The 144,179-nt window shown below is 42.9% G+C and overlaps 4 protein-coding genes and 1 long non-coding RNA gene across 7 annotated transcripts; 2 read left to right on the top strand and 3 right to left on the bottom strand.

Moving 5' to 3' along the window:
• Positions 1-26,432: 26,432 nt before the first annotated feature.
• Positions 26,433-89,821, bottom strand: rnf144aa (ring finger protein 144aa). The gene is made up of 9 exons (XM_029675051.2): positions 89,460-89,821; positions 89,128-89,319; positions 52,597-52,747; positions 46,800-46,904; positions 42,933-42,993; positions 39,668-39,887; positions 36,546-36,693; positions 35,759-35,848; positions 26,433-31,824 (listed from the first exon to the last, which is right to left on the bottom strand). Exons 3-9 carry the CDS (start codon positions 52,729-52,731, stop codon positions 31,693-31,695), a joined length of 891 nt encoding a protein of 296 aa, XP_029530911.1. The 5' UTR covers positions 52,732-52,747; positions 89,128-89,319; positions 89,460-89,821; the 3' UTR covers positions 26,433-31,692.
• A 2,500-nt stretch (positions 89,822-92,321) lies between these two features.
• Positions 92,322-95,655, bottom strand: rsad2 (radical S-adenosyl methionine domain containing 2). The gene is made up of 6 exons (XM_029675046.2): positions 95,211-95,655; positions 94,900-95,061; positions 94,241-94,470; positions 93,963-94,112; positions 93,627-93,659; positions 92,322-92,958 (listed from the first exon to the last, which is right to left on the bottom strand). Exons 1-6 carry the CDS (start codon positions 95,515-95,517, stop codon positions 92,794-92,796), a joined length of 1,047 nt encoding a protein of 348 aa, XP_029530906.1. The 5' UTR covers positions 95,518-95,655; the 3' UTR covers positions 92,322-92,793.
• A 1,216-nt stretch (positions 95,656-96,871) lies between these two features.
• On the top strand, positions 96,872-100,546 carry LOC135574343 (uncharacterized). Of its 2 annotated transcripts, XR_010465371.1 has the most exons (3): positions 96,880-97,668; positions 97,818-97,939; positions 99,574-100,546. It is a non-coding gene; the product is annotated as an uncharacterized LOC135574343 (long non-coding RNA). The 2 variants fall into 2 exon arrangements; XR_010465370.1 differs by having other exon boundaries at positions 96,872-97,939.
• Positions 100,547-100,631: 85 nt separating this feature from the next.
• On the bottom strand, positions 100,632-106,428 carry LOC115138321 (S-adenosylmethionine-dependent nucleotide dehydratase RSAD2-like). Of its 2 annotated transcripts, XM_029675047.2 has the most exons (5): positions 106,316-106,428; positions 103,222-103,440; positions 102,571-102,708; positions 102,269-102,301; positions 100,632-101,732 (listed from the first exon to the last, which is right to left on the bottom strand). In XM_029675047.2, the coding sequence occupies exons 1-5, from the start codon at positions 106,337-106,339 to the stop codon at positions 101,568-101,570; spliced, it is 579 nt and encodes a 192-aa protein (XP_029530907.2). In that variant the 5' UTR covers positions 106,340-106,428; the 3' UTR covers positions 100,632-101,567. The 2 variants fall into 2 exon arrangements, with proteins under 2 accessions (XP_029530907.2, XP_029530908.2); XM_029675048.2 differs by lacking the exon at positions 102,269-102,301 and having other exon boundaries at positions 106,316-106,427.
• Positions 105,086-117,138, top strand: cmpk2 (cytidine monophosphate (UMP-CMP) kinase 2, mitochondrial). The gene is made up of 5 exons (XM_029675045.2): positions 105,086-105,734; positions 113,346-113,460; positions 113,661-113,862; positions 114,649-114,882; positions 116,371-117,138. Exons 1-5 carry the CDS (start codon positions 105,147-105,149, stop codon positions 116,489-116,491), a joined length of 1,260 nt encoding a protein of 419 aa, XP_029530905.2. The 5' UTR covers positions 105,086-105,146; the 3' UTR covers positions 116,492-117,138.
• Positions 117,139-144,179: the final 27,041 nt, after the last annotated feature.

Raw genomic sequence — 144,179 nt, 5'->3', positions numbered from 1 at the left:
ACCTCTGGAGCCCAGCATCCACCTAGACAGGGAGAGATACAAAATCATGGGCATTAATATGGAGTTGGTCCACCCTTTGCTGCTATAATAGCCCCCACTCTTCTGGGAAGGCTTTCCACCAGATGCTGGAACATTGCTGCGGGGACTTGCTTCCATTTAGCCACAAGAGCATTAGTGAGGTCGGGCACTGATGTTGGGCGATTAGGCCTGGCTCACAGTCGGTCGTTCCAATTCATCCCAAAAGTGTTCGATGGGGTTGAGATCAGGGCTCTGTGAAGGCCAGTCAAGTTCTTCCACACCTATCTTGACAAACCATTTCTGTATGGACTTCGCTTTGTGCATGGGGGCATTGTCATGCTGAAACAGGAAAGGGCCTTCCCCAAACTGTTGCCACAAACTTGGAAGCACAGAATCGGCTAGAATGTAATTGTATGCTGTAGTGTTAAGACTTCTCTTCCCTGGACCTCAGGGGCCTAGTCTGAACCATCAAAAACAGTCCCACATCATTATTCCTCCTCCACCAAACTTTACAGTTAGCACTATGCATTCGGGCAGGTAGCATTCTCCTGGCATCTGTCAAACCTAGATTAGCCCGTTGGACTGCCAGATGGTGAATCATTATTCATCACTCCAGAGAACGTGTTTCCACTGCTCCAGAGTCCAATGGCGGCAAGCTTTACACCACTCCAGCCGACACTTGGCATTGTGCGTGGTGATCTTAGGCTTGTTTGCGGCTGCTCGGCCATGGAAACCCATTTCCTGATGCTCCCGACGAACAGTTCTTGTGCTGACATTGCTTCCAGAGGCAGTTTAGAACTCAGTAGTGAGTGTTACAACCGAGGACAGGCAATTTTTAAGTGCAACACGCCTCAGTACTCGGCGGTTCCGTTCTTTGAGTTTGTGTGGTCTACCACTTCGCGGCTGAGCCGTTGTTGCTCCTAGACGTTTCCACTTCACAATAACAACACTTACAGTTGACCGGGGCAGCTCTAGCAGGGCAGACATTTTATGAACTGACTTGTTGGAAAGATGGCATCCTATGACGTTGCCACATTGAAAGTCACTGAGCTCTTCAGTAAGGCCATTATACTGCCAATGTTTGACTATGGAGATTAAACAGGCCTTGTTCCGGCCTTGCCCCGAAGACTTCACGTCACATCACTATGATCAGGTCTCAAAATCAAACCCCTGGTCACTTCACCATCAAGTGATACGGATTATTACACCACCTGTAAAACGAACTTCCTCTATGATTTTACGTGGGAGAGAACAGAAAACAAGGATTCTTGTACAAACACCACAGTCCACCTCGATCTGAAATGGCCTCTTTGTTTCCCACTCTGAAGTGGAGTGTTTCAGACATGTATCAAGACAAATGCCACCAAGCAGATGACTTGCATGTTATTACCATAATTTACCCTGCTGCAGGCTGTTGTGTTGTACCATGGCCATGTATGCCTATGCTATTCTGTGAAACCTACAGTACTGACAGGCTTAAGAGCTCTCAGGCAGTTATGCACAGTAAAGTTTGTAGCAAGTCGTCAGCAAGGTTAGAAATTCGCACTAGCTCCACTTCTCTGGTGACAGCGGAGTTGATTTGAGTGGCGTGGCGTGCTGTGTGTGTGTCATTCTGTCCTCCTCCCATCATCCTCCCCGGCTGACAAGGCTTTCATGGGGCTGTAGAAAATCTGCTCGGCAGATGGGAGCTTCGCTTTTTACAGCTCACTTGAGGGACGCCCATGCGGGCGACGCAATCTGTGACCCACAATGCAGCACCCGTGGATCCAACGGAGAATCGATGCAGAGCCACGGCCCAGATTTCCTCAACAATCCCCTCTGTATCTCTAACCTGCCCGAACCTGAAGAAGCGTCGCACTTTCTTTATCTACTGGAAATAACGTAGGACCTTTCGAGCACACACATGCATAAACACAAAAACACACACACACACACAGAGCCTCCTTCTGTCTCTCAAAAGTCGACACTTATAGGGAGCGAGGGGAGGGACAATTGGGATTTGCATATGTCGTAGAGAAAGAACTACAAGTCCCAGCAGGCTCGGCGGTGGAAATGAACCAGCTGTCCGTGGTTTGTAGATCAGATCCTATCCTCTTGGTTACGAAATCCTAAAATAATGAGGACCAAAGTGGTAGGCATGCCGTGTGTCTCTCCTTTGTTGTTTTCCTACGACAGAAGTTATTTTTCTTCCGTTGCCTCCGAGCTGGGTTCGGTTTGTGCCAATGTTTGCTGTGCTACATTTGCTCTCTCTCTCTCGCACACACACACACACACACACACACACACACACACACACACAGAGAAGACTTGTGCCCTGCCCCTCTAAAGCTGTCATCCAACTCCCGCCATTTGTTTAATTTAGACTTGAGCGTGGTCCATAAATTGTCCTCACCAACTGGCTTTATCAAACATGCAAAGATCAGAGCGATCAGACACATATTGGGGTTTCAGGAACTTTTTTCCCATCCAAGTTTTGGTTGTGTGCTGAGCCTATGGTTTGTTGGATTCCTTGACGTATCTTGCAGTGTACTCAATGTACTCCTAACAGGTAGGAAGTAGTTGAACTTGAGTTTGATTATTGTTCCACTCAAGACCACACTGGTACTTCTGAAATGTCATTAGAAAGAACAGTCCATGCCAAATAGAGACTATGTTCAAAATACTACTACAAAAACACAGTGGGTATAGGAACACGTGTGCCTCACTTTCAGTGGGTTTAAACTAAAGGCCTGCTTGCTTTGTGTGTTATGGTGAGAAGCATCTGTCTCCACAATTAAGAATAGCTCTCCTTGCAAAGACAAACATCTGTCAGGACTAAAAAAAAAAAAAAAACACAAACAATGGCATAAAAGCTTAATTAAACAGATAAGGATTAAGGTTGTTATGGCAGCGGAGTCGAGTGGCAGGCAATGGGGATGGGAGGGGCCTCTAAATACACCAATACAGTGTGTGGGTTTGTGTATGATGTTGGGCTCAATATGTTTTATAGGCCCATGCTGAGGTGACTGTACACGTCTGTATACATCCAGCTGGCTGGTCATCTGTGAGGATGAAAACAGGTTATATTAGTGCTTATGGGAAGTAATGTATTCTGCACCAAAGATGGTGTCAATAGACTATAGGTCATTTTCACAGCCATATCTTTACCATATTCCTGGACTACATTGAACCTCTGAAAAATGTTGACGTACAAACAGCGCGGGACATTTTGATAATATTTGGTTGAGAAGTTGATCAATTCGACTTGAACCTTCATTCACCCACTCAAAAAGACAGCCAGAGGTCCAGTCATCTAAATTCCAATGCAAAATGAATGTCTAATTTTTGGTTTAGTTGTAATCTAAATGTGTTATCACTCAGCTTTCAACCATTTTGAATAATAACAGCGGTCAAATGGGATTACAATGTCCGATATTTTGTATTTATTACAATTGAATGTGTTATCACTGTGCTTCATCTAATAGCACAACCAAATGACCTGGATTACAGTTGAGATTAGGGATCAATGCTGCTCGAGAATCTGCCCAGATTACTATAGCAATGGTGAAGATCTCCACAGACCTGCAACCTTCGCAGGCTATCTTGAACATGCACGCTTTCTATCATTACATAAGAAGACATTTATAGTTACAGTCACCTCACAATGTAGTCATGGATGTGTTACTCATTTTAAAGGTTGAATAAATACTGCTACATTAGTTTGATAGCCTTAACTTTAGGCTATTTTCTTTCATCTGATCGACTGGTTTAATTATATTCTTTAACTCTTATTTTTGGTTAAGTTGGAGACGTGAATCCAACAGATAATTGAACTTGTCGACAGGTTAATAGGCTATTTTCTGTATTTCAAAAGTGATATCCCACTGGGCACACACTGATAGAATCAACATTGTGGAATAGATGTTGGATTGACGTCTGTGCCCAGTGGGATTGAATGGTGTTTGGTTGTCAAACACAACCAAATATCAACATTTGAAGGACATGTAACCTTTGTGCCACCGTCTCGCTTTAATTCCAGTTTTTCTGCAAATGAATGATTGATTACGTTGGATTCACATCACCATCTCAACCAAAATACTAGTTCAAGAGTAGAACTAAATGAAATCAAACTTTAAACGCACTTTAAATAAAGTTTGATTTGATTTTAGTCCTACTCATTCACTTAGATTTTTGGTTGAGATGGTGATGTGAATCCAACATATATTTAATGATGAACTTGATGATTACATTTGAAAAATCAACCAGAGCTTGAAACCCAAGGCCTTTCTGTATGGTCTAGTTTCAGTTGAACCCTGGGTTGAATTGAAACACTATCTGTTGATGACTTTGCAAATGCTATACAGGCCTGAATACTCTCAGTGATGATACATGACTTTGAAAGTGTGGATACATTTCACATGCTCTGTTAAACCTACCCTTTGGAATGACTTTGATAACAACTGTAAATATATTTAGTTATTAAGAGATAAATCTTCCTCACCACAGTAGACCATGACAAAGCTAAGCAGGGCTGGGCTTGGTTGGGCCTGGACGGGAGACCAAATGAAGAGCTGTAGATGGATCCAATCTCCAGTAGAAAGTGTTGCATATCCCATTGTTTTTTTTTTTTTTGATAGTTGATATATCGTTGAAGATCTGACGTTGTTTAAAAAAGGTACAAATTGTAAAAAAATATATAAAAAAATAGTCTAGGTTTGTCTATGTTGAAAATAGGTTACAATGAGGACATAACCCCGTGGTTGAAATTTCACCCTCAAAACAAAAAGTTGATTTTTTCCCCCCCAAATGTGATGTATATTCCACATTGCAAAGCGTTGACAAGTTACGTTGAAACAGCGTCGATTTAACCAGTTTGTGCCCAATGGGTATTTATTCGTAACGTCACAGCACCCCCTTCAGATTATTTCTCTTTTTCTCTCTGCATTGTTGGGAAGTGCCTGTAAGTAAACATTTCACTGTTAGTGAAACCTGTTGTTTACGACGCAGGTGACAAATAACATTTGATTTGACTTCACATTTGTTATTAGCATTAGAACTGGATAGAATGTTTTCAGATTGTTATTGTACCAGTATCAGTGTGTGGGGGTAAAATCAATGGGGAAGCCAGGACGGGGAAGGGGGGGGGGGGGGGTAGCCATTTTACAACCTATGTATTGAGATAATTGCGTTGTTTGCTCTATAACCTGTTAGTTCATATGCCTTGCCACCGTGGTATATAGGCCTAAATGGCAGAATACATTCAACCACACCTTTGTTTCATCACGAAACCGGAGAGCAACATCTGCAAGTTAATGTTTCTGACATTTTCGAGTCGCCTCCACTATTGCACACCATTTCAATATCATCAAAACACCTCTGCTTAGTCTAATTCATTGTCAACTAAAAATACCAAAAAACGATTTAGTCCAATCAACAGAAGCTAATATGATGTGGTTGTCCATAGTACTGATTTCTCTGTGTGTGTGTGTGTGTGTGTGTGTGTGTGTAAGTAGAAAAAACATGTTGAATCACCCTGCTCGTAGAGAAACGCCAATGCCATCCTCCTCTCTTTCATGTTGGCAAAACAGTCTATGGGAATACACCTTTCATATATGTTGGCCTAGGCTACCTGGCTAAAATGCTTGCTCACTAGCCTAACTTCCTTTCATGGGCAATGATGTACCAGGCCAGCTAGTTAACATTAGCTTACTACATCCGGCTACATATTGAAATTCCACCCTCTCAGGCCAGGGGCATTGGCCTGTGCGTTGAAGTAAAACCACAAGTCCAAATCCAAATCACCATCCATGACTCATTTAGAAAATTGACAATTTTAGCTAGCTAGCTAGCCACCGGAGGATAGCGACACACAATTGAAGATGATTTCTGTATGATGTTTTGCTTCTGATGTGATTGGTGTGAAGAAAATGGCTTCCCTTGACACTTTTTTTGGGGGTGCGACAGGACACAGTTGAGCTCATTGTATAAAAAAATGATTATCAAGGGAGGCCAAATGCTCGCTGGCTTCCCTGGCATTCAATGCTATGGGCGGCAACAATGTCATACTCTTTCTGACCAGACAGCATCAGATTGATGGGCTACACATACTGAGACAGAGGGGCGCTGTTTCGCTTACTCGGATGCTTTCTCTGGTGGGATACGGTGCATACGGAAAGTATTCAGACCCCTTGTTACATTACACCGTTATTGTTGGAATGGTTTAATATATATATAGATTTTTCAAATCAATCTACACACAATATCCCATAATGACAAAGCAAAAAACTTTTATGAAATAAAAAATACCTTATTTACATAAGCATTCAAACCCTTTTCTATGAGACTCAAAATTGAGCTCAGGTACATCCTGTTTCCATTGATCATCCTTGAGATGGTTCTACAACTTGATTAGAGTCCACCTGTGGTAAATTCAAATGATTGGACATGATTTGGAAAGGCACACACGTCTATATAAGGTCCCACAGTTGACCGTGCATGTCAGAGCAAAAACAAAGCGAGGAGGTCGAAGGTATTGTCCGTAGATCTCAGAGACAGGATTGTGTCGAGGCACAGATCTGGTGAAGGGTACCAAAACATTTCTGCAGCATTGAAAGTACCAAAGAACACAATGGCCTCCATCATTCTTTAATAGAAGAATGGGAGAAACTCCCCAAATACAGGTGTGTCAAGCTCGTAGTGTCATACCCAAGAAGAATCGAGGCTGTAATCACTGCCAAAGGTGCTTCAACAAAGTACTGAGTAAAGTGTCTGAATAATTATGTAAATGTAATAGTTTTGTATTTTTAATACATTTACAAAAATGTCTAAAAACCTGTTTTTGCTTTTCCATTGTGGGGTATTGTGTGTAGATTGATGCAGGGAAAAAAACTATTTACTCAATTTTAGAATAAGACTAGTGTAACAAAATGTGAAAAGAGTCAAGGGGTCTGAATACTTTCCGAATGCACTGTACATTCAGCCTCTTGTGAACTGAAGGACAATTATGAAACACAAATGATGAAACAACTATGAAACACATATCTATGTTTTTTTCTTGCAATTTTTTTAGGGGGAAGCCTGGCTTCTTGGCATACGTGAATACACATCACTATACAGGAATTAACTTGGACCAAGTTATGACTTTGACAAGTTCAAGGTTGAGATATAAAATTATGCTTTTATTTTCCTGACATTCCATTTCACACATTCTATTTTCATACAACTGTGAGATGTACTGTGTGATCATCATCAAAAATCAAACTTCTCCCATCTTTCCATATTATGAGGAACACAAAATGAGCAAACTGCAAAATGTGGTTTGAATGAGCTGCAGGTGGGGGGGGGGGGGACATGGAAAAAGCTGACACGTTAATACAGGATCCAAAAGGAGAGCGCAACCTGGCAGTCACTCAAATTCTGCACCTGCACCTATCCAAAACAAGCTCTCCTGTGTGATTCTCTGGCTCCCATTTCCATTCGCTTCCGTGTTCGAAGGCTAGGGAAATTGTCATATTTTATGTGTGTTTTTTTGGGGGCGTTGCACTCCATGTGTGTTAATTGTGCCCTCCCTTATGAAGAGGACATGTTCGAGAGCAGTCGTGCCAGGTTCTATCGATGACACAGCATGGAGCTACAGACACCTGGTCTGCCTGAAGGGCAAGCGGAAGACTTCCTCCCTCTCCTCTCCTCTCTTGCTCTCTATTTTCTCCCTTTCTCACTCCTGCTCTCTTTCACTCTTTTCGCTTGGAGAAAACAGCTGCTGTTCAGCCGCTCACACACAGCTATACCACCATACCAGCCTAACCCATCCCATCAATCACCACACCGCTGTGTAGAATGGGTGTGTGTGTGAGAGAGAGTATGTGTACCCCGCGCTTTGTGTCAGATCAAATCAAACTTGGGTGAAAAGTCAATGCATTAACTAATATACAGAGAACTATTCCAGTACATTCAATTATTTTTGTGATTGAAGTTGAAAAGCCATGAGCAGATAGGTACAGTGGTGAGTATTCATGAATGCCAAGGGAATCCAGGCTACCCCAAAAAATTGACCAAGAAAAAAAAAAACATACTAAATTTGTCATCTCTCTGTGTTTCATACATTCAGCCTTTTGCGAACTCAAGGAAATGTATCTCTTGTATATTGCCTCGTTATTGTTATGTTATTGTGTCACTATTTTCCTTTAGTTTACTGAGCACATTTTTATTACTTTTTAAAACTCTTCATTGTTGGCTATGGGCTCTTAAGTAAGCATTTCACAGTAAGGTTTACACCTGTTGTATTCGGTGCACGTGACAAATAAAATGTGATTTGATTTGATCTCACCGGAGAAAGTATCCAAGAGAACTAAACAGCGCCCCTCTGTCTCAGAATGTGCGGTGTATCTATCTGATGCTATCTGGTCAAAAAGCGCATGACATTGTTTTTGCCCGTGGCATTGAATGCAAGGGAAGCCAGCGAGCTTTGGCCTTCCTTTAATTAAAAATAAATAAAAATAAAACAGTAGCCAATAAGCATTGAGCTAAACTGAGTGAGCTCAGCTGTGAATGGTCCTGGGTGCACTGAAAAAAAAAAATAATCTCAAGGGAAGCCAGTTTGGATTTGGCTTAAGACCAATCACATCAGAAGCTAAACGTCATTGACATACTTTTTTAAATTGTTGCTTCTCGTTGTGTCATTGTCCTCTGGTGGCTAGCTATCTAGCTAAAATCAGCCCTTTCCTAGATTAGCCATGGATGGAGATGGAGATAGAGATTTGGACTTCTGGCTTTACGTAATGTTCCATACTGGCCAGTGATTATAATGGGGATTCGGATTCAAAAACTGTACTGTATGACAGAGTCCTAGGCCATTTAGGTAACATGAAAAAGAGGAGGATGGCATTGGTGTTTCTCTACAAGCGGTATGATTCAACATGTTTTTTTCTACTTGCACACACACACACACACACACACACACACACACATCAGTACCATGGACAGCCACATCATCCTTAGTTTACGTTGATTGGACTAAATACATTTTTGGTATCGTTTAGTTGTAACCGTATTAGACTAATCCTAGGTGATTTGGTGATGTTGACTGTTTTAAGATGAAATGGTGCTGGAAGAGTGGAGGGATGTGGTTCAGACACAATAGTTGTTTAGTGGTCTGGAGATATTGGAAACATTTCCATGTTTGACCGTGCTGTTGGTCATGCAACTGTTTGTTACATGCAATATGCTTTGTGGACTTCACCGGACGGATGTTGCTCTCCTGTTTTGTAATGAAACAAAAGGACTGGTTGAATTCATTCTGCCACCGTCTACTTACGGTATTACTGTCTCGGCCTTAGGCCTATACAGATATCACAGTATGAACTAACAGGTTATGGAGCAAACAAAGTCATTATCAAAACAAATACAGGTAGATTGTAATATGGCTTATTTTTCTGGCCCTTTGCTTCCCCGGTGATTTTACTGGTCACATACACATGATTAGCAGATGTTCTTGCAGGGGTAGCGAAATGTTTGTGCTCCTAGCTCCGACAGTGCAGTAATATCTAACAAGTAATATCCAACAAATTACACAGCATATACCCAAAACACACAAATCTAAGTAGGAATGAATTAAGACTGTATACTTATGGACGAGTGATGTCAGAGCGGAACGGACTAAGATACAGTAGAATAGTATAGAAAAACAGTATATACATATGATATGAGTAATGCAAGACATGTAAGCATTATTAAGTGAATGAGATACTGTAAAATAGTATAGAAAAGAGTACATACACATGAGAGGAGTAATGCCAGATATGTAAACATTAAGTGACTAAGATACTGTAGAATAGTATAGAATACAGTATAAACAGTTGACGTCTGAAGTTTTACATACACCTTAGCCAAATATATTTAAACTCAGTTTTCACATTTCCTGACATTTAACCCTAATGAAAATTCCCTGTTTTAGGTCATTTAGGATCACCACTTTATTTTAAGAATGTGAAATGTCAGAATAATAGTAGAGAGAATGATTTATTTCAGCTTTTATTTCTTTCATCACATTCCCAGTGGGTGAGAAGTTTACATACACTCAATTAGTATTTGGTAGCATTGCCTTACAATTGTTTAACTTGGGTCAAACGTTTTGGGAAGCCTCCCACAATACCCACAATAAGTTGGGTGAATGTTGGCCCATTCCTCCTGACAGAACTGGTGTAACTGAGTCAGGTTTGTAGGCCTCCTTGCTCGCACACACTTTTCAGTTCTGCCCACACATTTTCTATAGGATTGAGGTCAGGGCTTTGTGATGGCCACTCCAATACCTTGACTTTGTTGTCCTTAAGCCATTTTTCCATAACTTTGGAAGTATGCTTGGGGTCATTGTTCATTTGGGCCATGCTTTAACTTCCCGACTGATGTCTTGAGATGTTGATGCCATCTATTTTGTGAAGTGCACCAGTCCCTCCTGCAGCAAAGCACCCCCACAACATGATGATGCCACCCCCGTGCTTCACGGTTGGGATGGTGTTCTTTGGCTTGCAAGCCTCCCCCTTTTTCCTCCAAACATAACGATGGTCATTGTTTTTAAAAATGTTTATATTTTATTTTACTAGGCAAGTCAGTTAAGAACAAATTCTTATTTTCAATGACGGCCTAGGAACAGTGGGTTAACTGCCTGTTCAGGGGCAGAACGACAGATTTGTACCTTGTCAGCTCGGGGATTTGAACTTGCAACCTTTTGGTTACTAGTCCAACGCTCTAACCACTAGGCTACCCTGCCGCCCCATTATAGCCAAACAGTTATATTTTTGTTTCATCAGACCAGAGGACATTTCTCCAAAAAGTACGATCTTTTGTCCCCATGTGCAGTTGCAAACCATAGTCTGACTTTTTTATGGCGGTTTTGGAGCAGTGGCTTGTTTCTTGCTAAGTGGTCGATATAAGACTCATTTTACTGTGGATATAGATACTTTTGTACCCGTTTCCTCCAGCATCTTCGCAAGGTCCTTTGCTGTTGTTCTGGGATTGATTTGCACTTTTCGCACCATAGTACATTCATCTCTAGGAGACATAACGTGTCTCCTTCCTGAGCGGTATGACGGCTATGTGGTCCCATGGTGTTTATACTTGTGTACTATTGTTTGTACAGATGAACATGGTACCTTCAGGTGTTTGGAAATTGCTCCCAAGGATGAACCAGACTTGTGGAGGTCTGGAGACTTGTCTGAGTCCTTGAAATACATCCACAGGTACACCAATTGACTCAAATTATGTCAATTAGCTTATCAGAAGCTTCTAAAGCCATTACATCATTTTCGGGAATTTTCCAAGCTGTTTAAAGGCACAGTCAACTTAGTGCATGTAAACTTCTGACCCACTGGAATTGTGATACAGTGAATTATAAGTGAAATAATCTCTGTAAACAATTGTTGGAAAAATTCCTTGTCATGCACAAAGTAGATGTCCTAACCGACTAAAAAGAAATGTGTCGAGTGGTTGAAAAACGAGTTAATGATTCCAACCCAATTGTATGTAAACTTCTGACTTCAACTGCACATACGAGATGAGTAATGCAAGATATGTAAACATTATGAAGTGACTAAGATACTGTAGAACAGTACAGAATACAGTATATACATATGAGATGAGATGAGTAATGCCAGATATATAAACATTATTAAAATGGGGTGGCAGGTAGCCTAGTGGTTCGAGTATTGAGCCAGTAACCAAAAGGTTGCTAGATCGAATCCCCGAGCTGACAAGGTAAAAATCTGTCATTCTGCCCCTGAGCAAGACAGTTAACCCACAGTTCCTAGTTTGTCATTGTAAATAAGAATGTGTTCTTAACTGACTGGTCTAGTTAAATACAGGATAAAACAAATGTAAGTGACTAGTCTTCCATTCCTTAAAGTGGCCAGTGATGCCTAGTCTATGCCTATAGGCAGCAGCCTCTAATGTGCTAGTGATGGCTGTTTAACAGTCTGATGGCCTTGAGATAGAAGCTGTTTTTCAGTCTCTCGGTCCTTGATGTTCTTTTTGGCGGTAGGTGCTGTAGGTATCCTGTAGGGTGGGTAGTTTGCCCCCTGTGATGCGTTGTGCAGACCGGACCACCCTCTGGAGAGCCTTGCGGTTGCGGGCGGTGCAGTTGCTATACCAGGCGGTAAAAATGTGTGACGGTTTCAGGTGACAGGCCAAATTTCTTTAGCCTCTGTTGCACCTTCTTCACCACACTGTCCATTTCAGTCTGTCAGTGATTTGTACGCCACGGAACTTGAAGCTTTCCATCTTCTCCACTTCGGTCCCGTCGATGTAGATAGACGGGTGCATCCTCTGTTGTTTCCCGAAGTCCACGGTCATCTCCTTTGTTTTGTTGACGTTGAGTGAGTGTTTTTTTTCCAGGCACCACACTCCCAGGGCCCTCACCTCCTCCCTGTATGCTGTCTCGTCATCGTTGGTAATGAAGTCTACTACTGTTGGGTCGTCTGCAAACTTGATGAGAGGTAGTGTGGAGGTAGTGGCGGAAGGACAGTGCATAGTCGTCATAACCGTCTCATCTGAACTGAGGCAGGTGTGTCTCTTCCCATCATCCCAGATCACCGAATCTAGGATCAGCCATCCTTCCCCATATCCCAACCACAACCATTAGGTGAAAAGACCCTAAACTGACCTAAGATCAGTGTCTCAAGGCAATTTCATCCAACCTCATCAGACAAACATTCAGACTCAAGTCAAACGCAACAACTTGTCTCCTACTTTCAACTCCTACCTATTTTCCTCCAAAGCACATGGCCTTTCCAGATCAACTCCCGCCCATATGTGCACATGGAGGTTGAGCTCTGAGGAAAGTTGGACGTTACATATTCTGACATATTGAATAATGAAAAGTTGCTTGTGGAGTACTTGTGGGCAGAGCCAGTGACATACGGGCACAGGCACGTACACACACACACAACTTGGTCAGCACAGATGAGTTCTGGGAAAACAAGCAGCTGCAGGAGGAAGAATGGACCATAAGGCTGGACCGCTTGCCAAATTCCATCATCTATTATGGATTGCCTGAGAAGCACACTCCTCTGCGACCGGGGGCATGTTTCTGAATCACATGCAATCTCAAATTTGCATACTTCAACGCAGACACCAAACCTTTTTGGAACAAAATAATGCATTTTATTGTATTGCATTTCATGTTGTGTTGTCTTATAAAGGAAGTAGACTATATTATGATGGATAAGTGGATTGCCAATCACAAAGAAATGACAGGGTATAAAACTGTGATAAAATTCTACCATTATAATCATAATGGATGATGAATCACAAATGTCAATTGGAGTGTAATCATATTGAAAAAAAATAACAATCATAATGAGACCACGAATTCCCAACACAGATCACTTACAACACAATGCCAATTCCGATTCCACATGAACACCATTTCCGAGCCTAATATCAGGAGAAAGTTCACGGTCGACTCGGCGATAGGCAGAAAGCAAAAAACGGCAGAGTGCGTCAATTACGGCGAGGCTCAACTTCTCCTCCGTTTTTGGTGACCTGGCTACAACGCTGTGAACAGCGTGACGCGAACCCGTGCACACGAGAAAGATACTGTGTGCGCCTGTGTGATGGTGGCCTTTGTACTGGGTGTAACTTCACCATGGAAAAAGAAGTCGAAAAGTAGGTCCCAGGTAAGAAAAACGCCAGAAGTGATACCTCTTATGTCCAGGATGAGAACACTCCAGCTATGATACTGTAGATTCAAAGCATTCTTCTGAATAGGAGCAGAAGACAAACCCCAGTGTTTCTTGGGTTTGTAACATGTTTTCCGGAGGAGAGCCTCTTTGGCAGGCACCATTACCACTCAGCAGTCAATTGCCTTGTAAATTACAGGGCCCGGGTAATAAAACCAGATTTGTACATCACCAGGAGTGGAGACTGTGTCTGTCTTGTAAATTTAATTAAACAGCAGGTGCAAAAATCAGGTCATATGGCTTTGATGTGCCCCATGTGAGAATGACAAGCAGACAAAGATTCTAATATGGGCAGCATTTACATATTTTTGCATGCACACGCTTGTACGTGGGGAGCTGCTATCACCTTGTAGAGTATTCAATTGCACCCAAATTAAAAGATGATTCAAATTAGCTGTCACCTTCAATTTTAATAGATTGGCGCCAAAATAAACGGTTAAGCACTTCAAAAACAAACCCTGCTCGTTTAATGTGGCGTAAACGCCCCTATTACCAACAGCTTGTGGAGACGGGAAGGTTCGCACTAATTGCGTCTTAGCAATGTGCCCGTCTACTGTACATGACAAAACCTACCTCTAAAATGCATTCAGAGTACTCCTTCAAAGTCCCGTAGACAACACTTGTCAACTAATGCCTACAGTACAGTATAATCACATTCCATATTTTCGAAGCTATTACAGTCAGCCCTTAATATAGACTTCCACTGGGGAAGGAAGTGATGCGCAGTGAAGCTAAAAATCATCCTCTTACGGACGCGCATGACCTTTGACACCATTCGCTCGCCATCTCCGCGCGGCAGAAGGCTGCCATCGATTGGAGTTGACTAGCGAAATGTGTCAACCACCTGACCTGATGGCAACACCTTCACTTGTTTTTGGAAGGAAGTGGTTGATAATTACCACCTAGGATGTAGCCATCTGTGCTGCTCTTTCACGGCCTGTTAAACTTGCTTTTCAAAAAGTTTACTGGCGACAGAGGGCACGCCGTCGAAAAAAAGAGTGTACACTCAAGCATTATTAAAGCCAGAGCTAAGGAGCTCGTAGAAACATGGAATTACTGTAGTGGCTATATACAGTAGACTGCTCTGAGAAACGTGAAATTACTCATAGGGAAATAGGAAGGCTGAAGAGAAAACATGTTATTTCTTAAAAAGGTGAATATTAATTTTGAGTATAAGGATCTAATTTGCTTGAACAGAACAAAGTACTCACCCAAAGCCAACAACCTAGTGTCACCATGACATGACAACAAGAGTTCATCATTGTTTCCTTCATACGTCTCCCACGCCATTAGATTGACATCTACCCTGATTCCAGAAAAACAGTCGGTGACTATCAGCGTTGTCAATTTACATCTGGGTTTTGTCCCTAGCCTGAGACACCGGTGTTTTCACAATAAGGCACCAGCTAACCAACAACAAGCTGCTGGATGTCATCTGTCTGTCAGTTTGAGAGTCTTTGTGGGAAGCGTCACTCGTCGGGAACTATTTCGGTCAACTTTCGTCAGAGTTTTTAATGAGAAGCGCCAAGCAAAATCCACAAGCAACACGAGAGCAGGAGGAAGGAACAGGTGCATGGCTGAGAGCGCTGGTATAACTGAACATCCATCGGAGAGCTGTGCTACACATCTCTTCTGATTACTGCCACATCCAATCACACGAGTCAAACACACATAAAAGAGATGTAGGATCTTACTTTGAGCCAGTTCGCTACAGCAGGAAAACAATCATCGCAGCAACAGGAAATGTGAATTATTATGTGGGTTATAATTATTGGACATGTTTGTAGAACGGGAAAATCAAGACATTTCAAAGTGGAAATGACAAACTTTAGAAGCCTTTTCAAACCTCAAATAAACCCCAAAGTTTCGTGTTTCCTGCATTCCACGACAATTCTCCTACAACCGGGTGATCCTACAACTGCAGAGAGATGACTGAGTGACACAACTTAAAGACTGGTGCGGTGCGAAATCTGCCAAGTCTAGCCCTGGTGGTTTCAAAACAATGTGCCAAACTCATGACGGAGCTGCTCTTCCTCCCGGGGAAGGACTGCCCATTCCATGATCTCGCCATCACGGTTGACAACTCCATTGTGTCCTCCTCCCAGAGCGCTAAGAACCTTGGCGTGATCCTGGACAACACCCTGTCGTTCTCAACTAACATCAAGGCGGTGGCCCGTTCTTGTAGGTTCATGCTCTACAACATCCGCAGAGTACGACCCTGCCTCACACAGGAAGCAGCGCAGGTCCTAATCCAGGCACTTGTCATCTCCCGTCTGGATTACTGCAACTCGCTGTTGGCTGGGCTCCCTGCCTGTGCCATTAAACCCCTACAACTCATCCAGAACGCCGCAGCCCGTCTGGTGTTCAACCTTCCCAAGTTCTCTCACGTCACCCCGCTCCTCCGCTCTCTCCACTGGCTTCCAGTTGAAGCTCGCATCCGCTACAAGACCATGGTGCTTGCCTACGGAGCTGTGAGGGGAACGGCACCTCAGTACCTCCAGGCTCTGATCAGGCCCTACACCCAAACAAGGGCACTGCGTTCATCCACCTCTGGCCTGCTCGCCTCCCTACCACTGAGGAAGTACAGTTCCCGCGCAGCCCAGTCAAAACTGTTCGCTGCTCTGGCCCCCCAATGGTGGAACAAACTCCCTCACGACGCCAGGACAGCGGAGTCAATCACCACCTTCCGGAGACACCTGAAACCCCACCTCTTTCAGGAATACCTAGGATAGGATAAAGTAATCCTTCTCACCCCCCTTAAAAGATTTAGATGCACTATTGTAAAGTGGCTGTTCCACTGGATGTCTTAAGGTGAACGCACCAATTTGTAAGTCGCTCTGGATAAGAGCGTCTGCTAAATGACTTAAATGTAAAAAAAAAAAAAATGTAATGTGAATCCAGGTTCTCTCTACTTCTGCCCAAGAGCTGTGCAGCAGTTTGAAGTCTAAAGACAAAATGTACACTTTGAACACTTGCAAATTCTTGGCAAACTGGAGGCCAATCTACTTAGATCCATAACCAGGGGTGGGGTATTGTGGAGTTTAGGGAAAGTGGAAGGCAGATAAATCCAATTAGCTTTTTTGTGCCTATGAACCTCAATATGTAATTGAGCTCTAAACTGTCATTTGACACCTATAAGGAAAACTATGCAAAGAATGAGAACTTAAGTCACACAAAATTCTCATCATTTCAGTCAATTCTCTTATGACACATCCTGTCTCGTGTCCTGTGTTCTTACATAATCAATCTTCCCAAGACATAGATACGGGCGTTTGCAGATTGACTCGGTGCTCTCCATTTCAAACATGTTTGTGCATCTGCATTTGCCTGCATTCACCACCAACAAATTCCTCTGGCATGCTCCGATCTGAGGGCGTGTCAGAACAGACACAGAGAAACAGGGCTTTTTGCCCGTGCGGCAGGGAACAACATTTCCACGGAAGCCAGCAGATATGTCAAAGAGAGAGAACGGCTGAGAAGTCTCAGGTGAATGACTGCAGGCGGCCTCAGAGGGAGGAGGAGGAGGAGGGTTGAGCCCTGACGGAGAAGAGACATGCCAACACTATTGGCAGTTGTTACATAACAGCTTCTACTGTAGGTCCTACCGTTGGTATCATAACATTCACTGGAATGGTTCTTCAATAAACACACTGTAGAACAATACTTACTGTATGTTGATATGAGGTTATTTGGGTGATTCGGTGCAGGGTTCCAAAAGGGTTATGCGGCTGAGAACCCTTTTCGGAGTCAGGTAGAACCCTTTTTGTTTCCAGCTCTTTTGGGTTCCCTCTGTGGAAAGGGTTCTACATTGAACCCAAAAGAGTTCTATGTGGAACCAAAAGGAGTTATTCAAAGGGTTCTCCTATGGGGACAGAGGATACATAAAGCAATGACTTGGAATGAAATGTATTCTGCCCTGGTATCTGAATGTTTATGGTCATCAATCAATCAAATGTATTTATAAAGCCCTTCTCACATCAGCTGATGTCACAAAGTGCTGTAAAAGAAACTCAGCCTAAAACCCCAAACAGCAAGCAATGCAGGTGTAGAAGCACAGTGGCTAGGAAAATCTACCTAGAAAGGCCAGAACCTAGGAAGAAACCTAGAGAGGAACCAGGCTATGAGGGGTGGCCAGTCCTCTTCTGGCTGTGCCGTCAGGAATATGGTGAGTTTAGAATTACTTCCATCTGTCAGAATTACTTCCATAGGAGTACGATGGTAATTTGCCTTATGCTATTCATTGATCTCAGAATGGACTTTATTGCCTCCCATATGTGTGACATCATGGGCAGAAAATCTTGTCAAAGGCGCGAGAAGACCTTTGGAAAGCCACCAATAAGGGCATCCTTTGTTGGTCGGAGGCCAACAAGCCTTTTCTTCTTCTGCTAATGTCACACAGCGCGAGAGGACCAAGGCCACGCCGAACCACAGGAAGTTAATAGGTGTCATGGGTGACATGGACAAAGAGCAGCACTGTAGCATGCTGGGAGAAAACTGATCAACATGTCATCTGATGGCAGTCACATGGCCTCCGGTCACAGCTTGAGTCACATCACCCTGCTCATTATTAACCTTTGACCTTTCGGGGGCGTGCCCAATGGCAACCTGTGTTTACTCCATTCATCTGTGTGTGGGAAACAAACAACCCCTGTCAACAGATCATAGCAGGCATGTGTGCCTTCACTGACCTCACAACAATCAACACTGTCAGCTATGGATATGATGCAATATATGGGCTACATTCAGGAAGGTTGAAGCGTTACATAATGTTTAAGAAAAGAGGAATATGGTATAGAAAAGACAGCACTCTGTCATGCAACCTATACGTTCCTGGTCCATATGCAACACTACATGTTGTTAAACTCTACTAAATAATTCACTTGAAGCACAACTTGTCATCATGTTGTGGCCAGAAGGTGACATACTCTAGGTTAGGTTAGCTCTATATTCAGGTTATCAGTCACATAATGTTTGTGTGTGTGTGTGTGTGAGGGGGGGGGGCATGTCATCTGTGTTGTAGATGTTAGCACTCTAGTTCCCTCTTCTGGCAAACTGATCTATAGCATTCACCTTGGCATTCTACATGGCATCCCTTACACTGCTCATATCCCTTGAATGAAGCCCCCCAAAGATCATAGAAGCAAAGACATTACATTTATATTTGTATTTACTGATTTAGTTAACATCCTAGCACATTTATGAGGACCAGTGAGTTAAAGGAAATAACAGGAGATTAATATCGCCCATTTAAATCCAGGTAGATAAAAACAACCAGGTCACTGGGCCAGTAAAATTGTGAAATTCAACATTTTCCAGATGATTGCGCGACACAGTTGATCAACAGGAAGTGATAATCATATTCTATTCATATTGTATATGCATTCCTTACAAATCCCTGCTGTGAATCTAATGTGTTGTAGGTGGTGGTAAGAAGAACAGATACATGCTAACTGAAGCAAATTAGTTAGTGATAATGATACTATTCAAAGTTGAACACTTTAACTAACAGGACTTTTAATTGCCACAGTGCTGCACTCCTTCCATGTTTTTAAGTGAAAGTAGGAAGGACCAAAATAACCGCTTGCTACGTGTTAATCATATTATCATCTCAATTCAACACACATTATTGACAATTAACAAAAACTAAGAGCCAAAAATGGAACACCACCGACACCTTAAAAAGTTTGAACTTTTCAATATTGGCTAATTCATCTAACCATATGTGCCGTGTATATGAGGTGTGTGAAATGATTAACTACTTACATTGCAAAAGGTTAAGTCGAGCTTTACTGACACTGAAACAGAAACCATTACATGAAGTTAAGGCATGAGTAAGTAATGAACCAATAAACTGTGGTCTCTGTCACTCATCACTGAAATACATTGTGTGACACTGGGTTGAACTGGCATTTGTCAATATCAATGCCACACCCTTATCTCAAGTTCCAACACAACTCCACCACTGATGGACCAAAAGGAGCTCTTCACTTGCAGCATTATCAAAGCAAAGATGTGCATTTTCCCATAACGCGAATCAACGAAGCCCCGTTCATTTTCAATGGAGGGGAGTGAAGTGGGGGGGGGGGTGCTACTGACCAGTCGAAGCTCACTATAGCTCACTGAATTAGCTGTTGATACCGAGCCCTCCCTAGCCTGCTTGCTATCTCGCTAGCACCCACATGAGGGAAAAGGTGCGTGGCTATCCAAATGATTGTGTTATGTGGATAGGATCGGTCCAATACCGGCTGGGCCGCACCTGGGGCCTATTTTACAGTACCAAAATCGCTTTGAGACATTTTATGGGCTATCCATCAAGTTGCCACTTAGAGATGATGAGAAATTCCAACCACATACCATCACCAGTCCAGTCCAGCCCAGAGTCTCTCCACAGCCAAGTTTACAGCTGTCTCCCAGCGCCTAGCAGCTTGTTACAAACCACAGAGACAGGAAGAGGACCTCTGAAAGAACAGGCAGGGTCTGCAGATATAGAGTCCTATCTAAGGTAATACAGAATTGTGACATTTTATATCCAGTACCAGTCTAAAGTTTGGACACACCTACTCATTTCAGGATTTTTCTTTATTAAAAAAAAAAAAAAAGAAGATTTTTCTACATTGTAGAATAATACTGAAGACATCAAAACTATGAGATAACCCATGGTATCATGTAACCAAAAAAGTGATCAACAAATTCAAGTATATTTTATGTTCTTCAACGTAGCCACCCTTTGCCTTGATGACAGCTTTGCACACTGGCATTTCAATTAACCGGTGTGCCTTGATACTTTGTGGAATTTCTTTCCTTCTTAAAGCATTTGAGCCAATCAGTTGTGTTGTGACAAGGTAGGGTCGGTATACAGAAGATAGCCCTATTTGGTAAGAGACCAACTCCATATTATGGCAAGAACAGCTCAAATAATCAAAGCGAAATGACAGTCCGTCATTACTTTAAGACATGAAGGTCAGTCAATACGGAAAATGTCAAGAACTTTGAAAGTTTCTTCAAGTGCAGTCGCAAAAACCATCAAGCGCTATGATGGAACTGGCTCTCATGAGGACCGCCACAGGACAGGAAGACCCAGACCTCTGCTGCAGAGGATGCAGAGGATAAGTTCATTATCCTCTGCACCTCAGACTGCAGCCCAAATAAATGCTTCACAGAGATCAAGTAACAGACACATCTCATCATCAACTGTTCAGAGGAGACAACGTGAAGCAGGCCTTCAGGGTCGAATTGCTGCAAAGAAACCACGACTAAAGGACACCAATAATAATATGAGACTTGCTTGGGCCAAGAAACACGAGCAATTGACATTAGGCTGGTGGAAATCTGTCCTTTGGTCTAATGAGTCCAAATTTGAGATTTTTGGTTCCAACCGCCGTGTCTTTGTGAGACAAAGAGTAGGTGAACGGATGATCTCTACATGTGTGGTTCCCACGTGAAGCATGGAGGAGGAGGTGTGATGGTGCTTTGCTGGTGACACTGATTTATTTAGAATTCAAGGCACACTTAACCAGCATGGTTACCACAGCATTCTGCAGTGATACTCCATCCCATCTGGTTTGCACTTAGTGAGACTATCATTTGTTTTTCAACAGGACAATGACCCCAAAACACACCTCCAGGCTGTGTAAGGGCTATTTGACCAAGAAGGAGAGTAATGGAGTGCTGTATCAGATGACCTGGCCTCCTCAATCAGTCAACCTCAACACAATTGAGACGGTTTGGGATGAGTTGGAACGTAGAGTGAAGGAAAAGCAGACAACAAATGCTCAGCATATATGGAAACTCCTTCAAGACTGTTGGAAAAGCATTCCTCATGAAGCTGGTTGAGAGAATGCCAAGAGTGTGCAAAGCTGTCACCAAGGCAAAGGGTGGCTACTTTGAAGAAACTCAAATATATTTTGATGTTTAACACTTTTTTGTTTAATACATGATTCCGTGTTATTTCATAGTTTTAATGTCTTCACTATTATTGTACATTGTAGAAAATAGTACAAAATAAAGAAAAACCCTTGAATGAGTAGGTGTGTCCAAACTTTTGACTGGTACTGTGTGTATATCATGCGTATGAAGAGGGTGTGTTTGGGTAAGTACAGATAGAACTAAATCATGTGTGTACATGAAAGATCAACCTAAAAGAAATGATGACCTACTCATGAACCTGTATATTTGCACAATCCAATTACTATGCAGGTCCACTCTAGAGACAGTACAGCAATTAGTGTGTGTAACATTTCACAGAAATACACCCTGGAAGACACAAGGAGAAAGAAGTAACCAAAGTATAAAGTACACTCTTTACCCCAATTCCCCAATGGGTAAAGTACACGAGAGAGCAAAGGAAGGATTTGGCAGAGCAGTGGGTAAACCCAGCCCTGCGGCCAGGCACCCACACACACACGTGTGATTTCAGGACTTTGTGTACCCTACAGTGCAGGTGTGAGGGCCTGGTGCTGGCTTCCTATCCACTCTCTTTGCTTAATTCGCTCCAGATAACCCATCAGCCTCAGCACCCGCAACCCTGTCGCCATGGCGCCCACAGATGGCGCTTTCTGCGGCCGGGCCCTGCGATTGGTGGGGGCCTTCCAAACAGAGAACAGCTGCTGGGGGATGATATATCACGGAGTTGTTATTTGGCGTTAGCAATTGCATTTCAGGCTCGTCTGCTTGACACTTCCAGACCCACATCTGGCAGGAAATAGAAGCACAATGAAAGAAAGAGGGAGAGAAAAGAGAGAGTGATTAACAAAGGGCTGAAGAGCAGGTGTTGGTTTGACAGGGCCACACAGGACTACAATGTATGAGGAGAAATGGAGGTTGCTCGCAGAAGGCTTTTCAATAGCTTTAGTGAGCATGTATTCTATAGCTTCTTGATACTCAAAAATGACTAGAGCTGCACCAGAGAGCACCCCGAACGGTTGCATCGCCGCCTGGTATGGCAACTGCTCGGCATCTGACCAGAAGGCGCTACAGAGGGTGGTGCGTACGGCCCAGTACATCACTGGGGCCAAGCTTCCTACCATCCAGGACCTATATACTAGGCGGTGTCAGAGGAAGGCCCAAAACATTGTCAAAGACTCCAGTCACCCTAGTCATAGACTGTTCTCTCTGCTACCACACGGGAATCGGTACCAGAGCACCAAGTCTAGGACCAAAAGACTCCTTAACAGCTTCTACCCCCAAGCCATAAAACTGTTGAACAATTAATCAAATGCCCCCCTTTGTTTTTACACTGCTGCTACTCGCTGTTTATTATCTACAGTGAGGGAAAAAAGTATTTGATCCCCTGCTGATTTTGTACATTTGCCCAATGACAAAGAAATGAACAGTCTATAATTTTAAATGGTAGGTTTATTTGAAGTGAGAGACAGAATAACAAAAAAATCCAGAAAAACACGTCAAAAATGTTATAAATTGATTTGCATTTTAATGAGGGAAATAAGTATTTGACCCCTCTGCAAAACATGACTTAGTACTTGGTGGCAAAACCCTTGTTGGCAATCACAGAGGTCAGAAGTTTCTTGAAGTTGGCCACCAGGTTTGCACACATCTCAGGAGGGATTTTGTCCCACTCCTCTGCAGATCTTCTCCAAGTCATTCAGGTTTCGAGGCTGACGTTTGGCAACTCGAACCTTCAGCTCCCTCCACAGATTTTCTATGGGATTAAGGTCTGGAGACTGGCTAGGCCACTCCAGGACCTTAATGTGCTTCTTCTTGAGCTACTCCTTTGATGGCTTGGCTGTGTGTTTTGGGTCATTGATGCGGTGAAGTTGTCCTGTCCCCTTAGCAGAAAAACACCCTTAAAGCATAATGTTTCCACCTCCATGTTTGACGGTGGGGATGGTGTTCTTGGGGTCATAGGCAGCATTCCTCCTCCTCCAAACACGGTGAGTTGAGTTGATGCCAAAGAGCTCCATGTTGGTCTCATCTGACCGCAACACTTTCACCCAGTTGTCCTATGAATCATTCAGATGTTCATTGGCAAACTTCAGATGGGCATGTATGTGTGCTTTCTTGAACAGGGGGATCTTGCGGGCGCTGCAGGATTTCAGTCCTTCATGGCGTAGTGTGTTACCAATTATTTTCTTGGTGACTATGGTCTCTGCTGCCTTGAGATCATTGACAAGATCCTCTCGTGTAGTTCTGGGCTGATTCCTCACCGTTCTCATGATCATTGCAACTCCACGAGGTGAGATCTTGCTTTGAGCACCAGGCCGAGGGAGAGTGACGGTTCTTTTGTGTTTCTTCCATTTGCAAATAATCGCACCAACTGTTGTCACCTTCTCACCAAGCTGCCTGGCGATGGTCTTGTAGACCAGGTTTCTTTTATACAGGTAACAAGCTGAGATTAGGAGCACTCCCTTTAAGAATGTGCTCCTAATCTCAGCTCATTACCTGCATAAAAAGACACCTGGGAGGCAGAAATCTTTCTGATTGAGAGGGGGTCAAATACTTATTTCCCTGATTAAAATGCAAATCAATTAATAGCATTTTTGACATGGATGTTTTTGTTATTCTGTCTCTCACTGTTCAAATACCATTAAAATTATAGACGGATCATTTCTTTGTCAGTGGGCAAACGTACAAAATCAGCAGGGGATCAAATACTTTCCCCCCTCACTGTATGTAGTCACTTTACCCCTACCTACATGTACAAAATATTGTAACTTGATTAACCACACACATTGACTAACACCTGTATATAACCTCGTTATTTCTATTTTTACTTTATTTAGTAAATATTGTAACTCTTTCTTGAACTGCATTGTTGGTTAAGGGCTTCAACTCGGTATGTACAGTACTGAACCCCAAAGCTGTGCGAATATAGTTTGAGACCAAAACAACATTGTGAATGGTACCACACAAACACATTACATGTATATGAATGTACTGCATTTATTTAGTAAATATACCAGGAAATGAATGTTGACTATCCTTAATTCTCAGTAGTCTTTGCTTTATTCTGAGAATCTGTCTCTGTGCCAAGATGATAACAGGAAGAAAAGAAAGGTCATCAGCTCCACTATGAATAGACTTGAATGTCTCCCTCTCTTTCTCGCTCTCCAAAAAAAGATCCTTTGGAAGCGTAGCAACATTTGATTAGAGCCCCGACCGATATGATCTACCTATATATTGGCCTTTTAACGCTACATCGGTATCGGCCGATAACTCCACTGATAACCCATATGATCTACCTATATATTGGCCTTTTAACGCTACATCGGTATCGGCCGATAACTCCACTGATAACCGATATGATCTACCTATATATTGGCCTTTTAACGCTACATAGGTATCGGCCGATAACCCATATGATCTACCTATATATTGGCCTTTTAACGCTACATTGGTATCGGCTGATAACTCCACTGATAACCCATATGATCTACCTATATATTGGCCTTTTAACGCTACATCGGTATCGGCCGATAACTCCACTGATAACCCATATGATCTACCTATATATTGGCCTTTTAACGCTACATCGGTATCGGCCGATAACTCCACTGATAACCCATATGATCTACCTATATATTGGCCTTTTAACGCTACATCGGTATCGGCCGATAACTCCACTGATAACCCATATGATCTACCTATATATTGGCCTTTTAACGCTACATCGGTATCGGCCGATAACTCCACTGATAACCGATATGATCTACCTATATATTGGCCTTTTAACGCTACATAGGTATCGGCCGATAACCCATATGATCTACCTATATATTGGCCTTTTAACGCTACATTGGTATCGGCTGATAACTCCACTGATAACCCATATGATCTACCTATATATTGGCCTTTTAACGCTACATCGGTATCGGCCGATAACTCCACTGATAACCCATATGATCTACCTATATATTGGCCTTTTAACGCTACATCGGTATCGGCCGATAACTCCACTGATAACCCATATGATCTACCTATATATTGGCCTTTTAACGCTACATCGGTATCGGCCGATAACTCCACTGATAACCCATATGATCTACCTATATATTGGCCTTTTAACGCTACATCGGTGTCGGCCGATAACTCCACTGATAACCCATATGATCTACCTATATATTGGCCTTTTAACGCTACATCGGTATCGGCCGATAACCCATATTCCAAAAATAGGAGGGGGGAGAAAAAAGGGAATTATTCTCAATGTAGGAAATCAACATTTGAAGCAATTTATGAGAATTCAGTGTGGAAAAATGTCACTTTAGCGATTTCCCTTCTGTAAAACGTCAGACCCCCCCCCCCAAAAAAAAACATATTGGTAGGCATGCCTTCAAATAAGACAAGTACATTGATGGCTCTTGCTCACCTACTCAAAACAAATCTATATTCAGTGGCCTTTACATGACCCGAGCGCTGACTGGAAAGACAATGTCCCATCAAGTGTTGGCTGAGATATGAACATTCAATCTTCCAACACCAGAGGGCGCACTTGAACACGAGACTGCCAATGTGTTTGGAACTGATGACGGGGACCAGTGAGACATGTATTCCCTTATTCACGCCATACGGCCAAAACAGAGCCAAGCTGTACTGGTCTTGTTACACATCCACCATAGTTGCTGGGAAACATGCCAGAGAGGACAAAGCGAAAAGAAAACCTGCGCCAGCACGGTACGATTCAGCTCGACCTATAGCGTGAACTAATGTCAACATGCTTGCAGTGTTTATGTCCAGAGGAGAGGCAAGTCACAAAAAAACAACCACATTTATTCAACTTCACAGTGTCAGTGGAACAGTAGATACATGGGAGAAGCACAATGTGTTCATCCAATGCTGTCCACACATGCCAATTTACAAGGTTACATCTTTTGAAAAGTTGGAAATATGAATCCTTCCACAGTTAACACAAATACAAGTCATTACAGTTACAGCTTTACGGCATCAAAGCCAACAGAACAAGTATAACACAAAGGCAAGTACGGTACGTGTGACAGTCAAACTTAAAATCCAGGATAAAGCGTACGTCATGACCGAAACCGTGGAACGTTCTGTGTACACAATGTTGTTTCGGACTCCCTAAAATTAAGAGGCAGAGTTTGACCTCTTTAAAAAATATATATATATATATATATATATAGCAGATGGTAGAGAGTAGAACATGCAATGTTAAAAACAAGAGCAGTGTCATCATCTGATATAACAGGGTTGAAATATAGTTTAGAAACCCAAAAGTGTGAACAAAGAGAAAAATAGGTTTGAAGCCATAGAATATAATTGTGCAACAGGCTTTGGTCTCACCTCGAGGTGAATGGGATTTATCAATGTTTTGTGTGCCTTTGCTGCATAATGCCGAAAGAAACCAGATGATAACACTAATGACTGTACGAGTCATCGGCGTTTGATTGGCATACTGGAAAAATCCGTTGAGGACTTTGTGACAAGCCTTCAAGATTCTCTCAGCTCAAAGCCCCTCTAAACCAAATTGGATGACGAGAACTTGTTTCCACTTCTCTTGAATGTACATTCCCCTATAGTCACGCAATGACATCCTCCCAAGTCTCGGAGTTATGAGGAAGCCTGAAAATAGAGGCTACATTTCTTAAAATTACAATCCCCCAACCCCTTTAATAAGGACAACAAAAAGTGTCTGTGACAGCTTTACACTTTTCTAGAGAGAACGGCAATAGTTAATGAACATACTGCATCTTGAAAACAAAAACAATAGTACACCGTCATACTGTACAGTATTCAAAAACTTCCAACATTAACATCCCCCTGCCATCGGCAGGGACGGCTCTAAGCCTTTTGGGGCCCTAAGCGAGATTTGGTTGAGGGACCAAATCCACCAAGCGGAAAAAAAAAACATTTTAGTGGACCCCATCTTGACGATGGGGAATTTCCTGCAGTTCTATACATTTTCCAAGGGGTGTAGAATTGCCCAGTGCAGTCACAAAAAAAAATCCTCTCTGCACGCAGCTTTGAGCAACAATTGAAGGATACCGTACAGAAAGTTGAACTATACACACATCCCCAGGCATTTTTTTAAAGATAACAGTTATTCTAGTTATGCTAATGTTAGCTAGCAAGCCGAATGCCTGTGACTGAATACCTCGATAGAACTGCCGATTAATCACAATTCTTTATTTTCATTGTTTGACAGACCTAATTTCCACACTATGGAGGTTAGAATAATACTGTGAAATAGTGAACATGATAATTCCCTTTTAGTGTTTAAGCTGTTTGAAAAGACTGACTGAAATTTCATCCTGTTTTCACGGAATGTTGTTTTGGCCTTCCATGGTGACAACACCATGCGGTAAATGAGTTGATAGACCAACAAGAAAGAGAGTTCCAAACCTTTTTGCCAATAACAGCTACTTTTCAGTTTCCCTCTCCCCACTCAGACTACTCCCTAACAAAAGTGTTGCCTGAGAAATTGCTCTTAGCTAAGCCGTCTTTGTTTATTTTTTACCATTTTAATTTAAAACAAATCACAGAAATTATTTGATATTGAGATAAAAATGGCTGCATTGGACCTTTAAAGCATGCTTTTTTTTCTGCAATTCTACATACTTTGCCATGAGGTGGAGATAAAACATTTCAGTTTTACAGCCAATTTACTGCAATTCTACACATTTTCTAATGACTTATGCCATGTTTATATGATATCGGAGTGAGAATGACCAACAAAATCAAAAACAGGGGGCCCCCTGGAGGTCGGGGCCCCTGGGCACGTGCCATGCATGCCCGGTCGGCATGCAGCCATGAACACTACGAGTTCAGATAGATGGCTAGACTAACTACCACTCTGAAAATTGTTAACTGACATCGCTAATTGACTGTCAGTGAGTGACATGAAGAGAAAAACTGCTAATGCACAACCAAATTCCAAAATGGCACCTTGGTGTACTCTACTATTCTTACTCTCAATAGTAGGTTGAGACCCTGATTGGATTATGCCTGCAACTGGCACTGGCCATACAGACATAAGATCTCCACTTTTACTTTACAAACCTTAAAATGCTTGAAACTTACTTGTCACTTACTCTCTAATCGCCACCCACAAGACTTGCTTGGCATGATTGTCACACAAAGACACGGTCAGCTCAGTGGTCCACATGTTCATTTGGGACCTTCGTATTCCCTACTGCCAGAAAATGAGGGTAAATTAGCTCAACTGAAATGTTTTTTTAATTTTTATTTACTCAAGTCTTTGACAACTTGCATGCATCAAGGGTTAGCAGAAAAGGATGAGGCTAAAAGGTACGAGGTACTTACAAGTTAAGGCTAATGTTTTCTTTGTGTGTGGTGGCTACCATGAGCTAGAGGTGAATGGCTAATGCTAGTTCCAGTAACTGCCATACCCACTCTTTGAATGCTACGTGGAGCCCAATATGGAAGTATGGAAAATCTGGGATTTCTGAGAAGAGTATCTCAGTATTCTGTATGTAGTCTACAGTCGTCCCGGTTTTGTTTGTGCTTTCCCCTAATCCATTGTCAAGACAGTTTTGCATGACAATTTCATACGGAGTTGGCAAGAGAGCAGAAACAGACTGGCACCCAGGATTTCCTGTATGTGTTCCAAAGTGGCTTATTGATGGCGGAACGCCAATGACTGATCTCTTGAGTTTAAATGTGTTTCAGAGTGAGAAATGGTGTAGCTACAGTAAATGCCCCCTCACCACAAGTTCTGAGGGAACAACCTAAGGGAAAATAATGATAGATTAAAAAATATATATATATATATTTTTTTTTTAAACACACACAAAAAAAGAAGAAAATATCAGTACGTCTGATGTAAGTCAACCACCCTTTTGTGAAATTCTACTGTGTGACGTGATAATGGCACATGGAATCTGGTATAACATACTGGACCACTTGATATGACCACACTGTTAGCAAGACTAAGATACTAAAAGATAGGAAATGTATAAACTTGCATAGATACAGTCATGTGTAGAGCAGTCTTCAGATGTGTCTAAAACAGTCCAGTGAAGTTCTTGACATTTTATATCCCTGCAAAGGTTGCAGTAGCTGCAGGTAGTGAGAGCTCTCGACTTACTCCTGACAAAAACGCTGACAACAATACCACTAACATTATGCAAGTTTGCCACGGACTCACACCATTAAAAATACCCATTGTATAGGATTATTGTTCATTACAGAGAATGGATATATGACCAACATTAGTGTAATATAGATCATATGAAGGGACATCTTTGTATCAGAGAGACAATTTCATTTCCTATGTTCCACCTGAAAATAGACAGATTTTAATGAATGACTGACGCATTGAACAAATTCATTATTTAAGTGTGCTTTCACGAGGACGGAATTGGACAATGGCCATGTGTTTTTGTAAGACAGTTTTTTTCCCCCTTCATCAGAATACTGGGAGGTGGCTTTTTTGGCTTCGTTTCTTATTCATTTAAGGCCATTTGTTGCTATGTGGCTAAATAGGATTCTTATTTGAGTTGAGAGGAATGAACCCCATGACATCTATATTAAAATATTCCATTCGACAACACAAGTCAGAACCAGTTCCAGACGGTTTGTTCAAGTCTGTGTGGAATGGGGAGATGAATGTTCAGGGCCCATGTTCACAAAGTGTCTTGAAGTAGGAGTACTGATATAGGATCAGTTTTGTCTTGGCTAGATGAGCACTCCTACTCTGAGACTCTTTGTAAACACAGGACCAGGAGTCCTCTTTTTGGGCTGTGAGAAGGAGTTTGGGACACCCTCTCAAAAAGACGTAGACCTCCCGGGTGACGCAGTGGTCTAAGGTCACCAGAGGCTGTGGGTTCGAGCCCAGGCACTGTCGCAGCAGGCCGCGACCGGGAGGTCCATCGGGCGACGCACAATTGGCCTAGCGTCGTCCGGGTTAGGGAGGGTTTGGTCAGTAGGGATATCCTTGTCTCATCGTGCCGTAGCGACTCCTGTGGCGGGCCGGGCACAGTGCACACTGATCAGGTCGCTAGGTGTACGGTGTTTCCTCCGACACATTGGTGCGGCTGGCTTCCAGGGTCGGATGCGCGCTGTGTTAAAGAAGCAGTGCGGCTTGGTTTGGTTGTGTTTCGGAGGATGCATGGCTCTCGACCTTCGTCTCTCCCGAGTTGTAGCGATGAGACAAGACAGTAACTACTAACAATTGGATACTACGAAATTGGGGAGTAAAAGGGGGTAAGAATATATATATATATATATATATACTTTTTTTAAAGACAGAAATAGGAGTTCAAATCGATTTTGTAAAAACAATAACTTCTTGCTGATAGTGGGAACAGAGCAAAAGATGACAGAAACACAAACATCACCAAGAGAACATGCTGTACAGGGGAGTGAGAGACAGAAAACGTCCCAACTCCCGCCCTGGTTCTTAAACCGACAAACGGAGTGTCTTTAATGTGCAAACAGAGTAAACACAAAACGTTTGTAAAAACGTAACTCCAGTGGTATTTCCTGTATGTTGAGAGATAAAAAGCGAGAGTAGAGGGGTGGGGGGAAAGCTTTGTGTTTGACAAACCAACAAAAACAAGAAACTCGACTGAAACGAGTTAAGGTGAAGGTCCTCCGATAGTAGCAGCTCCTGCATGAAACTGTCTCCAACAAGAGGATTCAGACATCACGTTTTATCACGTCTCTTGATAAAACATCCTCTTCGGTTCTGTACTACACCACTGCCTGTAGCTCACCTCAAGGCCTCAGCGTGGCCCTGCTACAGTAAACGGACACATGGCCCCCAAGCCCACAGAGAGGCGCGTCGTTGTCGTCCACAAAGTCTGACCTCTGTGAACCCATCTTCCACCAGGCCAGGGAGCACAGGGTCAACACAACTCCTCCTCTCCCACCATGACACTGCGAGCGAGATGGATCGGGACGCGGCTGGGCCGAGACGGTGCAGCTCGGCCCCAGACCCGTTAAATGAAGCACCGCCAGAAGCGTGGAGGGAGAAAACGGAAGAAAGGGACGAAAAATAAATATGGCCGCCTGCTTAGCGAGGCGGGGTTTAGGTGGGCAGGGGGTCGTCGTCCCCTTTGCTGCACTTGCACTTACAGCAGAGGACAAAGGGCGTGGCCAGGAGGAGAAAGGGAGAGGCCACCAGCAGGAGAAGGCCGAAGCCAGCGAAGATCCCCACCACCTTGGAGAAAGAGAGAGAGAAGAGAGAGTAAGAGACTGCAAACAAGGCAGAGGCACCAGCAAATAAGACACCGTTTGTTTAGCTACACTGCAAAAATACATCAGGAAGAACACAATTGGCACTATATAGAAAATACTTTAAAAAAAAAACAGGACTAGCGTATGAGAGATCCCTTAACAAGATAATACACACCAAATCATTTCCACTTCCCTTCTCAAATCTTGCTCTCTTGTTTGACGTGGTCATAACCCACCATGCAAGTTATTTTCAATCTTTGTAGTGCAAGTCTCCCATCTCACCACATGGGGGCAGCAGATACGAGCAGAAACATCTCCTGAGCTACAAAACGGCCTTCGAAAGTAGCAATTACACGCAAACCTGCCTTCTTAGAATAACCTAATGGACTTCTGCCGGTGTCAGAGTAGGACGGCGGGCCAATGAAGGACAAGACAGCAGAGAGTGGCACCCTATGACAAAGACCTTTCGATAACATTTACATTTAAGTCATTTAGCAGACGCTCTTATCCAGAGCGACTTACAAATTGGTGCATTCACCTTATGACCTCCAGTGGAACAGTAGTGCATCTAAATCTTTTCAGGGGGAGGGGGGGTGAGAGGGATTACTTTATCCTATCCTAGGTATTCCTTAAAGAGGTGGGGTTTCAGGTGTCTCCGGAAGGTGGTGATTGACTCCGCTGTCCTGGCGTCGTGAGGGAGTTTGTTCCACCATTGGGGGGCCAGAGCAGCGAACAGTTTTGACTGGGCTGAGCGGGAACTGTACTTCCTCAGTGGTAGGGAGGCGAGCAGGCCAGAGGTGGATGAACGCAGTGCCCTTGTTTGGGTGTAGGGCCTGATCAGAGCCTGGAGGTACTGAGGTGCCGTTCCCCTCACAGCTCCGTAGGCAAGCACCATGGTCTTGTAGCGGATGCGAGCTTCAACTGGAAGCCAGTGGAGGGAGCGGAGGAGCGGGGTGACGTGAGAGAACTTGGGAAGGTTGAACACCAGACGGGCTGCGGCGTTCTGGATGAGTTGTAGGGGTTTAATGGCACAGGCAGGGAGCCCAGCCAACAGCGAGTTGCAGTAATCCAGACGGGAGATGACAAGTGCCTGGATTAGGACCTGCGCCGCTTCCTGTGTGAGGCAGGGTCGTACTCTGCGGATGTTGTAGAGCATGAACCTACAGGAACGGGCCACCGCCTTGATGTTAGTTGAGAACGACAGGGTGTTGTCCAGGATCACGCCAAGGTTCTTAGCGCTCTGGGAGGAGGACACAATGGAGTTGTCAACCGTGATGGCGAGATCATGGAACGGGCAGTCCTTCCCCGGGAGGAAGAGCAGTTCCGTCTTGCCGAGGTTCAGCTTGAGGTGGTGATCCGTCATCCACACGGATATGTCTGCCAGACATGCAGAGATGCGATTCGCCACCTGGTCATCAGAAGGGGAAAGGAGAAGATTAATTGTGTGTCGTCTGCATAGCAATGATAGGAGAGACCATGTGAGGTTATGACAGAGCCAAGTGACTTGGTGTATAGCGAGAATAGGAGAGGGCCTAGAACAGAGCCCTGGGGACACCAGTGGTGAGAGCACGTGGTGTGGAGACGGATTCTCGCCACGCCACCTGGTAGGAGCGACCTGTCAGGTAGGACGCAATCCAAGCGTGGGCCGCGCCGGAGATGCCCAACTCGGAGAGGGTGGAGAGGAGGATCTGATGGTTCACAGTATCGAAGGCAGCCGATAGGTCTAGAAGGATGAGAGCAGAGGAGAGAGAGTTAGCTTTAGCAGTGCGGAGCGCTCCGTGATACAGAGAAGAGCAGTCTCAGTTGAATGACTAGTCTTGAAACCTGACTGATTTGGATCAAGAAGGTCATTCTGAGAGAGATAGCGGGAGAGCTGGCCAAGGACGGCACGTTCAAGAGTTTTGGAGAGAAAAGAAAGAAGGGATACTGGTCTGTAGTTGTTGACATCGGAGGGATCGAGTGTAGGTTTTTTCAGAAGGGGTGCAACTCTCGCTCTCTTGAAGACGGAAGGGACGTAGCCAGCGGTCAGGGATGAGTTGATGAGCGAGGTGAGGTAAGGGAGGAGGTCTCCGGAAATGGTCTGGAGAAGAGAGGAGGGGATAGGGTCAAGCGGGCAGGTTGTAGGGCGGCCGGCCGTCACAAGACGCGAGATTTCATCTGGAGAGAGAGGGGAGAAAGAGGTCAGAGCACAGGGTAGGGCAGTGTGAGCAGAACCAGCGGTGTCGTTTGACTTAGCAAACGAGGATCGGATGTCGTCGACCTTCTTTTCAAAATGGTTGACGAAGTCATCTGCAGAGAGGGAGGAGGGGGGGGGAGGGGGAGGAGGATTCAGGAGGGAGGAGAAGGTTGCAAAGAGCTTCCTAGGGTTAGAGGCAGATGCTTGGAATTTAGAGTGGTAGAAAGTGGCTTTAGCAGCTCCATGCATGTATATACATTGCTGTTGCGATCCCTTCTCGTGTATTTCTGTCCACTTCCCTCTTTTCGGAGGTCTCCGTAATCACATTGTTTACCCAGACGAGCACCCCATAAACCTATAGTTACACCGCCATACCGGTGTTAACGTGATATCCTATTCGCTCAGATCAACCAAACCCTTGACAAAGCTACCGTATACAATAGACCATGTCTGGTCTGAGAACAGTAAGCGTGGAGAGAGGTGACCTTCATTCCTTCTATGGCGTCCCTAGCGGATGCAACCCCCTCAGCTCAAATCTCAAAACGGATTTGAAAATCAGACACGAAAACAGAAAACAGAGAGGCGGAGCTTTCTTTATAAAAAAAGGCAGGATATATTAGGGCCTTAATTCGGGAAAATGTCTGAGTAGGAGTGCTGATCTAGGATCAGTTTTTTTGCCATAATGAATAAGATGACATTGAGAGGGAGGACCTCATCCTAGATCAGCACTTATTTTGTGAATAAGGGCCCCGGGGTCCTTTCTGTATGCGTTACGCGTTCATGAGGAGCTAAAGAGAGAGACTGGGCTTGGGGAGCAGTGAGGTTGCATGGGCTGGGTAAAGGAGGTGCAGTACCACTAGCTGTAATCATGCTCAAATGACTCAGCCTGTCCTACTGGGCAACAGATGTCAGTGTGTGCGCTAGCGTTCACAACGCTCTGTTAAACCGGGGAAATGTGCTCGTCTATGACTAGATATGTGCTGGATGATAGCGAGAGCTGAACGTCGACTGGGTGAACAGGAAAATACAGAACGTCTACTCAATATTCTCATTCGATATTAGAATCAGAGTTCTAAAAAGGATGTGTTGACTTTTTATTTCATCATGTGTGGCAAGCATTATGTATGTTGTAACTGAACAGCTTAACAGTACCATCAAATAATATTGAGCAACCAGTGTTACCAGGGGTGCAACTTTGGTTTTACTGAAAATCATTTTTTATCCAGTCAACTCGGAGGCGTCCGCATGGTCCTAAAGCACACCGTTGCCTCGTTTTGGATCACATTCCAATGATAAAAGTGTGGGGGTGGGGGGGGGCAAAAATGAAATTTCAGAATATGCAGTGAAAGTTGCGCCCCTGCTTTCTACTTTAGAGACTGTGCCAGAGTAAAAGCATTAATCTAACCCATAAGTGACGTGCAAATGTCCACATATTATACACAGAAAAAAATAAACTGTAAGAAAGCAATGCTGGAGACATGTTGACACAAACAACAACGGGACAAACAACAACACACAGAGCACAGCGACCAAGCTGTGCTCTCCTACCGACTAGCGTTTTCACAGAGCACCATCCATGATTATTCACGTTAAACATGTGTGCGCGTGGAAGTGTTTGTGTGAGGGGAAAAAGTGTGTTGCATGTGCCCTGCCACATGCTGCAGACATAGGGGAAGTCCAGTGTGTGTGTGAGAGACAGAGAGAGACAAAGGAGGAAAGTGGGCGCACTAACTTTACTCACCTGTGTTCTGTGCCAGATGACAGACGCCCTGGAGTGGCCCAGTTTGTTTCGACAGGGCCCTTTGTCATAGTGGATCAGGAGGAAGTCATCCTGTGTGTCACACACACACACACACACGCACACGCACACACACACACACACACACACACACACACACACACACACACACACACACACACACACACACACACACACACACACACACACAGAGAGAGAGAGAAAGAGGAGAAAAGAATGATCTATCATTAGTACTGAGAGGTAGGGGCAGCTGCTTGGAGAAAATTGCATTTAAATTACCAGTGTGGTGTAAAATCGCCTGTGGTCTACAATTAGAATTGACTTAAGCCACTGCCAGTAAAGCCTCCTACAAGCCCAGATAAAATCCCTCCGTTTCAGTTCCATTGTCTTGTATCAAACGTCATAAAAACGTGTTTTGGATTTGGAAATCCATCCGCCTGCAGCCTTATCACACCTCCTGCAGTGCTGTTATTCCCTGATAACACATTGGATCACTGCTCACACCAGACATGCGAAATATACACAGAGTGAATTCTATGCACATTTCAGACTGCTGTATTGAAGTCAGGACCAACATGCTGAAAGGGGAAATTACAACTCATTTGCAAAGATACGTGTGTATTATTCTATGCGAACATGTTGCAGCAGCACAGATGTGGGGAGGTGTTTTGGGGAAACATTGGGACAAGGTTCTACTCATATCCAGAGGCTCCAGAAAGTACCACTAGAAAGGGGTGTGTGTTTGCGTGCGACAAGGTTCTCTACTCACGTCCAGTGACTCCAGACAGTACCAGCAGAAGGCGTGTTTGCAGTTCTTGCACATCATCTGGGCACAGCCCTCGTCCCTCTCGATGTACACCTTACACTTGGGACAGCGCTTGATGGGACCATCGTCATCGTCACTCTTGTAGAAGGAGCTGAGGAGACACGGTGAGAGCGCGCGCGAGAGAGCAATGTTCAGTGTGTTACGTTTCTTAAACAAATGTTGGTTGAAACAATTGTTTTTGCTGAATGACGCTAAAGAACAAAGACCATGATACATCAGAGATCCAGAATGCCACGAGAGATTACCCACTCATACAGTTGATCATGCCACAGATCTTGAACAGCCTTTGTTAATGTACAACAGATCTAAGCTTGCAATAAACATCAACAGAATTTTCACCTGAACACCTGAAATGCAAACGAAATGAGAGAATGTAAAGTGTGCTCATCTCAGCCTTTCTTTCTCCCACTCCTTTCAGGCTTTTCTTTCTTCTATTCATCTTAAAAGCAGGTCTTTTGTGTCCTTTTCCCACCTGAGTGCTGCTGACTCTTGAAGGCCAGAAAGGAGAGCAGGTGATGCTGTCGGCTGTCCTCTCAAGTGTCAGAGAGGCGGACAGGGAACAAGCACATTAATTTTTCTGAGCCAATTCTCCGGCTATTGATGGCATCTGGCCAGAGTGAATTAATGCACACCTTTCATGTCCTACTTCATTTGACACCCTGGCAGTCATTTTGTAACTAATCAGGACTTTCGGATTCTAGCTTTTACTCTGGAAGGAACGCGATTCCATTCCTGAATGTAATGGAATACAGGCTAAAGATTGGAAGGTAAAATACCTGGATCAGTGTGAGGATTAAGGAGAGAGTGTCCTTCTCCTGAATGCTGGCTGTTATGGCAGAGGAATGTCATGGGAGAAATGTAAAAAAATAAAAAATAAAAAAATTGTATCAGCAAAAGGCAGCAAGATCCAGGCAAAATGGGACAGGTCCACAGAGTAATACATTTGCCCTTTGCGGTAATTGCTGCATATGTCAGCTGGGTGCAGATCGGGCTAATAGTGTACGTGGAGTCCATTCGAATTAGGACACTAATTTCCCACACTCTTGAAAGGCGAGAGAGGAGAAGAACGTACTCCAGAGCTCATTGTTTAGATAAGTGCAGTATGTACAGTAATCACAGTAAGAGCCATACAAGCCATACTTAGAGTCCTGACAGGGGGTAGAGAGAGAGACAGGAGGCGGCAGAGTTTAAAGGGGAAGTTCAGGATTTTACAACTTGATGTTAGATGGTTCCGCAAGCTAAAAGTAGTCTATGGGCCTGGAAAAACTGTAATCCATGGCTCAAGTTAGATGAAGTTTGTTGTGGCTGTTTAGAGAAAACAACTATGGATTACAGTTTCTTCTGGCCCATAGACTTATTTTTCAGGGTGAGGAACCATCTAACATTAAGTTGTAAAGTCCAAAACCTTCCCTTTAAACCACTGTGGCCTTTCGTGACATCTGAGGACAACTCCACAACCCTCTCTCTCGCTTTATTTTTTGTTATACTATATATATATATACACACACACACACACACACACATATCTGTACACCCCTTCAAATGAGTGGATTTGTCTATTTCAGCCACACCCGTTGCTGACAGGTGTTTAAAATCGAGCACAAAGTCATGCAATCTCCATAGACAAACACTGACAGTAGAATGGCCTTACTGAAGAGCTCAGGGACTTTCAACGTGGCACCATCATAGGATGCCACCTTTCCAACAAGTCAGTTTGTCAAACTTCTGCTGTTATTGTGAAGTGGAAATGTCTCGGAGCAACAACAGCTCAGCCACCAAGTGGCAGGCCATTCACAGAACGGGACTGTGGAGTGCTAAAGCGCATGGCGCATAAAAACAGTCCGTCTTCGGTTGCAACACTCACTACCATTCCAAATTGCCCCTGGAAGCGACGTCAGCACAATAACTGTTCGTCTGGAGCTTCATGAAATGGGTTTCCGTGGCCGAGCAGCCGCACACTAGCCTAAGATCGCCATGCGCAATGCCAAACGTCTGCTGGAGTGGTGTAAAGCTCGGCGCCATTGGACTCTGGAGTCGACAGACAAATCTCGGTTTGACTCGTGGCTAAATGGAAGCCAGTCCCCGCAGCAATGTTTCAACATCTAGTGGAAAGTCTTCCCAGGAGAGTGGAGGCTGTTGTAGCAGCAGAGCCCATGATTTATGAATGAGACGTTCAACGAGCAGATGTCCACATCATTTTGGTCATGTAGTGTAGCTTTGCCACTGGGCCACCACATTCTAGAGTTTTAATTAGACGAATAGTCCAAATGCAGGTTGGCTAAGAGTTACGGCCTTGACTCCTTATATTGACACATTATGACTTCCTCTGTGACCTTGGTCAACCCCGGCTAGCCTTTTCCGAGCCCATGGGTCCCAGCACTATCACCAGGCAACCTGCTCCAGCCAATACACTCAGTCATATTAAATATGCACTAGAAGGCACTAGATGACTAGAGCCTGGATGGTTATGCATGAGAGCAGCTGGCTTCATGGAGACATCAACACAGCGGTAGCTAGGCTGGTATCCAGGGTGGTAAATGCAGGTTCCCACGGGGACCAGAGGCTGTGTCCTCACAGTGTCCTCAGTAGAGGGGTGAGAGCAGGTGAGGGCAGATCATCAACCACATTAGGAGAAAACAACTACGAGCCGTTTGTGTGTGTGTCGGCGCGCGAGCGTGTGAGTGTACGTGTGTGTGGATAATGGGACCAGGGTTTCCGGGATTAAGGATATTATTCCTGTCAAACGTACGACTTTACGGTCTCAACAACGCAGTGTTTACAGTGTGGCTCATTGCGGGAAGCCAGTTACAATGACTGATAGGTTCTCATTCTATGCTTCTTGGGACGAGATGTCATTCAACGGTCACGGAGTCTAACCTCTGTCAACTAGCTCGAGGAGGTGATGGGGAGGAGAGTGCGATTGAGATGGTGAAGACAAGAGGAGGAAGAAGAGGGAAAAACTCCAGCTCCATCTATACCTGGTCTCTACTGATATCAAAGAATTGATGAGGTGGAGAGGAAGTGATTGATATGATGAAGGAAGAGGAGACGGTTCAGTTCCATACCTGGTCTCTCCGGGTAGGAAAGCGGTGATGGGCAGGTTGTTCTCCTGGGGTGGGCAGACCTGCCCGGGGTGCCAGTTAGCCTTGCAGGCCGAGCAGAACTCCAGGGTGCACACGGCACACTTCACCAGCTGGGGCTGCGCCACCTCCATCTCCTTCAGCTGGCACACTGCCTGGCACGACGACGATGGGCACCACGTCCGGCACGGGTCCAGAAGCACCTCTGTGGTGGCACAAAACCAGGTGTCACCACCAACAGTACTGCATACAGTGACTGCTTCCAAAGCATGGTGACAGGTCATGAGGAGACAGGAGGTCACGAGGTGATTGTCTCTGTGTTCACACACACACACTTTCAGATGGATATCCATCTGTAATTTGGGCAAAAAGCCATTGCAAATCAGAAAGTGTGTGTGTGTGTTAACACAGAGACATAGGTGCTATGTGCCAGACGTGGTTTACTACTTTACTGTTGATTGTTGTCTTGTTTCGTGTCTATTAATAAAACATATTTTTATTTCATGTTTTTGACCCATGCACAAGTACATACTCTCGCAAGCACAAGTGTCATTTGACATATGCACACACAGATCAGTTGGTGCTCCCTAACACAGCAGCTAAATCAACATCTCTTTTTCTACAATCACCCTATTTAAATGTGCTTCTACCAAACTAAAACAAAGTTGGCAGACACTCAATGTTTGGTCTGTGGCTACAAAACAAGTCCATCCATCCAGTCCCAATGACTAACACACACTGCTTGCCATCACATGGCTCTGTTCTGTTGACTCTCGCATGTTCCTCAGTCTGTTGCTGTTGAACCAAAATGGCAGCCCCCTGCCCCCCTGTCTGTGCGACTCTCCATCCCTGTGTGTCCACAATGTGTGTCTGTGTTTGTGCCTTTGGGTGGGTGGAGTACCTTCGAGGCACATGCCATATAGAGTGGGTGTGCAAGTCTGGCTGAGGTTAGCGTGGGAACCCCATGTCACAGATTAGCACATATCATAATCACAATATTATTCACATTTGTGATGGTATTTGAGGTTTGTTAATAATAAAAGTTATAAATGTGCTTTATGAGTAGCGTATGACCCTAGGGTGGCAACACATACATTCTAAGTGTTGTTGTTGTTTTTTTTTAATGGGGCTTTGTCCATTCTGATTGTTTTATACTGTTCAATGAAACTTCAAACAAAAGTTGGAATATAATAGGCACTTTGAATAGTGAAAAAAACAAGGCTATTGGGACAGGGAAGGAACCAAAGTGTTGGTCAGTGTTTCCCAGTGGACCATAATGAATGCTACATAAAATAAATGGTATCTTTCCTTTGACCAGGTGGCGAATCGCATCTCTGCATGTCTGGCAGACATATCAGTGTGGATGACGGATCACCACCTCAAGCTGAACCTCGGCAAGACGGAGCTGCTCTTCCTCCCGGGGAAGGACTGCCCGTTCCATGATCTCGCCATCACGGTTGACAACTCCAACAACTTGTGTCCTCCTCCCAGAGCGCTAAGAACCTTGGCGTGATCCTGGACAACACCCTGTCGTTCTCAACTAACATCAAGGCGGTGGCCCGTTCTTGTAGGTTCATGCTCTACAACATCCGCAGAGTACGACCCTGCCTCACACAGGAAGCAGCGCAGGTCCTAATCCAGGCACTTGTCATCTCCCGTCTGGATTACTGCAACTCGCTGTTGGCTGGGCTCCCTGCCTGTGCCATTAAACCCCTACAACTCATCCAGAACGCCGCAGCCCGTCTGGTGTTCAACCTTCCCAAGTTCTCTCACGTCACCCCGCTCCTCCGCTCTCTCCACTGGCTTCCAGTTGAAGCTCGCATCCGCTACAAGACCATGGTGCTTGCCTACGGAGCTGTGAGGGGAACGGCACCTCAGTACCTCCAGGCTCTGATCAGGCCCTACACCCAAACAAGGGCACTGCGTTCATCCACCTCTGGCCTGCTCGCCTCCCTACCACTGAGGAAGTACAGTTCCCGCGCAGCCCAGTCAAAACTGTTCGCTGCTCTGGCCCCCCAATGGTGGAACAAACTCCCTCACGACGCCAGGACAGCGGAGTCAATCACCACCTTCCGGAGACACCTGAAACCCCACCTCTTTCAGGAATACCTAGGATAGGATAAAGTAATCCTTCTCACCCCCCTTAAAAGATTTAGATGCACTATTGTAAAGTGGCTGTTCCACTGGATGTCTTAAGGTGAACGCACCAATTTGTAAGTCGCTCTGGATAAGAGCGTCTGCTAAATGACTTAAATGTAAATGTTAAATCTTACTGTTGCTTTGATGTAGCTAAAATGTCCATGCTTTGCCTATTCCTCTCTTATTTAGAATATACCATTGTGCAAACATGCTGATGTAGGCCTACAACAGCACTGGTATCATTGCTCTGACTAAGTACATTTAGCTTGCTGACTAGCCAGATCTGCAGCATTGACCATGAAGACTGACTGCGAGTGGTTGTTGCGACTCGTGGTAGCGCAAAAACTGCTCTCCTTGAATGACAGGGGGCGGGGAATGGTGTGTGTGAAAGGAAAGAGACGACTCAAGTAGCAAACGGGGGAAACAACAATAACGGACATTATTTCACCATCGAAGAGCCGGGCGTTTAACAAACCAAACATTGAAATATCGTTATATAAGGTAAAGTAAAAACACAAACCGGTTTGTGCATCAATACCGGTCTACAGTGCATTTAGGTATACCGCCCAGCCATACGCCATTCACAGCAGAAAGGCACCCCCTAACACTCCTCAGTGAGACTTTTACGACCTTATTAAATATACAGACAGACAACCACAGATAATGAATTCATAACCGAACACAGGGACTAAATATTAAAGGCTTTGAATTAGGACATTTAGACAGACATACTGTATAGATATACATTCCCCAGCCAGACACAGTGTAGGTCATGATATAGCACTACCGGTCCGATTAACATCACTTTAAATGTACCTGAAAAGGCTTTCCCCTCATGCATCTTTGATGGTGGCCGTGTTAAACTTTGATACAGAATGTAGCCTAAATCAGAACACAACAAGAAAAGGTAGAGGGCTGTCATTGTCCTCCAGGTCAAATTGATATTAGACTCCAGGAAGAGTCGTTTCTGCCTTGGCAGCAGCTAATGGGGATCCCTAATAAATACTAAATGGTGTGGGGAGACAAGGGAGCCAGGTGGGAGCTCAATTACCTACACTCCCCACACGTCTATGAGCAGTGATGCAGTCAGTGCGGTTACTCTCCCACTTACCCCTCTCAAACTGCAGCTTCTTGTATCTCTGCATAATCGCTGTAGCCACTATGCACTCAATCTGCAGGAGAAAGAAGAGGGAGAGTTAGGAACATAATGCCCTTGTGATAGCTTACCAAACGAATACAGGACACGATGCTTTCAGCCACACTACAGTCTGAAGATGATCAATTACAAAACCCCACTCAATTTCAGCGTAATTAGGACTAGCCCACCGGTTTTATTCACATGTTCCGTGAGAGGTATATTTGCATACTGGCTACATATACTAAAAGGTTAAATGTAGTCATTATGCAATGATGAAAATAACATTCGTGGGGGGGGTTGAGTGTGAGAACAGTCAATTATGAGTCAAAGACTTATCTGTCACAGCGTCTGGATGAGAGACGCCTCGTCTCTGACTGGTGTGACAAGCCGGGGTCCCAGTAAAAGGCCAGTGACTTTGATTGATTGGAAACATACGGCCATGCCGCCGGCCTCCGAAACAGAGAGTGAGAGGTGAGGCGCAGTGACCTCGGATTGACCTCAAATCGGGGAAGGACACAGGCGAGCGGGGCCCGTCCACTCTGTATGAAACACGCCGACACGTCTCGAAGGTGGGCCAGAGCTGAGACGGAGCTAAGCCAGACTGGTTTGTGCAGGTGGGTTTGGAAAAGACGGAGAGCGATATTCACAGAGAGGGCTAATGTCTGCTCGGCAAGGGATCCCAATTAAAAACACGGTCCTTCTGCAGCCTGAGGCCTCTGGAATGGATGTGGAGGTCTTTGAGGCCGTGTTAGGAGTTTTCTGTCATCTAAATAAAGCACATACATTACCTATATGTTCATAGTCATTGAACATGTTCAAAAGGTCTAAATATCAATAAAAAGTAAATAAGTATATTGGGCCAGGAAAGACACTAATCCCTGATATATTTTTTTATGTCTTTCAAATCCACGACGGCCACTTGAAATTCATTGGTTTTGGTCATCAATGCTAATATTAGCAGTTGATAGCAGCGGCTTAGTAAATACATCTGAAGAGTGAATTAATCTAAATGAATCTTGGCCCATACAAGTTTAAAGGTAAGGAGACTAACTATTTCTGTAACTATCCCTTTAAATTGGAACGTTCCACTCCATGTGTAAATAACTACCATACTAACTGTAAATATGGAGGAAAAGAAAATACTTAAATATGTATTATTTTTACCTAAAGTACATTCTGAGAGTATTCAGACCCCGTGACTTTTTCCCCCATTATATAACGTTACAGCTGTAATCTAAAACAAATCAAATGTAAAAAAAAATATATCAATCTACACACGATACCTCAATGACAGTGAAAAAAATATTTTTTTTTGAAATGTTTGCAAATGTATACATTTTTAAACAGAAATACCTTATTGACATAGGTATTCAAACTCTTTGCTATGAGACTGAAACTTGAGCTCCGGTGTATCCTGTTTCCATTGATCATCCTTGAGATGTTTCTACAACATGACTGGAGTCCACCTGTGGTAAATTCAATTGATTGAACATGATTTGGAAAGGCACACACCTGCCTATACAAGGTCCCATAGTTGACAGCGCATGTCAGGGAAAAAAACAAGGTCGAAGGAATTGTCCGTAGAGCTGTCTGCAGAAATGAAGGTCCCCAAGAATACAGTGGCCTCCATCATTCTTAAATAGAAGAAGTATGCAACCACCAAGACTATTCCTAGAGCTGGCCTCCTGGGCCAAACTGAGCAATCAGGGGAGAAGGGCATTGGTCAGGGAGGTGACCAAGAACCCGATGGTCACTCTGACAGAGCTCCAGAGTTCCTCTGTTGAGATGGGAGAACCTCCCAGAAGGACAACCATCTCTGCAGCACTCCACCAATCAGACCTTTATGGTAGAGTGGCCAGACGGAAGCCACTCCTCAGTAAAATGTAAGACAGCCCGCTTGGAGTTTGCCAAAAGGCACCTAAAATAGTCTCAGATCATGAGAAACAAGATTCTCTGGGTCTCATGAAACCAAGATTAAACTCATTGGCCTGAATGCCAAGGGTCGCGTCTGGAGGAAACCTGGCATTATCCCTACAGTGAAGCATGGTGGTGGCAGCATCATGCTTTTTCAGCGGCAGGTACTGGGAGACTAGTCAGGTTTGAGGGAAAGATAAATTGAGCAAAGTACTAGGAGATCCTAGATGAAAATCTGCTCCAGAATGCTCAAGACCTCAGAATGGGGCAAAGGTTCACCTTCCAACAGGACAACAACCCTAAGCACACAGCCAAGACAACGCAGGAGTGGCTTCGGGACAAGTCTCTGAATGTCCTTGAGTGGTCAGAGCCCGAACTTGAACCCGATCGAACATCTATGGAGAGACCTGAACATAACTGTTAAGCGACGCTCCCCATCCAACCTGACAGAGCTTGAGATTATCTGCAGAGAAGACAGGGAGAAATTCCCCAAACACAGGTGTGCCAAGCTTGTAACGTCATACCCAAGACGACTCAAGGCTGTAATCTCTGCCAAAGGTGCTTCAACAACGTTGAAGTTTTTGCTTTGTCATTATGGGGTATTGTCTGTAGATGGAAGAGGATCATCTGTCTGTGCTGAACAAAGGGGGAGCTCCATACGCACTGAGCCTGGCCAACCATCTGTAAGGAGAGCAGTCTTATCAGTTTGCTGAGGCTTTCCTCAGTGAAAGCAAGAAGTACTACGGCACCGAGTTGGAGGCCCAGTGCAGAGGCTGCAAAGGGGGGTACGTATAAAGCTGGGTGGAGAAATAGAGTGTAAAATGAATTACTTGACGGGAGGGGACTTTCAACTATTTAACAAAACTAGTGTTGGTGACTGCAATCTACTTCAAGGGCAAGTGGAGAGAGGCATTTGAGGAGTCCATTGACTGAGAAGATCAGGTTCAAAGTGAGCAACATTTAGAAACTGCCTGTGGAAAATATGAAAATGACAATCAACGTCCACTTTCAGTTGACACCTTAGACTGGTCTAGCGACTTCTCAGGCACGTCGCCCGCTGACGACCTGCAGTTGGCTGGAGTGGTGAAAAAGGCCTTTGTAGACGTGAACGAGCAGTGCAGAAAGGCCAGCTGCCATCACCACTAGCTTGTTTGAATAATAGTACTTCTTTTCTTCTTTTTGGAAACCTAAAGTACACACCTTCAAAGCCGACCGCCCCTTTTTGTTCTTCATCCACCACAACGACACACAGAAAATCCTCTTCTGTGGCGACTAGTGTTCCCTTAAGGCTTTACCAAAGAATGGTGAAGATGAGGGGCTTTGGTCACATGGTTTTCCTTGATGATCTGATGGTATACATGCAATGCATTGTGCCTCACTATGAAATAGTCAGAGCCAGGTCCCGGATCTGTTTGTTCTTGCCAACTCCATTGCTCAATGTCAAGCCGATCAATGGCATGACAATGAATGACAAGAAGTTGATGTGATAGCACAAACCAGATTGGCCCTCAGGCTAGTTTCCCCATCCTCGATCATGACTGTTGTGTTGTGTCTGTGTAACCTCCCTGTTGTCGTCTTGATACGAACACATTTTATGAAAGAAACGTCTGTCAATTCTGCATGGATTCTGTTTTGTTGCTGTAAAATGCAAGCATCAAGTCCAGTAAAATCATATGCAATTATCCTCCAACTTGCCACAACTTTGTGTATTGTGATCATGAATTCACTCAAATGAATTATGAAGATGTGTATGTGCGTGTTCGGATGTAAGAAAGGTTTTACTACAATTAAGCAACTGTTCACTGGAAATAAGCGCCAGCTGAAGTGTGAGGGTACTGTTTCTCGTTCAATGTATCAATATCATAATTATATCTTCCCCTCGAATCAAAGGATTAACAGTAAAATACAAATAGTTGGAAATAATACCTCATTTTCCAACAAGTGTCCTCGTTTTGGACAGGCAGAGTCTGGACAGCTAATTGCAGTTTCAAGGCCCTCTTTGATCAGGAGTTCCACATACTGCTTCAGGCACTGAAAGAAAAAAAGGGGGGGGGGGGGAGCATAACATTGACCTCATTCTATGGCCATGCAGTCAATCAGAAAATGTGTAGGCATATTGTGTGGTGCGATGACAAACTCCACTGTGCCTCTCCCTCTCTGAAACACAGTAGATGTTCTCTGCTTTTGGCATTGACTATTCATTCTGCTATCCATTTCTTTATGTACAGTGTCTGCTTAGCTGAAGAGAAGCACGCTAACCACATAACATCCTAATGAAAGTATTTTTTTAAATGAATGAGAAAACGATAGAGGGACTTCTAAACTAAGGCTCCTCTCAACTACAAGATGTACGCTTGCATTGTGGTACAAATCCTGTCTATTCCCTATAAGCAACTGCAGTGAACATTAGTTTACTCCCAAACTAAAAGCCATTGCTCTTTTCATAGCTATGATTGAGCTCCAGTGAACAGGAATGGTATAATCAGAATCTGTTAATGGCACGATGCGTCACTGTTCAAATAGGCCATTGTCGTAAAACAAGTACAGCACACTTGATATTTATCACTGAGTTATTGACTTTTTATGATTATTTTTATGGTTCGGGAAAACAAATGGTTTTTCATGTTTTGTTTTTCTCCCACTCTCCAAACACCGAGTGGCGAGAAAAATAGCATGATTCATATTCAGGCGGAGGGATAAGAGGGGCTGAGTTTTCAAGCATGTTTAGACATTTCCCATGCTGGCAGAGTCATGGCTGTGGTACCAGCTTGCTTGTCAGGTCAAATGTCCATTTGTCTCTCTGAATTCATGCAACCGGACATCAGTCCAGATTGACTGCAGGAGAAATGGTAGTTCAGTGTAGTTTAATGACATGTAAACACTGGAAGATACAAGTTATATTTCTGTACATGCAATGCAAACAAAATAGCAAGATCAGGAAGTCGAGAAGGGATTTAAAGTTGCAGTGAGATTTCAGATTTACCCTGGTAGGCGGACCATGCACTTACGTGTGTAGGAGTTGCTCACTCCCAATAGGTCCTAGATCTAAGTATTGACTAAGTATGTGAGGTACAGTGGGGTCCGGAATGATTGGATCCCTTGATAAAGATGAGCAAAAAAAGACTGCATAAAATAAATAATACTAATACTGAGATGCATTGTATTGTATGCACATTATTTTATATTAATACAATTGCTCAGAGAAAGAGATTGTTTAAAAAGTATTATCAAAATGATTGGATCGCCTGTTTCTAATACTCCAGCAGCCTCACCCTGTGAGGATAAAGACACTGAGCCTTGAATATATTTTATATGACATACATGATTTTTGTTAACTAGTAAATAGTAGCCTACAGCAAAGTGTGTTTAAATCATTTCTAACTTGTTAACAATGTCTGCTAATTATTTTTTGCTGCCATGTGGGTTTTAGCTTGCTTGAGTCTACTAACTGAGGAGTGTTAATTGGACCTGTTTCCATACATGTTTTTTTTCTAATCTTAACATGAAAATGCCACGGGCACCATCTGATGTGTGGAGACATTTCACTGCAGCTAATGTAGAAGGAAAAGCTTTGTACATTTGCAAATACTGTGCCAAATCATGTGAAGAATGGAACAAAGCTGCAGAATCATCTGGCCAAGTGCATAAAGTTGCCTCAGCGATCACAACTAGCAACCTCTGACAAAAGTCCCTCTACTTCTATTCGAGGTGAAAAGGATGAATCAGACACCTTATCGACAGCAACAGCTCATGGTCCTCCTGGAATCAGACGTTATTTTGACTCAATGGAGGAACGCAGTCAGAGAAATGCTGATGAATGTCTTACTCGAGCTGTGTATGCAACTGGTTCACCTCTGATGCTCACAGGCAATGTGTATTGGTAGAGATTTCTGAATGTTCTTCGCTCAGCATACACCCCTCCAACCAGACATGCTTTATCTACTCAGTTGCTGGATGCAGAGTTCAAGTGAAGGTCAAGAAAATCATAGAGAAAGTAGACTATTGCAGTCATCTCTGATGGGTGGGCAAGGAATAATTAACTACATAATTTCCCCCCCCTCAACCAGTATTCTACAAGAGGACAGTCACAAGGGACAACAGACACACCAGTCTCTACATTGCAGATGAGCTCAAGGCAGTAATCAATGACCTTGGACCACAGAAGGTATTTGTACTGGTGACAGACAATGCTGCGAACATGAAGGCTGCTTGGTCTCAAGTGAAAGAGTCCAGCCATCCATTGGCTGTGCTGTTCATGCATTGACTCTGCTCCTCATGGACATCATGGCAATGAATACAAGGGCTACACTCTACAAGAGAGCCAAGGAAATGGTTAGGTATGTGAAGGGTCATCAAGTTACAGCAGCAATCTACCCCACCAAGCAAAGTGAGAAGAATAAGATCACCACATTGAAGCTGCCCAGCAACACCTGTTGGGGTGGTGTTGTCATCATGTTTGACAGTCTCCTGGAGGGGAAGGAGTCTCTCGAAGAAATGACCATATCACAGTCTGCCGATATGGACAGCCCCATCAATAGGATCCTCCTGGATGATGTATTATGGGAGAGAGTGGTAAGCAGCCTTGAACTCCTGAAACCTATAGCAGTAGCCATTGCATGGAGACAATGCTATCCTGTCTGATGTTCAGACTCTGCTTGCAGATGTAAGAGAAGAAATCCATACTGCCCTGCCCACTTCACTGTTGCTCCAAGCAGATGAAACTGCAGTTCTGAAATACATCAAAAAGCATGAAGACTTCTGCCTGAAGCCCATATAAGCCACATTTACATTTACATTTAAGTCATTTAGCAGACGCTCTTATCCAGAGCGACTTACAAATTGGTGCATTCACCTTATGACCTCCAGTGGAACAGTAGTGCATCTAAATCTTTTCAGGGGGAGGGGGGGTGAGAGGGATTACTTTATCCTATCCTAGGTATTAGCCACAATGTACATGTTGGACCCAAAGTATGCAGGCAAGAGCATCCTGTCTGGTGCAGAGATCAACAAGGCCTATGGTGTCATCACTACCGTGTCTCACCATCTTGGCCTGGATGAGGGCAAGGTTCTTGGCAGTCTGGCGAAGTACACTTCCAAGCAAGGGCTTTGGGATGGAGATATAATATGGCAGTCGTGCCAACATATCTCATCAGCCACCTGGTGGAAGGGACTTTGTGGATCTGAGGCTCTTTCCCCTGTTGCCTCGATCATCCTACAAATCCCACCAACGTCAGCCACCTCAGAGCGCAACTGGTCCTTGTTTGGGAACATACACACCAAAGCACGCAACAGGTTGACAACAGGGTTTAAAAATTGGTGGCCATCCGGGCAAATGTATGGCTTTTTGAGCCTGACAAAGAGCCATCCTCAACTAGGTTGGAAAGTGACAGTGAAGATGAGGCCTCATAGTCTGATGTTCAAGAGGTGGACATTGAGGAGGTCCAGGGAGAAGACATGGAAGCCTGAGAGGAAGACAACCAAAGCTTTCATTTCTTGAGTATCATTTTACAGATGTATGTTGAAAACGTTTTTGGGAGATGCGACGGACCTTTGGGGATCATTCAATATACACTTTCTTTTGTTTTTCAGTGAAATCATCTCATGTGAAGAGTCAACTAATTTAATTAAAGTTAAATTCGTAACTAAATCGTTTAAAAAATATATATTGGAAGGATTTAATCATTTGCAATTATGTCTACTTATGATAAGGTAAAAGGTTTATGTTTCTGTCTCCAAATGATATGGTAAATATATCCAATGCAAAAACATAATATTTACTAACTTAATTTGCATATATTTCCATGGAAAGTTTACACCTCTGAATATTCCCCAAAATGTGTAACCTGAGCTGCATGTGGGACATAATTCCACCAGTCATATTTATGATATAAATTATGAAGATTAAACCTTTTTTTTTTTTTTTTTCAATTAGTACATTTGAGTTTAACCACAATATTGATTGTATTATTTGTTCGGTCCTTTCTCGTGGATTAAATTGAAATCTCAACAAACTGTCTATGGCTTGTTTTAAAAATAGCAATATTTTGGAGATGATTTCCTTTTCAAATAACTGAAAGTGAGACGTTGTAATCTGAATAAAGGGGAAAAAGCCATTCTTGAACATGGGGTGAGACATTCTTACTAATTTGCTATACAGAATCTTTCCAGATCCTTGATATCCTTCATCTGTGTTAATGGAGTGCCCTCTTCAACATTTTTTATTTTAAAAACAGGTTTTCAATGGGGTTCAAATCCAGAGACTGATTTTGTGGTCAATTAACCATTTCTTTGTGGATTTTGATGTGTGCTTTGAGTTAATGTCTTGCGGCCAAGCTTAGGCCCTCCCACCCACCCACCCACCCACACAGTGCATTGGGAAAGTATTCAGACCCCGTGATTTTTTACACATTTTTTTTACGTTACAGCCTTATTCTAAAATGTATAAAATTATGTTTTTTTTCCCTTCAATCTACACACAATACCCCATAATGAAAAAAGCAAAAACAGGTTTTTAGAAATACCTAGTATTCAGACCCTTTGCTATGAGACTTGAAATTGAGCTCAGGTGCATCCTGTTTCCATTGATCAGCCTTGAGATGTTTCTACAACTTGATTGGAGTCCACCTGTGGTAAACTCAATTGATTGGACATGACATGGAAAGACACACCTGTCCATGTAAGGTCCCACAGTTGACAGTGCATGTCAGAGAAAAAACCAAGCCATGAGGTTGATGAAATTGTCCGTTGAGCTCTGAGACAGGATTGTGTCAAGGCACAGATCTGCAGAAGGGTACCAAAAAATTTATGCAGCACTGAAGGTTCCCAAGAACAATGATTGTTCCCAGGAATAATCATTCTTAAATGGAAGAAGTTTAGAAAACGCCAACACTTGTCCTAAAGCTGGCTGCCCGGCCAAACTGAACAATCGGGTTACCAAGAACCCAATGGTCACTCTGAATTCCTCTGTGGAGATGAGAACCGTCCAGACGGACAACCATCTCTGCAGCACTCCACCAAATCAGGCCTTGGTAGAGTGGCCAGACAGAAGCCACTCCTCAGTAAAAGGCAAACGACAGCCCGCTTGGAGTTTGCCAAAAGGCATGTAGAGGACTCTCAAACCATGGAAAACAAGATTCTCTGGTCTGATGAAACCAAGATTGAACTCTTTGGCCTGAATGCCAAGCGTCACATTTGGTGGAAACCTGGCACCAGCCCTATGGTGAAGCATGGTGGTGGCAGTATCATGCCGTGGGGATGTTTTTCAGCGGCAAATAAACTCCCCAAATATAGGTGCGCCAAGCTTGTAGCATCATACCAAAGAAGATTTGAGGCTGTAATTGCTGCCAAAGGTGCTTCAACAAAGTACTGAGTAGAGGGTCTGAATACTTGTGTAAATGTGATCAGTTTTTATTTTTAATACATTTGCAAAAATGTCTAAAAACCTGTTTTTGCTTTGTGACTAGTTAACTGACTAGTTTTGCTACTCTGCATCCTTATTTGAGTTGATAGATGTAAACCAGGCTCACTTTTTTTACTCCGTTTGTTGACTTGAATATGAATTTTTTATTACATTTTGTAATCCATAAAAATGGTTATGCCGATGATTTAATTTTGATGACGGTCTTCATCCATAAATCGGCGGTTACACGATTACTGAGCCAGCCCTAATGCATACAGAGGACATTTTGACAAGATGGGTAAAAGACGATGAAAGGGCACTCACTAGTGTACAGAAGACACACTGGCACTGAGTAATGGTGGTCATCTGCTCCAGCGGGAACTCTCCGAGGCAGAGTTTGCAGGAGACCAGCGGGTCCAGTGCCAGGTCCCAGGTGGGCCGATACCTGGCTGTGGTCATCTTGCCTGGCACAGAGCTGACAGAGAGAGAGAGAGAGAGAGAGAGAGAGAGAGAGAGCGAGGGGAGTTAAAGATGTAGGTTGGCTAATGTTTGTTGTTTCACAGACAACAAAATGGACACGGACATGATATTCACGAGGTGTGAATGAAGCTAGCTCAATATGAGCATGTATACATGATCTGTCCCTAATCCAAGGCATGCACATATTTTACTGTGATAATATGCATTGGCCAAAAAGGCTTACTGAGTTGTGTCCAAGTGAGGACACATTAGAGACACAGGCCAATGCAGAGTGACACCAGCTCTTTGCCTAAATGTCCCTGCTCAGTAACTATCATTTCCGTTCTGTTCTGGTTGCTCACAGACAGAGAATCCATTTAGGGCCCTTTAAAATGTGTGATGTGGAGAACACGGACAGAATCACGGAATCCAGACATTAAAACGGAATTCAACAATAGCATTGAACTTAGTAGGGAATCAACTAAATGCATTGAACATGTAGGGAAACGGGGATACCTAGTCAGTTGTACAACTGAACGCATTCAACTGAAATGTGTTTCCGCAAAAATGTATTACATTTGCCCAAGTTTATCATAAAATATGAACAGTGATTCAAATTTCCTGCAACGAGAATCCGTTAGCGATGATGCTAATGACAACTCTACATTTCTACATTTCTCAGTTCTCCCAGACCTCAAAAGTGTTCTCCTGAAGTGGTTTAAGCTTGGTTGTAGACTTAGAACATCCAATTTAATCGATTTTCTATTAACAATTGTGATTTTCAGAAAACAGAAACCTGGGAAAACGAAACGGAGAAATTTGAATTTTGGGAAAAAACTAAACGGAATCAGTAAAAAAAAAAAAAATAAGCACAATTTTACAGAGCCCTAAATAAATACATCTCAAAACAAACAGTCCTGCAGCAAGCATCTTGTTCCCCCATACGATAAAAGCATTCATATTAAAATAACACTTTCCCTTTCCAGTCATGTCCTTTCTATTTGGAGAAAGGGGTTTATTTTGGGCCACCTCAACTCTGACTCCCACTGCCTTTCTTCCACTGTGGAGGAGAGCGGAGGCGGCGAGATAGAGAGACACAGAAAGAGAGAGAGAGAGAGAGCGAGCACAGAGTGGCTTAATGTCTCTGAATGTTTACAGGAAGTGCCCCCATGCAGGCAACGTCAACACTGTCAAACTCTCCCATTGCTGCTAGGCAACTGGGGGGGAGAGACGAGGGAGATTACGAGGGGCCGACCAAATAAATAGTAGTTACTGCTTAGGCAAGTGAAAGCTAACAGAATAGTGTCCCTCTCAGAAACCTAAAAGGGGAAGGAGGTGGAGTAGGAGGGAAAGGGGGAGGGGCTGCTGTGGGGGATGGGAATGAGGAAAGCCAGCCCAACGCTGTCTCCATGTGCTGCGGGGAGATAACTTGTCCTGACCTGTGCTAGGGGCTGACTGACAACACACTGGCCAGTGTGAGTTGCCCACAGGGACAGTGTGCTGGTATTGTAAGTGTGTGCCAACAAGGTCAACACGCTGCATGGGAAGTCACCAAAACCACCCTGTGTCTACTAGGCAAAAACATGGAGACAACACAGACAAGATGAAGAGTTGTGGGAATCATTATGTGATAAATTATTATACTAATGATATAGCAAGCAACTGAAATGGGCACTTCCTAATTAAAAAGTGATTCCCCTTGATTTGTGGACTCTGGTCTTCCCTTCAGCTCAGTGGAGGCAACCAGGTTGTGTGTGCGTGTGTGTGAGAGAGAGTGTGAGTGTGAGAGGGAAAGAGAGCTTGAGGAGAGCCTCCCCTCTATCCATTAGCGTAGTACACTGGGCCTGCTTTCATCAGGACAGGCAGCGAGGTTAGCCAGGAGCTCTAAAAGCCAGTACTCTACACAGAATCAGACCGGCGGTGTCAAGAGAAGACCCACCGGCTGCTCAGTGAATACCTGCCAGGGCCAGCTGAGACGGCAGCAAGTGGGAACGGAATCCCATTAGCACTATAGATAGCCATATCATTGACGAAATGCTACGTGCATTTACACGGCAGTCTTTACAGCGAGAGCCTCATTGAAGCGGTTGTGTGGTCTGTTACACGGTAGTACCAGGTAGATGGACGGCCATAATACAGTACTATAAATCACAGTACCATAAAGCTTCCTCCTCCGTTGTTTCCACCACCGTCTCTGTATTGCTTAGGCGAAGGTTCACAATGAGAGTCAAGAAGGACAAAGGAGCGTTTCCTAAGGCGAGCCAGACGAGTGGAAAAGAGCAGGACTTTCTTGACATAAAAAGGTGGTGCAATGCGAAAGGGAGCACTCCCACCGCTGCATTATTTACAAGGAGGTCCATTATCGCTCAGTGAGAAACGAAAACACACAAAACACACACACACACACACACACACACCAAAATGCATGATCTCGGCTCCCTGCTTTAGGAAACGCATGTCTGGCAGATCACATGTCGGCACCAAATCAATACGCAGGGTGCCGTAAGTGAACATGGTTGAACCACTGCTAGACGAGGAAGTTACCAGTCTTATCATATAGATGAACTAAACAGAGTGGGAGTGAAGAGTCTGGTGTAGCAGTCTAAGCTTCCAACCACATCTGTCCCCTGGCAACAGGGGTTAGCGCCTGCAAAAAAATAACACTAATATATAAGGGGATTCTGACAACAGAGTGTGATTTTGTGCGTGTGTCTACATTTTGTAGTGTCCCAGGGGGGGTTGAGGGAAGTTCTATCATTCTGTTACTATTACTGCACAGAATGTGTATCTCTGTCTCTGTCAGCGTTGAACTCTTCCGTAACATATTACGTGAGCAGCCTAGATAGAGATAGTGAATGTGTACAGTAGAGAGTAGGGCTGTACGGAAAGTGGAGCAGTGGGCCTTTCTGAGATGAGCGAGCCAAGTAGGCCATCTATAAGTGTTACGTATCCTGTACAGTTTATAATGAGCTACAGTATCCCTACGGTCTCTACACAATTCACCTTCCGTCAGAGGGAAATGGGTCATCTTCAAAATGGATAGTCCATGACCCGAGTTATGATATGCAGAAGCACATGACACTTCATCAAATAGGCCTCGTCGAAACTCCCTTTCGTTCTCAACCCGTCTGTCACTGCCCTCTACCATTGAGACCACGGAATAGCCGAGCTCTGCATTAGAATCGATGCGATACGGCGCTGCCATCGCTCGTTAATATCAATATTAAAACGCCTACTCGGCCGCGATGCAGACGGAGACTGGTCAAGAACGGCTCTCATGTGAACCTAGCAGCTTTCTCTGTAATTACATAATGTCATATCAAACTGGGTTGCGTAAGGTCTATTTATACTCTACCTAGGCTAATGTGAGAGAATGCTTATGACTGCAGCCTCCCAGAGCGGATGCACTCTGTGCTCCACACTCCAAACGCAGGTTCACTTTTGTGAAACGGCCAAGCCACAAGCCGTTGTTGTGCGTTTATGCAAAATGCAGGGGCTTTGATGGTGGATAGGGGTACTTTCTCAAAGAGACCAAAGCGCTGTTAAACAACTGATGACCTGCCCCTGGTCAATTCAACATTTGAAGGACAAAAATAAATAAAACAAAAATAGAAAAAAAAAAACACATGCAAAGATTTCTTAGAGATGGAATCAAATTATTTGTCACATGCACTGAATACAACAGGTGTAGACCCTACCTGAAATGCTTACTTACCAACAATGCAGTTACAAAAAATAAAAGTTAGGAAAATATTTACTAAATAAAGTTTAAAAAAATAAATAAATAATTAAATCACAAATAAGTAACACAATAAAATAACAATGAGGCTATATACAGGGAGTACAGGTACTGAGTCAATGTGCAGGGGTACAGGTTAGTCTAAGTAATTGAGTTAATATGTACATGTAGGTAGAGGTAAAGCAACAATGCATAGATGTTCAAATTCGAGTAGCAGTAGCATAAAACAAATCTATATAGTCTGGGTAGCCATTTGATTACCTGTTCAGTTCAGCAGGCTTATGGCTTGGGGGTAGAAGCTGTTAAGGAGCCTTTTGGACCTAGACTTGACACTCTGGTACCGCTTGCCGTGTGGTAGCAGAGAGAACAGTCTATGACTAAGGTGGCTGAAGTCTTTGACCATATTTAGGGCCTTCCTCTGACACTGCTTGGCAAAGAGGTCCTGGATGGTCCAGGAAGCTTGGCCCCAGTGATGTACTGGGCCGTACAACCTACCCTCTTTAGCACCTTTCGGCCGAGCAGGTGCCATACCAGGAGACGATGCAACCAGTCAGTATGCTCTCGATGGTGGAGTTGAAGAACTTTGAGGACCCATGTCAAATATTTTCAGTCTCCTGAGGGGGAATAGGTGTTGTCGTGCCTTCTTCACAACTGTCTTGGTGTATGATAGTTTGATGGTGATGTGGACACCAAGGAACTTGAAGCTCTCAACCTGCTCCACTACAGCCCCGTCAATGTGAATGGGGATGTGCTTGGCAATCCTTTTCCTGTAGTCCACGATCAGCTCTTTTGTCTTCATCACGTTGAGGGAGAGGATGTTGTCCTGGCAACACACTGCCAGCTCTCTAACCTCCTCCCCATAGGCGGTCTCATTGTTGTCAGTGATCAGGACTACCAACGTTGTGTCATCTGCAAACTTGGTGTTGGAGTCATGCTTGGTCACACAGTTGTGGGTGAACAAGGAGTATAGGAGGGGACTAAGTACACACGCCTGAGAGGCCACCAGGTTGAGGATCAGCCTGGCAGACGTGTTGTTGCCTACCCTTACCAGCTGGGGGCGGCCCGTCAGGAAGTTCAGGATCATGTTGCAGAGGGAGGTATTTAGTCCCAGGGTCCTTAGCTCAGTGATGAGCTTTGAGGGCACTATGGTGTTGAACGCTGAGCTTTAGTCAAAGAACAGCATTCTCACATTGGTGTTCCTTTTGTCCAGGTAGGAAAGGGCAGTGTGGAGTGCAATAAAGATTGCATAATCTGTGGATCTGTTGGGGCGGTATGCGAATTGGCGTACACGTCCTGGTAATCCGTCTGGTGAATGTTGACCTGTTATAGAAGGTTCTTACTCACATAGGGTACGGAGAGTATGATCACACAGTTGTCCGGAACAGCTGGTGCTCTGATGCATGCTTCAGTGTTGCATGCCTCGAAGCACGTATAGAAGTAATTTAGCTCGTCTAGTAGGCTCATGTCACTGGGCAGCTCGCGTTTGGGCTTCCCTTTTTAGTCCATAATAGTTTGCGAGCCCTGCCACATCCAACGAGCATCAGAGCCGGTTTAGTAGGATTCAATCTTAGTCCTGTATTGACGCTTTGCCTGTTTGATGGTTCATCGGAGGGCATAGTGGAATTTCTTAAACGTCCGGGTTAGTGTCCCACTCCAAGAAAGCGGCAGCTCTACCCTTTAGCTCAATGCCGATTTTGCCTGTAATTTTTTATTTATTTCACCTTTATTTAACCAGGTAGGCAAGTTGAGAACAAGTTCTCATTTACAATTGTAATTCATGGCTTCTGGTTGGAGTATGCATGTGCGGACACTGTGGGGACGATGTCATCGATGCACTTATTGATGAAGCTGGTGACCGATGTGGTGTACTCCTCAATGCCATCAGATGAATCCAGGAACATATTCCAGTCTGTGCTAGCAAAACAGTCCTTAGCTTAGAATCTGCCCAGTTCCGTATTGAAGGAGTCACTGGTACTTCCTTCTTTAGTTTTTGCTTGTAAGTAGGAATCGGGAGGATAGAATTATGGTCAGATTTGCCAAATGGAGGGCGAGCTTTGTACGGGTCTCCGTTTTTTCCTTTGGTTGCACGTGACATGCTGGTAGAAATGAGGTCAAACGGATGTAAGTTTTCCTGTATTAAAGACCATAGCCACTAGGAGTGCCACCTCTGGATGAGCATTTTCTAGTTTGCTTATGGCCTACAGCTCATTGAGTGCAGTCTTAGTGCCAACATCGGTTGGTTGTGGTAGACAGCTACAAAAAAAGATAGATGTGATAGAATTACTGCTGAAAGTGCTTGTTTCCTACTGAAGTGAACACTCTGGAGCAGTGCATCAAAGGAAAGCTGTCATTCTGAGGAGAGTTATCCATCGTCTTCCACTGCGGAGGGAATGTGAAAAGAAGCAACAAGGTTGGTGTGCATTCAGCCAGAGGGGGAATGAATGGCAGTTGAGATGGTTGGAACCATGCTTATGATGTAACCTTCAGTGAAATGGTTTCTGGGTTTATCACGCAGTGAAATGAAAAGTATTTTTTTGCTCTCGCAAATGGCCGTATCAATGAAGTGCAAATAGGAACATTAGCCTCTGTAAGCTCCCACTTACTGGAAGTTCCTCAACACCAAACACATATTAGGTCGTGATCATAGTGAGAGTCCAAAACCCATTCGAGTCCAAACCACAAAACTAAAATGACAAACAGGCTAGGTTCATTCTTAAAAGTCTAAACTGACATATGGAATTGTTTGAAGATGGTCATACTATGGATATTAGGACCCCTTTAGGTATCAAAAATGTTTCATCAGTCGCTATCGACAACGGTCAGTGGGGAATAAGTTGTGATGGTGTCACGACTTCGACCGAAGGTGGCTCCCCTTCCCGTTCGGGTGGTGCTCGGCGGTCGTCGTCGCCGGCCTACTAGCTGCCACTGATTCTTTCCTCCCCCTCCTTATGTGTTTATTGGTTACACCTGTTTTGAGTTTGTTGTAATTAGTTGGGCTTTATTAGTCAGCCGGCCCGCCTGTTTCTTTGTGTGGGATTAATTATTGTAACCTTTGTGTTTGGTGTAGACGAACGTGTTGGTTTATGTTCGTGGAGTTTGCTGGACAGTTTTCGTCCCCCGTGTCCGGGGCATTTATTTTGAGCACCCAGTGTCTCGTGGGGTGGCCGTTGTTCACCGTGTGTGCATTAAAAGAGCACTATATTGAACTCTGTTTCCTGCGCCTGACTTCCCACTCACGACACCCAGAACGATACAGAATCCCGCACCGGTAAATGGAGTCAGCAGGAGCAGCGGCCAACCCTCTCCCATCGATGGAGGAACGGGTTCTCCACCATACCACCGTCCTCCATCGGATCGGCTATGGATCAAATGATGGAGAGAATGGACCGATGGGAGAGGAGTGGTCTCCTCTTCCTCGCGCCTCGTCCTCCGGGTCGACGTCGAGGCCGGTGTTGGCACGCTGCTGGAGGGAGGGGGGGGGGGGGGGGTACTGTGTACTGTCACGACTTCGACCGAAGGTGGCTCCCCTTCCCGCTCGGGTGGTGCTCGGCGGTCGTCGTCGCCGGCCTACTAGCTGCCACTGATTCTTTCCTCCCCCTCCTTATGTGTTTACTGGTATCACCTGTTTTAGTTTGTTGTAATTAGTTGGCCTTTATTAGTCAGCCGGCCCACCCGTTTCTTTGTGTGGGATTAATTATTGTAACCTTTGTGTTTGGTGTAGACGATCGTGTTGGTTTATGTTCGTGGAGTTTGCTGGACAGTTTTCGTCCCCAGTGTCTGGGGCATTTGTTATGAGCACCCAGTGTTTCGTGGGGAGGCTGTTGTTCAACGTGTGTGCATTAAAAGAGCACTATATTGAACGCTCTGTTTCCTGCGCCTGACTTCCCACTCACAACACCCAGAACGTTACAGATGGACTACTTTCAGGAGGACGATCGGACCATGCTGACTCTCTGACTCTGAAAATGAGGAAATCCCTGATTTTGGTAAAAACATTTTAATTGAAGAAGACATTTTAGAGTCTTCTGATGACAGTGATGGGGAAGAAACAGCGATCAACAGCATTGTCACAGAAGAAATTGACAGAGTTTGGAAATGAGTGGAATGTCTGGTAGAAGCATAGTATGATATGGAGATGAATTCAATTCTGGTGTTTGACTGCAAATGCAGAGGGATTCGAAAAGGGAACACAGAAGGCTGTTGTATAAAACACCTGTCTCCGGATTACATCTTAAAACTATGGGCAACCATGGCATCCATGGGAGAAATATTTTATGATTTTTATGGCATTGCACACAATCAGTGTGAACCAGAGTGACTTGACACAACGGGCCAAGCAAGCTGTACAAACAAAATGGAACACAGGATGTCTTATTTAATGAAAGGGGTTGCGGTTTGCCGTGAAGCATTCATCCATGTCTACGGGTAAGAGTCGAGCTACAGTTTCAGATATTATACAATTCAAATTTTGTCAGAAAGTTGTTTTCATTTCAAGTTAAATCTTACTGTTAGCTAGCTAGCTAGCTGATGTTGGGTGGCTGGCTCGCTAGCTAACATTAGCGTTAAGTGTATGATCTGTGTAGTAATATTGTCTCAGAAAGACATTCACATTGCTAGTAAAAGCCTAATGTTAGCTAGCTAACATTGAACCTATTTGGTTAACTTTAGCTAGCTATGACAATCCGTTTGTTTTGCTAGTACTCCATGGGTTGGGATTATGGTTCATTGTTACATGTCCATTTCTTACTGTTAGCGAGCTAGCTACATGTCTAAACAAAAAGACCAAGTTAAAGCACACTGTTAGCTAGCTAGCTGACATTAGATGGCTGGCTGGCTCGCTAACATTATGTGTATGATCTGTGTAGTTATATTATATCAGCAATCCATTTGCATGCTAATTATAGCCTAATGTTAGCTGGGGGCAGTTCAGTCATCAGCACTATCTGCAGTGCCTCTATGCACATTCACATAACTCTCTCCTAACACACACGCCATACGTTGCCGCTACCATAAATTTGTATATCCTAATGTGGGTATAGACAAAAGAGCTCTCCAGTGGGTGTACCAAAACATTCAATGGTCATTTTCTCAAAGTGGTGTTACAAGTTTATCATCAACTTTCAAAGCAGAATTACTTTCCCATTGTTCCTCAAATACAGTGCATGATATATCCTTTTATCCAATGTAAAAACAGTCAAAAAGAAACCATAAGAAACAAGGTTTTAAAGTGTTTGTCCTTTATCTAGGAGATATAAGAAAAGGTCAGGAAATATTTAACCCCTTTTTTTGGGTAAGCACAAAACAACTTTCATACTTCCATTCATTTTAAAAAACCGGAAACATGTTACCTTCAGATGGGTGCCGTGACACTTTTGCGGGTCGTAAAGCAAAACACATTTGTGAGAATCTCCCCATTCCATAGAGTGGTCATAATAGCTTTTGTAAGTCAAACCGTTCGGACGCTACAGACGTTTAGTGAGAATACCTATTTTTCGGGATGTCTCATGGTCTGACAAACACCACTCCGGTAGCGGTGCACTGAGGAAGCCAGAGGGGGGGAAAAAAACATATTACAACCGGTGTGTGATAGTTCATATGCCTTGCCAATGTGATATATAGGCCTAAAAGCCCAGACAATAAGACACTTTGTTTTGGATGCACCAGGACCAATCACAGATGAGCTCACTCAGTTTAGCGCAACGCTGATGGGCTATTGCTTTATACTTTTTTTTGTTATCAAGGGAGGTCTAATGCTCGCTGGATCCCCTTGCATTCAATGCTACGGGTGGCAACAATGTCAATCTTTTTGAGCAGACAGCATCAGATAGATGGCCTACACATACAAAGACAGAGTGGCGGTGTTTCTCTTGCTTGGATGCTGTCACCGGTGAGATATATAACTTTCAATTCAATTCCCCCTTTGGTAGGTCCCCGGATCAATTCCAACCCCCCAAAAAACTCAGTTGGGAATTTAAATACTGTTGAAGTGTTAGAATATACAAGATGCAATTTCGAAATTTGGTTTATAGCAGTAGAGATATTACTCTTGTTATGTCAGTCAATCAACTAGCCAACGTCAGCTAAGTATTTTTTAGATTGGTAAGTTAGCTGGCTAGACTCTAAAATTGTAGTAATCATGGTTGAATTTAAAACTGGGGGGCCAGATTGATTTTGTTAGTCAGTCACACTCACCAATACAATACATGGCCTGAAGTACGTGGACACCTGCTAGATGAATATCTCACTCCAAAATCATGAGCATTAATATGGAGATGGGTCCCACCTTTTCTGCTATAACAGCCTCCACTCTTCTGGAAAGGCTTTCCATGAGAGATGTTGGGAAATTGTTGCGGGTACTGATGTTGGTCAATTAGGCCAGGTCGCAGTCTGCGTTCCAATTCATCCAAAGGTGTTCCATGGGGTTGAGGTTAAGGCTCTGTGCAGGCCAGTCAAGTTCTTTCATACACCGATCTCGACAAACCATTTCTGTATGGACCTCGCTTTGTGCACAGGGGCATTGTCATGTTGAAACAGGAAATGTTATTCTCCAAACTGTTGCCACAAAGTTGGAAGCACAGAATCATCTAGAATGTCATTGTATACTGTAGCGTTAAGACTTCCCTTCAACGTAACTAAGGGGCCATAGCCCGAACCATGAGAAAAACAGTCCCAGACCCTTATTCCTCCCCCACCAAATGTTATAATTGGAACTACGCAGGTAGCGTTCTCCTGGCAAACCCAGATTAGTCTGTCGGACTGCCAGCTGGTGGAACGTGATTCATCACTCCAGAGAAGGCATTTCCACTACTCAAGTCCAACGGCGGCGAGCTTTACACCACTCCAGCCGACGCTTGGCATTGCTCATGCTGAGCTTGTGTGCCCTAAGAATTTTCTGCTCCTAGATGTTCACACTTCACAATAACAGCACTTTCAATTGACCGGGGCAGCTCTAACAGGGCAGACATTTGACGATCTGGCCATGTAGTGTATCATATAAAAAACTGCAAACATTTGTCTGGCAAAATCTGCTGTAAAACCCAAGTATTTCTTTCTCCGCCCAATGTCAAAATGAGTAGAATTGCGGCAAACTTGCTTTAAAACTGCAAAATGTTCTCTACGCTCCATGGCAAAATGTGTAGAATTGCAGGAAATTTACAATAAAATCAGTCCGCTTTCAAGACGGGGGGCCACTAAAAATGTTTGGCTCGCAAGGTATGGCCCCCACTTATGGCCCCAAAAGGACTAAGGCCGGCTCTGACTGCATGTGTGCTTATGGATGTGGGTATGCAGACCCACGAGCCACTGCAGCCGCTAATGATGAGTTCAGATTTTGTTGCCCCCACCCCCATCAAAGTTGCCCATTCCTGCTCTAGACAGATAAGGAGACACTTTGGTGCTCATGTGTGTCAAATTGTCCTCTAAAATCATCTTTGATTGACCTTATTTTAAATCAACACTCCCACATCGTTTTAATGCATCTGTTGCTTTTGCTAATTATACAAGTGATCACTATGCAGTTTCTTGTGTAAGGGATGGCACAATTCCTAAACTACCTCCACGTACCATCATGAAGAGAAACTGGAGGCACTTTGATACTCATTTCCTTGAATAGAGTTGAATTCATCCCTCATGTTGAATTAGCATTTTCTTACTTCCCTAAAGCATTCCAGGATATATACAACAAGCATGCCCCTTTCAAACAACACAGAGTTAAGGGCAGCGACAACACTTAACATGCTGTCTAGACTGGACACGTGCATGTTGATTTTTGTACATCCCACACCAGAAGGCAATGCAAGAAAAGACACGCAGGTTGAAATATCAAAAACGAACTCTGAACAAACTATATTACATTTGGGGACAGGTCAAAACACATGAAACATTCATGGACATTTAGCTAGCTTGCTGTTGCTAGCTAATTTGTCCTGGGATATAAAACATCGGGTTGTTATTTTTAGCTGAACTGCACAAAGGTCATTTCTTTCTGGATCTTTGAGGAATTTTGTTCTCTACTCTGACATTTAATCCACAGATAACAGGGGGAACCTAGTTAGTTTCTAGTACTGTAATCTCTCCTTCAGCAGTAGTCGTCGTCGTCTTCTGTAGACTTTATATGTCGGTTGACAACCAACTTTAAGGTGCATTACCACTACGAACTGGACTGGAGTGTGGACCTCAGTTCATCTTTCAATCACCCACATGGGTATATGCTCATAAAAACCAATGAGATGGGAGAGGCGGGACTTGCAACGCGCCAAGCATCCAAAATACAACTATGTTTTACTTTAGTGCCTGGCTATGCAGACGCTCGTTGTCGCACGGGAGCAGTTTAGATGAAATGATTGAATAAAAATGTGTCAATGTATTTAGCAACGCAAGGGGTGTGATCAGCACGCCATTCTCAGATGAACTAGCTGACGTCATAAGGAAACGGAATGCTACGTGGGCTAAAGCAGGAAGGTCTGACTCAGCTGGTGATTGGATGGAATCATGGTGTGGCTATGACCCGAAAGCAGACCACTACCTCAAATGAAATTGTATGTATCACATGCGCCGAATACAACAGGTGTACACTTTACAGTGAAACGCTTGCACACAAACCTTCCCCAACAATGCAGTTAAAAATAACACAAAATAGTAACTAACACAAGAGGAATACAATAAAATACACAAGAACGGAGCTTTAATACAGGGAGTACCAGTACCAGACCTCGAATCTTCTGCTGATAATCTGAATAATCTTTCAAAATGTTGGCAAGTAAACCCACATGTAGAGCCCAAAACATATGCACAGCTCCCTAAACAACTGTAGGTTGACGTCAGGTGGCAACTGAGAAACCTCTATTCTGAACATCTTTAACCTTTTACCATAGAATCGAATGAGATCCCCATGTGGTAGAAATCAGCATTTGCCCTACTGTACCCCTTTTGAAAGGAAGTGATCCCACTCTACTGAATAACTCAAAATCGGCCAAACTAGGTGGTCTATCCTGGCAAAGGCATTGGAGTCCCTAGTCAATAAGCAGGGCCTACCTCCAGGAAAACAATATTTTGTGTGGTATACAATTAGGTTTCAGGTCAGCACTGTCACAGCAACTTTAAAAGGATTTGAATGATGTTGACTGAGCCCTGGACAGGAAGCTGCATCGTGTATCTGTTTTCATGGACACGTCAAAGGCGTTTGACACTGTCTTGGTGCAGAGATTGAAGTGTGTTGGGAATACTGGTCATGCTTCGGGGTGGTTTGTGTGAATTACCTGTCAAATCGAACGTGGTGTGTTAAGGCAGGTGGGTGCCTCGAGGATACATTTTAGGCCCCCTGTTGATTATTATCTACATCAACAACATTGGGAGACAAGAGTGAGACAGCTGATGTACATTTTTATGAGGATGACACTGTTCTCCATTCAAGTGGCAGCAGTTTGACTTATAGGCCTATGATAAAAGCTCAGGCAGCATTTTAATGTCATTCAACAGAATCTGTATGATTCGAAGCCTGTTCAGAATTCCTCTAAAAACAAAACGCATGGTCTTTTCCAATATTAAAACACTCTGAAAACCATGTAATTACTACATTGGAAAACGTACAAATATATCTTGGAGTTTGGGTGGATGACAAGTTGAGCTTCACCACCCATGTAGAGAACCTTATCAAGAAACGCAAGCCTGCGTATTGGGTTTTATTACCGGCACAAAGCTCGTTCTTTCTTTGCCGCCAGACTATAGTGATACTACATACAGCATGTGCAAGCGACAAGCTCTACATTGAAGGTTCTTGTCTCTATATCACGCAGCCCTTCGTTTTGTCACCAATCAGATGTGTAACCGACCATTTATCTCCACAGTGCTGTCAGGTAGATATCCCTAGCAACACGCAGGCTCAAACACTGGTACAGCGTTATTTATAAAGCCATTTTAGGAAAACTGACATTTTATCCATCTTCTCTTCTAGCTCAAAATGAAAACATATACACGCTCAGATCTCAAGGTTGTTTTATGCTACGAGTCCTGCAAATTAAAACCGAGCATGGACAAAGGTCCTTTCATTTCTCAGCCCCCTGCTCTTGGGCTTTTGTCTCTTGCCGTCAATGTAAATACGAATTTGTTCTTAATTGACTTTTTCCTGGTTAAATAACATTTTAAGAATTCATCCTTAGCGTCCAGTTTTTATGTCTCGTCCTGGCCATCTGCCAATATCCTCAGTCTCCCGGGTCACCTGGTTTTCTGCAGCGCTGCCTGTTTTCCGGGACACCTTGCTGTGTAGCTCTCACTGGGCATACATTGTACAACACGAGCACAGACATACCTCTGTTTGCGGTCAAGCCCTTCAAGCAAGGGGAGGGGGTCTATCTAGTTATGAAGTCAGACAGTGTATCTATGTACAAATTAATTCAACCAACAGAGGATTTGAAGCCTGCATGTACTTGAACGTGTGGCTGTGAACATTTCCTGTGAGTTTTCCTGTTGTTTATAGAATTGAAATTGCCATAAATGACATATTGTATTGTATAGAGGTATTGGAATAGGGAAAGGATACAACAAGTCACTGCAATCTCTTGGAATCATAAAAGAGAACAAGATGACAACGGCGTTGACATGTTGAAGTGGAACGACGCCATTTCTGAGAGGCAGTCGGAGTACGACATCCTTGATGTTGCAAGCCAGACGAAGGACAAGTCAATGCTATTTCATTGTCTTTGCCAAGGGTTGTATTATATGCAGAGATCAGGGATTTAAAGCATAATCCCAACGGAACATGAGAAACATGTCTCTTCATTTCAAGCCTGGTTGTACTCCAAAAGAAAATACGAGATCTTCGCTCAACTACATCAACCGCAATACATTTTGACAGGAGCCACAAGTTGCACCACAAACAAAAGAAAGGACACAGTATATTTCCAGATGGTGATCTGGTGCATCCCACTTGTGGTTACCGTGCTCCATGCTATATTAACTCGTTCATCAGTACAAGCAGATAAAGATGAACTCAAATCCGGATAGCATTCAATCAAATGCACCACAACATAGAGGCCTTATTCCCATCCAGCCTGCATGTTTGGCTGTGTGTGTGTGTGTGTGTGTGTCAGGCTGGTCTGAGGGCCGCCGATATGGTGGACTCGGTGTGGAGTCAACCTGCTCCTAATTTGTCCGTCTCTGTAAAAAGGTCACCCCTGGCCCTGTGCCAAGAACACGACGACTCATTAACTTCTGGTTGCCATGGAAGTCATGCTTTCACCGTTTCAAAAGGAGTGGAAGACTGTGGGTAGGAGCAGGTGCACGTTGCAATGTGCGACAGTAACACCGCTGTGACAGTTTCGGTTCTAAATGCAGCTGGGCTTTAGATAGACGTTCTCATTATTCCTGAAGCGGTCACTGATTTGCGAATTGAGGAAAATAGGTGCGGTGGTTGTAAGTCAATCCCTCGACCCATCTCACCCTCCCCTAAACATAGGCTGAAGGCACACACAAATGGCGCACATTATTCAACACAGAACATTATGAAAACAATAAGAGAATTCAAAGAATAGAACACTGTTTTTGCTATAGCGATATATGAATTCAGCATTATACATTTGAATGTGCTGGGTCTGACCATTATCGTAAGAAAATGCTGTGACTGAAATGTTTCAAGCCGCATACTTAATGTCTCACACACACACACACACACACACACTTCGCCCCTTTCCACCGCCCTCCAGCCCCAGCCAACTGACCCAAATGTATTACCCAGAGGGATCCAGGGGTCCTTTATTTTTGCTTCTTTCTTTTTTCCCTTAATGAGGATCTCAGAGTTGACATGACATGCATGCAGAGTGTAGTATAGTACCGGGCGGGCCCAGACATTGAACAATTGGCTTTCTGTCCTTGATGAGGTGGGGGGACTGAACCAACTTAGTTGAGTGTGACAGTAGACGTCTATTTATTCCATAGCTGGAGGAGTTAGATACACATCAGACCACCGTCCAAATGTAGAGTTGGAGATTTGATGGAAGGGTATATACAGTGTTGTGCTGTTTGGGATTGAGGTATTCATTCAGACAGGCCAATGGACAGACAGTGGCCATGCCCGGGTAACTAGGACACAACCATTCTCATGCCTATTGGGCACGTCACCATCCCAGTGGAGGCCTTGTGCTGCTTTCTCTAATTCTGAGGAGAGGAGGGAGGGATGGCAGGAGGAAAGGGGTGGCGGTAATGAATGCTGCCGTAGGCCCCAGTCCACTTTCTACACCTTGATAAGTCTCCTAATGTGCCATTAGCCAAACGACCCAGGGTTTAGGTAGAGCTTAATGAATCAGCGTAAATATTCACGAGATTTTGTGCTGCTTTAAGTGGGGCTCCATTTATTCCTTTCCGATCCCCAAAAACGCAGAGGCAGGGACAAGACCCATCTTTCATCTGTTGTGTCTGATTGTAATCCCTCTTGGTTTTGGTTGGCAGTGTGCAATTGTGGCTCAAAACGCATCACCCCCCCCCCCCTTCCATACCCTGTGGCTTACTAAGCGCACACACACAAGCTAGAAGGCACTGTTACCGTCAGTGCTAGTCTTGAACTCATCCATACTACTATGTCAACAACAGTCAGCTTGACAACAGTGTTGTTGCCACAGAGGCATTTTGAATGCTGTACACATACAGCATTGGACATAAAGAATTCTAAATGGCTTCACACAGCCCGAAAGAGAATGACAACCACAGACTAAACAAAAGCCTGGGTTGTTTTGATTTTGAGTAGGACGAGGTCACCCTAAGACGAGATGACTCATTTCAAAGCAACGTTTTGAAGAGCCACAATGACGAATTGGCTTGAAAGAAAAAAAAGTGATCTGGCTTACTACAGTTTCTTCATTGTGTCGACCCAAACACAGTAACACACTGACATTGGTCCACACTGAGTAGCAATGGTCATGAAAATGGATTAACAAAAAAAAAGTACAAAATAGAGTACAGATAAATGTAACAGCTGGATAATGGAGTAATATACTCAACTCGTTTAGAATTTTGTTTTTAATCCACCAAATATACTGCATACTCTAGCACATGGGTGTCAAACTCTGGCCCGTGGGCCAAATTTGGCCTGCGGGGTAATTATATTTGGCCCGCGAGACAATACCAAATTACTACTAGAGCTGGCCCGCCGGTATTATACAGCGCATTCACCACTAATATTACGAATCCCATAATGCTCTGCTGTTTTCGCGCGCCAATCAGGACAGGACCCAGAAACGCTCTCTCCTCTGTGACAGTAGTCATAGCAACATAGACGCTACAACTGTCAGCGAGCTAACCCTTCCCAAAAATGGCGAAAAGAAAGGCAGAAAACAGGAGCTTTCTGGACAAGTGGGAGGCAGAATATCTGTTTACATATTTAAAAGACAAACCTGTTTGTCTTGTTTGTGGAGTCAACGTGGCTGTAAGTAAGGAGTACAACATTAGACGACACTATGAAACGAAACACCATGACAAATACAAGGACCTGGACATGACTCAAAGGAGCCAGAAAGTAGAGGAGATGAAAAGAAGTTTGGTTTCACAACAAAATATGTTTAAAAAAGCCACATCACAAAGCGAGGCTGCTGTAAAGGCTAGTTATATAGTGGCAGCAGAGATCGCAAAATCAGCCCGGCCCTTTAATGAGGGAGAGTTCATGAAAAAGTGCATGATGAAGGTTTGTGACCTCGTATGCCCAGAGAAAAAACAAGCATTTTCAAACGTGAGCCTGAGCAGGAACACAGTAGCTGATCGCACATGTGATCTTGCCACCAATCTGTATGACCAGCTGATGGAAAAGGGAAAAGATTTTGTTGCGTTCTCCCTCGCTGTGGATGAGAGCTGCGACGCATCTGATACTGCTCAGCTGTCAGTCTTCATCCGTGGAGTGGACTCAAATCTGTGTGTTACGGAGGAGCTATTAGGATTCAAATCAATGCATGGCACAACCACAGGAAAGGAAATCTTTGAGGAGGTTTCCAAATGTGTAACTGAAATAAAGCTGCCGTGGGATAAACTCGTTGGATTAATGACAGATGGTGCGCCAGCGATGTGCGGTAAAAAGAGTGGACTGGTGGGCATGGTTCGGGAGAAGATGCGGGAAGAGAACTGTGCAGGTGAGCTAACTGTTTACCACTGCATCATACATCAGGAAGCACTGTGTGCCAAAGCCCTAAAGATGGAACATGTTATGACCACAGTAACACAGGTAGTTAACTTTATAAGAGCCAAAGGTCTAAATCACCGCCAGTTTAAATCTTTTCTGGAGGAGTGTGGTTCGGAATACGCAGACGTGCCGTATCACACAGAGGTGAGATGGCTAAGCAGAGGAAAAGTACTGAACAGATGTTTCGAGCTGCGTGAGGAAATATGTCAATTCCTGGAAACCAAAGGGAAGGATACAGCAGAGCTCCGGGAGCAAAAGTTCCTGTGTGAGCTGGCCTTTCTCTGTGACATCTCGAGCCATCTCGATGCGATGAACCTGCAGCTTCAGGGGCGGGGGCGCATCATCACAGACATGTACGCTGCAGTGAGGGCCTTCAAAACTAAACTGTGCCTGTGGGAGAATCAGATGCTGCAAGGAAACCCTTGCCATTTTCCCTGCTGCCAATCCATAAAAGCGCAGATCTCTACCGCCGTGTTCCCATGCGCACAGTTTGCTGAAAAACTCAGTGTTCTCGCCGCTGAGTTTAGCCGGCGATTTGCCGACTTCGATGCCCAGAAATGCAAGTTTGAACTGCTTAGTAATCCCTTCGCAGTTGATGTGGAAAATGCACCAACCAACATCCAAATGGAGCTGATTGAACTCCAGTGCAACGACACGCTGAAGTCAAAGTATGATGCTGTGGGCGCCGCACAGTTTCCACGGTTCATCCCTGACACAATGCCTCAGCTCCGCACCCAAGCTGCTCAGATGCTCTCCATGTTCGGCAGCACTTATCTATGCGAGCAACTTTTCTCCTCGATGAAGATGACCAAAACAACTCACAGGAGACGTCTGACAGATGAACATCTTCGCTCGATACTGAGGATTTCTTCAGCTCAGAGCTTGAGGCCAGACATTGATGAACTAGCATCCAAGAAGAGATGCCAGGTATCTGGCTTGGGCACATCAGATTAGACCAGTGTGCAATAATTAACGTTTTCTTTATGCACTTTTTCTTGCTACAAGGCATGGGCTTGAATGGTTGATTGATTTATTATCATTTTATTTGTAAAATTATTAGCCAGTGGAAAAAGTTTATTTTGGTATTTAAATCAGAAGGCTGCAAATAGAAAAGAGGCATACAATTTTTATTTAAATTTTATTTATTTAATAAATGAATGCCATTGATGTGTTTTTTCATTTGAAATTTGATTTTGCATGTCTCCACTATTAAATTATATATTGTATGGTAATAAGCGATGCTTGTTCCATATTCAATGTTAAAGCAAAACTTGTTTGGGTCCATATTAAAAGGTTAATTTGTTCAATGTTGGCCCGTGACTTTGTTCAGGTTTTACATTTTGGCCCACTGGGTATTTGAGTTTGACACCCCTGCTCTAGCACAAAGCATGAGACAGAAAAACAACAGAATCCAGACATTTTGGAAGAACTTCTGGTATTCAATGGAATGTCAAATTTGTTCTTCTTTGAAAATACATATGCCAAGCTTTTTAATCCACATATGCCCTCGTTATATTTTTTGTTATTATGTTGCAGAACAAATAACATTCATTAGCATTTAAATACGGGCATAATTTAATACATTTACATTAAATGATTCTATCCAACCAGCTCTTTCTAAGGTACCGCCAAGTGATGAGGGAAAACATCAATAGTTACATATCGAGATATTACTTTTGACGATACATCGTATTGACAATATCGCAATAGTATTTTTGCGCTAGTTGGCTGTACCTGCAACAAAACTCCATCATTCTTCTTTTAAATAGGGAGCCAATTGGTTTACAGCACTTTCATTTCCATGATTGATCAAAATGTGTTCTCACAATTGCCCCCTCACAATCTCCAGTCAACTTTCACCATGGCTTTTACTCAAACACGTGCGGCATTACTTATTCATGATTGATGTCATCTGGAATATAAAACACGAGGTGGAAATGTTCCGTACCAAATTAGCATAGACCTGTTGTGAACATCGATATACACTGCTCAAAAAAATAAAGGGAACACTAAAATAACATATCCTAGATCTGAATGAATGAAATATTCTTATTAAATACTTTTTTCTTTACATAGTTGAATGTGCTGACAACAAAATCACACAAAAATGATCAATGGAAATCAAATGTATCAACCCATGGAGGTCTGGATTTGGAGTCACACTCAAAATTAAAAGTGGAAAACCACACTACAGGCTGATTCAACTTTGATGTAATGCCCTTAAAACAAGTCCAAATGAGGCTCAGTAGTGTGTGTGGCCTCCACGTGCCTGTATGACCTCCCTACAATGCCTGGGCATGCTCCTGATGAGGTGGCGGATGGTCTCCTGAGGGATCTCCTCCCAGACCTGGACTAAAGCATCCGCCAACTCCTGGACAGTCTGTGGTGCAATGTGGCGTTGGTGGATGGAGCGAGACATGATGTCCCAGATGTGCTCAATTGGATTCAGGTCTGGGGAACGGGCGGGCCAGTCCATAGCATCAATGCCTTCCTCTTGCAGGAACTGCTGACACACTCCAGCCACATGAGGTCTAGCATTGTCTTGCATTAGGAGGAACCCAGGGCCAACCGCACCAGCATATGGTCTCACAAGGGGTCTAAGGATCTCATCTCGGTACCTAATGGCTGTCAGGCTACCTCTGGCAAGCAAAGGGCGGCCCCCCAAAGAAATGCCACCCCACACCATGACTGACCCACCGCCAAACCGGTCATGCTGGAGGATGTTGCAGGCAGCAGAACGTTCTCAGCTGCTTCTCCAGACTCTGTCACATGTGCTCAGTGTGAACCTGCTTTCATATGTGAAGAGCACAGGGCGCCAGTGGCGACTTTGCCAATCTTGGTGTTCCCTGGCAAAGGCCAAACGTCCTGCACGGTGTTGGGCTGTAAGCACAACCCCCACCTGTGGACGTCGGGCCCTCATACCACCCTCATGGAGTCTGTTTCTGACCGTTTGAGCAGACACATGCACATTTGTGGCCTGCTGGAGGTCATTTTGCAGGGCTCTGGCAGTGCTCCTCCTGCTCCTCCTTGCACAAAGGCGGAGGTAGCGGTCCTGCTGCTGGGTTGTTGCCCTCCTACGGCCTCCTCCACGTCTCCTGATGTACTGGCCTGTCTCCTGGTAGCGCCTCCATGCTCTGGACACTACGCTGACAGACACAGCAAACCTTTTTGCCACAGCTCGCATTGATGTGCCATCCTGGATGAGCTGCACTACCTGAGCGACTTGTGTGGGTTGTAGACTCTGTCTCATGCTACCACTAGAGTGAAAGCATCGCCAGCATTCAAAAGTGACCAAAATATCAGCCAGGAAGCATAGGAACTGAGAAGTGGTCTGTGGTTATCACCTGCAGAACCACTCCTTTAACCACTCCTTGCTAATTGGTTATAATTTCCACCTGTTGTCTATTCCATTTGCACAACAGCATTAGTAACGGACGTGCCTATTTAAATAAATAAAAAAGGAAAATCATGTAGTTGACGTGTCAGTGCGTTTAAAAATCGGTAACTATTTACTTGACACGGGAATAACCACGTCAAAATACTGACCCATATATTTACACCGGTTGTGACAAATTGCATTATTTTATGGCTGGTTAAAACATCTACATAAGTGTCAAAACCCACTTTTATACAAATTAGTTATTTCCCTGCCAGGAAATTTCCTTTCTTTTGGAAGTAAATTGTTATAAAACATTATTTAGTAATCTTTTTTTCATATTTTAAATAACATCGTCAAGAAGCATTATGACCATCCTGTGTCACTCAGCAAAAAAAAAGAAACTCCTCCTCACTGTCAACTGCGTTTATTTTCAGCAAACTTAACATGTAAGCATTTGTATAACAAGATTCTACAGATATAAACTGAACAAGTTCTACAGACATGTGACGAACAGAAATTGAATAATGTGTCCCTGAACAAGGGGGGGAAAGGGGGGGGTCAAAAGTAAACAGTCAGTATCTGGTGTGGCCACCAGCAGCGTTAAAGCACTGCAGTGCATCTCCACCTCATGGGCTGAACCAGACTTGCCAGTTCATTCTGTGAGATGTTACCCCACTCTTCCACCAAGGCACCTGCAAGTACCCGGACATTTCTGGGGGGAATGGCCCTAGCCCTCACCCGCCGATCCAACAGGTTACAGATGTGCTCAATGGGAGCACATCTTCAGACAGGCCTTATTCTGACATTTCACATTCTTGAAATAAAGTGGTGATCCTAACTGACCTAAGACAGGGAATTTTTACTAAGATTAAATGTCAGGAATTGTGAAAAACTGTCAGCTCAGGTGTTCCAATCTTGCAACCGCACAGTTAACTAGTCCAACGCTCTAACCATTGCAGTCCACGAGTAGCCTGCCTATTACGCAAATGTAGCAGAAGCCAAGGTAAATTGCTAGCTAGCATTAAACTTATCTTATAGAAAACAATCAATCATAATCACTAGTTATAACTACTGATCCAGTTTAGCAGGCAATATTAACCAGGTGAAATTGTGTCATTTCTTTTGCGTTCATTGCACGCAGAGTCAGGGTATATGCAACAGTTTGGGATGCTTGGCTCATTGCGAACTAATTTGCCAGAATTTTACGTAATTATGACATACATTGAAGGTTGTGCAATGTAACAGAAATATTTAGACTTAGGGATGCCACCCGTTAGATAAAATACAGAACGGTTCCGTATTTCACTGAAATAATAAACGTTTTGTTTTCGAAATTATATTTTCCGGATTCAATCATATTAATGACCTAAGGCTCGTATTTCTGTGTGTTATTATGTTATAATTAAGTCCGATTTGATAGAGCAGTCTGACTGAGCAGCAGCAGGCCCGTAATCATTCATTCAAACAGCACTTTCGTGCGTTTTGCCAGCAGCTCTTCGCAAGCACAGCGCTGTTTATGACTTCAAGCCTATCAGCCTAATGGCTGGTGTAACCAATGTGAAATGGCTAGCAAGTTAGCTGGGTGTGCGCTAATACGGTTTCAAACGTCACTCGCTTTTAGATTTGGAGTAGTTATTCCCCTTGCGCTGCAAGGGCCGTGACTTTTGTGGAGCGATGGGTAACGATGCTTCGAGTGTGGCTGTTGTCTATGTGTTCCTGGTTCGAGCCCAGGTAGGGGCAAGGAGGGGGACGGAAGCTATACTGTTACACTGGCAATACTATAGTGCCTATAAGAACATCCAAATAGTCAAAGGTATATGAAATACAAATCGTATAGAGAGAAATAGTCCTATAAATACTATATTAACTACAACCTAAAACCTCTTACTTTGGAATATTGAAGTCTCATTTTAAAAGGAACCACCAACTTTCATATGTTCTCATGTTCTGAGCAAGGAACTGAAACGTTAGCTTTCTTACATGGCACATATTACTTTCTTCTCCAACACTTTGTTTTTGCATGATTTAAACCAAATTGAACATGTTTATTTATTTGAGGCTAAATTGATTTTATTGATGTTTTATATTAAGTTAAAATAAGTGTTAATTCAGTATTGTTGTAATTGTCATTATTACAAATATATGTATGTTTTTTAATTAAATTGGTATCGGCTTTATTGGTCCTCCAATAATCGGTATCAGTATCGTCGTTGAAAAAGCCGATCGACCTCTACTATGGTGTAATGGAATGTTTTGCCTTGTGTAGTAGGTCTTGTGGGTTTTAACACTTATGTACAGTAGGTGACATAACCAGCCATAAAGTAATGCAACAGGTGTAAAAATACTGTATGTGTCATGATAGTGTTATGACATTATTATAACAGCTTATGTCAGCTGTTATGACATACATGGTCATGACCATGTCATAACATGTTGTGGAGCTGGGTGTCAAGTACAGTGTTACCGCTTAATCCCCATCGATATATACATTTTGATAAACACGTGGGTCTGTTTGTCCCATGTCTACAATTTCCGACGAAACTCAAATCCTTCTGAGACTGTTCCCCAATAGCAAAGTCCAGGAGAAAAGGTGGTTTGCACAGTTAACCGTATGAACATTGTCAGTTTCTGTTTTGAAAGCAAATCGGTGACATGACAATTAGTAGACAAATAGATTATCCACTTCTCAAACACAGCCAAATGACAACTGAACAGAGTTGTAATCTCAAGGGGGCATAACTTGAGCCTTGCACACAAATACACAGAGAGCGCGAGAGAAGAAAGCATTTGCTGTGCCGTCTTTCCACAGAGGACAAACTGCCACAGTGAATAATGAGATCTTAGAAACAAACAAGAGAAGGCAACATTTGTGTCTTGGTAAACTGCATCAGGATAAATAAAATCAGTCTTGCCACAATCTTAAAAAAAACGGAGAGCAGAGCAGCTAGAGGAGACGTCCTCTCCCCCCAAAAAAGCCTCTTGGCAAATATGAATGTCTGAAAAGCTAAGAGGAGACGACGTGTGCGCTCCAACGTGCATATCCTTATTGACAGACGCAGAGAGCAAAGGCCCAGGGTTGAATGTGTCCACAATCTGTTGTCTCTCACGCCTCTCTGTGCTCGACTTCTTATAACGGCTCAAGTCACATCACAATATATTCACAGTCATCAGACAAAGAAAGTGCTTTATAGTGTAATTCCGGTTCAAAATATTAAAGGTATGTAGATAGGTAGAAGACAGATGACGTCGGAAGTTTACATACACCTTAGCCAAATACATTTAAACTCAGTTTTCACAATTCCTGACATTTCATCCTCGTAAAAATTCCCTGTCTTAGGTCAGTTAGGATCACCACTTTATTTTAAGAATGTGAAATGTCAGAATAATAGTAGAGAGAATGATTTATTTCAGCTTTTATTTCTTTCATCACATTCCCAGTGGGTCAGAAGTTTACATACACTCAATGAGTATTTGGTAGCATTGCCTTTAAATTGTGTAACTTGGGAAAAACGTGTCAGGTAGCCGTCCACAAGCTTCCGACAATAAGTTGGGTGAATTTTGGCCCATTCCTCCTGTCAGAGCTGGTGTAACTGAGTCAGGTTTGTAGGCCTCCTTGCTTGCACACGCTTTTTCAGTTCTGCCCACAAATTTTCTATAGGATTGAGGTCAGGACATTGTGATGGCCATTTGGAAGACCAATTTGCGACCAGGCTTTAACTTCCTGAATGATGTCTTAAGATGTTGCTTCAATATATCCACATAATTTTCCTCCCTCATGACGCCATCTATTTTGTGAAGAGCACCAGTCCCCCCAGGAGCAAAGCACCCCCACAACATGATGCTGCTACCCCCATGCTTCACGGTTGGGATGGTGTTCTTCGGCTTGCAAGCATCACCCCTTTTCCTCCAAACATAACGATGGTCATTATGGCCAAACAGTTCTATTTTTGTTTCATCAGACTGGAGGACATTTCTCTAAAAAGTACGATCTTTGTCACCATCTGCAGTTGCAAACCGTCATCTGGCTTTTTTATGGTGGTTTTGGAACAGTGGCTTCTTCCTTGCCGAGAGGCCTTTCAGGTTAAGTCGATATGGGACTCGTTTTACTGTGGATATAGATACTTTTGTAACTGTTTACTCCCATCATCTTCACAAGGTCCTTTGCTGTTGTTCTGGGATTGATTTGCACTTTTTGCACGAAAGTACATTAATCTCTAGGAGACAGAAGGAGTCTCCTTCCTGAGCAGTATGACGGCTGCGTGATCCCATGGTGTTTATACTTGCACACTATTGTTTGTACAGATGAACGTGGTACCTTCAGGCATTTGGAAATTGCTCCCAAGGATGAACCAGACTTGTGGAGGTCAACAATTTTTTTTCTGAGGTCTTGGCTGATTTCTTTTGATTTTCCCATGATGTCAAGCAAAGAGGCACTGAGTTTGAAGGTAGGCCTTGAAATACATCCACAGGTACACCTCCAATTGACTCAAATGATGTCAATTGGCCTGTCAGAAGCTTCTAAAGCCATGACATTTTCTGGAATTTTCCAAGCTGTTTAAAGGCACAGTCAACTTAGTGTATGTAAACATCTGACCCACTGGAATTGTGATACAGTGAATTATAAGTGAAATGATCTGTCTGTAAACAAGTGTTTGAAAAATTACTATTGTCATGCACAAAGTAGATGTCCAAACCAACTTGCCAAAACTATAGTTCGTTGACAAGAAATTTGTGGAGTGGTTGAAAAACGAGTTTTAATGACTCCAACCTCAGTGTTTGTAAACTTCTGACTTCAGCGGTGTATAACTTCACTGTAATGTCAGGAGACGTGCATTTTCAAATCCTTTCAAAAACACTCCACAAGGATACATTCTAAGTACATGTATACAAAATAGGTTCACTTCCTTTCTTTTGGGGGGCCTTTTGTAACCAGATGTTGTTTTCCATTACATGACTCAATCAGAAAGCCTGCCATAACTGTTAACTCGTTCTTAATGCACATTTAACCCTGTGGGCACAGTCACAATGCTTCTGCCCCGAGTGCCTACTCACCCCTGTTGTGTTGACATGTGCGTGCCTTGTCGGTCATCACCCACACCGGCTAGCACATAGTATGTTCACACACAGCGCTCAATGCTCTCACACACTCCACGGACCAGAGCATCCAGCGTGTGACTGGCCTTGCTTCCCCTTTGCCTCCAGACTCTGTGTCCTCAACGCCCTCACAGACGTCAGCCGATTCACACTCTCCTAGAGCCCTGGGACGGACGCACGCACGCACGCACACACACACAGAGGCTGGAAGAGCCAATACACCACAGCTACGCTAGGCCACATGTTGACGCTAGGGACAAGAGCTGGATGAGACCGGATCTACAAGGGTAAAAATACATAAAAGCATCATTCAAGATAACATACCATATATGTGTGAAGACAAAATGTACTGAAATATAGAATGGAAATGTAAAACCTACGCATACTTGGTCCAGCTAATCAGAACCTCTACATTTGAGATGAAAGTAGAGGTCAAATCTAACTCATTCTAACACCAATGACAACACTAAAGCAGATTGCGTGCATTCTCTCCCATTGCACCAAAAAAAAAACAGGGCATAAATGGTACAGCAGATTGTCACACCCTTACTGTTTTGCCAGACATGACACCCTTGTTCTTTTCACTTTAAAATGTATTTCAAACAAAAAGCAAATGATTGCCAAGTAAAACAAACCATACACATCTATGCACAATAACTACTATTAACAATTTCCACGGAACATTTGACAGAAACACATTTACTTGAATAACAGTGCAGATGCAACGTTGGGTAACAGAATGACAGTTAATGCTGTTTGTGCCGTCATTCTGTAAAACTCGTCATACCGGAACCATTTCTGCCTGCTTGAACGGTGAATAGTTCTGATACACATGAAAATATGAAAAACGTGAATCTCTGAGCGATGGACAAAATAAAACAAACCAATATAACATTCAAAATGGTTGAATATTTCCTTTCAGGGGCTCCCAAGAGGGAGGCTCTCATCCTAACTGGGCTCAGAGACCGAGACGGTTACATCATCACCTGCATTCCACAAGTGCCTGGGCAGGCGGAACACCATGCCATTTTACCACAGAGAGATATATATAGGGGGGAGACAGAGAGAGACAGAGAGAGAGGTGCAGATAAAGTGGGAATAAGAGAGAGAGAGACATATATATAGATACACACAGAGACAAAGAGAAACAGAGAGAGAGAGAGAGAAACAGAGAGAGCGACAGATATATATAGTGAGAGAGAGACAAGGAGAAACAGAGAGAGACAGAGACAAAGAGAGAGAGTGTGAGTGTGTGTGAGAGAGACAGACACACACAGCGAGAGAGAGAGAGAGAGAGAAGAGAGAAACAGGGAGAGAGAGGAAAAAGAGACAGAAACAGAGGGAGAGAAACACAGATATAGAGAGAGAAACAGAGAGAGATTATTGTGTTAATTATCTACTTCACTTGCTTTGGCAATGTTAACATATGTTTCCCTTGCCAATAAAGCCCTTAAATTGAATGACACAGAGGGGGAGAGACAGGGGGGGAGGGGGAGAAAGAGACAGTTTAATCCAAAGGACATGGCACACGGTTATTTTCTCATGCGTAATGCAGTTTGGTAAATCGACAGGAATTTCAAAACTTCTAACCGTTAAAAAAAATATATGCAGTGACAGTGAAAGCTCTCTTTAACAAAAGGACAAAGTCACAGATAAAAGACGTCCTTTGTGTCATCCCGGCAGCCGTACCACGGGACTGACACGTTTACGGCACTCTCTGATTCTCCCAACACAGCACTTCACGGATAATCAAGTGGGAAGACTGACTGAGTGGGCACTGAGTCTCACTGAGCCGCCACCCCCAATCCATCCTGCTTATAACCCTTCCACGTGGCTTGAATGAGCTCCAGCAAGGCCACACCGGGCCATCCCAACAACAACCTAGCAGTTCACCACACAGTAAACGCAACAGCAGAGTAAAAGGTCTTTCAGATGGAATGCAATCTCTATTTGCATACTATTGTCCATTAAAACGGATGCTCGCTCTATTGATACTGTTGTACATATTGAAAGGCCTTATGACATACTGGTAAATACAATGCTGCTAAACATGCTCCCCTAGTCTGTGGAAACACATTTGCTGTTGTCTGACATTGATAAAAATTTACTTCTCCTTAACTCTCTCCCTATGGGGCTAGACAGCCTTACGCAGCATTTTGGCTCACATCTCCCCACACCCTATATCAGAATCCAAGTCCGGGACAAAATGATGAACCAGCACATTGTACTTCTCATCTCCCCCTTTGCCCAGACTAGTTCTGCGGGGCCCTCTCTGGTGTCGACCGCAGACTGACTTAACGGCCTGGGTCATAATCATTCGGCACCAAACTGAAGAAAAAAAAGCTGACTGAAACACGGAGGGCTAGAGAAGGGAGAGGAAGTGAAACGTACCTAAGGAAACACAATTGAGCCTGTAGATAGACAGAACACACTCGCTTCAAGTAAGGGACACTCAAAAGAGCAAGGTCTCCGACTTACCATATCAAAAAAAGGGGAGAGACAAAACACCATGGTGACTGACTTAATAGGGAGGGAGTGTGGGCTCTAAGCGCGGTTACGACTAAACGCATTCATTTACCTGATCAAAGCATTCCCCATTTTCTCCAGTGGAATTACATAAGCGTACGATATATACTGCTCACTCTAACGGTCCTTTATCGTAGCCTACCGAGCAAGCCTATTGCCTTTTCCTTTAAACATCGCACACGAATCAAAGCCCAGGCATACGGGCATCATGGTCGAAAGGTTCAGGTTTGTAGTTCTCCTGAAAATGTGTGAAGTGTGTATCCATTGTAAGGGTGTACTACCTACTTTAAACTCCACCGCAGCAGTGTAAGTGTACACTCCACTACGTATTTATTTGGACACTAAAGCTAGATCTTTTGATTTGGGTTTATACCCCAGTATTTTGGATTTGAGCTCCAATGTGTCAAATGAGGTGACAGTACAGAATGTCACCTTTTATTTTAAGGTATTTTCATACATATCTGTTTTACCATTTGAAATGAAAGCACTTTATGAATATAGTCCCCCATTTGAAGGTGTCATAAATATTTGGACAAAGTCACTTCTGGTGTATTAAAGTAGTCAAAAGTTTTTGGTCGTATATTCCTAGCATGTGACTGACTACATCTAGCATGTGACTGACTACATCTAGCTTGTGACTGACTACATCTAGCGTGTGACTGACTACATCTAGCTTGTGACTGACTACATCTAGCTTGTGACTGTGACTGACTACATCTAGCTTGTGACTGTGACTGACTACATCTAGCTTGTGACTGTGACTGACTACATCGAGCTTGTGACTGACTACATCGAGCTTGTGACTGACTACATCTAGCTTGTGACTGACTACATCTAGCTTGTGACTGACTACATCTAGCTTGTGACTGACTACATCTGTTCTAGGTCCCAAGAAACAAAGAGATCTTCTGTTGAATCTGACAATTAATCTTAATGGTTGTACAGTCGTCTCAAATAAAACTGTGAAGGACCTCGGCGTTACTCTGGACCCTGATCTCTCTTTTGAAGAACATATCAAGACCATTTCGAGGACAGCTTTTTTCCATCTACGTAACATTGCAAAAATCAGAAACTTTCTGTCCAAAAATGATGCAGAAAAATTAATCCATGCTTTTGTCACTTCTAGGTTAGACTACTGCAATGCTCTATTTTCCGGCTACCCGGATAAAGCACTAAATAAACTTCAGTTAGTGCTGAATACGGCTGCTAGAATCCTGACTAGAACCAAAAAATTTGATCATATTACTCCAGTGCTAGCCTCTCTACACTGGCTTCCTGTCAAAGCAAGGGCTGATTTCAAGGTTTTACTGCTAACCTACAAAGCATTACATGGGCTTGCTCCTACCTATCTCTCTGATTTGGTCCTGCCGTACATACCTACACGTACGCTACGGTCACAAGACGCAGGCCTCCTAATTGTCCCTAGAATTTCTAAGCAAACAGCTGGAGGCAGGGCTTTCTCCTATAGAGCTCCATTTTTATGGAACGGTCTGCCTACCCATGTCAGAGACGCAAACTCGGTCTCAACCTTTAAGTCTTTACTGAAGACTCATCTCTTCAGTGGGTCATATGATTGAGTGTAGTCTGGCCCAGGAGTGGGAAGGTGAACGGAAAGGCTCTGGAGCAACGAACCGCCCTTGCTGTCTCTGCCTGGCCGATTCCCCTCTTTCCACTGGGATTCTCTGCCTCTACCCTGTTACGGGGCTGAGTCACTGGCTTACTGGGGCTCTCTCATGCCGTCCCTGGGGGGGTGCGTCACCTGGGTGGGTTGATTCACTGTTGTGGTCGGCCTGTCTGGGTTGGCGCCCCCCTTGGGTTGAGCTGTGGCGGAGATCTTTGTGGGCTATACTCGGCCTTGTCTCAGGATGGTAAGTTGGTGGTTGAAGATATCCCTCTAGTGGTGTGGGGGCTGTGCTTTGGCAAAGTGGGTGGGGTTATATCCTTCCTGTTTGGCCCTGTCCGGGGTGTCCTCGGATGGGGCCACAGTGTCTCCTGACCCCTCCTGTCTCAGCCTCCAGTATTTATGCTGCAGTAGTTTATGTGTCGGGGGGCTAGGGTCAGTTTGTTATATCTGGAGTACTTCTCCTGTCCTATTCGGTGTCCTGTGTGAATCTAAGTGTGCGTTCTCTAATTCTCTCCTTCTCTCTTTCTTTCTCTCTCTCGGAGGACCTGAGCCCTAGGACCATGCCCCAGGACTACCTGACATGATGACTCCTTGCTGTCCCCAGTCCACCTGGCCATGCTGCTGCTCCAGTTTAAACTGGCCTGGGCCCTAGGACCATGTCCCAGGACTACCTGACATGATGACTCCTTGCTGTCCCCAGTCCACCTGGCCATGCTGCTGCTCCAGTTTCAACTGTTCTGCCTTACTATTATTCAACCATGCTGGTCATTTATGAACATTTGAACATCTTGGCCACGTTCTGTTATAATCTCCACCCGGCACAGCCAGAAGAGGACTGGCCACCCCACATATGCTCTCTCTAATTCTCTCTTTCTTTCTCTCTCTCGGAGGACCTGAGCCCTAGGACCGTGCCCCAGGACTACCTGACATGATGACTCCTTGCTGTCCCCAGTCCACCTGACTGTGCTGCTGCTCCAGTTTCAACTGTTCTGCCTTATTATTATTCGACCATGCTGGTCATTTATGAACATTTGAACATCTTGGTCATGTTCTGTTATAATCTCTACCCGGCACAGCCAGAAGAGGACTGGCCACCCCACATAGCCTGGTTCCTCTCTAGGTTTCTTTCTAGGTTTTGGCCTTTCTAGGGAGTTTTTCCTAGCCACCGTGCTTTTACACCTGCATTGTTTGCTGTTTGGGGTTTTAGGCTGGGTTTCTGTACAGCACTTTGAGATATCAGCTGATGTACGAAGGGCTATATAAATAAATTTGATTTGATTTTGATTTGATCTAGCTTGTGACTGACTACATCTAGCTTGTGACTCTACAAACTTGTTGGATATATTTGTGGTTTGTTTTGGTTGTGTTTCAGATTATGTTGTGCCCAATAGAAATTAATGGTAAATAATGTAGGGTCATTTTGGAGTAACTTTCATTGTAGATAAGAACAGAATATGTTTAACACTTCCACATTAAATGTGGATCCTACAATGATTATGAATAATCATGAATGAATTGTGAATAGTGATGAGTGAGAAAGTTACAGAGGCAAAGATAATACCGCCAAAACATGCTAACCTCTCACCATTACCAATAACAATAACAAAAATGCTAATAAGGTTAGCATTTTTTGGGGGTGATAGTTATGCCTCTAACTTTCTCTCCCAGCCGGCCTAAAAGCGTTTACAAGATAATCGCATAATATTAGGCCCTGCTCAAAAAATGCTAACCTCCTGTTATTGGTAATGGTGAGAGGTTAGCATGAATGTAAGAATGTCTAATTCACCAGCCATGTTGCAGGGTGGTCTACAGTGCAAACATTTCTTTCTTTCTTTTTTTAACTGTCAAAACTGAAGTATAAGCAGTCACGTGCAAGTTGTGACTATTAGCAAAATATTTGCTGCAGTAGCAATGTCTTCCATTTTGTTTCATGTTTCATGTCTGGTAATGCATAAAGAAATACACATCCTAACATTATATCCCACCTTGTGTAGCAACACAACACACAAAAACTCAGTTTTAGGCCCTGGTAATGAACATCGCAAGGTAGTTAGGCATTTATTAGCCAGTAAATGCTTCCGTTTAAACTGAACGTGTGTCACATTTCTGGAATGCATGCCGTCATGCTTTCCAGTATTTCAAGAAAATACTTTTAACAATTGCCACTTGAGGAACAGTGCAGATAAAGTTCGGTAACAGAAAGACAGAAAAATCTCGGGCAGTTTTTAAGGTCGACCGCGTTTTCCAAAAACTCCAATTCGCATACCGCCCCAACAGATCTACAAACGACGCAATCTCTATTCAACTCCATTACAGCCCTCTCCCACCTGGACAAGAGGAACACCTACGTGAGAATGCTGTTCATTGACTATAGCTCAGTGTTCAACTGACTCAATCTGGACCCCTGGGACTGAACACCTACATCTGCAACTAGATCCTGGACCACCCCAGGTGGTGAGAGTAGGAAAACAACCCATTCGCCACGGGGGCCACCCATGACTGCATGGCCGCGCACGACTGTAACACCATCATTAAGTTTGCCGACGACACGACGGTGGTTGGCCTGACCACCGATGACGATGAGACAGCCTACAGAGAGGAGGTCAGTGACCTGGCAGTGTGGTGCTAACCTCTCCCTCAATGTCAGCAAGACTACAGGAAACAGAGGGCTGAGCACGCCTCCATCCACGCCGACGGGCCTGTAGTGGATCGGGACGAGAGTCTCAAGTTCTTCGGTGTCCACATCACTAAGGAATTATCATGGTACTCACACACACCAGAGTCGTGAAGAAGGCATGACAACGCCTCTTCCCCCACAGGTGGCAGAAAATAATATTGCTATTGGCCCCCAGGTCCTAAAGGTCTACAGCTGCACCATTGAGAGCATATTGCACCATTGAGAGCATCTTGACGTGCTGTACTACTAGTTGGTATGGCAACAGCTTGGCATTCGACCGCAAGGCGCTACAGAGGGTAGTGCGTACGGCCCAGTACATCACGGAGGCCAAGCTCCCTGCCATCCAGGACCCCTATACCAGGCTGTGTCCGAGGAAGGCCCTGAAAACTATTAGATTCCAGCCACCAAAGCCATAAACCGTTCGCTCTGCTACCGTACGGCAAGCGGTAACAATGGAGCAAGTCTGGAACCAACAGGACTATGAACAGCTTCTACGCCCAAGCCACAAGACTACTAAACAGTTAGTGAAATATTTGTTACATTTACAGAAGGCAAATCATTTCTGCAAAACTAAATATAACATGTTGATATTAGTTGACAGGGGGCTTTACTTAAACATGACTGATTGCGTTTTGATTTCTTACACCTTTTTAGACGTTTTCTAGTAGATGTTTTTTTTTTTAAAGACCCCTTTTTCGTCTGTGTAACAATAAAACAAAGCTGCTTATTCAAAATGTTTAGGATGACAATTGGTTGAAAAACGGATCTATGCCTTAATTTCACCAACAGATAGACTCTTTGCTTTGATTTGACACTAACTGTGATATCTTCCTTTAAACTTCATGTTGGTGCTCATGGGTCCTTTCACATGGAAATTTACGTCATCATTCACAAGTCTTCTAAAAACGACAGCTGTTCACGTTACACGCCAAGCCAAGGTCAACGGCCATGAAATGCTTGGACGCACATTGCGAAATGCCCATGTACTTTACTACTGAAAAGGAGGCGTGTGCTGTTTGAAGCCAACATAACACACACCCCCACACCCAGGTACACATGCAGTTGCCTGTTTAAATGAAAAGGAATACACAAGGCTGCAGTCAGTCAGCATCATTCACCTGGGCTTTCTGCTGGTAGAGGTGGATGCTTGAGGCGGGACTCACAGTTCTGAGGGATTGGGGAGTGCAATGTTGACTGCGTTCCCAAGAGTCTGGCAGGTACAATGGGTTCTCAGCCTGCCTCTCATAACCAGCATATCGCATCCATTGAAAAACACATCCATCTTCCTCTCATGCAAATCCAGGTCCCCCCCCACCCCAACCATTCTTCTCAGAACAATCATTTTTCTTAATGAGAAAAACCTTTGGCCTTGGAGTTGGATGTGTTTTGTTCCCTAATGGGAATGCCTGCCTCATTCGACTAGAAATAAGAAAAATAGAAACTCCATCACCTTGCACGGACTGTCTGCGAGGCTGTATTTACTTAGCCTTTGAAGTGTTTGATATAACACAGAATCATTTAAGGGAAAACAGAATCAATTGTAGAGCATCGGGCCAGATAAGAGCAGTGACGGTGAGAGAGAAATGGGCATGTACAGTGTAACAATGTGTTCTCAGCCTCGACTGTGACTGTGCAGACATGCTCTTTGTTCAGTAGCAGGATTTCATGTCTAGGCCTAATCTTGACCACTGAGGTTATCTAGCTGATTTAAAGATGCACTACGCATAAATCACACCACTATTTCCTGGTTGCTGAAATTCTAATAGTTCGCCTAATTTCAGTTTCTGTGACAAAACAAGCAGTCATTGCGTACCATTGTACCATCTAACCTAAACCACTGTAAAATATATTTTCCATAAACAAAAATCATTTATATTCAGCTGCTTGAAGCTGGTGTACAAAACCGAAAGACAAAGATGCAAAAATTAAACTTCTAAACAGGAAGCATAGAAATGACACACAAAACAGATCTACCTCTTCTTACACTTGCTTTCAACAGGAATGAAAGATCTATAACTCATATTTCTATGTGAATTTGGTCAGGTAGTCCAAAAAGTTAGATATTGTACATTTGAATGGAAATGCCATGGCAAGGCACAATAGGACATTTTGGTGCCCACAAAGAGCAGTCAACCAGTCTAAACAACACAGGTTGAGATTAATATTGAAATGAACCTCTGTGGTGTTTCAATATGTTTACCTTGAAGAATATCACGGATTTAACTTTATCTAGAATCTTTGATATTCATTTTTATAGTATCACTATATAGCATTTAATGTTACCTTATTCTGGGTGATGACACTCACTAGAACAATAACCCAGGGGGATATTAGACTAAAAAAAAATGTTTTAAGGTGGGGCGTACGTACGTTCAACTAGCTGTGCATCATATTCAACAAAAACTAGCAGCCTATCGGATATCAGCACTGTATCGATCTCATGGTTGCTGAGGAGAGCGCTGTGCTTGGATAATGATAATGTGGCTGCAGTGTCAACAACAGAGAGCAGCAGCTCGTAAAATCATAACAGTTGTCACCACCTGAGTGGATCAACATATAGAGTCTTGGCTAAATGAATTGGAGAGCTCAGAGTATAGACAAGACAAGTGAATGCCAAATGCAAAAGAGCTTCCTAAACAACAGGTCATTGCAGAACAAACGCCAATCCTAATGTTGGCACCCTCTCAGTTCATTTTCAATAGGCCTGATTTTATAACAAAAAGGCCTACAATAGGCTGCAACACTATTTTACTGCACCAAGAGTATCCCACTGGGCACAGATGTCAATTCAACGTCTAGTTTTGTTGTCAACTAGTGTGGAATTCAACAAGAACTAAAATGTACCACGTCCTTGGAGTTGTTGATGACTTTTTGTAAATCCAATCAGTCTTCCACGTTGATTCAACGTCATCAATGAAATGACCTGGAAACAACGTTGATTCAAGCAGTTTTTGCCCAGTGGGATGCTACTGTAATCTACCTGTACAGTGTAAAAGGTGAGGGATATTTCAGCTGGAATTGCGATGACAATGTAAGCCTATATTTGCTAAGCAAATTCGTTCAAAATTGTCCCTCGGCTTATTACAAGATAATGTTACAAAAACAGTGTAGCCTCGCCTGTACGAGAAAAACCGCGCAGGCAGAACTGTCGTGTGAACATTACATCTCGGTGCACATGTTGGAAATAAACCAATATTACCTGGCCTTTTGTGACAGCGCAGTCTTCTTGGTCAGGAAATTACTTCAGGAGCGATGAAAGCAGAACTTCAATGGTTATCTCCTGGAAAGATGTCGGTGGCTTGAAAGGCAGGTTACAGAGTGTCGTTTTTGGTGGTGACTGACATTCTAAATAAATCCATGAATGTATCTGAAAGATTCGACCGCGTATCACCTGGAAAGGAACGAATATGATATTCAATGCAACCAACGAGTAACGTTATGTGGGTAACGAAAGCGGCACCACAGCTGACAAGCTCTATCGACTGACAGCTACAGTATAGTAGCTGCATGGGGAAAATACTGAGGACTCACTTGCAACGTCCAGTACGTCCTCTTTACCCGCCTCGAAACCGTTTGCTCACATAACACAAACCGAGCCTATCTCTGCACATAATATTGTGAATGTCACAAGGTGATGTGCCTACCTTGAAAATGCCCTGCAGCACTACACAAATCGTTACCAAAGCCATAAACCCCGCCCAATTCTACAATTTATATTCTAAAAATGTGATTTTGAACCTAACCATAACCACACTGCTAACCTCATACCTATCACTAAACTGTATTAGATTATGGCCAAAAAGCTAATTGTTGTCTTCGTGATTTTCGCGGCCGACACACTGGAATGACTGTAAATGTCTGTGAATGTGACGGTTCTGTTGACTTCTTCTTCTTCTTCGTGTGTCTTTCCGGCAGACTAGACGCTGTGTTGCGAATTGCTTGCAGCCTTTCACAGATCGTGCGCATTGCACGTTTCGGGAAACAACACATATGGAATCATATAGTAACCAAAAAAGTGATAAACAAATCAAAATATATGTTATATTTGAGATTCTTCAATGTAGCCACCCTTTGCCTTGATGACCCCTTTGTACACTCTTGGCATTCTCTCAACCAGCTTTCCCTGGAATGCTTTTTCAACAGTCTTGGTGGCCTACAAACCTGACTCAGTTACACCAGCTCTGTCAGGAGGAATGGGCCAAAATTCACGCAACTTATTGTGGGACGCTTGTCGAAGGCTACCCGAAATGTTTGACCCAAGGTAAAAAAAAAATGTAAAGGCAATGCTACCAAATACTAATTGAGTGTATGTAAACTTCTGATCCATTGGGAATGTGATGAAATACATTAAAGATGAAATAAATCATTCTCTCTACTATTATTCTGACATTTCACATTCTTAAAATAAAGTGATGATCCTAACTGACCTAAAACAAGGAATTTTTACTGGGATTAAATGTAAGGAATTGTGAAAAAACTAAGTTTAATTTGGTTAAGGTGTATGTAAACTTCCCACTTGAACTGTATAGAATGACATTTCAATAGAAATGTCAAACAAAATGCCGATAGTTTGCAGTCTTTCCAGCTTCAGTTTCAAGCTATTGTGTTAGCTGTATTAATGGCTAGCTTCTCTGAAAAACAGTGAGCAGAATTTCTGCAAAAAAAATGTGCATCGTTAGCGCATTGTTATGGATGTAACCAAATAAATGTCACTAAAAAACAGCTTAACCAAATGCAAATGCGGCAGCTTTGATGTTATTCTGGCTGCACTGTTTGACATAACTGTAAGTTGGCTAGCTAGCAAGGAGGGGATAAGAACATTCCCAGCCAATTTGGCAAAGGAACATTTAGAACGAACAACTGGGTCGCGGTCATGCATACTGTGTAGAACAAAAAAGACTTAATGACTGGGTTGCGTCTCGATAGAACGAACGACCAGCCGGCTTGGGTAGCAACCTTAGATTTGTGTCGGGACTATATCTCGTGAAAGGATGAAATAGTATGAATAAATTAATTTTTATGACAATAATGTCAATCATCATTTAAACATGTTGGTAACCCATTGTATAAATGTGATAATGCACTTGAAGCCGGTGTTTGGAGGAAGTATTGGCACGGTTTGCCAGCCCTCAGTTTTGTCTCGGGCCTAACATAACCCGTACCAATATATCATCCAAACCACTGGCTTCTAGGGCAATATCACTTAAATAAACTGGTTATCAACGCAATTAAAACAGTAAACAAGTAATTTTGCATCATACCCGTGGTATATTGTCTGATATACCACAGCTTTCAGCCAACCAGCATCCAGGACCCAAACGGCCTGGTTAATCAATAGCTACTGTGTTTAACTTTTTTTTAAATGACGAATGGCATTTTGCTTTCAGTGTCGATGGCGCATTATGAATATTTAGGATTACCCAACTGAGTACATTTCACTATCAAATGTTCACTCATCAACAGCCTGGTTGGAGATGAAATCATTTTATTTTTCAATTTCTGAATTACAGTTCATATTGATTGGCCTATTATAAAATGTAATCAGTGACTGTGTCAAATTCCATTCTGGTCAGGAGATTTATTTCAGAATTGTAGGCCTATTTTTATTTTGTTTTGCTACCAGTATCAATAAATGGAAAGAAATGTGTTTATTGTAGGAGAGCACTAACATTGATCAGCATAGCACTAGTAAGGAAGGAAATATCTAATGTTTTAGAACAGAAAGAAGAATATGAAGAAAGGAAAAGAAGTAAAGAAAATGAAGCTTTACTTGATGCAGGTATTCAGCTTCAGTAGCAACAGAGGTAAGCCTATAGGTCTGCTTAATATAATAGGTTTTTATCAAGGGACTAACTATTGTCCCATTAAGAATCTCCAGATCTGATGAGACAAAAATCAATAAATGATTGCAACATACTGTAGTAAACAGAGACATTATGTCAGTCCCAAGGGAACCCATCCTCATAGTGATCCAGTGAGCAATCTTATTAGGGGTGGGGATTTAAGTTATCCCAATAGACATGTACTGCACATTTAGGCTACAGTAGAACTACAACACACTGGGGCAGCAGGTAGCCTAGTGGTTAGAGCATTGGGCCAGTAACCGGAAGGTTGCTAGATTGAATCCCCGAGCTGACAAGGTAAAATTCTGTAATTCTGAACAAGGCAGTTAACCCACTGTTTCTAGGCCGTCATTGTAAATAAGAATTTATTCTTAACTGACTTGCCTAGTTAAATAAAGGTAAAACCCTCCAAAAATAACATTTACAGCAAACTGAAATGCATGGAGAACAATAGCATATAACTTTAAGCTACAGTAGTTGCCTCTTAACATTGGAATGGTTGTATGGCAACAAACCTGATCCAGATACTGAAACATCATTCTGTATCATGCAAAGTCATCATTTTGTATTTATTTGAGATACATTACAAACACAGAGAGATGTAACACACTGTAATTCATACATTTCCTACACTTCAATCAAAGTGCTAAATTCCAAATGCTACATGAAAGTGCAAATAAGCATCTTGGTTGGTGAAAAGAAAATATAAACAAATTTGGATAACAGGGTATATAAGAAAATTCAAACAAAACGGCGGACACAAAAAGTTATTATTATCTCGTGGGATAGTGAGTGATGAAATAGTTGTCCTTGTAGAGTAGCTGTGTTGTGTGATTTTACTACTAATTAAAGGTACTCAAACGCCTCAACATATAGCAGTAAAATATTCCAACATAACTTTTAGAATATCATAAATATTTAAGTGTAAAGTGCTGTTATACAGGCGGAAACAATTTTTTTATAAAAAAAACATACAGAAAATACATACAGAAGTGTAGCAATAACTGATTATAATGTGTGGATCACCACTCGAGCCGCATGTCAGCTTTGCTCCACACATATTTCCCTCCTCTCTTTAGGAACATCTTCTCGTCAAAGCCACTGAACTGAATGGCCTCTTCCACGCCAACATCAAGGATGGACTTGGATGGATCTTTCCTCCCCTCTCTGCAATCCAGGAAACGCATCTAAAAAAGCATTTAAAATAAAAATCTAATTCATAAGCATTTAGAACATGAAGAATCATTTATAAAGAATTGTATAAGCATTTAGAACATGAAGAATCATTTATAAAGAATTGTATAAGCATTTAGAACATGAAGAATCATTTATAAAGAATTGTATAAGCATTTAGAACATGAAGAATCATTTATAAAGAATTGTATAAGCATTTAGAACATGAAGAATCATTTATAAAGAATTGTATAAGCATTTAGAACATGAAGAATCATTTATAAAGAATTGTATAAGCATTTATAAAGGCTTAATCATGAAAGTTGTTATAAAGTGTCACCAACTGGTCATAGAAGAGCCTCTTGACAATCTAGTACATTATCAAAATATCACTGCCATGAAACCTCATACAATACTAATAAATATAAAATATCGACAAAACAGCATCTCATTTCATCCTTCTCAAAGCCTGTAAATCCCCTCTGATCAAGATTGAAGGCACACATTACTCTAGGACTTACTATGTGAAGGTACATGTCTATAAATCTCAATCGATGAGAAGCATTTAGACAGCTGGTCAATAGTTCTGATGGACGAGGACTGTCTCCTTTAAAGGGCATGCTAAGACTTGGAATGTAGAGTGAGTATCATGTAAAATAACAGATTGAAAAAAAGGACTTACATATTCATCCAGAATGAGGTAGGAATCTCTCATCTGACAAGAGAAGACAACAAGGAAACATGTTAATGTCAAAACTATTTTGTATTACAATATTGTCCACAGAGGGTTCTACATGCAACCCAAAGTATTGTTCTACCTGGAACCAAAACGGCATCTCCTATAGTGACAGCAGAGGAACCCTTTTGGAACCTTTTTTTCTAATAGTGTACTTTAAACCTTAGTAGCATTTGGAAACAACTTAAATAGAGTAGTAGTTGTTGAATCATCATAATATATATAACGGACAATAAAAACATATAATATTGTGTTCTCTTTGTCTTAAGTCCAGTCCCATACCTTCTGATTGGACTCTGGTACCAGGCAGCTGATGCTGCTGTGCCTTTCCAGGAAGTCCTGAAACTGCTGATCACTGATGAGAAACCTCTCTGCCTCCCTCAGACTGTTCTCCCCAGCGTTCTCGCCATCGATCAGCAGACACTGGAACACCTATACAGCACACACAGTGAAGTCAAGGCCATACAACTCATTAGTTACATCTATGGTATGAGAAGACACCTCTATTCACAGATACAGCATTACTGGTGTGTAATGTTAATGCATTGGAACACCCTAACCTTCCAGCGTACAGGGTTGAGTTCTGTGATGTTTTCTCTCATGTCTTCATCCACATTGAAGGTGTTGATCACAGAGTTGATTTTGAACGCCACTTTGTACTTCCGGCACCAGTCACGGACCTTGAAGAGGTTGTCCAGGTGGCTCTTCCTGCCCTGGGCTCTGCCAATAGTCTGGTTGGTGTCCTCGTCAAAGCTGTCACAGGAAATGGCCAGAATGTCCAGGTATTCGCCTGTGAGGACAAGGAGAGTTTTGGACATCATCTCAAACAATTGTATTTTGAAACCCCAATGTATTGTAAATGTATAAATATCCACACATTCATGTGACAGTTTAGATTTATTGAGATAAAATATCAACAAGTCTTTCTTTAAACACTTTGATGATCAAAGTATGCCTTTTATGATGAGTCCTACATTTTGTGAGGAGTCAACTGTGAAGCTTTTCAAATAAAACGTGTGAAATGCTTCTCTGAGTTTACATTTTGTGACCTTATATCAAAAACTAACCCGGTGCTGACATCTAGTGTCAATCAAATGACCTTTTTTTTCTGACCACATGAGAATAATGAGGATTGTTTGTTTATGATGGGTGCTTTATGATGTTGGTTGGCCTACCATATTTTATTTTAACACAGAAATGAAAATGAAAACCATCTTACCATATGTTTGGAACCACTTTTCTCTGATCAAGCTGCCATTGCTGACAATACTGACACTTGGGAGCTGGAGGTCGTGTTTGCAGTATTGGACTAATTTCCCCAAGAAATCACCTCTGTCGTGTATGAAAGGCTCTCCGCCAGAAAAGTTTATTTTTTCCAGTCCTTTAAAAAATAATGAAATTCTGAATTGTAAACACTGAATATAACATTAAATGACATAGCAATAGGCTATAATAATACTGTCATAACATATCATGTGAATTTAAATATGGATTTGAAATAGCATAAATATAATATTTGGATAAACTTACCCGATTCCTTCAGAAGCTGTAAACCTCTCTTTGCTTCCTCAATAGGTAGGACAAAAGACGTTTTTGCAGTGTGGAAACAAAAACCGCACTTATAATTGCACTGTCGGGTAAAATGATAATTGACACTGCTTGGAGTTGCCGCAGCTTGAGAAATAACATTGTTCACCACCTTGATTGTAGCTGGATTGATTTTTTCTGTAGAAGAGAACTGTGATGCGCCGTGCACCTGCTGTCCTCGCACACCGATCCAGGCCAGGACAGTTGCAAAGATGCACTGGAGGAAACGTATGCAGAGCTGTAGGAACATCTTCACAAACACGATTTGGGTAAAGAACAATATTATATAGTCTTCACCTGGCCTGTCCAGTTGAAACGTCTGATGCAGGGCTCACTTGACTCTATGTATATGTATACCGCGATACACAACGCGTCGCCTGGCGTTGTAAAGTAACTTACGTTTCATCAAAACATCATCTGGGTTTCTATTTGCTAATAAGGAAACCGAAATATCCACATTTGAATAGGCCTCCCACAGGCCGAAAACAGGTTGAATCAACGTTGTTTCAACCCCCCAAAATGTAACGTGATTATGTTGAATTCCACGTGGATAACTGATTGGATTTGTAAAACGTTTTTGTTGTTGTTGTCGATTTCACATTTAATTCACGTTTGTTGACAACTCAACCAAATGTAGGCTAAACCAAACTAAACATTGAACTGACACCTGTGCCCAATGGCTACCAACTGTATGAGTAGTGGTGCAATTAGGCATAATGGCCATCACTGCAGTGCTCTAAAAACGTGAAAATAAAAGTATGCCTTGATTCGAATTCAGTCCTATTACACGCCTACATGCTTAAGCGCTTTGAATAGGCCTTCATACCCTAATAGTGCCATGCAAATTAGCTGACTCATTAGCGTAATGTAGGTGAGGACATGGGACAGGAGGTAACAGCCATATTATGATAGGCCCACCGCTGCATTCCAAACGCTTAAAAGACACCCTATCCCCGCAGCCCTCAAATTAAGTGAACACTTCTGATGACGTATCATGACGTCTGACGAGAATACAGTACACTTGCAGGGCGAGGGAGGAAGGAAGTAAATATTGTGAAATGGACCGCCCTTGCATGGAAATTCAGCCACAGGTAGCCTGTGGGTGCTTTATATGCGCTACAGTCAATTATGATTGCATGTCTACTTATATTAACTATATAATGATTAATATACGCCTACTGTGTGATAGCTAGCAAATTAATTAGCTACCTAACGTTAGCCTGTCTGGCTGGAACTTCTGAAGAAGGAACATTTTTTATTTCTACAATTTCCAAAAGCTAACCAAACAAAAACATAATTACTTTTACAAGACTGTTTGTGCCATCGTTTGCATTAGTAGCACAATTTCTAAACTTTTTACGTTCGTTATTTTTTACTTACACTTGTATATTGACTTATACATATTGATGTTAAGGTTTTATGTTTCGGCTGACTTTTCTTAGTAGATGTACAATCATCACGAATTGAATTATGGGCTGTTTCAGGCCCGAAGTTAGGCTGAGGAGCTTACATTGCGAACTTCCCTTGTTTGGCTAATCTTTTGGACCGATGTCCAAGATGGTGACGGATTCCCCCAAGGGCATAAGGCGAGGGTAAGTGGACGAGGGTGTGTATTTTATAAGATTGAAACGTAGCCCTTATCTCAGACAGTCAGGTGCACATTGCATCACTTTCGTTTTTGGTAATATGGCTCAAGTTTTGGTTTGCTTGTCAAGTGCGCCATAAGTTTCGTTTTCTCCTCAGTTTCCCAAATCAGGCGTGCTATTTTGTGATTTTAAACCTACATTGAACCACACTGCTAACCTTATGCCTATTTTATTTAAATTCTGACCAAAAAGCTAATTGTTATAAATTGTATTTTAATGTTTAAGGACTCTTGGAAGATTAGTCCAAATGAGGACTAAAAGCGATCCTAATAAAATACGCAGTGACACACTGGAATTACGTAATTTGTCGGTGAATGTCTCTGGTTGCATTCCAAACACTTAAAATACACACCCTCAGCCCTCAAAATAAGTGGACACTTCTGATGACGTATCATGACGTCTGACGAGTATACACTTGCAGGACAAGGGGCGACAGAGGAAGGAATGATTTTTAAATGGACTGCCCTTTCCCGGAAATTCGTCACTCGTTCATCCCTCGATGATTGTGTTTTCAGCCACCGGTAGCTTGTTGGTGCCATTTATGCTCTACAGTCAATTATGATTGCATATATACTTATATTAACTATATAATTATTAATATATGCCTACTGTCTGATAGCTAGCAAATTAATTAGCTAATTAACGTTAGCCTGCCTAGCTGGAACTTCTGAAGAATGATTTTTTTTTCTACAATTTCCAAAAGCTAACCAAACAAAAACATTACTTTTACGAGACGTGTTTGTGCTGTCATTTGGGTTAGTAGCACAATTTCTAATCTTTTTACAGTTGCTTTTACTTACACTTGTATGTTGACTTATCCATATTGATGTTGAGGTTTGAAGTTTCGGCAGACTTTTCTTAGCGGATGCACAATCATTGCTAATTGAATTATGGGGCGTTTCAGGCCCCGAACTGAACATAATTGTACACTCGCAAACTCGACTGAGGGGCTTACGTTGCTTGGCTAATCATTTGGACCGACGACAAATATGACCGCGGGGATTCCCCCAAGGACATACTGCAAGGGTAAGAAGACGAGGGTGTGTCTTTTATGACTTTGAAATGCAGCCTCTGTTGACTTCTTCTACTTCTTCTTCATGTGTCTTTCCGGCAGACTAGACACTGTGTGGCGTATTGCTGCCTTTCGCAGATCATGCGAATTGCACATTTTGGGACCCACCGAAAAAAGGGACAAGGGGAATGTGAAAAACTTAAATTGCACCATCTAACCCTGCACCTATACATTATCGCCAGTATACCAAGGCTAAGGGTTGTCCTTATGCACAACGCAACATGAAGTGCCTGGATACAGCCCTTAGCAGTGGTATATTGGCTATATACAACAAACCCCAGAGGTGTCTTATTGCTATTTAATATAATGGTTGGGTCTAATCCTGGATGCTGATTGGTTAAAACTGCATTCCAGCCAGTCTCTATTCCACAAACTATGACATTGACATGCCTATTTACTCTGTTCCATCTAACTGCTCAATCCAATGTATGAACTTGATCTCCACTATAAAAAGCATCTAGACATTATTTCCCATTTCTTTTTACTTGCATTTGGTTTTCAACAGAGGAGATTTGTATAAACTTTGCTGCCTGTCTCTCCGATATTTGCAACATCGTTTCAATATGGAAATTCGATCTCCAGCTGTCCCATAGTAATGAACGTGTCGGGACAATACAGGCAGGCAGACAACTTTTCTCAGCCAGTCGAAATCATGAATCAGCTGGCATCATTTTTATGGATATACATAAAGAAATGTCAATAGAAAACAGCTTAAACAAATGCAAATGCAGCTAATTTGCTGTTATTCTGGCCGCACTGTTTGACGTAACTGTATGTTAGCTGTAGTTGGCTAGTTAGCAAGCAAGGGATAAGAACGTTGCCAGCCAGTATGGGCAATGGAACATTTAGAATGAAAAGCTGATACTGAACAAAAATACTTAATGACTAGGTCGCGTCTCTGGCAATCAAACTGATAGAACGAACGACCAGCCAGTTTGGGTAGCACCCTTAGATTTGTGTTGGGTCTATATCTCATGAAAGGATGAAATAGTATGAATAAATTCAACTAAATAATGTTTTTTTATGAAAATGTGTCAATCGTTATTTGAATATGTTGGTGACCCGTTGTATAAAAGTGATAATGCCCTCGAAGCCGATGTTTGGAGGATATATTGGAACGGTTTGTCAACCCTCAAACACCCGTGCCAATATATCCTCCAAACACCGACTTCGCGGGCATTTTCACTTGAAGAAAACTGGTTATCAATGCAATTGAAACAGTAAACAAGTAATGTTGCATCATATCCATGGTATATTGTCTGATATACCACAACTTTCAGCCAACCAGCATCCAGGACCCAAACTACCCAGTTTATCAATAGCTACTGTGTTTATCCTTATCTAAATGACGAAAGGCGTCACTGGCATTTTGCTTTCAATGTCGATGGTGCATTATGGAGCGGATTACCCAACTGAGCAAATTTCACTATCAAATGTTCACTCGTCATCGGCCTGGTCGGAAATTAACTTATTGTATAATGCAATTTCTGTATTACATTTCCTATTGATTGGCCTATTATATTTTGATTGAATTCCATTGTGGTCAGGCGATTCATTTCAGAATTGTTTTTTCTTTCTTTTTTTTCAGCGATTCGTTGCACTCACCTGGACTTCAACACCTGTGTCATTACCTCCCCTATATTTGTCTGTTCCCCACTTCCGCATTGATTGTCGTATGTCGTTTTGTTCCCCCGGTTCTGGAACTATTCCTGTCCTGTGCAAGATTAAAATGTTCACTCTCCGTACTTGCTTCTCATCATCACCGTCGGTTCTTACAGAATGCGGAAGCCACCAAATGAAGCATCGGAGAGTGTTGGCTTTTCGGTGCCTTAGTTGGCTCGTTGGGCTTCCACACCCTAGCTGGCTCGAGAGGTTTTCTTGCCCCGGTTGGCTCGGCAGGCACCCATCCCACATCAGGCCTCCGCCGGATCGTCAGGGTTTTACGCCTCCGCCGGATCATCAGGCTCCCACTTCTCAGCTGGTTCATCAGGCTCCCACGTCCCAAGCGGGATCATCAGGCTGTCACACCTCAACCAGATTGTCAGGCTGTCACACCTCAACCAGATCGTCAGGCTGTCACACCTCAACCAGATCGTCAGGCTGTCACACCTCAACCAGATCGTCAGGCTGTCACACCTCAACCAGATCGTCAGGCTGCCACGCCTCAGCTGGTTCGTCGGGCTTCTATGCTCTCAGCCAGCTGGTCCAGCGCCCTGCCTCGGCCGGCCCGTCAGGCTTGTCCAAGTGGGATGCCAGGTGGCACCCCTAGAGGGGGGGGGGGGGACTGTCATGCCTGCTCCCACTCACCCTCCCTGGCTGCCCAGTACTACGCACTCCTGCCACCATCATTATGCACACCTGCTTCCCTCGTCACGCGCATCTGTGAGTCATTGCACTCACCTGGACTTAATCACCTGTGTCATTACTTCCCCTATATCTGTCTGTTCCCCAGCTCTGTTCCCCTTCCGCATTGGTTGTCGTATCTCGTTTTGTTCCCCCGGTTCTGACGCTTTTCCTGTCCTGCTCCATGTCTGTGCAAGATTAAATGTTCACTCTCCTTACCTGCTTCTCATCATCAGCGTTGGTTCTTACAGGAAGGAAATATCTCAGGGTTAGAACAGACAGAAGAACATGAAGGAAAACAAGGAAAGAAAATGAAGCTTTACTTGATGCTTGCATTCAGCTTCAGTAGCAATAGATGAAGGCTTATAGGCCTGCTTATTAATATAAGGGGGACTGACTATTGTCCCATTAAGAATCTCCAGATAGGATGAGACAAAGATCAAGACCTGATTACAACATACTGTAGTAAACAGAGACATCATGTCAGTCCCAAGGGAACCCATCCTCATAATGATCCAGTGAGCAATCTTATCAGGGGTGGGGATTTGAGTTATCCCAATAGACATGTACTGCACATTTAGGCTACAGTAGAACTACAACCACTGAAATGGATGGAGAACAATAGCATATAACTTTAAGCTACAGTAGTTGCCTCTTAAAATTGGAATGGTTGTATGGCAACAAACCTGATCCAGATACTGAATAAATATGCTTCCTGTAAATTGATTGTGATTAACAAACATCATTCTGTATCATGCAAAGTCATATTTTTTTCCCCCCGATACATTACATACAGAGACAGATGTAACACACTGCAAATAGTAGTAACTGTATTCATAAATTCCCCACATTTCACTCAAAGTGCTAAATTCCAAATACTACACGAAAGTTCAAATAAGCCTCTTGGCTGGTGAATAGAACATGTAAAAAATTGGATAACAGGACATATAAGGAAAAACCAACAAATCTGGACATACAAAAAGCAAGTTATTATTATCCAGTGAGTGATTAAATAGTTGTCCCTGTAGAGTAGCTGTGTTGTGTAATTGTACTACTAATTAAAGGTACAGTACACAAACGCCTCAAGGTATAGCAGTAAAAGATTCCAACATAACTTTTAGAATATCATAAATATTTAAGTATAAAGTGCTGTTATACAGGCGGAAACTATTTTTTTAATAAAAAAACATACAGAAAATACATTCAGAAGTGTAGCAATAACTGATTATAATGTGTGGATCACCACTCGAGCCGCATGTCAGCTTTGCTCCACACATATTTCCCTCCTCTCTTTAGGAACATCTTCTCGGCAAAGCCACTGAACTGAATGGCCTCTTCCACGCCAACATCAAGGATGGACTTGGATGGATCTTTCCTCCCCTCTCGGCAATCCAGGAAACGCATCTAAAAAAGCATTTAAAATAAAAAAAAGTCTAATTCATAAGCATTTAGAACATGAAGAATCATTTATAAAGAATTGTATAAGCATTTTGAAGAATCATTTATAAAGAATTGTATAAGCATTTAGAACATGAAGAATCATTTATAAAGAATTGTATAAGCATTTAGAACATGAAGAATCATTTATAAAGAATTGTATAAGCATTTATAAAGGCTTAATCATGAAAGTTGTTATAAAGTGTTAACAACTGGTCATAGAAGAGCCTCTTGACAATCTAGTACATTATCAAAATATCACTGCCATGAAACCTCATACAATACTAATAAATATAAAATATATGCAAAACGGCAACTTATTTCACCCTTCTTAGTGCCTGTAAATCCACTCTGATCAAGGTACATGTCTATACAACTCAAAGCATTTAGACAGCTGTTAAATAGTTCTGATGGACGAGGACTGTCTCCTTTAAAGGGCATGCTAAGACTTGGAATGTAGAGTGAGTATCATGTAAAATAACAGATGAATAAAAAGGACTGACATATTCATCCAGCATGAGGTAGGAATCTCTCATCTGACAAGACAGGACAAAAAGGAAACGTTTTAATGTCACAACAATGTTGTCCACAGAGGGTTATACATGCAACCCAAAAGAAGGTTCTACCTGGAACCAAAAATGGTTCTCCTATAGGGACAGCAGAAGAACATGTTTGGAACCCTTTTTTCTAATAGTGTACTTTAAACTTTAGTAGCATTTGGAAACAATTTTAATGGAGTAGTAGTTGTTGAACCATCATAATATCAATAACGGACAAAAAAAATATAATAAGTCCAGTCCCATACCTTCTGATTGGCCTCTGGTACCAGGCAGCTGATGCTGCTGTGCCTTTCCAGGAAGACCTGAAAATGCTGGTCGCTGATGGCAAAATTCTCTGCCTCCCTCAGACTGTTCTCGCCATCGATCAGCAGACACTGGAACACCTATACAGCACACACAGTGAAGTCAAGGCCATTGTCACGTTCTGACCATAGTTCTTTTGTGTTTTCCTTGTTTTAGTGTTGGTCAGGACGTGAGCTGGGTGGGCATTCTATGTTGTGTGTCTAGTTTGTCCGTTTCTATGTATGGCCTGATATGGTTCTCAATCAGAGGCAGGTGTTAGTCATTGTCTCTGATTGGGAACCATATTTAGGTAGCTTGTTTTGTGTTGGGGTTTGTGGGAGGTTGTTTCCTGTCTTTGTGTTCTCTGCACCAGATAGAACTGTTTCGGGTTTTGCCACGTTTGTTATTTTGTACTTGTGTAGTGTTCACGTTATCGTCTTTTATTAAACATGTTGAACACGAACTACGCTGCATTTTGGTCCTCCTCTCCTTCGACGGAAGAAAACCGTTACAGTCATACAACTCATTAGTTACATCTATGGTATGAGAAGACACCTCTATTCACAGATACAGCATTACTGGTGTGTAATGTTAATGCATTGGAACACCCTAACCTTCCAGCGTACAGGGTTGAGTTCTGTGATGTTTTCTCTCATGTCTTCATCCACATTGAAGGTGTTGATCACAGAGTTGATTTTGAACGCCACTTTGTACTTCTGGCACCAGTCACGGACCTTGAAGAGGTTGTCCAGGTGGCTCTTCCTGCCCTGGGCTCTGCCAAAAGTCTGGTTGGTGTCCCCGTCAAAGCTGTGACAGGAAATGGACAGAATGTCCTGGTATTTGCCAAGGAGAGTTTTGGTGATAAAACTGACATCATCTCTCAAAGAATGTTATTTTGAAACACCAATGAATTCAAAATGTATTCATATCCAGACATCCATGTGATAGTTTATATTTATAGAAGTGAAAATATCAACAAGTCGTTTTTAAAAACACTTTGATGATCAAAGTCAACGGCGAGGCCTTTCAAATAAAAAGTGTGAAATGCTTCTCTGAGTTCGCTTTTTGTGACCTCATATCAAAACCAACCCGGTGCTGACATCTAGTGTAAATAACATTAACTTGTTTTTTTCCTGAGGATAATGTGGTTTATTTGTTTATGATGGGTGCGTTATGATATAATGACGATCACCGGGGTAACGTTGGTTGGCCTACTATATTTTATTTGAACACAGAACCTAAAATGAAAACCATCGTATCATATGTTTGGAACCACTTCTTTGTGATCAACCTGCCATTGCTGACACTTGGGAGCTGGAGTTCATGTTTGCACTATTGGACTAATTTCCCCAAGAAATCATCTTTATCGTGTATGACATTAATAAACACTGAATATAATATTAAATTAGATAGAAATAGGCTGTAATACTAATCTAATAACATATCATGTGAATTGAAATTGGGAATTTTTAAATGTATAAATATAATCTTGGGGCAAATTTACCAGATTCATTGAGAATCTTTAAACCTCTCTTTGCTTCCTCAATGAGTAGGACCAAATATAATTGACACTTGGGTTGATTTTTCCTGTAGAAGAGAACTGTGATGCGACGTGCACCTGCTGTCCTCGCACATTGATCCATGCCAGGCCAGGACAGTTGCAAAGATGCACTGGAGGAAACTTATGCAGAACTGTAGGAACATCTTCACAAACACGACTTGAGTAGAGAACAATATTACTAGTCTTCAGCTGTCCTGTCCTGTTGAAACTTCTGATGCAGGGCTAACTCGACTCCGCAATAAATGAAGCGTCTCTTGGCGTTGTATTGTAACTGATCTTCATAACGTCACCTGAGCAGTTTCTATTCCAAAATTGAATAGGCCTCCCACAAAAACGGGTTGAATCCACGCCATTTCAACCAAACAATTAAATGTGATCATGTTGAATCAACGTGGATAACTGGTTGGATTTTCAAAAATTGCTTTGAACCTAAATCCAATGTCATGGTCATTTTTTGTTGTTGATTTCACTTTTAATTCACCTTTTTTGACGACTCAACCAAATGTAGGCTAAATCAAAACTAGACGTTGACTGACGTCTGTGCCCAGTGGGCTACCTACTGTATGAGTAGTGGTGCACTCGGCTAAATGACCATCACTGCAGCGCTCTAAAAACTTGAAAATAAAATGAACAATAATGTATTTATTCAAATGCAGTCATATTACATGCCTACATACGTTAGTGCTTATAATAAAACGCCTGCGTTTTGAATAGGCCTTCATACCGTAATAGTGCTAGGCAAATTTGCTGACTCATTTGTGTAATTTAGGTGAGGCCATGGGACAGTAGGTAACAGCCATATTATGATAGGCACATCTTATCACTTTCGTTTTTGGTATTATCAAGTGGCTCGAGTTTCGGTTTGCTTGTCAAGCGCCATAAGTTTCGTTCCCCCCCACCCCCCCAGTTTCCCAAATCAGGCGTGCCTGTCAGTTGTGATTCAGCTGAAAGTGCATTTCGTTCGTGGTTTGATTCAAGATGGCAAGACGCATGATGTCCCGGTTGGGCCAGTGGTCTTCTTATGTTTTTGCAGTGGACTTCGATACGAACTCTGACCCAATCTACTTCGCCCTAGCAAGCAAGCAGAGCGAGCGGCAACAAGTGTTCAGAAATGTCCTCGCTGATGAAATGTGCTACTCGCTCCATGTGCAGAGCGATGACAAAATTGAAAGAGCAAAGTTTTATGGAGGACTGAAAAAAAAACTTTCAAAAGAGTTACCTCCAGAATGTACGATTTTGGAAATGTCCATATTTCAGCCCAATGTCAAAGATTCTGTCATCAAAGGATATTTTCTAAAAGACGCATCTAAGTCCTCAGCGACTGAACGAGTATTAGGCGAGTTGCTTCGCAATGACCCAGTCTATGTATGCTCCTACTTGTGCGGGGGAGAGGACAGACAGTGGTCGCAACACCTGTGGTCCAATACAAAAGACGGTTGGGTGGAGGTGTTGGAGAAATACTGCGTGGTACCTGCTGAAAAGCCAGTGCATCATCCTTCAACTCTCAACATTATCAACTATGACGTGTTCTATAGTTTTGAGGATGCCTACAAAGTTCTGCAACAGGTTTGAATAGTGACACTTTTATGTTTCAAATCAGTTGACACGTGTAGCCGTGTATTTGTGCAGTTGTCATTATGTGTATAGAGCTGGCCGGTTTGTAATCCTAAAACCCTCGAAATTAGTTACATCTGGTTTGCGTAGGATTTTGGGTAGTGATGCACCAATTTGACATTTTTGGCCAATACTCATATCCGTTATTTTCCTTGTATAAAAAAAGACACCAATAACCGATATTTACAATTTTAGCGGCTTTTTAAGCATTCTAGTACAGTTAGATAGTTAACACATGGACGCATCAGTCTAATGCACTGCATCTCAGTGCAAGAGGCGTCACTACAGTCCCTGGTTCGAATCCAGGCTGTATAACATCCTTGATTGGGAGTCCCATAGGGTGGCGCACAATTGGCCCAGCGTTGGCCGGGGTAGGCCGTCATTGTAAATAAAAATGTGTTCTTAACTGACTTGCCTAGTTAAATAAAGGTTACACACACACAAACCACACTGACCAAAAATATATTTTGTTGGCATTTACATATTTCCCCATTACCAGTAAAACATAATCAAAACCTATTTCTTTCACCTACTTGCTGTGCTGCTTTGTTGTTCATTTATTCAGTCTTTTCAGGATTTCTATGGGGTGCCGTTTGGGTCTTTGCTAAGGAACCCTGTTTGGGTCTTTGCGTGTCAAAAAATAAAACAATGACCAGGCGATAACACTATTTGACGTGTCAAATAAGCTTGTTGACCAATCAGGACCTGAATATGACTGCACGTCACATAATAATTTAACGCATTCATACATTTTTTACATAGTTATTACACATAGATTACACTACGATTCATCGATACGAATGCTATGATGCTGGTAAAGCTGTCTTGCTCCCCTACAGTGCTGTTTCAGTAGCTATAGTTAGCTAGCTAACTATAGAGCTAGGTGTCATCTAAAATAACCCTAATTTATAAAACAGTTTGTATTTGAATGATGGGGTTCGGACCCATCTATGTGAAGCTAGCCACAATAAGTATTAGCCACAATTGTGGACTTAACGGTTAGTCTTTTTTTTTTTAAAGTATGGCATAATTATACTAATTGTATTCAATTGCGTCGCTGTCAATGACACTTTTATTTTGAAGGCAAACCCCAAATTCCACTATTGTGCCTAATCTTTATTGTGGCTAGCTTCACAACACATAACCAACTCCGGTCGAGCCTCATTAGCCAGATGAAGCTAGCTGGCTGTTCATAACGTTAGCTTTGGGAAACAGGATTACGTAGCTGGCTAGCTATTTATTTTCATGAACTGAAGCTCAATTTCAATAGGCGAACAACAAGTGGCAACCTAGCTAATACTTACTCACAAGGATTCCTACGAATAATGACTGCAGTTTCTACTGGTCTTTGTTTACAGGCTGGTTGTATTGGTTCTAGCTAGGTACCAAGCTAAAGCTAGCTACCCCAGAAGTTGCTGTTGAGCAAATTATGCTTTATTACCAATGCAGTATTGTAAACACATCGTTCGTGGCCGGTGTTTGCTTGTTTGCACACTTTTTGTACAGCTTTGACAGTGCTACTGTATCTTTTTTGACATGCGAAGACCCAAATGGCGTTCCATAGTATGTATGTCTTGAAGCTAATAGCAGTGACGCTATTACTGTGTAACTTCGGTAGGGTAACATCTGAAAAATAGCACGTACCGGTGCCGACCAGTTGGACAAAGCCAACATCACCCATGACAGAGAACGGTTGATTGTCAAGGGCAGTGAATCCCATTATCTCGGCTTTAATGGATTTTGTATTTTGAGTTGTGTGAGTGAAAATGTCTTACTCTTTCAAATGACTGCTCGACTTGTTGACTGCTTGATCCACACAGCAGACATTGTGGGCTAGGCTATGAATGCTGTGTTGCACGTGTAGCTCAAAATTATAAGTGGCGTCATTACGGCATGTACCTACGTTATATAGGTACGCCCGTCAGCTTTGACATCGGTTTTGCACATCTGCATTAACCTAGACATATCGATGGTGGCATTTTTATATCGTGCATCCCTAGTTTTGGGATAAATGCCGAAAATATGTGCTTTCGTAAATTCTCTCTGGGTATCTACTCCGATTTCAGAGCACTCTCGACTGAGTTTGCCAGAGCGCAGAATAACTGATGACTATACGAATGCACAACGAACTAGGTCAGTAAACATCTCCAAAAAAACACCAGAGTGAATTTACAAACAAAAGTAAATTCAGTTTGGCTATGTACCAGTTTCAGAGCAGTCTCTCGTTTGAGTGTGCCAGAGCTCAGAATAACTGATTAATGAATGAATGCGCAACACCCGTTGAATATGACAGGTGTCAGTAAAGGTTGACAACAAAATAAAATAATTCAGTTGTTGCTAGTGTAACCGGTGTGAAATGGCTAGCTAGTTAGTGGGGTGCGCACTAATAGCGTTTCAATCGGCGACGTTACTCGCACTGAGACCTTGAAGTAGTTGTTTCTCTTGCTCTGCAAGGGCCGTGGTTTTTGTGCAGCAATGGGTAACGGTGCTTCGAGGGTGACTGTTGTCGATGTGTGCAGAGGGTCCCTGGTTTGAGCCCGGGTAGGGGCGAGGAGAGAGATTGAAGCAACACTGTTACATTGGTGCCGTGACCCGGATCACTGGTTGCTGCAGAAAAGGGGGTCAAAAGGGGGTTGAGTTACATGCGTAACCCTTGTGAAATGGCTAGCTAGTTAGAGGGGTGTGTGCTAATAGCGTTTCAATCGGTGACGTCACTCGCTCTGAGACCTTGAAGTAGTTGTTTCCCTAGCTCTGCAAGGCCGCTTCTTTTGTGGAGCGGTGGATAATGGTGCTTCGAGGGTGACTGTTGTCGATGTGTGCAGAGGGTCCCTGGTTCGAGCCCGGGAAGGGGCAACACTTACACTTATATATCCGTGAACATATCGGATGTCTAGTTTAAAGCCGATGTCAAAAACCGATGTCAAAGCTACCGTGCATACCTATATAATAACGTAGGTACATGACATAATAACGCCATGTAAAATGTTGCGCTAGACGTGCAACACAGCATTTCGAACCTAGCCCACACAATGTCTGTTGTGTGGATCGAGCAGTCAACAGGTCGAGCAGTCATTTGAAAGAGTAAGAACATTTCAGAGAGACAACTTAAAGGCAAAATCAATCAAAGCGAAGATACTGGAATTCATTGCCCTTGACAATCAATCATTCTCTGTTGTTGGTGATGTTGGCTTTCGCCGACTGGTCGAGCACCGGTTAACACTACCAAGTCCGCTATTTTTCAGATGTTGCCCTACTGGAGTTACTACTGGAGTTACACAGTAATAGCATCACTGCAATTAGCTTCAAGACATACATACTATGGAACGCCAATTGGGTCTTTGCATGTCAAAAAATATACAGTAGCACTGTCAAAGCTGTACAAAAACGTCTGCAAACACCGGCCACGAACGATGTGTTTACAATACTGCATTGGTAATAAAGCATAATTTGTTCGACCGCAACTTCTGGGGTAGCTAGCTTTAGCTTGGTATCTAGCTATCACCAATACAACCAGCCTGAAAACAATAACCAGTTGAAACTGTAGTCATTTTCCTTATTCTTAGCAATGTATTTCACTGAAAGAATAAACGTTTTGTTTTCGAAATGATAGTTTCCAGATTTGACCATTTGAATGACCTACGGCTCGTATTTATGTGTGTTTATTATACTATAATTAAGTCTTTGATTTCATATTTGATAGAGCAGTCTGACTGAGCAGTGGTAGGCAGTAGCAGGCTCGTAAGCATTCATTCAAACAGCACTTTCCTGCGTTTGCCAGCAGCTCTTCACTGTGCTTCAAGCATTGCGCTGTTTATGACTTCAAGCCTATCAACTCCTGTGATTAGGCTGACAATACTATAGTGCCTATAAGAACATCCAATAGTCAAAGGTATATGAAATACAAAATGATGTAGAGAGAAATAGTCCTATAATTCCTATAATAACTACAACCTAAAACGTCTTAACTGGGAATATTGAAGACTCATGTTAAAAGGAACCACCAGCTTTCATTGGTTCTCATGTTCTGAGCAAGGAACTGAAACGTTAGCTTTTTTACATGGCACGTATTGCACTTTTACTTTCTTCTCCAACACTTTGTTTTTGCATTATTTAAACCAAATTGAACATGTTTCATTATTTATTTGCGACTAAATTGATTTTATTTATGTTTTATATTAAGTTAAAATAAAAGTGTTCATTCAGTATTGTTGTAATTGTCATTATTACAAATATATGTATAAAAAAATCGGCTGATTAATCGGTATCAGTTTTTTTTTTTGGTACTCCAATAATCGGTATCAGTATCGGCATTGAAAAATCATAATAGGTCGACCTCTAATAGAAATCCTGGTTGAGAAGGAAACGACTAAAATGAACAATGAAACAGCACAGCAAGTAAGTGAAAGAAATAGGTTTTGATTATGTTTTACTGGTAATGGGGACATACGTAAATGCCACCAAAATATATTTTTGGTCAGTGTGTGTGTGTGTGTGTGTGTAACCTTTATTTAACTAAGCAAGTCAGTTAAGAACAAATTCTTATTTACAATGACGGCCCGGACGACGCTGGGCCAATTGTGCGCCGCCCTTTGGGACTCCCAATCACGGCCGGAGGTGATACAGCCTGGATTCGAACCAGGGACTATAGTGACGCCTCTTGCACTGAGATGCAGTGCCTTAGACTGCTGCATCCATGTGTGCATGTTAACTATTTAACTGTACTAGAATGCTAAAAAGGCAGCAAAAATTTTAAATATCAGATATCAGTATTGGCCAAAAGTTTAATGTCAGTGCATCACTAGTTACACTAGCAGCACAGTTACAGTCACTAACACTAGTGAGGTTTTCTCTCATTTGTGTCTGGAAATATCTAGCAAGCTAGCCAACTTGAGCCAGTTAGCTTTGGTGTTTGACTGCTGTTGTGAGGTCAGAACGCTCGGATCAACCCTACTCCTCGACCAGAGTCCAGTGTGTGCTCTGAAGGCTCCAAGAGAGAAATGCTCTGAATTTATGAACTGACAATCTGACAACGCTCTGAATTTACAGACAGGGCCAGCACTGGACGTTCTGCTGCACTGCAGCCCCCCCTCCTATCCCAGCTAAACTGTACAGCAGGGGTCGGCAATAGGTTTTGCTTTGGCCCAACTTTTTTCTCAGCTGAAAGTCTCAGGAACTGAGCATAATAGCATCCCAATTCATAGGCGTATGCCGCAAATTAAATAACATTTTTAACACATCTGGTTAATAGGCTATCTAACCAGTTAAATGTCAATGACATAGCCTAATATAGATTACGTTGATGAAATCACCAATGACTCTATTAAATTCATTTTTTATATTTCTTTGTGTGTTGATTAGGGAAAAAACAGCTTGCAAATCAAGAGAAAATGCTGCGCTGAAAAAGTCTCAAAAGAAAGGTGGATAGTGAAAATGGGGAAGAATGGACAGAGAAATAGACATTCTTACCATATTTTTCCCATGTCAAACCAATGCTGTTTTTCAAACAATTAATTCTTAGACATCCTTATGAATCTAAGCATGGCACTTTCAAAAGTTATCTTTCCACCCAGACAGAGGCTCTATCGATACAGAAAAATGTAAGCTTCAACTGCTGGCTACTTGTCTATTGCATAACTCAGCAACAGAAGTGCTTCCCTAAAAGCTACCTGGGTTTAAGCAAACATCTTCTCTTTTCAGAAAGTGAAAAGCTCAATTAATAGGGACAGTTCTTCTTTTTTATCTCCTCGAATATTATAAGCTGCAGCTCAGCCTCAGAATGTCATAGAGAGTAATCAATATATCCCTTTTTTTTTACATCGGAGTCACGTCCTTCGCGGGCATTTTAAAACTCGTTTCTACCATAAGGCATCATCGAGTTAAGCATTGTTATAGAACGCTTTTTTCAATCTGGATACTTTTTATGTATTTATTTCAAAATATAAAGCAAACAATAGATATCCTTTTTGCTCTTTTCCTTAACAAAGGGTATGGGATACCCTCACTCAATTCGATCCCTGGTTTTTAAGGATTGTATGTGACAGTATTGGAGGATTTGGCTATACCGACATCTATGGATATCATAACTGTGTCTGTTAAAAAGGTAGGCCCACCACGTATTTTTTTTAATAGAAAGATATAGGCTCCAATTATCTATGTAATTCTATGATTAGCCTGGTAGAAAATGTTGGTGCGCGCGTGCACATATAGGAGGTCCCTTACCTGCCGAAGGGAATTTTACTTTAACATCTGCAGTGGAGCGTTACAATGTTGCAATCACTATGCAGCCAGCTGCCTGTAGTAGGAAACAGAGTTTCTTACTGATAATATGCCACCTGTTATCTATCACACATGGTACCATCCCACAATTGTTACAATTACAATACAAATGACACTTTTATTCAACGTATAGTTTAATATTCCTGTAGAACTGTAAAAAGAGTGAGATCATTTGATCTTTTATAAATGCGTGGCGGGCCTCGTGTCATTGGAGCAGTGTTAAATAAGGCCTGTGTTATTGACCCAGGCTTAACTCATTTAGTTTATTTACATCTCAAATTTTATTGTCCGACATTAGTTTCAGCATTTCTTTATTTCGTGGCCCGCCTAGAGTGGCCTCTTTTCTCTGCAACGGTGCTGCATTGCGGTCAGCAATGTTTTCTCTCTGTTTATTCATTTATTAAATTCTACATTTAGTAATTGCCTAGTTAAATAAAGGTTCCATTTTTGTGATGTGACGTGAAGCTTCAGCTAGACATTTGTAGTTCTGTATGATAGCCACATTAGCAGCTAATTAGCATTTCATGATTGGGTGGTAAATACAGGCGAATGAATTGATAAAAGTCACCTTGTCTGAGGCCTCCTGAGTGGCGCAGCGGTCTAAGGCACTGCACCGCCTTGACTGGGAGTCCCATAGGGCGGCGCACAATTGGCCCAGTGCCGTCCGGCTTAGGGGAGGGTTTGGCCGGGGGGCTTTACCTGGCTCATTGTGCTCTAGCAACTTCTTGTGGCGGGCCGGGAGCCTGCAGGCTGACATCGGTTGTTAGTTAAATGGTGTATCCTCCGACACATTGGTGCGGCTGGCTTCCAGGTTAAGCGAGCGGGTGTTAAGGAGCGAGGCTTGGCGGGTCATGTTTCGGAGGAGGCGTGACTCGACCTTCTCCTCTCGCCAGCCCGTGGTGGAGTTCCAGCGACGAGACAAGATCATAATCACGAAAAAGGGGGTAAAAATGTCACCTTGTCCGAGAGGGATTTACACGGTTATCAAAATGTCGCGCCAGGGTCAACCTACACGAAACACAGAGCTTATTTGAAGTGTTTCTAAAATCCACAATGGATAGAATGAATGGTGGAAAAACGATTGGAACCATTTCCGTGTTTGAGTATGGGTATTATGACTCATGCTGTGGTAAACTATATAAGCCTGTGTAATACTGTGTGCAGTCAGGGACAAAATAAAAAGCTAGCAATGTCACACTCCAGTGGTGGACAAAGGAATAACATGATATTCACACAGGCCAACTACAACTTCATCTCATCTCCATCTACTTTGCTCCTCATCTGTAGTGTGTTGACATCATCCCGGAGTCCAAGGCAGTGCTGGAGCTTGTGGACCAGCGACTCGAGTCTAAGGAGAAAACGGACTTTCCTGTTATTGTCATAGAGGGACTGGATGCTACAGGTTAACACCATCACTACTTCACTATTGTCCTTGCCAATTCAATGTAGCCGATTGTATACGGCCAGGAGTTTTCCTTTCCTTTCGGTCAGGAAAAACTCAGGTCATCCAAACCTGAATGCTCTTTCAGTCAGTTACAATGCTTTCAAATTTCTCTCCTTTTTTTCCTTCTCTAATTTCTCTCTATTCCCACTACTGCTCAGGGAAAACCACTCTGACTGAGTCCCTGACGGAGGCACTGGGGGCCACTCTCCTGAAGTCCCCTCCGCAGTGTCTGTCCCCATGGAGGGCCCGCTTCGACACTGAGCCCCCCCTCATCCGCAGGGCCTTCTACGCCCTTGGGAATTACCTGACAGCAGGACAGATAGGCCAGGAGGCCAGACAAGCACCTGTCATTGTAGACAGGTAAGGGCAGGATGAAATAGCTTTGGTGTTGTAGCAAGTTTGATGAGTTGGGATATGTCATCCCTTCTGAATGTATGGCTGTGTCTGAAATCTGTTTTGCCTACTTCTTACTAAAACTACACACCGTGTACTAACCCTCAGTGGCTGTCGGTGCCGTTTAAGATGAGGGAGGACAATCTTTGTTTTTTTTAGGAGCGTGAACTTGTTTTTATTACAGCATATTGGATGATTCATATTCCATTCACCCAGCTCACTGTAACATCCATAGGTTTAGGCTGCTACATGATACTCAACTTCTCCCTATAGCAATCACGAGGGGACTGCAACCTAGCCTACGAATGAAAGTTCATAATTGTTCTTTTTCATTTTTATGAGCGTTTACAGTATGCTTACACCAGAGATCTGTATATAATGATGAGATGCACGCCTCCGCCCTAACAATGGGAGTCGTTGTCCCAAAGACGGGAAGGCAGGCGACAAGCTTAGGTCCAAAATAAATATCCCATACTATAAAACGTTCTATTTTCACATACCCAATCAGCCTACTGTTTAGAAAGCAAGTAGGGGTATTCGGACACGGCCATTGTATGGTGAAAATCGTATGTGTAACTGCCTTAGTAGGCTATGCCACTTAAATGTCATAAAAGTGGAAAAGCACAGCAAAGGTTCCAATTTTCAACATAGCTGTGAATGAGCCACCAAACAACACCAGTAGACCAGACATAGTCTCTGGGCTTTGAGGCTCACAACAACCCACTATCTCCCTATACTCTCCATTCCTCCCAGGTACTGGCACAGCACAGCAGCCTATGCCATTGCCACGGCGGTGGGTGGTAAGCTGGGTAACCTGCCCCAGGCTGGCAGTGAGGTGTATGGCTGGCCATGGGACCTCCTGAGGCCCAGCCTGGTGCTGATGCTCAGCCTCAGCTCACAGGAGAGGATGAGGAGACTACAGGTCAGAGGTCAGGACAAGACCATGGAGGAGGAGGAGCTGGAGGCCAATCACCTGTTCAGACAGAAGTAAGATTTCTTGTGCAGAGCCTGTGGTCTAGTGGGAACACACCTGTCTCAAGCGCACATGTCGACCGCAGAGGCCAAGGTTTGATCTCTGTGTCCAACCTTCCTACAGTGTCTCCCCTTCATCTATCCCCCTCTACTTTGACCAAAAAAGTAAGATGACTGAAATTCAGACGAAACTATACTTCAAGTTTACCACTTTATTAGAATGTGATACAGCTCACAATACTGAAGTGAGTAGATATATAGTAGTACATATGACATGTTCTACTCCAACATATTGACCGCACCTACTGTTTCGGTGTATGTATAAAGACGTGGGGAATGCACACACTTTGCAGCGGTTTATTAACAGACCTTACACACTGCTGAATTGAAGTGGTCAGATGAGCATCACTAACTGTGATCTGCATGCACACACACACACACACAGTCTTGTTTAACCAACCTTGGGGGCACATACAATTGATTCCCATTGAAAATCCTACTTTCCTGAACCTAACTTCTAATTCTAACCATAAACCCCCTAGAATGAACCCTTTTCCTTGTGGGGACTGACAAAATGTCCCCAGTTGGTTAAATTTTGGTTTGTTTACTATTCTGGTTCCCACAAGTTTAGTTAAACATGTCCACACCCTACACACACACACACACACACACACACACACACACACACACACACACACACTACTGTACCTAATTGAGTGGACATCAGGTCCTACTCCGTCTTAGTCTGACCCATCAAACACTTAACAATCAGTTCCCATCCCGAGGGGAACCATCTGATGAGGAAAGAACAAGTGATTTGTTGCTGAGTTGGTCTGCTCCATTACGCACTGCTAGTAGACTGACTGGTCGATGGCAACTTTCGTTCATTCTACCCGCTGACATCCTGGGTTTTGTCCCAAATGGCACCCTATTCCCTACATAGTGCACTACCTTTGACCTGGGCCCATTGGGCTCTGGTCAAAAGTAGTGCCCCATATAGGGAATAGGGTGCCATTTGGGATGAATGCTTTTCACATGGGCTCACCAGATATTCAACGAGCAGTCATTATCCTCAAGGAAGACAGCTGTTGATCACTGTTGACAGTCTGGACTCTGGCTCTCAGTCGATCACCTGTCCAACCTCTGGCATGATGATTGTGTGCTGTCAGTTGTTGTTTTTTAATCTTCTAGACCATTGTTCTTACTATTGCTCAATGGCCGTATGTTTTGGTACTTATTATGTGAAATATATTACGGTATATGGATGAACCAGGCAAAGGCATAGCAATTTGCAGTCTAAAATTGACATACAACTATCAAAAACCATTGTGATCATTATTTTATTGCTTTACTCATCCGTATGGCCCTTAGCTTTTTCCTGGTTAGTTCATGTGATCAGGAAAAGCAATTAATTTGGTATACCATCTCAAAGGTACTGCTGACCCAGATTTTAAGTGCTTTGTTAATTTGTGGGACATAATTACTTATTCTCTTTGTCTGCAGAGTGGAGGAGGCTTACCAGCGGATTGAGGGCCCGGCCTGCGTCACTGTGGATGCCAGTCCTTCTCCAGACCAAGTGCTCCAACAAGTGCTACTTTTAATTAGGGAAAAATGCCACTTGTAAACAGCTCCTCTCCTCCTCTCCCAGTCTTGCCCCAGATGGCTAATATTCCGTTGTGGTCCACTAGGTGGTAGTAGAGTGCCATTGATTTGACAGAGGCAGGGCTAGTGAGAAGAGGGCAGAGTGTAGTAGAGGATCTGGACTGTGGATAAGCCTCATATGGCAAAGGGCCAGTACTACACACTCACACACACACACACAATCATGCATGCACACAGTAGCACACAGTCTCTCTCCTTCACACACACACGCACACAGATAGAACCAAGACCCCGACCAGTGCATGTCACAACATGTCCTATTCTGTATGACTGCCATCAGTGAGATGAGGAGAAACGTTATTATGAATGCCATTGTGTTCTGTCAGTAGTGATGCTTAGGGATATGCAGCCAGACAGCCCGCGGTGACAACCATTTTTATTAGGCCTGAGATTCAGGAAATGAAAGGGAGGGTTTGTATAGTCATCAGTCACTTCTATTTCATTGAAACATATGGGCCAGCAGCTAACTCTACAATTCCCTTTTGAAGTAGCGAAATGGACCCAGGGATTAAAACGCACACACAGAGCAATATGATACATTTCACATTACAATAACACTGCTCATTTGTTTGAGTACTATTTCAAATTAAAGGAAACATATTGAATATACCAGGCGTCTGGCTCTGAGCTGTTCTTGTCCGAGTGTCTTATATAAGGAGCATTATACAGTGCAATGTCAGTGTTTTCTTTATTCACAGGTACTCTGATGCTTTGATGCAGGTCGTTGTCAACTACAGTGTAAGTGAGTGAGCTGTGCATTTGAAAAGCACACCTCACCCCCGTGACAGATGCCATGTATTGCGCCACTGAGAATGACTGCATATGAGGCAGTGAAAGCAGTGTACATTATGTGCTTATGAAAATGCAAACTGTGCACTCATGCACATACACACACGTGCACACACACACAATGTACACAAAAACATATGCACACAAACACTCTTTCTCTCCTCTCCCTCTTCGCTCTCTGTTATCTCTCCCTTCCCTCTATCACCAATGCACACACACACACATCCACACTTGAACATATACAGTAACTCATTTATGTTGTAGGAAGCTGTATTTGGTCAGTGATTGGAAGATTAATTAGAGGTTTTAGTTCATATGATCTTGGCAAGACTGTGGGCCGGAGAAGACAGAGTGACCCATCAGCAGAGGCAACCTCTTCTTCCAATTACGACGCTCAGTGTTTTCAATGGCCGGAGAGATGCTATCATTTTGAATACTAACATCCAGAATTATTTTTGTAACATATATTCCTGGGAATTATATTATGTTTGTTGAAATTATTCAGGTAGGGCAAGTCTGTGCAGTATAGTCCGAAACAATTGGTGTTACAAGGAGTGAAAATCGCGTTGCTTTGGGTTAAAAAACCTGAGGTGCTGAAATGTATCAGCCTCCAGACATTTTATACGTTACCAGGGCGTTAGTCCGGGGCCATTTCCAATTGTTTACTGCAAGTCTGACTAAAAATGTATTGGATTTCAGCAGTTACTCAGAGAAAAAGCTCTGCTCATGTTTATAGATATTCCTTTCAAATCTAAAATGTAAAACTGAGTAGCACAGCTTCTGTCTCAAGAGTACACTAAAGTTCTGCGGTGGGAGAGCAGAACAACTGGAGCCAGTAATGCCACAGGCCAATCGACTTTGGCGTCGTGTGTCATAGGCTCAAGGCAGAACTGTATAGTTATGTGGTAGTAGCATGATGTCTAACACATTTCGTAGATGTTGTTCATTTCTCGTCATTCTTGGCTGCAGAACATTCAAGAGTGATGTTACTGAATGTTATACCCCAAGGCTTAATGTAGTCCTGAGCAATGTACCTTACATCCAAACAAGATGGCGCTATCACACAATGATCCAACTTTTGTTTTCGGGAAGAAAAAAAAGTGAATTAACTAAATTCAAGGGAACATTTCAGTCCGTAAACGTACACTTTCGGAAATATAGGTTTAGTTTTGTTCCAAAAAGGGGTACAACCGCTTGTCATTAGCGTGCTACACTGTAAGGTCCTTCTTTTTTACTTTTAGTTAAAGGTACATAATTGTACCCCAGTTAAAGGTACATAATTGTACCCCAGTTATAGGTACATAATTGTACCCCAGGTCATACCTCAGATAGTACCTTTCTCCACAGGTACAAAAGCATAATTTTTGCTTTTATATAGTACCACCACAGTAACAAAGCCATTTGTTCCTTGTATGTGGCAAACATTTACCGTGGACCACTTAAACTGGTACAACACTGCTTACCCCTCCCGTTTCCAGGAATTTCCCAACTAGGATTTTGCAACCCTTACTGCTCTTAGGCTTGCAAAACAACCCGAACAACCCTAACCCTAACCAGGTCTGTGCTGCCAATGACTGGAACGAAATGCAAAAATCACTGAAGTTGCAAACTTATATCTCCCCGACTAACTTCAAGCATCAGAGCAGCTTACCGATCGCTGCAGCTGTACACAGCCCATCTGTAAATAACCCATCCAACCAACTACCTACCTCATCCCCATATTTGTTTTTCTTTTTCTGCTCTATTGCACACCAGTATCTCTACTTGCACATCCTCATCTGCACATCTATCACTTCAGTGGTAATTGCTAAATTGTAATTACTTCGCCACTATGGCCTATTTTATTGCCTTACCTCCTTACTTCATTTGCACACCCTGTATATCGATGTTTCTATTGTGTTATTGACTGTACGTTTGTTTATTCCATGTGTAACACTGTGTTGTTGTTTTTGTCGCACTGCTATGCTTTATCTTGGCCAGGTCGCAGTTGTAAATGAGAACTTGTTCTCAACTGGCCTACCTGGTTAAATAAAGGTGGGAGAAAAAAAACCTAACTGCAAGTCACATTATGCTGGCTTGCTAAGTGATTTGTAATTCCTATTGGAATACAGCCAGAGTTAGCATATCCAACAGTCTGAATTTTTATTCAACCGCAACCTGCATTCATAATGACTGTCAGGGCTAGAAACATTGTGTGGAGACTACCTAAGCCATTTAAAGTGGAACAACCATTTCCATAATGGGTACAAAAAAAATCTAACTAACCAATTGGATTTGTTTAGAAAAACGTATGTTATTTATCTTTGTGTAGTATAAGATAAATCAATGTGGGTGTCACACCCTGACCTTAGTATTCTTTGTTTTCCTTGTTATTTTGGTTAGGTCAGGGTGTGACATGGGTGATGTATGTGTTTTTTGTCTTATCTAGGGGTTTTGTATGTTTATGGGGCTGTTTCCTTTCCAGGTAAACTGTATGTCTATGGTTGCCTAGATTGGTTCTCAATTAGAGGCAGCTGTCTATCGTTGTCTCTGATTGGGAACCATATTTAGGCAGCCATATTCTGTGGGTACTTGGTGGGTGATTATCTATGTCTGTTAGTTGTGTGTGTCAGCACAGTTCTTATAGCTTCACGGTTGTTTTTTTCCGTTTATTGTTTTGTATTCAGTGTTCGGTGCTTTCTTTAATTAAAATATCATCATGAACACACACCACGCTGCATTTTGGTCCGCTTCTTACGACGATCGTGACAGTAGGTCTACATGCAAAAAACACACCGCCCCAGTGATGAAGCCATTCGTTTTAGGTGACAAATATGAATAATTGTTGAAATTAAGGATATTGAGGATACACTAAATGCATTGGTACCCTGGGAAACAGAAATATACCTTCACATTGTACCCCTTTTCTTGAGTGAGAGTGTGATGATTGTACCTACGGACGTGGATGTCGATTAAGGCAGGCCCCCCTGCACCTCTCTGACTCAGACGGGTTGGGTTAAATGCGCAAGACACATTTCAGTTGAACGCATTCAGTTGGACAACTGACTAGGTGTCCACCTTGCCTTTCCTTTCCCTTACAGTATATATTCAAAATATGGAGTGCAAAAATGTAGGATCATTCTCTTTCATTCATTCTCTTTATCCACACATGTACCCTAAAAGATAGCCATGTGAGTGTATTACGTTGTACCTCTGAGTGTACTTTGTGCATTGTGATTATATTGTACCCCAGGGGACGACACCGTACCCTTACTTCCAAGAGTGTAGCACACTGAAGGTTCAGTGGAAAAAAAGTCAACCCCAGTGCCCTGCTGGATAAAGGAAGGAGTGGTCTGTCTGAGAAGAACAGGTATAGTCCAGCAACGGGGACCCTTTCCACTACACTACTCCCGTCAACATCTCATCAGCACAACAGAGACCCAGCCGTAGAAAAAAACCTCCATTCAAATAACGAAAGATCCAGGCGGGACGCAGCAGCAAAGCAACCCCGGTCCCGTTCTAGGTAATAGATTAAATGAAAGCTGTCCCTCGGAATAATGAATAATGAGCGTGGTGTGGAGAGGAGGGATGGGGACCGTGATGTGAGGGGAGTGGTGAGGGCATGGGGGGTGGGGATGGTAGTAGGGGAGGGAGAGGGGGGAGTCTGGTGCCCTGGCATGGACCCTTCCACCGGGCTCGGCTGCCAGATATAGCAGTATGGGGACTGACTCATTTGGTGGTGGTGGTGGTGGTGGTGGTGGTGGTGGTGGGGCCGAGTTGGCCCGTGCAGACAGGCAGGGATGGGTTCTGTCTGGTAAGGGGAGGCTGGGACAAGGAGGGGGAGATTCCTTTGGCCCCATCATGGCCCTTCAGTGGCTGCACAATCCTTCAGCCCTCCTCAGAATCCTCCAGCTGGCAGGTAGGCCCTGCCTCCCCCTTCCTCCTCCGCTCTGCCCTCTAGACACAGTGGGAGGGTGGCAGCAGCCCCCACTGGCCCAGCACCATCATCATTTCGGTGGAGGATTAGTGGGGGAGAAACTTCAGTTTTCGATCTGGAGAAGACAACAGTGAGGAACGGGTTTAATTTGATCAAGGGACAGTGTTTTGACATTGATGTATACAGGGGATAGAAGGATTAAAATAAGTGCGTCTTGATATTGTACTGTAAATGACAGAATTATCTTGATTTTCTAGATTCTGGTCATACTTTACATTCATAGACTCTCTATGACATTGTACTAACACTGTAGATAGTCAATATTTCTATATTTAGGGTAATATTCAGTGAACTGTCCTTTTCAAATCAAATCAAATTGTATTTGTCACATGCACCGAATACAACAGGTGTAGACCTTACAGTGAAATGCTTACTTACAAGCCCTTAACCAACAATACCGTTTTAAGAAAAACAAGTGTTAGGAAAGTATTTACTAAAATAAACAGAAACAAAATCATTAAAAAAGAAAATAGAAAAGAAGAAAATAGAAAAATGACAAATAACTAAAGAGCAACAATAAAATAACAGTAGCGAGGCTACAGTATATACAGAGTCAATGTGGCTAGTTAAGGCACAGGCTAGTTAAGGTAATTGAGGTAATATGTACATATAGGTAGAGAGAGGTAAAGTGACTATGCATAGATAATAAACAGAGAGTAGCAGCAGCGTAAAAATGTGTGTGCGTGGGGGGAGGGGGGGGGGGTGGTAGCCATTTGATTAGCTGTTCAGGAGTCTTACGGCTTGGGCGTAGAAGCTGTGAAGAAGCCTTTTGGACCAAGACTTGGCGCTCCGTTACTGCTTGCCTTGCGGTTGCAGAGAGAACAGTCTATGACTAAGGTGGTTGGAGTCTTTGGCAATTTTGGGGGCCTTCCTCTGACACCGCCTGGTATAGAGTTCCTGGATGGCAGGAGGCTTGATCCCAGTGATGTACTGGGCCGTACACACTACCCTCTGTAGTGCCTTGAGGTTGGAGGCTGAGCAGTTGCCATACAATGCAGTGATGCAACCAGTCAGGACGTTCTCGATGTTGTAGCTGTAGAACGTTTTGAGGATCTGAGTACCCATGCCAAATTTTTACAGTCTACTAAGGGGGAATATTCAGTGAACTGTCCTTTTTTAGGGGAATATTCAGTGGACTTTACAATACAGACTCTTTATGACACTGTAGATAGTTTTTGGGGACATCTTCTGTGAAGAGTAGGCCATTAAGTAGGCCACTAAACATGTGTTGTAAATGTTTAACAGCACATCATTATGACAGCATTTTTCTAAACTGCAGAGGGGGTTCTTGCTATTATTTTGTAGGTTTCCTATACCATTATCTTCTGTAGAATGCATTTATTAAACCCCTCTTCATCAACATTTGAATACCTTTCAATTTAAAAAGCTAATTTGATATTTCTGAATGCATAATTCATCACTTTTACTTAAAGCTCTGTGTACATATCATTTCTCAGGTAGAGAACGTTGGTGCATATGATAAATACCAATCTCATTTCCAGACGTAGTCTAGTCTAGCTTTGATATTACGGGGGGGATGGATGATGCGGGGTGATGGAATGAAACCTCCCCGGTTGGCTTCCCTGGCGGCTGTCAGAGAGGCTACACCAGGCATTGTTAAATATTTAAACACGCTGTGAGATCTCATTAAAAGCGGCACAACGGCCCACGTTAAGCCCGACACACACAGCGTTCCCTCACACACACACACACATACACATGCATCCTAGTGCCTAGTTCAATAAAGGTTCAATAAAAATATATAAAATAAATATAGACATGCACACACGGCTCACACGCATACACACACACACACACACACAAATGTTTGCACACAGATAGACAGGAAGACATAAACACACAAACACACAGACATAGACACGCACCCGCACACACACACGCACACAAACACACACTGAAACCCAGTTATAACTCAGTGGAGTGTGACAAAACACTTATTGCCTATTGCCGTCTCTTGCTCGTGATAAATCCTCATTTCCTGTCAAATAAGGCAGTCTTCAACTGTTCGTCATCATATCTGCGAGATGATTGAGCTTCAGCGGAGCTCTGACAGTGGCAGACAATAAGAAAAACACAAGCCCAAAACATGACAGGCCGACTAGACTAATATTTCCATAACACCGACACAAAAACAAGACGGTAGAACAAACTTTGGCTCTCTGGAGTCTTCTCCGTCTTCTCTCACTCTCTCTACAAAATCTGGGCAATTAATTCCGTGTATAGTTAGGGACTCCCTATTTTTATTCCGGGCTGCCCTCTCAAATAAATTGATTTCCTGTGGTGAGCTTAGAATGTTCCTTGTGTGCTGTGGACTTTTTTTTCTCTCCTTTCCACACATGCATACCATCCTGCCTGTCCCTGAGGGATAAATCAAAGACAACGCTGCTGACTTCTTTCCTCCGCAGCTGTGTGTGTGTGTGTGTGTCTCGATTTATACTTGGAGATGGTTTATTTTTGTTTCAGTGCCATTAATGCTTAGGCAACTTCGTCAGTGTCACCCGTCACCAGGAAGCAGAGGAGCTCGCTACTTGTTTGGATAGTGTTCATCCTTTTCATTCTCTTTAAATAAAAGAAAAACAAGAGAGGTTTATTTTTCACTTCTCTCTCTCTCTCTGTGTGTGTCTGTGAGACAAGCCACGCTGTTTTGAGTTTCGTGCTCCCTGTCACAGAACTGATGGCGAGGTCAAAACAAACTAAGCTCTCAGATAGCGAAAATATTTAAACATCCATTGCTACACAAATAAAAGTTGAGCAACTTCATCTCATATTCGTGTAACAGTGTCAGGGGAGAGACTCGTCTTTGATGAACACTACCAAAGAGAGACGCTGATACTACCACAGTGGTTGGGGGGCCAGACTCTGATTTCAGGAAGAGAGGAGAAGAAATTAGAATGCACAGTGTGTCAAAGCTCCAGAGAATAGTGCAGAATATGAATCATTGACTAGAGCTAATGTTTGCTCGACTTCACGAAGACCACACAGCAAAACCTCACTACATAATCAAACTCATCTTAATTATTACACTATTACTTCCATACGGTGAGGCAGCATGTTTACTGGCTGCCGAGGTGCTGAGCTGCATGTCAATGTTTTACGAGTACAATTTCTCATTCCAAATGACCTGGGATTGTGCGTATAGATCACATTTCCATCTCGCTCTCTCACTGCCTTTTTTGTGGAATGTGGAAACTGCGAGAGAGAGAGTGAGAAAGAGAGAGAGAGAGAGGGAGAGTGAGCGCGAGAGAGAGAGGGAGGGAGGGAGGGAGAGAGAGAGAGAGTGAGCACGAGTCTCAAATAGAAAACCGAAGAAAATGAACAACAATGACAAATGGTTTGATGATGAATGCAAAAATCTAAGAAAGAAATTGAGAAACCTGTCCAACCAAAAACATAGAGACCCGGAAAACCTGAGTCTACGCCTTCACTATGGTGAATCACTAAAACAATACAGAAATACACGAAGGAAAAAGAAGGAACAGCACTTCAAAAATCAGCTCAATGTAATTGAAGAATCCATAGACTCTAACCACTTCTGGGAAAATGGGAAAACACTAAACAAACAACAACACAAAGAATTATCTATCCAAAATGGAGATGTATGGGTAAACCACTTCTCCAATCTTTTTGGCTCTATAACAAAGAATAAAGAGCAAAAACATATACATGATCAAATACAAATCTTAGAATCAACTATTAGACTACCAGAACCCACTGGATTCTCCAATTACCTTGAATGAGTAACAAACATCAGCGCCACAGGTAACTTCCACAAAGCTGTGAACAATCTGAGAGACAAGGCAAGAAGGGCATTCTATGCCATCAAAAGGAACATAAATTTCAACATACCAATTAGGATCTGGCTAAAAATACTTGAATCAGTCATAGAGCCCATTGCCCTTTATGGTTATGAGGTCTGGGGTCCGCTCACCAACCAAGACTACACAAAATGGGACAAACACCAAATTGAGACTCTGCATGCAGAATTCTGCAAAAATAGCCTCTGTGTACAACGTAGAACACCAAATAATGCATGCAGAGCAGAATTAGGCCGATACCCACTAATTATCAAAATCCAGAAAAGAGCCTTTAAATTCTACAACCACTTAAAAGGAAGGTATTCCCAAACCTTCCATAACAAAGCCATAACCTACAGAGAGATGAACCTGGAGAAGAGTCCCCTAAGCAAGCTGGTCCAGGACAACAGCACAATTAGACCCAACCAAATCATGAGAAGATAACAAGATAATTACTTGACATATTGGAAAGAATTAACAAAAAAACAGAGCAAACTAGAATGCTATTTGGCCTTAAACAGAGAGTGCACAGTGCAGAATACCTGACCACTGTGACTGACCCAAAATGAAGGAAAGCTTTGACTGTGTACAGACTCAGTGAGCATAGCCTTGCTATTGAGAAAGGCCGCTGTAGGCAGACATGGCTCTCAAGAGAAGACAGGCTATGTGCTCACTGCCCACAAAATGAGGTGGAAACTGAGCTGCACTTCCTAACATCCTGCCCAATGTATGATTGGATATATATTTCCCTCAGATTACACAGATCCACAAAGAATTTGAAAACAAATCCAATTTTGATAAACTCCCATATCTACTTGGTGAAATTCCACAGTGTGCCATCACAGCAGCAAGATTTGTGACCTGTTGCCACAAGAAAAGGGCAACCAGTGAAGAACAAACACCATTGTAAATATAACCCATATTTATGCTTATTTATTTTCCCTTGTGTACTTTAACCATTTGTACATTGTTACAACACTATATATATAGTGTTGTAACAATATATATATATATATATATATATATATATATATATATATATATATATATATATATATATATATATATATATACATTGTTACAACACTATATATATATATATATATATATATATAGTGTTGTAACAATGTACAAATGGTTAAAGTACACAAGGGAAAATATATATGACATTTGTAATGTCTTTAATGTTGTGAAACTTCTGTATGTGTAATGTTTACTGTTCATTTTTATTGTTTATTTCACTTTTGTATATCATATACCTCACTTGCTTTGGCAATGTTAACACATGTTTCCCATGCCAGTAAAGCTCCTTGAATTGAATTGAGAGGGAGAGAGAGAGAGAGAGAGAGAGAGAGAGAGAGAGAGAGGGAGAGAGGGAGAGAGAGAGAGAGAGAGAGAGAGAGAGAGAGAGAACGAGAGAGAAGCCCCAGGGTTGTGGAGTGAAGAAAAACTTGACTGCTAGATCCTAGTTCCTTAACCTAACTAACCCATATGAATCCACTACACCCATTTGACTGGCTCGCTCTGTGGCAGTGGTGGAAAAAGTATTCAAAAGGGGATTACCTTAACAGAAAATGACAAGTAAAAGTGAAAGTCACCCAGTAGAATATTACTTGAAAAGTCTAAAAGTATCTGATTTGAAAGGTACTTAAGTACTGCCTGCTATAGAGTGAAAAGAAAAAGTTAAAGTAAATGCTATACATCACATTCCTTAAAGAACAGATTCACTAGGCAGAAATCCCTCTGCCATTTCCTCATTTTAGATTATGTGACAAAACAAGCAAGTACAATGTAGAGAATAATTGTACCATCTAAACCGCTATGAAATATATTTTCTATAAACAAAATATTGTATTTTCAGCTGTTTGAAGCTGGTGTACAAAACCAAAAGTTAAAGATACGAAGATGACACTTAAGAACGGGAAGCTTATAAATAGCACACATAGAACAGATCTACTGGATCTTAGACTTGCTTTCAATGAGAATGACAGATCTATAACACACATTTCTATGTGAATTTGGTCGTGTCACCCCAAAAGTTATAAATTGCTGTTTTAAGCAAACCAGACCGCCACGATTTATATTTCTTTATTTTTTTAAATTACGGACAGACAGGGACACACTCCCACACTCAGACATAATTTACAAACGCAGTATTTTTGATTAGTGAGTCTGCCAGATCAGAGGCAGTAGGAATGACTACGTGTTGTATTGATAGGTACACAATATAAGTTATATTATTATAACTCCACTACATTCCGAAAGAAAATAATGTACTTTTTATTCCATACATTTCCCCTGACACCCAAAAGTACTCGTTACATTTTAAATGCTCAGGCATAACAGGAAATGTTCCAATACACGCACCTATCAATGTAACACGAGTATTGGAACATTTCCAATACACGTGTTAACAGGAACACGAACATTTCCTGTTATTCTTTTCTTTCGGAATGTAGTGGAGTAAAAGGAAAAAGTTGTAAAAAATATAAATAGTAAAGTAAAGTACATATACCTCAAAAAACTACTATTTTCATCTAAGTACTTTACACAACTGCTCTGTGGCTCTCCGGCGCAAGAAAGCAGCTGTTTTCCTACTTCACAGTCCTCTCACCTTTGCTATAAAAATATTGAGTTGATAGTGGTTAATCTCAATAATCAACAGCTCTATGTACCCACTAGCCTTTACATCTGGGAGCTTGGTCAAAATAATCAGTTTCCCCCTACTCTTCCTGACGCACAAGTCATCGGGTTTTCAGAAGCAACAGTCAAAGAAGTGAACAGCTCATGGGAGGAGTTCTAGGTGTTCTCGAAAAATATACCTCCCGACTCTTATTCCCTCTGTGCATTGCGATGAGTCCTGTCAATCCATTAATTTATCAGATAAGCCTGTAGCCAAAAACAACCTAGAATAACAAACAAGAGCTATCAACCTGGTATTACACTGTAAATCTCATAAACACAGTAGCTTTTCATGCAACAGCCAACACATGGACCTCAATAACACCTGCTACAGTGTGTTCACCCGTAAAACAAACAAAAAAACTCTGCAACTTGCCTTCCAAACATCCTCTAACATCAGTGATAGAGCGTTTATCCACATCGCCTCTCGCCAGTGCACTGTCAGAGTTACAGAGATACTGCACGCGCCCGTGGCAGGTGTAATCAATATGGATTCCGGTGGGAGATTGTGTACCAGAGGCAAGTCGTTTCCTCTATCACTGGCTGGCTCTCCAGGGTAATAATGCCAGTCAGGCAGGCAGGGTTTGTCTGATGTCTCCTGGTAGAGCTATCCCATGCCAAGCCCACTGATTAATCTTACTGTGAAATAATGCATAATGCAGCATCATGTTTATATTATAGGAGCTGTACTACTATATCAGGCTGGGATGGTTCATTGTTGTGTTAGAGAAAGAGAAAAGGGGAATCAGATTGGTGTGTGGGTGTGTACAATTACCTGAGAAGGAAAAGCCGAGCCCAAGGTTTTTAGAAGTTGGTGAAGTTATTAGCCACTTATGTGTTACTACACTGGAAAAAAAAATGATGATTCTTAAATGGTTCTTCCTCAGCTCTGAAGGTTCCTTGGAGAACTCTTCCCCGATAAAGAACCTTTGAGTGTGGGTTTCGTGACGTGGCATCTACGGTTCTTCAGAATTCTAAAAGTTTATTGAAATGTATGGAACCCTGCAAATGTGTCCCTTTCATAGCACACAGCAAATTGGGCAGTGTTTTAACTAGTGTTGATTTTTCACTATAAAACTTCTAGTGTTGATTCAAGACTTAAATGAATTCTTAGGTGCTAGCATGCAAATACCCATAGACTTCCAGTCATTGCACTAATCCTAGTTAGCATTGGCTCACAAAACGACCTCTAACTTCCTTCCCACTCGACACAGAGACAGACAAATTCACAGGTTCATATGACTCTGGGAAAGTAGATTGCCAAAATCCTGAAAAGTATCGCTTTAATAACCAGAGTTTGAATTGTTTGTTTCAATATCTATGTTTTTGAGTGCACATTGTTTGTAACATTCTCTGTTGCACAGAAACATGGCTCACTCCGGATATGTCGTCAGAGTTGGCACAGCCACCTGGTTTCTTCATGTTTCGCACCGACAGAAACAAACATCTCTCTGGTAAGAAGAAGGGCGGGTGTCACGTTCTGACCATAGTTCTTATGTGTTTTCTTTGTTTTAGTGTTGGTCAGGACGTGAGCTGAGTGGGTATTCTATGTTGTGTGTCTAGTTTTCCCGTTTCTATGTTTGGCCTGATATGGTTCTCAATCAGAGGCAGGTGTTAGTCATTGTCTCTGATTGGGAACCATATTTAGGTAGCCTGTTTTGTGTTGGGTTTTGTGGGTGGTTGTTTCCTATCTTCTGTCTTTGTGTCTATGCACCAGATAGGACTGTTTTGGTTTTTCACATTTGTTGTTTTGTATTTTGTAGTGTTCACGTTTATCGTCTTTAGTAAACATGTTGAACACTAACCACGCTGCGCTTTGGTCTGATCCTTCGTCCACAGAAGAAAGCCGTTACAGCGGGGGTGTATGCCTTATGATTAATGACTCATGGTGTAATCATAACAACATACAGGAACTCAAGTCCTTTTGTTCACCTGACCTAGATTTCCTTACAATCAAATGCCGACAGCATTATTTTCCTAGAGAACTCTCTTCGATTATAGTCACAGCTATCCACCCCAAGCAGATACGGCGACAGCCCTGAAAGGACTTCAGTGGACTCTATGGAAACTGGAAACAATATAAGCTGAGGCTGCATTTATTGTAGCTGGGGATTTTAGCAAAGCTAATCTGAGAATAATTCTTCCTAAATTCTATCAGCATATCGAATGCACAACACGATTTGGTAGCACTCTGGATCACTGCTACTCTATAACTTCCGCGATGCATACAAAGCCGTCCACCATCCTCCATTTCGCAAATCTGATCATGACTCCATTTATTTCTCCCCTGCTATAAGCAAAAGCTAAAAGAGGAAACGCCTGTGCTCAGGTCCATCCAACGCTGGTCTGACCAAATGGATTCCACGCTATACCAGTCACGTGGGCTGGTATATGTTCTGCATAGCCTTGGAAAATAATATTGATGTGTATCCTGACTCGGTGAGCGAGTTTATTAGCAAGTGCATCAGAGATGTGGTACCCACTCTGACTATTAAAACGTTTCCTAACCAGAAACCGTGGATTGATGACAGCATTCGCGCTAAACTGAAAGCGCGAACCACCGCTTTTAAACATGGCAAGGCGACTGGAAACATGATTGAATACAAGGAGTGTAGCTATTCCTTTTGCAAGGCAATCAAACAAGCAAATTGTCTGTATAGTCAAAGTAGAGTCACAATTCAATGGCTCAAATACGAGACGTGGCAAGGTCTACAGTCAATCACGGATTACAAAAAGATAAACAGCCCTGCCGTGGACACCAACGTCTTGCCCCCAGACAAATTAAACAACATCTTTGCTCGCTTTGAGGACAATACAGTGCCACTGACACGGCAGGCTACCAAAGCCTGTGGGCTCTCCTTCTCCGTGGCCAACATGAGTAAAACATTTAAACGAGTTAACCCTCACAAGGCCGCCGGACCAGACGGCATCCCTAGCCGCGTCCTCGAAGCATGCGCAGACCAGCTGGCTGATGTGTTTCAGGACATATTCAACCAATCCCTATCCCAGTCTACTGTCCCCACATGCTTCAAGATGGCCACAATTGTTACGGTTCCCAAGAAAGTTAAGGTAACTGATCTAAATGATAATCGCCCCGTTGCACTCACCTCTGTCATCATGAAGTGCTTTGAGAGACTAGTCAGGGATCACATCACCTCCACCTAACCTGATACCCTAGACCCAATAGGTCCACTGATGATGCAATCGCCATCACACTGTACACTGCCCTATCTCATCTGGACAAGAGGAATACCTACGTAAGAATGCTGTTCATTGACTACAGCTCAGCATTTAACATCATAGTACCCTCCAAACTCGTCATTAAGCTCGAGACCCTGGGTCTCGACCCCGCCCTGTGCAACTGGGTTATGGACTTTCTGACGGGCCGCCCCCCAGGTGGGGAAGGTAGGAAACAATATCTCCACCCCGTTGTTCCTCAACACTGGGGCCCCACAAGGGTGCGTTCTCAGCCCTCTCCTGTACTGTGAGTGACCATGCACGCTTCCAACTCAATCATCAAGTTTGCAGATGACACCACAGTGGTAGGCTTGATTACCAACAACAACGAGACGGCCTACAGGGAGGAGGTGAGGGCCCTTGGAGTGTGGTGTCAGAAAAACAACCTCTCACTCAACGTTAACAAAACAAAGGAGATGATTGTGGACTTCAGGAAACAGCAGGTGGAGCATCCCTAACCCACATCGATGGGACAGTAGTGGAGAAGGTGGAAAGTTTTCAATTCATTGGCGTACACATCACGGACAAATTGAAATGGTCCACCCACATAGACAGCGTGGTGAGGAATGCGCAACAGCGCCTATTCAACCTCAGGAGGCTGAAGAAATTTGGCTTGTCATTTAAATCACTCCCAAACTTTTACAGATGCACAATTGAGAGCATCCTGTCGGGCTGTATCACCACCTGGAATGGCAACTGCACTGCCCTTAACTGCGAGGCTCTCCAGAGGGTAGTGGGGTCTGCACAACGCATCACCGGGGGAAAACTACCTGCCCTCCAGGACACCTACACCACCCGATGTCACAGGAAGGCCAAAAAAGATCATAAAGGACATCAACCACCCGAGCCACTGCCTGTTCACCCCGCTATCATCCAGAAGGCGAGGTCAGTACAGGTGCATCAAAGCTGAGAGACTGAAAAGACTGAAAAACAGCTTCTACCTCAAGGCCATCAGACTGCTAAACAGCCACCATTAACATAGAGGCTGCTGCCAACATACAGACTCAAATCTCTGGCCACTTTAACTTAATAAATTAACTTAATAATGGTATCACTAGTCACTTTAAATGACGCCACTTCAATAACGTGTACATATCCTACATTACTCATCTCATATGTATACACTGTATTCTACACCATCTACTGCATCTTGCCTATGCCGCACGGCCATCGCTCATCCATATATTCATATGTGCATATTCTTATTCATCCCTTTACATTTGTGTGTATAAGGTAGTTGTTCTGAATGTGTTTGATTACTTGTTAGATATTACTGCATTGTTGGAACCAGAAGCACAAGCATTTCGCTACACTTGCATTAACATTTGCTAACCATGTGTATGTGACCAATAACATTTGATTTGATTTGATTTGATTGATTCATCGAATGCTACTCATATATAAATAATATACATTTTTCTATTCCAATTTGTTACTTGGACTTATTGCAACCGGTCCTGAAATGGTTGTTCCAGTTTAGATGTTTAAGTTTGTTTCAGTTACTGAATTGGTTGTTCCAGTTTAGATGTTTAAGTTTGTTTCAGTTACTGAATTGGTTGTTCCAGTTTAGATGTTTAAGTTTGTTTCAGTTACTGAATTGGTTGTTCCAGTTTAGATGTTTAAGGTAGTCTCATATTTCAGTCTTCCCAACCATGGCAGTCACTCTAAATGCAGGTTGCCGTGAATAAGAATTCAAAATGTTGGATATACTCACTCTGCCTGAATTCTTATAAGAATTTCACATCACTTTGCAAGGCAGCACAATGTGACCCGCAGGCCTGAAGCCACTGTATTAGGGTAAAACTAGACCCTCAAAAGAAGGCCTTATGAAATATGTACACTGAATGTACAAAACATTAAGACCAACTGCTCTTTACATGACATAGACTGACCAGGTGAATCCAGGTGAAAGCTATGATCCCTTATTGATGGCAGTCAGTGTAGATGAAGGGGTTAAATAAGGATTTTTAAGCTTTGAGAAAACTGAGATTGTTTGCCTGCCATTCAGAGGGTGAATGTGCAAGACAAAATATTTAAGTGCCTTTGAACGGGGTATGGTAGTAAGTCTGTGGCCGTCACCAAGTGAGACCCTAATTGAATATTTTATACAATACACTGAGTGTACGAAACATTAAGAACCCCCACCCCATTTGTCAGGGTATGGACTTGTCAGGGTAAGGTGTCGAAAGCGTTCCACAGGGATGCTGGCCCATGGTTTTTGACACAAGGCACCGGTTTGTGTCAAAAACTGAAAAGCAGCTGGGTTTTTCCCTGTGTGTATCAAGAATGGTCCACCGTCCATCAAGGACATCCAGTCAACTTGACACAACTGTGGGATGCATTGGAGTCAACGTGGGCCAGCATCCCCGTGGAACCCTTTCGACAACGGTTCTATTTCTAAATCCTTTTTCTAAATCCTTTCTATTGTTCTTCAGAGACCCTAAAAATGATTCCTCAATGGCGTCGCTCTCAAGAACCTTATTTGGTTCCAACTTGCACCTTTATTTTTTTTAAAGTGTACGTGGACTACATGAATCTTGTGTGAGTAACCCAGTGGTGATGATGTTAAATGGGCTTTGCACACACTCTACTCACCCCCCGTGGGTGTACACTTCCTCGTGTCATTTAAGAGAACCTGCGAGCATAGCAATAGAAGAACAAATAAACAGCCAATGGAAGATAATCTCCTATTTTAATGACTTGTTGTTTTGAAATGTTTTAAGGGTATTTGTGGAGGGGTAATTCAAATGCTGAGATAACGTTTGCCTCCGAACTGAGAATCACATGCGTTTGCATGGTGCACAGTAATAGCAGTATAATGGCGATTTGATAAGCTTGAAAAAGTTGGAATTTGTTTTTATGATTTGATTCAAACCTCAATGACAAAGGGACATTGCAGTTTGTCTCGCAATTGCTTTTTGACTTTGATTTACCTTTATGTTCGGAAGCATGATATGAGAATATATTGTCTGAACGACGTGGACACAATCTTGAACATTCCATATACATTACATCCTGTTGAGATAACTATAATCAACTGATAACCATTCATTCACAGTATTTCTCAACTGATGCATTCACAGACACTCTCCCCCCAAAAAGAGACACCCCAACTGGCAAATCTCAAAAACACCTGACAAACTGTGACCCATAGATCCCCTCCTTAAGAAGAGTAGGAGACAAAAGCTGCAAACGTAATTACAAGGTTATCCTACACAGCACTTATGAGTCAGTGGGAGCCCAACACAAACCATGACATCAATAACATTCTTGAGACTGAGTTAGGAGGTAAAGAAGTACAAAGACAATATAAGAGCTGAGCTCCCCAAACACAAGCGCCACTTGAGTGGAATAGTTGGCTGACTTGTGTGATGAATATGTGCAGTGTAACATTGTAATGTGAAAAGTCAACTCGGCTCTACCTACGGCACGCTGTTCTGTTGGCCTATCTCTGTTACACTGACTGACTTTTCCCGGGACAACACTGCTCTCAGAGAATCTGCCACTGCATTTCTGGCCAAGACACGCTGTGCCTCTCTCTCTCTTCAATCTCTCTTCTCTCTTTTCCCTTTTTTTCCAAAACTCTGTCTCTTCTCTCTTTTTCACCTTTTCTCTATTCTCTCTCTTTTTTCTCTCTCTGTCTTTAATTGTCTCCTATTCCCCTCCCTCTCCTAGTTTCTCTCCTCTCTCTCTCCGCTGTGCGAGCTCGTGAAGGTGTCAGCAGGAACACCCAGCCAAAAGAAAGTGGATTTACTGCCTGCCCTGGCTTGGCCAAAGCGCTGAGAGAGAAACGAGAGACGAGAAGACGAGTGTGGCCACACGGACAGGGAGGACAGGTTGGCTGAGACCACCCCTCTGTCTCTTTTTTTCTTTATACTCTCTCTCTCTCTCTCTCTCTCTCTCTCTCGTCCCTACGCCATGTCATGCGCTGACTACTTCAGCCACTCTTCCTCTCACTGAGTTCTTCTAACTAGAGTGACAGCTCAGGAAATCACCTAGGAAATGAGAAAGAGTGGATGGACATCCAAAGTGGATGGATGGAATGGGAGACTGTAGCCTGCCCCCTGTCACCCACCAAGGATTCATGACAGCACTTCCTACAAATACCATCTTCATAATGGGATCTAAGCACATTATAACACCCTACGAGCTGTGACATAGGCGAACTATGACGTAGGCGAATTGTGGATACATTTTAAATAGTCTTACAGGTCACTTGGATGCATCAGGTGATATTCAAGTTGTTATGGTAATGTAGGGTAATGTAGACCACAAGTTGGTAAGATACTGTAGGGTTGAAGCAGAGCAGCAATGTGTTATATTTTACAGCGAAGGCTGCAGCAGAAGCAAACAAAAGTTAGTTTCAATGTATCTTTTTTTCTCAATTGGAGTTCAGGCTGGTGGGGGAGGACTTTGAGGCGGGCGCGTGTCTAAAAACCTTAGATTGGTCACTTACACTTGAGTGATGGATGAACTAACAAATGCTTTCCCTTGGCCAGTCCAGTGTTGTGTGATTGGTTGAGTCTTCTTGGGTGCCCGACATCAAACAGATGCGCTTCAAAGCCGTCTATTTCGCTTGCTACCCGGCTTGAACAGGAAGCGCCACATGACTTGAGAAACGCAGCTTTAACTTGATACATAAGCATATACCTTGAGTTGAGTGTAATCGACTTGCTAAAGTTAGCTAGGTAATTACTTGTTAGCCAGCAACATTTGTTCGTCTGTGAGATGACACGCAGACAGTCAGCTATAGCTAAGTAACACCACAGACCACCACTAGCTATTTGTTTTTCTTCACCTTTCCACAAAGTGTCTGGTATGCCTTTGCTTGATATGAGGGAGTTAACCCCAATGTATCAAAGAATAGGTGGATTGTGGACATAATGTGGTTGTGATCTAACAAGTTCATTCATCATACACTAGGTACTGTACATCATTTAATATAGCTAAATATAATGACTCCATTGCTGGGAATAACATATGGGCACACACATATCAATGGCGTATTTGACGATAGCATTGAAAGAAGGGAAGGACCAGTGGGCTAGTTAAGAGAACGCGCAAGAATTGAGATGAAGGCAGGATCCAATATTTAGGATATTTATTAAGTTCAAGGGCATACACACACAGCATTATGGGGAATTTGAATTATATGGAGAAACTGAAGGGGAGAACCTAATGTAAACTGACATTAATATGATTAACCAGCTAAATTCAGGTTAATGTGTCATCATGGTATACACACATTCAAAGAAGGACTAAGGACAAAGCAATGGCATGCATTCAACAAACATTTAACTGAGAAAAACCGATTTGTTTCTATCGTAATTTATCAAGGCACAAGACGAGACCCAGATGCAGACACAGGAGGGGGACGGTTGGAGGCTTTACAATGTTTATTCATCCAAAAAAGGGTAAGCAAGAGAATGGTTGTGTGCAGGCAAAAAGGTCAAAACCAGTTCAGAGTCCAATAGGTACCGAAGGGCAGGCGGATTCAAGGTCAGGGCAGGCAGGATGATCAGGCAGGCGGGAATGTAGTCCAGAGTCAGGCAGGGGTCAAAACCGGGAAGACTATCAAAAAGAGAATAGCAAAAGGAGTACAGGGAAAAACACGCTGTTTGACTTGACTAAACGTACAAGACTAACTGGCACAGGAAACACAGGGATAAATACACTGTGGAAAATAAGCTACACCTGGAGGGGGTGGAGACAATAACATGAAAAGGTGAAACAAATCAGGGCGTGACAGTAATTGTCTTATTGGGAAATACCATTGTTTATGAAATTACAGTGCCAATTTATTTCAATTTGGCATTGGACGTTTTTTTGAGTACAGGCAGTACTAAAGTCATATAGGGAGTCTCATCAGATCAGATGTTATGAGCAAGCCAGAGCCATCTGTGGAAAGAGCACAAGTAGAACAAAGATATACAGTACCAGTTAAAAGTTTGGACACACTTTCTCATTTAAGGGTTTTTCTTTATCCTCCACAATCACCCAACCTCAACCCGATTGAGATGAGTTGGACCGCAGAGTGAAGGAAAAGCAGCAAACAAGTGCTCAGCATATGTGGGAACTCCTTCAAGACCGTTGGAAAAGCATTCCAGGTGAAGCTGGTTGAGATAATTCTAAGAGTGTGCGAAGCTGTCCTCAAGGCAAAGGGTGGCTAATTTGAAGAATCTACATCTAAAATATATTTTGATTTGTTTAACACTTTTTGGGTTGTTTCATAGTTTTGATGTACTCACTATTATTCCACTATGTAGAAAATAGTACAAATAATAAAAACCCCTTGAATGAGGAGGTGAGTCCAAACTTTTGACTGGTGATGTATGTGCAAACAGATTAAATGTATCAATCAACAACATAAGACTCCACCTAAAACAATGACATGAGCTCTGTCCCAATTAATCTCAGCTGATCTTCTCACTTCCCTTCTACTCGCATCCTTCTCAAAGACCATTGGAGGTCTAAGGGGAGGAACCTTGGGCCATCCACTTTGATAGGGTTTTAGAAGGAGGCACAGATAAAGGATGCAAGGAATCAAGGAAAGGTAAAAGGGCACGGAGCTGTTGCATGTTTGCCTCAATATGAAATGGGTCCGAGCAGAGGTATACAAATCCACACCGTTCACATTATAGAGCCATAACATTTACATTACATTTAAGTCATTTAGCAGACGCTCTTATCCAGAGCGACTTACAAATTGGTGCGTTCACCTTAAGACATCCAGTGGAACAGCCACTTTACAATAGTGCATCTAAATCTTTTAAGGGGGGGAGGGGGTGAGAAGGATTACTTTATCCTATCCTAGGTATTCCTGAAAGAGGTGGGGTTTCAGGTGTCTCCGGAAGGTGGTGATTGACTCCGCTGTCCTGGCGTCGTGAGGGAGTTTGTTCCACCATTGGGGGGCCAGAGCAGCGAACAGTTTTGACTGGGCTGCGCGGGAACTGTACTTCCTCAGTGGTAGGGAGGCGAGCAGGCCAGAGGTGGATGAACGCAGTGCCCTTGTATGGGTGTAGGGCCTGATCAGAGCCTGGAGGTACTGAGGTGCCGTTCCCCTCACAGCTCCGTAGGCAAGCACCATGGTCTTGTAGCGGATGCGAGCTTCAACTGGAAGCCAGTGGAGAGAGCGGAGGAGCGGGGTGACGTGAGAGAACTTGGGAAGGTTGAACACCAGACGGGCAGCGGCGTTCTGGATGAGTTGTAGGGGTTTAATGGCACAGGCAGGGAGCCCAGCCAACAGCGAGTTGCAGTAATCCAGACGGGAGATGACAAGTGCCTGGATTAGGACCTGCGCTGCTTCCTGTGTGAGGCAGGGTCGTACTCTGCGGATGTTGTAGAGCATGAACCTACAAGAACGGGCCACCGCCTTGATGTTAGTTGAGAACGACAGGGTGTTGTCCAGGATCACGCCAAGGTTCTTAGCGCTCTGGGAGGAGGACACAATGGAGTTGTCAACCGTGATGGCGAGATCATGGAATGGGCAGTCCTTCCCCGGGAGGAAGAGCAGCTCCGTCTTGCCGAGGTTCAGCTTGAGGTGGTGATCCGTCATCCACACTGATATGTCTGCCAGACATGCAGAGATGCGATTCGCCACCTGGTCATCAGAAGGGGGAAAGGAGAAGATTAATTGTGTGTCGTCTGCATAGCAATGATAGGAGAGACCATGTGAGGTTATGACAGAGCCAAGTGACTTGGTGTATAGCGAGAATAGGAGAGGGCCTAGAACAGAGCCCTGGGGGACGCCAGTGGTGAGAGCGCGTGGTGAGGAGACAGATTCTCGCCACGCCACCTGGTAGGAGCGACCTGTCAGGTAGGACGCAATCCAAGCGTGGGCCGCGCCGGAGATGCCCAACTCGGAGAGGGTGGAGAGGAGGATCTGATGGTTCACAGTATCGAAGGCAGCCGATAGGTCTAGAAGGATGAGAGCAGAGGATAAGAAACCATAATAAACCTTCCTTAGACCTTTAGTTATTAAGAAACACATACATGAGCATACAATATGTTGAAAGATGTTAAGCAGTCATACATGACTTCTGGGAGTGCTGTTGAATCAGAACTGACAAGCTAAATAGGAAGTTACAGCAGTTGTCTGTGGAGACGATCTGGCTGTTCTCCAAACAGCTGTAATGCTGGAACGTTTCCCAGGCACTGTTGGTGGCCACGTCACCTCCCTCAGACCCAGCAAAGATCTCCAGGTTCTTACAGTGGGGCATCAGCACAATCTATAGACAGGACAGAAAGATACAGAGGATGGAACTAGATTGAGTAGAGTAGAATGCTGAATCCCGACTTAAAATCCTTGTAGCACCAATTTTTATGCAGGTGACGTCAATGCACGATTTGCGCAAACGACCCAGTTGTGTCTCGATGTAAAACAGTGTGTGTGGGTGGGAAATAACTGACTTGATGAGTGTGGACATCACGGAGTGCAGAGTGGAGGGGCAATCTCAGATGAACAGTGTAGTCCATCCTGCCTCAAAACCCTGGTCTGGGGAGCACCACATATCCAAGGAGACGAGCGAGAGAGGAATGTCACAAAACACACAGCAAAATCACACGTAAGAAAAGTGTGTGAAAACAAAACGCAGGCATGTAATAGAGGGTGTATCCGGACTCAGAGGAGACTCATATGCACAAAACATATATCCTACACTGTACACACACACACTTGCATACACAGGACCCATTATCTCACTCGCTCACATGCAGCAAACATACACACAGAGAGAGACTGGGTGTGTGTTTACAGTGATCCAGGGTGAAGGAATATTATCTGGTTGTCATCGTCAGGCATGGTGTTGGCACAGCGGCTGTTTGTCGAGATCACACCGGGACGCATCACTGTCATCAACAACTCCTCCCACTGGTACGGTAACTACGCCAACAGAACAGGTACGTCCTGTACACATTGGAGTTTGATACCCCTGGTCAGGACTCCGCCGAGGAAGGTGGCGTGATACATATTGTAAATGTAAAAGTGTTAACCAGATAGACGACTCATCTTTATGTCTGTGACAGCATGGGCAGCGCCATTGAGACTACAACCCGTAGGAATTCCCGCCCAGTTGACTGTCAGCGAGAAGTCATTTTCAAAAAACAAAAGGTGATATTGATACACTCTTTCATAGGGTTAGGGTTAGTGTTCCCACATGGCCATATCTTCATATTCCAGTTTACGGGAAAAAGACGGAAGACAGAGGCGAACACCTGTGCTACAAACACCTGTGTGTAAGCGGAAGGGTAAGGAAGTGTAGCGGAAGTCAAGTGTAGTTTCGTCTGATGTATGGACCTGTGCGAAACTGCCACAGTAAGTATTTTTATTTTTTATTTTAAAGATTCATTCTATCTGATGAAAGATAAGGGTTTCGAAAGCCGTAGTGCAAGCGATGATTATTGACTTTGGTAAATGTTACAATAGAGCATTGGAATTGTAGGTCAGATGAGCCAGTAGTGGGCGAAGCTGACTGCTGAAAACAGTAGGGAGTATGCAAAACGCCAACTAGAGTTTTCGAGAGCTAGGATAGCCTAGGCTATTGCACAAACACCCAATGATATTTTTATTATTCAGGACACAGCGTAGCACCTTCAACAAAAAGTTAGGCTAAACAAAAATACACTTAAGCCTGTAGGGTAGAGAAGACCATCACTAGTTGTTATGATACTGTAGGGTAGAGTAGACCATCACTAGTTGTAATGATACTGTAGGGTAGAGTAGACCATCACTAGTTGTTATGATACTGTAGGGTAGAGTAGACCATCACTAGTTGTTATGATACTGTAGGGTAGAGTAGACCAGCACTAGTTGTTCTGATACTGTAGGGTAGAGTAGACCAGCACTAGTTGTTATGATACTGTAGGGTAGAGTAGACCATCACTAGTTGTTATGATACTGTAGGGTAGAGTAGACCATCACTAGTTGTTATGATACTGTAGGGTAGATTAGACCATCACTAGTTGTTCTGATACTGTAGGGTAGAGTAGACCAGCACTAGTTGTTCTGATACTGTAGAGTAGAGTAGACCATCACTAGATGTTATGATACTGTAGGGTAGAGAAGACCATCACTAGTTGTTCTGATACTGTAGAGTAGAGTAGACCATCACTAGTTGTTCTGATACTGTAGGGTAGATTAGACCATCACTAGTTGTTATGATACTGTAGGGTAGAGTAGACCATCACTAGTTGTTATGATACTGTAGGGTAGAGTAGACCAGCACTAGTTGTTATGATACTGTAGGGTAGATTAGACCATCACTAGTTGTTATGATACTGTAGGGTAGAGTAGACCATCACTAGTTGTTATGATACTGTAGGGTAGAGTAGACCATCACTAGATGTTATGATACTGTAGGGTAGAGAAGACCATCACTAGTTGTTATGATACTGTAGGGTAGAGTAAACCAGCACTAGTTGTTATGATACTGATGGGTAGAGTAGACCATCACTAGTTGTTATGATACTGTAGGGTAGAGTAGACCATCACTAGTTGTTCTGATACTGTAGGGTAGAGTAGACCATCACTAGTTGTTCTGATACTGTAGGGTAGAGAAGACCATCACTAGTTGTTATGATACTGTAGGGTAGAGTAGACCATCACTAGTTGTTCTGATACTGTAGGGTAGAGTAGACCAGCACTAGTTGTTATGATACTCTAGGGTAGAGTAGACCATCACTAGTTGTTATGATACTGTAGGGTAGAGAAGACCATCACTAGTTGTTATGATACTGTAGGGTAGAGTAGACCAGCACTAGTTGTTATGATACTGATGGGTAGATTAGACCATCACTAGTTGTTATGATACTGTAGGGTAGAGTAGACCATCACTAGTTGTTCTGATACTGTAGGGTAGAGTAGACCAGCACTAGTTGTTATGATACTGATGGGTAGAGTAGACCATCACTAGTTGTTATGATACTGTAGGGTAGAGTAGACCATCACTAGTTGTTCTGATACTGTAGGGTAGAGTAGACCAGCACTAGTTGTTATGATACTGATTGGTAGAGTAGACCATCACTAGTTGTTATGATACTGTAGGGTAGATTAGACCATCATTAGTTGTTATGATACTGTAGGGTAGAGTAGACCATCACTAGTTGTTATGATACTGTAGGGTAGACAAGACCATCACTAGTTGTTATGATACTGTAGGGTAGATTAGACCATCACTAGTTGTTATGATACTGTAGGGTAGAGTAGACCATCACTAGTTGTTATGATACTGTAGGGTAGAGTAGACCATCACTAGTTGTTATGATACTGATGGGTAGAGTAGACCATCACTAGTTGTTCTGATACTGTAGGGTAGAGTAGACCAGCACTAGTTGTTATGATACTGTAGGGTAGAGTAGACCATCACTAGTTGTTATGATACTGTAGGGTAGAGTAGACCATCACTAGTTGTTATGATACTGTAGGGTAGAGAAGACCATCACTAGTTGTTCTGATACTGTAGGGTAGAGTAGACCAGCACTAGTTGTTATGATACTGATGGGTAGAGTAGACCATCACTAGTTGTTATGATACTGTAGGGTAGAGTAGACCATCACTAGTTGTTCTGATACTGTAGGGTAGAGTAGAACATCACTAGTTGTTCTGATACTGTAGGGTAGAGTAGACCAGCACTAGTTGTTATGATACTGTAGGGTAGAGTAGACCATCACTAGTTGTTATGATACTGTAGGGTAGAGAAGACCATAAATAATTGTTATGATAATGTAGGGTAGAGAAGACCATCACTAGTTGTTCTGATACTGTAGGTTAGAGTAGACAATCACTAGTTGATATGATACTGTAGAGTAGAGTAGACCATCACTAGTTGTTCTGATACTGTAGGGTAGAGTAGGCCATCACTAGTTGTTCTGATACTGTAGGGTAGAGTAGACCAGCACTAGTTGTTATGATACTGTAGGGTAGAGTAGACCATCACTAGTTGTTATGATACTGTAGGGTAGAGAAGGCCATCACTAGTTGTTCTGATACTGTAGGGTAGAGTAGACCAGCACTAGTTGTTATGATACTGATGGGTAGATTAGACCATCACTAGTTGTTATGATACTGTAGGGTAGAGTAGACCATCACTAGTTGTTCTGATACTGTAGGGTAGAGTAGACCATCACTAGTTGTTCTGATACTGTAGGGTAGAGTAGAACATCACTAGTCGTTCTGATACTGTAGGGTAGAGTAGACCAGCACTAGTTGTTATGATACTGTAGGGTAGAGTAGACCATCACTAGTTGTTATGATACTGTAGGGTAGAGTAGACCATCACTAGTTGTTATGATACTGTAGGGTAGAGAAGACCATAAATAATTGTTATGATACTGTAGGGTAGACTAGACCATCACTAGTTGTTATGATACTGTAGGGTAGAGTAGACCATCACTAGTTGTTATGATACTGTAGGGTAGAGTAGACCATCACTAGTTGTTATGATACTGTAGGGTAGAGAAGACCATCACTAGTTGTTATGATACTGTAGGGTAGAGAAGACCATAAATAATTGTTATGATAATGTAGGGTAGAGAAGACCATCACTAGTTGTTCTGATACTGTAGGTTAGAGTAGACAATCACTAGTTGTTATGATACTGTAGAGTAGAGTAGACCATCACTAGTTGTTCTGATACTGTAGGATAGAGTAGGCCATCACTAGTTGTTCTGATACTGTAGAGTAGAGTAGACCAGCACTAGTTGTTATGATACTGATTGGTAGAGTAGACCAGCACTAGTTGTTATGATACTGATTGGTAGAGTAGACCATCACTAGTTGTTATGATACTGTAGGGTAGATTAGACCATCACTAGTTGTTCTGATACTGTAGGGTAGATTAGACCATCACTAGTTGTTATGATACTGATTGGTAGAGTAGACCATCACTAGTTGTTATGATACTGTAGGGTAGAGTAGACCATCACTAGATGTTATGATACTGTAGGGTAGAGTAGACCATCACTAGTTGTTATGATACTGTAGGGTAGAGTAGACCATCACTAGTTGTTCTGATACTGATGGGTAGATTAGACCATCACTAGTTGTTCTGATACTGTAGGGTAGAGTAGACCAGCACTAGTTGTTATGATACTGTAGGGTAGAGTAGACCAGCACTAGTTGTTATGATACTGATGGGTAGATTAGACCATCACTA

The sequence above is a fragment of the Oncorhynchus nerka genome, linkage group LG12 (assembly GCF_034236695.1).
Source record: "Oncorhynchus nerka isolate Pitt River linkage group LG12, Oner_Uvic_2.0, whole genome shotgun sequence".
NCBI classification, from domain to species: domain Eukaryota; kingdom Metazoa; phylum Chordata; class Actinopteri; order Salmoniformes; family Salmonidae; genus Oncorhynchus; species Oncorhynchus nerka.
The sequence above is the reverse complement of the archived record's forward strand: the minus strand, read 5'-3'. Positions and strand labels throughout refer to the sequence as shown.

Excerpts from the sequence above, each read along its gene's own strand:
- rnf144aa (XM_029675051.2), bottom strand. The coding sequence starts at position 52,731 with ATGACCACAGCCAGGTATCGGCCCACCTGGGACCTGGCACTGGACCCG. Across the intron at positions 39,888-42,932 it reads GAAGCTGCAGTTTGAGAGGG|AGGTGCTTCTGGACCCGTGC; the intron begins GTAAGTGGGAGA and ends GTGCCACCACAG. Across the intron at positions 35,849-36,545 it reads ACTGTCTGGAGTCACTGGAC|GATGACTTCCTCCTGATCCA; the intron begins GTGAGTAGAGAA and ends TGTGACACACAG.
- rsad2 (XM_029675046.2), bottom strand. The coding sequence starts at position 95,517 with ATGTTCCTACAGCTCTGCATACGTTTCCTCCAGTGCATCTTTGCAACT. Across the intron at positions 94,471-94,899 it reads AAAGTGGTTCCAAACATATG|GCGAATACCTGGACATTCTG; the intron begins GTAAGATGGTTT and ends TTGTCCTCACAG. Across the intron at positions 94,113-94,240 it reads TCAACCCTGTACGCTGGAAG|GTGTTCCAGTGTCTGCTGAT; the intron begins GTTAGGGTGTTC and ends TGTGCTGTATAG.
- cmpk2 (XM_029675045.2), top strand. The coding sequence starts at position 105,147 with ATGGCAAGACGCATGATGTCCCGGTTGGGCCAGTGGTCTTCTTATGTT. Across the intron at positions 105,735-113,345 it reads CCTACAAAGTTCTGCAACAG|TGTGTTGACATCATCCCGGA; the intron begins GTTTGAATAGTG and ends CCTCATCTGTAG. Across the intron at positions 114,883-116,370 it reads AATCACCTGTTCAGACAGAA|AGTGGAGGAGGCTTACCAGC; the intron begins GTAAGATTTCTT and ends CTTTGTCTGCAG.
- LOC115138321 (XM_029675047.2), bottom strand. The coding sequence starts at position 106,339 with ATGAACAACAAAGCAGCACAGCAA. Across the intron at positions 103,441-106,315 it reads ACAACAAAGCAGCACAGCAA|GACATTCTGTCCATTTCCTG; the intron begins GTAGGTGAAAGA and ends GGCAAATACCAG. Across the intron at positions 102,302-102,570 it reads TACCAGAGGCCAATCAGAAG|ATGAGAGATTCCTACCTCAT; the intron begins GTATGGGACTGG and ends CTGTCTTGTCAG.